Source organism: Canis lupus, chromosome 16 (genome assembly GCF_011100685.1).
Source record: "Canis lupus familiaris isolate Mischka breed German Shepherd chromosome 16, alternate assembly UU_Cfam_GSD_1.0, whole genome shotgun sequence".
In the NCBI taxonomy this organism is placed as follows: Eukaryota; Metazoa; Chordata; class Mammalia; order Carnivora; family Canidae; genus Canis; species Canis lupus.
Window position 1 is genome coordinate 49,275,135 of NC_049237.1, and position 144,179 is coordinate 49,419,313.

Below are 144,179 nucleotides of genomic sequence, written 5' to 3' on the forward strand. Positions count from 1 at the left end.
TGGTTTTCAGCTCTCATTATGTAATAGGATGTGTAGAATAATTCGGACCAAGATAATTTTCTGGAGTAGATGTATAAAAATCATTCTGAGAAAAAAAAAATTCCCTGAAATAGTAGAAACGTGATCTCTCTTCCCCCCGTGCTTTCAAAGATTCTCTTGATGACACTACTTTGTAACTGAGTATGAATTCAACCAACAAAGGCTTGTATGTCATAGTAGCTTACGTGGAAACTGAAGTACTTAAGATATGTGAGATGCTATCATTATCCATTGGTGTTTGGCCAAGTCTTCTGAGTAATTTAGACATAGTAGGCCTTCAAGAGATGAATTTCATTCAGTCAGTTTATCACTGCAGTCTCCGTAAGTTATTTTTGTTTCAACACACACATATGCTACTCCATTTAAGCTCTTTGTAAAACAGCTGTCTAAATATCTCACATGGAAACCACTTCTTGGCAAATAGAACAAGGCTGCTACAAACAGGTAAATTGTGCCGCAAATTCATTTATTCATTCAATTTATAAATATTTACCCAGCGTTCAGTAGTACTAAGCACTCTGCTAGGTGCTGTGGCATTTTAAAGAATAATTAAGACAGAGTTGTGTCTTCAAGGAATCTAATTACAGACAAACGATTATAATATGGGATATAAGATGAGAACAGTGACAAGATGCCAAAGGGAATTCAAGGGAGAAGAGACGATTTCCTTCTAGCAGATTCCTGGAGGGCTCTAAGGAGCGAGTGGCATTTCAGCCAGGCATGGAGGGATGAGAAGGGAAAGAGATACTGTCTGGTTAGAATGTAAAGCCACTGAGTGGAGAAAGTATAGAATTTGTTTAAAGAATGAAAGAGTGTCCAGTTTGGCAAGCGTGGGAGGAGAGAAGGGAAGTTATGGGAGGCAAGCAGCAACCAACACTGTAACCTCTGCCATCTAACCATGGCTGGAGTGGATCAATCTGAATTTCCTCAGGGAATAGTTCATATGACTAATAGGACCGCCCGACCTGGGAAACTGATACAAAGATGACAAATCTATGGCTATTTATATTGAATTTTTTTCTTTAACAGGTTAAAATATGCACTTATATCTGACTATTTTTGGATTTTTGGGTTGTATTGAATAGGGCATAATGTTCCACAGGAGTAGAAGAATAAAAAAAAGGCCATGATATAAAATACAGAGCGCAAAAACATGATCCACTTAACCGCATATGCTGACACTGGCATTCGAGAAGATAATAAACCAATAAAAATTTAAAAAAATAAAAAGAAAAGACACAAACACCCTGTTCTCCAGCTCTGGCACATAAGAAAGGGATATTGTTTCATAGAACAACATCTCAAGGTTCCCATTAGAACATGAAAATATTTACAGCACTGGTGTTTTTGCCATGGGATTGCAAGTTTTCCTTGCAGATATTTAAGTTCTTAGACTTTTGTGAGCAATGGCACATGGTGTGAAGAAAATGGTATAATCAAAGCTGGTGCTGAGGAGTAAATGTACCTTGTCCCAAACTCCTGTTTTTAGAACACTTGTAGTTAATTGTGCCTATTACCACTAATCATGGCAAGGAAATATGAAATATTCTTATACTTATTGTAGAACTGTCTGCTGAAATAAAAAATAGCCCAAATAATTGATGTTTTTTTTTACTTCTTAAATTAAGAAGTAAAATCAAACTGTTCTGGGAAATAAATCACTTGACCAGCAGAGGATACTCTTCCCTATATGGAAAGCACAGCCAATGGTAGTGATCTCAGAGTTAGGAGTTTGAAGCTGCTCCAGCCTTCTTCTCTAGATGCCCCATACTCCTGTGGGACAACTTACAAGCTCCACAAATCTGGATAGCCACACACCCACTGGGCACAAACCTAGGTAAAACCCATTTTAATAAATATGTTTTATAGAAAAATTAACTTGCTCAAGAATTACGTTCATCAATGAATATTTTTCAGTTTTGTTATTAGTAGAGACTGGAAAATTTAAAACATACACACATACACACACACACAACATTACTGCAAATTCTGATTTTGTTGATAAAAATCCAGAGGTGTACATGATTCTCCAGGGAAAATTACAAATAATCTCAATAGAGTGTCAATGAAATTGTAGCATATCTTTTCTCAATGGCTGGGGAAGTACATTGGCAAAAAACTGCCTCCCCTTAATCTGTGTTCCTTTTACTTTTTGACAGCTGAAATATATTGCATAAGAAATGGGACTTTCATTGAGCTTCTTTTTTTAAAATTGTATTTATTTATTCATGAGACAGAGAGAGAGAGAGAGAGAGGCAGAGACACAAGCAGAGGGAGAAGCAGGCTCCATGCATGGAGCCCGACGTGGGACTCAATCTCGGGTCTCCAGGCTCAGGCCATGAGCCGAAGGCGGCGCTGAACCGCTGAGCCACCTGGGCTGCCCTTTCATTGAGCTTCTAAACAACTTGTTTAATTTGCACATGTGACATTAGTAGTTGCATATAATTTTGGATGGGAATAGACAGATTTGAAATGGAAATAACTTGATAATGGACAGAGCCACCAGTTAGAGTTGGTTGTTTGGCTAGATTTGGAAGTTGGTTTCAGAAGGCAATACCATTAGGTGTGCAACTGACATCAGAAGGAATCTCACGGCAGGTGACAACAGGTACAGCCATGTAGGCAGGTGGTCCTTCAATGGCTACTGCCTGGGCAAGTGGAATTCCAGAGCCTGATGATTGTCATTAAAGGTAAATTCTAGTAACAAGTAGGGAAGACCTAACCATGGATGTGGAAGTTGAAGAAGCCTCACCTATGAGGGCTCAATAAGAGAAATGGAACAAGCAGAAGACATAAATTAAGAGATTTATCACCAGGAGCTGTCTGAATGTGATTGCAGGGGTCGGCTAAGCAATTCCATACTCCGTAGTCCTATCACAGGAAGGGAACAGCCAGGCACAAACTGACACTGCAGTCCCCCAGCAAAACTTCTGAGGAGTCTCAATTCTATCCTTAAGCCTTTCAAATGATTGGATAAGGACCGTTCCGATTATCTACCATAATGTTCCATACTTTTAAAAGTAGATGATTATAGACTTTAATCACATCTACCAAATACCTTCACAGTGATGCCTAGGTTAGTGTATGAAGGAATAACCAGGGAGTATATAATCCAGCCCAAACTGATAGTCCCAATTCATGTCTGCAGAACTGAGAAAGGCAAGGTGGGAGATCCCAATCCTGGAGAAATAGTACACCTAAGATAAAATAATGTATGACTTTTACCAAGTCTGCTGAGTTAAGGACAGAGTTCTTGGAGATAGAAAACGAGGGCAGAGGGTCAAAAACCCAAAATCAAGACAAAAGAAACCAGTAACAAACCACAACAAAATCGTGAAACTTCATAAAACCCCAGCCTATGGGGGCAAGGAGATCTTTAGGAGTGGGACAGTAGATCTGGACCAGGGACAATTTTGTGTCACCCCCTCCCCACTGGGGGCATTTGGCAACATCTGGAGATAAAACACTGGTAGTGACAAATCGAGGGAGATGTGTGTTACTGGCATTTAGTAACTAGAAACCAGGGATGCTGATGAAAATTCCTATAATGCACAGTATTCACTCCCACAATAAAGAATCATTCAGCCTCAGATGTCAATAAGCCAAGGTTGCAAACTCAAGAATACAATGAATATAGGCAGAATGTACTTGATATTCAGTCTAAATTAATTCCTGACTCTTATGTGACTATTGACTAGCTACAGGACTCATGCAGAAGAAGGAAGATGAGGAAGCAGGGGGCAGGATCAGCTCTCTGTCTTCTCTGGAGGCATTATGCCATAGTGTGGAAGAAGCAGGAGTTCAGATGAAAGAGTCTTAAATTCAAAGCCAACTCTAACATCTACCTCCCATATAAATCTCCGGCAAGATGCTTCACCTCTTGGAGCCGGAATAAACTCATCTATAAAATGAGGAAAATACCATTCTCAGCTTGTCATTGAAAGAATTCTTGATATTACCAAATAAATATTACTCTTACCCCAAGAAAAACATTTGGGCAGCTCTGGCAATAACACAGCCAAGAGACGATAAGAGCATAAATTAAGTAATGACACTACTATTGTGCGGAAGGGATTTGACTTTAGAAAGATTTCTTGGAACATACCAGACTTGTTGAATGAAGAGGTGGATGGGAAGAGAGAAGAGGAGCCAAAGATGACTATAGTGGATGGATGCTCTTACCATGAACTGAGATACGAAACCCACAAAGAGCACCCAGTTTGTGGGGGAAGATGATGACATCAGGTTCAGACACATAAGGTCTTGAGTGCCTTCAGGACAGCTGGAGGGAGATCCAGTGGAACACTGATGTTTTTCAAGCCACTTCCACACGTATTGTTCCACCGAAACTTTGATCCTCACCACAATCTGATGAAACAAACTGGCTTTATTTCCCGTATTCCTTCGATGACAAAGTTGAGGCTCAGAGAGGCTAAGTGAATCATTCAAGACCATGCAGACTAGCCATTCTTCTTGGTTCGAACCCTGAATAATAGATTTTAGAAAGGAAAGTGCTGAGTGTGAGAGTGGCAAACAAACGAGGGATAAGCTTTTGCTTTAGTAGGTTTCGTCTTTGAGGGGTTTCACCTGCTTCTCAAAGGTTGTGGAGGGTTAGGAAGAGTGGAACATTCAGGAGGGCTCTGGGGATGCGTCTAGCTGAGATACCTGGAGAAGTCGGTATGGACTGGTGAGGGCACTGTAAGTGGAAATACTTTACAGATCGTTAAATACATGAACAAAGGGGATGGGAGAAACTTGAATAAAAAATATTAGCATGCATTGCCAATTCAAAAAAAATTTGCAATGAAGATAAGTCATCTGTGAAATGATAATGTAAATCAATGGAAAGATATGAATGAACAAATTTTGATTTACCCGTAACTTTTTAGGAATGCATTTACTGAGACACATTTTAATCTCAGAACATTGATGTTATTTCAATTCCAATAGCAATGTAAACCATGCTGTTCTGAGGAAGAGCTCTGAAAAGGCTGGGTGTTCACAGGTTTGTTTTTCACAGTTGAAATGTTTCTGAAGACTTATTTTTGGACGTGAGACACATATTCAAAAGTGCACTAAAGAGACAGGTTTGATTTTTAATTTAGATTTTTCTGGATCTGAATTTCTGAAATTTTAATTCGAGCACCCCCCACCCTCTGTCTAGTTCCTGGGAGAACGATACATTTTGGTCGCCTGGGCAGGGGTGTGGTCAGAGGACCTCTTGCTCTTGGAGAGGAGAACACCTTCAAGATTCAAGATTCAAGGAGGAGGCGGACTATGTTTCTAATAATCTTCCATATTCTCCTAACATCGCCACTGTTCAAGTTCCCTGCATTTTAGGGGTAAAGTATGTAATTTTTATATTGCTGATATATCATGCATGTCCGCTATGCTTTTTCATGGTACTGCCAGAGTTGAACATGGTATTTCTTTACCATTTTACCCCATCCCTTCTGTATCTCTGGTTATGCTTCTTTCTTAGCCATAATTAGGCATGTTTTCCTCTTTCTCTTAAGTTGTCTAATCAGGTGTCTCTCTTCTTGTATAGGTCTTTAATTATACTTTCTACTTTTGGTAAATTTCATTAGCACCAGTTTTTAACCATCATCAAATTTCTCTTTGGTTCTTTCTCTTTGTCCTTTTGTCCTTCCTAAACTTTTGCCCTTTGCCTCTTTTTAAAATTCTCCTCCCTTCCGTCTTTCCTTCTTTCTTTTCCTCCTCCCTTCCCTACCCTCCTCTTTGCTTTGCTTTTCTCTTATGCTTCTCTGATCACAAATGTTGTTAGATCCCGAATGTTTCATATGACAATAAGACCAAGATATTTTGGGGTGTGTGTGAGGGGGAGATCCTTTGGGGGGAGGTCACTTTTTGTAAATTCTTTTATATTTTATCTGATTATGACCAGAGAAAGTTGCCCCTATAAAATCTCTACTTTAAAAAATGTGTTAAGGCTTTTTTTCTTTTGACCAAATAAGCAATGGATTTTTGTAATTATTTCATATAAACATACGTATACATTAAGAACATACATATTTAAAAATCTACCTTTTTATTTGAGGGGTTGTGTATGTATCTATTAAATAAAGCTTATTGGTTGTGTTGTTCAACTTTTCTGTGTCTTGACTTATTTTTTTGTTTACTTGATCTTTCAGTTCAGAAAGATATATATTTGAGAATGTTCACAAAGCTGATGTTTTTATCAAATTTTCCTTGCATTTCTAATGTTCTTCTCTGTCTGTTTAAGGATTTTGGTCCATATTGGTTTATGGACAGAATTTTAAGTTTTGTCTTTATAAATCAAATACTAGATTGTATCTTTTCATAACACCCTCTGTCTTGCAGTTGGCTGTTGGCTGTATATCATGAGTACTGCCACTCTTGCTTTTTCTTTTTTATTTTTTATGTCTAATATATATTGTCTTTTCTTTAATTCTGGATTCTTTTATTACTATTTTAAATGTTTCCTTTTAAGGGGGTGGGAATGGCAGGGGGAGAATCTTAAGCAGCCTCCATGCCCAGTGCATAGCCTGATGCAAGGCTTGATCTCATGACTCTGAGATTCTGACCTGAGCTAAAACCAAGAGTCAGATGCTTAACTGACTGAGCTACCTGGGGGCCCCTAAAAGTGTTTCCTACAAGCACTTTAAAGCTGAATTATCTTTTTTAACCTTCTCTAAAGCCTTTCCCTTTTAATAGCATGTGTTCCTTTATGTGTGTCTAGTGTAGTAATAGAAAAACTCAATTTTGTTCTTTCCATTTCTCTCTGTGCTATTACATATTTTACTTTATATTTCTTCTTCCTTGGTTTTTCGGGTTTCATCGAGTTACCACTTTTTTCTCCAGTTTTTCCCTTACTAATTGGAATTTCTCATTTTCTGTTCCCTTAATGTTTGCTTCCCCTTCCCCAATTCTTATGCAGACCCATATTTATCTACTGTTCCTTGAAAATAAGATACTAACTACCTCTCTTACCTCCCACGACCTGTGAGATGAAGCTTGTAGAATCCCCTGTCACCCTTCTTCCCATCCTTACATTCCTCTCCCCCAATAGGGACACCCCCAAATTGGAGGTTTTGTTGGAATTTTTATTTATTTATTTATTTTAATATTTCTTTCTTACATTGATTCCCTTTTCCTTTTCTGGAATACCACTTGTGGAAATTTTGATCTTGCTGGATCTCACTTCCTACTATCTTATCTTTTCCTTCATATTTGCATTTGTGTACATCAGATCTAGGTTTAAGATAAAAAAACCTCACATGTTTCTTTAACTGTGCCAATTTGGATGTCAATGCTATCTTTCATTTCTTCAAAGATCTCTTTATTTTAGAGACAGCATGCAAGCAGGGGGAGGGGCAGAGGGAGAGACAGAGGGAGAGAAGCAGACTCGTTGCTGAGCGTGAAGCCTTGCAAGGGTTTCAGAGGGGCCTTTGACTGGGGGCCCAATCTCAGGACCCCAAGATCATGACCCTGGGATCATGACCTGAGCTGAAACAAAGAATCAGATGCTTAACCAACTGAGCTACCCAGAGCCCCTAAGTTTCTCTTCTTCAACCAATCTATTAGATTTTTAACTCGTACTATTCATATATGTTTTAATGTTTGTTTTGTTGTGTTTGGTACTGTGCTTGGTTCTTAATTGCTAATATTATGATACTTATGTACCCACAAGCCCAGCATCTGCTGGACATGGGAAAGGCAGAGAAATTGACATCTAGAGTGAAGAGAGAGTGGCTTGTTAAGGCCTAGGCACTATCTCCCAGAATCTTCTTTACATGATGCTTTTGAAAACATATCCAAAAGTGGTCTTTGAAAAAGATTTTCTGTTTGGGTTGATCTCTCTCTAAATATAAATTACCAACACAACTAATTTTGACCATATAAACTCTGGAGTTAGCATCAGGTAGATATAAATAATGAGTTCAAGTTTTCCTAGACTTAAAAGAGCATTGGAAAAAAAAAAAAAACTAAGAAAATAATATTTTATTCATATTAGTTTTTACAACCTTAGAATAGTAAATTGAAATTCCCTATTTATTCTCTAGGATATTGAAAAAAAAATTAGTGTTTCTATAGTTCTCATCAGATCTCAAGGTTTAAAAAATGCCACCTGGTTTGTGGAGAAATTTTCAGGACACTTTAATTAGCCCAACTAGTTGGTCTGATTTATGTCATTTTGACCCAGACTTTAATTCCTACTGGCTACAATGAACAGAAAGAAAGGCACAAACAAAAAGAGAATTCACTCCAGTGAGACATGTTATTTTTAAGGGAGTAGAAATCAACCATCTTCAAAGAACAATATTTGTCCTGAGCATTAAACATTCATGTTTAACCACCCTCTACCCAGTTTTCTTCAAGTAATTCACAGTCCACATATTTATGACAATGAAATCCACAGTATTCTACAGGCCAACTTTTAACTCATAACTCATTTTCTTGACTTTTAAAGTACTTTCAGAACTTTTGCATAAATTTATTCTCAAAGAACTTTTTGGCCAAAATGTTGGAGCTAGTGTATCTAGAAAGACACAGCCTTAATTATCACTTCTGTGGGGCACCATTGAGAGGAATTATATGATGCATTTTTTTTCCAGGCTATCTGAAACAGGTATATATAACAAATATAACAGTGAATGTGTGTGAAATATTCACAAGATACATAAATAAGAATAATTAGGGGGGAAAAAAAGGTATTCAACTCTTGAGGTAGAAAAATAGCCTGTCAAGTGATTCTTTCAATTTTGAAGGCTGCTATCTCTAAAATATTCCATGGTGCATATTCATATAGTTATAGGAAGGACATTTGGTTTGGCAGACAAATTACTTGAGTCAAAATAATCCAACTGACTCCAAATTCCTAACTGCTTGCTGCATATCCCCATATGGTGCTTCTGCCAGTCTTCCAAAATCAAGTCATCCAAATTTGGATACATTTTCTTCCTCTCTTTCTTCATAACTCATCCTTCCTCTCTCATTCTCTCTATGTATTGATAATTCCATCTAGTCACCCAAACTGGAAAAATGGGAAACCTACCTCATCTTCCTGCATTCTGTAATTCCAACTTGCCTGTCCCTGAACATCGTAGGCACCTGACTTTGGGTATGCTGTTCTTTAACCGAGACTTTTCCAAACACATTTTACCTGAGGGAAATACTGTTCCTTCCTCAAATCTTACTTACAATGCCACTGACCCTGCATTGGTTATCTTGGAGTTTCTTAATCTAAATTTCACAGTTCTGTCCCCTACACTTTCATGGGTCCTTGTGAATGTATTCTAGCTCTTTCTGTCTACATCTTGTTCATTTTACACATACATGTCTGTCTCTTATGGGATAATAAGCTGCAGTGTCTAAGGCTTGGGTGTCATTGAACTTCTGATTCTCATAGTTTAAATACAGGGCCCTATATAAACCACATAATCATCAATAAAATATATGTTGATTCTAGACCTATCAAAGTGCAAATATACTCTCCCCCCTTCAAAATCCAGAATCTGTGACAAGTCTAATAATTTTGGAGAGAAGGAAAAATAATTTTGGAGAAACAGAGAGAGAAGGAGATTTGTATGTGTTCATTATTCACTAAGTGTCAGATATACCAGTAACCCAATTTCTTGTTTCTTTTTTTTTATAATAAATTTATTTTTTATTGGTGTTCAATTTACCAACATACAGAATAACACCCAGTGCTCATCCCGTCAAGTGCTCCCCTCAGTGCCCGTCACCCATTCACTCCCACCCCCCACCCTCCTCCCCTTCCACCACCCCTAGTTCGTTTCCCAGAGTTAGGAGTCTTTATGTTCTGTCTCCCTTTCTGATATTTCCCACACATTTCTTCTCCCTTCCTTTATATTCCCTTTCACTATTATTTATATTCCCCAAATGAATGAGAACATACAATGTTTGTCCTTCTCCGATTGACTTACTTCACTCAGCATAATACCCTCCAGTTCCATCCACGTTGAAGCAAATGGTGGGTATTTGTCATTTCTAATGGCTGAGTAATATTCTATTGTTTCTTTTGCGACAATCTTGCATAGCTGTCATTGTTCTTCCCACTTCAGCTTGCAGATACTGAGGTTCAGAGTTTAAGTAACTTGCCAAAGGTCAAGTTGTTAGTAAATAAACCAAGTGATTTTGAACTTACTTCTGTTTGACTTTAAAGGGCACTGCTTTTCTACCATACTCTATAACTATGGATCCTGTGCTTACTTCCTTTTATATAAATTTTCCTATCCACACCCCTCTTCTTCCACTGAGTATGGTAATGGAGACCCAGTAATCTACTTACTTTCTCTTGATCCTTCTTTGTATCAGTTTCCTATTGCTGCTATAACAAATTACAGCTTAAGCAACACAAGTGTGTATTTTATAGTTCTGGAGGTTCAAAATCCACAATGAATTTTAGGGAGCTAAAATGAAGGTGTCAGCAAGGCTGATTCCTTCTGGAAGCTCCAGGGGACTTTGTGTTCCTTGGATCTTCTAGCTTCTATAGGATAATGGCCATATTGCTCTCGTCACTGATTTGTCAACACATGACCTTCTGCTGCCTTTGACCTTCCTGCCTCCCTCTTAATAAGGACTCTTCTGATTACACTGGGGCCACCTGCATAATCCAGGATAATCTCTCCATTTTAAGATTCTTAATTTAATCGTATCTGCAAAGTCTGTTTTGCCACATAAGGTGGCATTTGCAAATTCCTGGGATTAGCATGTGGACACCTTTGGGGGGTTATTCAACCTACCACACCTTTATAATTGAATTATGTGTTAGTAAAAATAATATCTTTCTTCGGTGTAGTAGTACAGGAAACTAAATGATGAATAATAGGGTTGTACCAGGAATTTCCAGCTCAGTAAGTAGCATGGTATAACACACAATTAAAGCACTTGGCCACAAACAGAGACACTTGTTTAAACAGACACCTAAACCCTGGACAATTGTGAAATATATTCCTAAGTACTATTGACTCCATAAAATTCAAAATCTACCCAACACTACTTGTGCAGTGGCATATAAGTGATCAGAAACCTCCATAGCCATTATACTTTAGAAAATAAAGTTATGTTATTTAATCCATTTTGCTAGGTAGTGTTGCTTTTTGAATTTAAATAAATGCCCTATGGTCAAAATTCCCCACATAAATGCTCACTTTTCCTGTAAGTACAAGTATTGTGTTTCTAACTTTGTCTCTTACTCATCTGAATGGTAAAATGGCTCTCTTAAGTTCTCTCTTTGTTAGCTTCTTCAAGTGAACTAATCACTGGAGCCACTCATGTGATAGACTGGCAGTTAAAAGACTCAAATGTCAAGATGTTTTTATCAGTCACATCAACAGTAACTTTCAGATTGAATAGTTCTCTGGTTTATGTCAAATCTTTGGTGTGGATTTTTTTTTTCCTTCCTAAAATAGAAATTGCTTAGATGCTAATATAAACTACCTTGTCCAATTCTTCACCCATCTCATCCAGAATACCTTTCCCCTGTTAGTGAAAAAGGATGATGGGACATATTATCCTGTTGCTGATGAACGCCCATTAGCCTTGAGAAGCAAATATACCCCCTTGTGCGCCTCCACTATGTGATTGTAATAGAATTCCATTTCGTGGCTTGCGGAAAAAGAAGTGTTTTAGAGCCAATCTACGTGTGTTTTCAAATTTCATACCAATATACATTCAGCTTCTGAGCTGCTCACTTGCTTGCTGGCATGTATCCCATTTTCACATGCAATTTCTTTATGAATTGAAGGGAGTATGTAGGCAGACATCTAGCTGTTTAGGAAAATAAATTTATATATTTTGAGCATGTGCCTTGCTGTGGATGCAGGACAAATATATAGCTAGACATCTCCAACCACTAGTGAAGTTTTATTTTTAAAGGTTGATTATAGAAAGTAATATTCTTCTCCATGCCTTCCAACCTAAATGCTTCTATTAGTTTTTTCTTTACTATTTAAATATTGCTCTGCTCCATAATCAGGAATATAATGACCTATCTAAAATGCCATATGTCATCAAACTATTTGGCAGCACAAACCTATTTGAGACCCATTATTTAGTGACAGTGGTGTATACTTGAATAAATAAACTTCATTATCTATATGCTCAAATCCATGAACATCTGTGAATGAAGAGATATAGCATATTGATTTTGCTATGGTCCTTCACTGCAATGTAGGTGGCATTACATCAGCTTACAATTTCAATGGTCTGCTGCAGTTTAGAAATAAAAAATCGTTATCTGGAAACCTCTCAAATCAACTGAAATGTAATCAATTTTTTATCTGTGGTTAGGCAGTGGAAGTCAGTGGTGGATTTTCTGTCCTCAAGGCTCCGGTCCTCTTGTTAAAATATTTAGGGAGCACCCATGGGAAATACTATACCTAGATTGAACCTGTTTACATTAGGAAGTGAAAAATCTGCTCTTTGTATCCTGTTAGCCACAAACACATTCTCGTCTCAGAGTCACTTTCCCTGGGGGACTCTGGGGTATAGCTCTCCTCTGGTTACTGAGCACCCTTCTACTGCATGACTGAAGCCAGAGGGACTTACTACTTCAACCTTGATTACTATTTGATTTCAGCATACAATTTTACATCAGGTAACCTTACCTCCCATTGGTAGCGACATACTAATTTGACATCAAGCAGCATTCTCAATAACGTGATTTTGATGATTATGTATATTTGATGATTACCCAACTGAAAAATATGAAAGCATGCCCATGATTGGCCACATGTCTTAGGTAAATAACTGTCACATTTAATAAATTATTTTTTTAATTTTTGTTTACTCATTTACCCACCCTTATTAAGGATATGTTAATGTTTAAACATAGTCACAGTGGTGGGAGGGTGATGGATTTACATACTTTCTCATCCAGGAATTTACAGTTCGTCTAGTAAAAAGAAAGAGACAACAACTATGTTGTAGAGCAGACAATGGCAAGTGGCTTAATAGAGTTGTAAATAAAGAACTATCAGTTTTCTGGGATAGTTCTCAGAAAAAAGAATGGGGATCAGAGAAGGCTTCATAAAGGAGGGATATTTGCAATGACATAAGTGAACACTGAACAGTCACTGATGAGTACTCTACTGTGTGTCTGGCAGTGCTAGACATGACGGAGTCCAGCAGGGGAGAAAAATCTTAGGTAAGACATGACACAAAAATTAATGAATTACAAATACGATAAGTCTATGAGGAATCACAGGGTTTGATGAGCACATAGAACTAGAGGTCCTAATTTAAGGATTCTCTGATTATGGAGTAGTGAAGTTGAGTGTGGAGATAGATAAAAGTAGAAGAGATTGATATCAAAGTGGAATGAAGGATGAATAGAATTAAGACCCACTTTGTCCCAAGACACATATACAAAATGGCTGCCATGATCACGAGAAACACAACTCTTCGGAGCTTAAGTGAATCATGCAATTCATGACTAGGCATAAGAATTTATAGTTCTGGAAAGCAGGACTGAAAAGGGGGAAAGTGAATTCCTCATTATTGGTCCCCAACTATAGGCCCATCATTATATCAGGTTTTGAACATGCATTACCTCATTTAACCCAAAATGTTCTTACTTTATAGATGAGAAAAATAAGATTTTAAAAGTTGAATGAGTTCCCTAAAATAATACTGCAGGTCTGTAATGGTTGCATTGAGAAAATGAGAGGGTATCTGATATTTAGGCTGGGTCATAAGAGGATATCTTAGAATCTGAGGGAATCACTGGTACTGGAAAAAAAGATGTAAAGAGATGAGACTATGCTTCAAAGATGGAGAGCTGGATAAGCACAGGGTCAGGGCTGGCTAGAAACTATTTGGATAATTTTGCACCAATGTAAATGTATCAGTGAAATTTGGAAAACGGAAACAAGACGTGAGAGAGTATAAAATGCAAAATGTAAAATTTGCAAAAACGCAAACTACTGACTCTATATTGCTTCAGAATACAGCCCCAATTCCACCACACTCCAGAGCAGAGCTTCCCCAGTGGATTATAAATGGCCAATGAGATATTTATGGTCTCAGCTCTCAGAGTGGAGAGAACTTGCTGGATAAAATATCTATGTATAAGGAACAATTGAACATTGAGAACACAGAACCTCTCAATAGAACCTCAGAACTCAAGCTGCTCTGGGGATTGGGACTATCTTCCTTGAAGAGATAACCTTTCAGTTGGCATTTGGATGAAGGCAGAGGAAGGAAAGTGATGAGGGGTGGGCAGTGCTATAAGGGAGGGCTAGAGGGTACCTACCAGGTTAGGGGACTATAAGTAGGGTAAAAATCTGAGTCAAGAGGCTTCCATTGCAGGGAGGTAAAGATGGCCAATATGGTCTGTACTATACTCTTGTAATAAGAATAGAGGGGGCTGGGTGGGGAATATGAACTTTTGTGAAGGATGAAAGGGTCTGGGTCTTTACCTGAATAGCAATGGAAAGCCATTGAGTCAATGAAGGTTTTAATGGAGGGTGGGGTTAATATGATCAGATTTTTATTTATAGATAACTTTGTGGAGAAAGTATAAACACAGGAAGAATCTTTTAGAGGGCCACTCTAGGTCCAGATTTGGCAGTATAATTAGAGAGAAACATATATTTTTGCAGATGCATAGGAGGCTGGATGGAGGTATATGGGACCATAAGGGAGGGACACAAAATAGCTTGGTGGGCTGCGGAATTGAAGAGAGGTGAGAAAAAGCTTTCCAGAGGCTTCCTCAGAGGCTCTCATTTTTTAGTTCTTTTACCCCAAAGTACAGTTAAAATGGTCTTAATTTGTTGAACACTCTCCATGGATCTGCCTTTCCTATATTTCTTTGAGCCTCCCTGGAATAGCTTTTCCTTCTATAGCTGCAGTTCAAAATTGTGTTCATTCTATAAGTCCCAGATCCACTGTCACTTCCTCCATAAAATTTTACCTAATTTGAAGTAATTCCTCCCTTCCTCTGCTTATCATCTCTACATCAGCTTTAATGATCCACATACCTCTACTTGTATATTCTTCATATTTTCCCCTCATATTATCATTCCTGTGTCAATGTCCCTCCTCTAAAGTTCTTGGATGGACCAGATCTTGTATTTTACTCATCTATGCAAAGCTTGCAACCAGTTGCGGATGGACTGCAGCAGTATTTGTTTTTGACTTTGCGAAATGTTTGTTCTGTTTGCCAATTCCACATAAAAGCTCAGAAGCAAAGGCTCAGCCATCAGCTGGAGTAGCCGTCTGCCCTGTGATCTCCCACCTCATCATACCTTATTGTCGACTCATTCACATTACTAGCCTGACCTGAACAACTTTGAATTTGGGATATTGGCTATAAAATTCCTACTGAATTTAACCAACAATTGTGTGTTGAGTTACGTAATCCAGGACTGACTGTTTAGGTCATCTGAGGGAAAATTTTTCAAGTTGTCACTTCAGGGTCATTATCTTGGTTTAATGGTGGTGCCTTTAACTAGAGGGAGGGGGATGTGTGGGCAAAATCTGATAGGACCTCTTTGTGCTTAGTCTAAACCTCAATTTCCAGTGTAAAGAAATATAAATGTATGTGAGGAAGGAACAGAAGGCTGGATAAACTCTTGACTGAATTAGCATAGCTTGCTTGCTTTGTAACTTTTTGGATGTATGTGGTAAACATGAGGCAGGGGGCTGGTTTCTGCTTGGTGGAGACCATGTTGTAGATGACTTGCTACAGCAGAGTTAGTATGGCTTTACATACCTGGTATTTGTTTGAGAGTCAGAATATCTTACAAGCACGCATAATAACTGGTTTTAGTGATGGAGACTTGACAGTTTGGAATTCTTCCTAACATATCTGTAACGATGAAATAAGGATATATCATTCTTAATTCCTCGTGCTAAAAAAAAAAAATTCCTCGTGCTCCAATGTTATAAAAAGAACCTCTCTTCTAATGATATGCTCTTCCAAATGATTCAGATTTAACACTCCATTGGTGGATGAAGAAAGTAAAAATAAAACCCCCTAAAATGGAGTAATCACAGAAGGAATTAAAATAATTTCCTTGACATTCCTTTGTATGAAGCATGCTTTCCTGTTAAAAGATAAACTGAGGCATATTAAATTTTTAAGTTTTTAAGAATTTGTTTGAGCCAAAATTGATTTAAATAGAGGGCAGCACCAAACCAGAAGTGGTTAGTGGTCCACAGATAGGACCCAGGGAAAAGACCTTCATCACAGGGAGGACAGAGAAGCAAAGCAGGGACATTATTCGATTGGCTATAGCTTAAGTGTTTGCCTTATTTGAGAAGCCTAGTAGGCTGTTTGTTGTTGATTTTCTTAAGGTTTTTACTTCTTAACCTTGAGACACTGCAGGCTGAAGCTTTGGTTTGCCTACTTGGGTGGTGGAGGTATTAGAACCACCTCAGTCTAATGTCCTCCTTATTTAATTAATTTAACACTTTCATGCATAAAATGGAATTTAAAGCTTATAAAACATGTTTTTGAATCTTTGGGAATCCTGGTATTTTTTATAAATAGAATTATTAAGAGTTCAAATGATAAAAATAGATAGCTAGAGCATCTGACTGCTCAGATAGGTATAAACAGATAATTAAATGTGTAAAATTAAAAAAAAATATATCAACAAAGTTTGAATACCTCACTGACAATGCAGAGACCCAGGGAAAAATGCATCAAGACAGAGACTCAAAAACAGTAACAAAAGGTAAAACAGTTTTGAATTTTTGATCACGGAAAATTTGAAGTTTACTTTCAAACTCAAACCTAGTTATTCAGAATAAATATTTCCAACTTCTGATCCAGAGGTCTATTTTTTTTTTTTTTTTCTCCTCTCAGGCTATTTCTTGGCTCCAAAAACTGTGATTGTGATAAGAAGTATTGTGTTACAAAGAGTCTTCTATGGACACAACAGATTTTATGGGCTAGAGGAGATTCCAGTGAGTGCAAAGTTATGGCAAAATCTTTATATCCTGTGAGGTTACATAATTCTTTCCGTAACGTCCTGGCTGCAGACATTTATATAACTTGTCCAGCTTCAGCAACTGTCTCAGAGTTCATCTGGTAGGAACACAATGGCTATAACAGTACCCATTATAGCCACTATTCTTCTCAATTGTAAGGGCACAGTGAAATCGAGGAGATGAAGCTGTGCCTTGATTGGCTGTTAAATTGCGATCAATGAAAAGTATTTGTGCCATAATTTTGCAACCACGCAAGACCAAGCCATGCTGGTGGTAAGTCACTGTGTGCATACCATCAAAGCTAAAGTCACTGGGATAACTAAACTAAATTTTCTTTAAGGCAACTGGGTACAATAGACATTATATTTAAAAAAAAAATCTGGGCATTTTTCTGCCTCCTGGTTAAAAAGAAATAACAGATGAACAAGGACAAACTCCAAATACGAATGGTGACTTGTCTCTATCATATGTTATGAAGAAAACCAATGCTAGTCTTCCCTTTTAATAGTAAATGAAAATGACAAAGGGCCAGATAGTAAATATTTTAGGCTTAATGGGTCATATATGGTCACTGCTACATATTCTTTTTCTTTTTTTCCCCCTACAACCCTTTCAAAAATGTAAAAACCAGGCGTTCAAAAACAGACCATAGCCCAGCCACTTGGCTGTGTGCAGTTTGCAGACCCCTGATGTAGATGAATGCTCACAGTTGTGAATTTTAATAAAAGTCTCTTTTGATCTCCTGTACACCACCCGTGCCCATCCCCCTGGAGCAATGACCTGGAGGGGATCTCGAGTTTTAGACTGATGCTTGAAAACAGGACCCAGGGATATCTACATGAAGCATGGCTGGAAAATAAATGTAGGCAATAGTACTTGTTGTGCGAATCTGCAGACTTTCTCGGCTTTGCAACACCTGTCACTATTGATCTCTCTCAGTCTTGTAAAGGGTCTTAGAGAAAAAACAAACAGGAAAAAAAAAAAAAAAAAGATTTCTTCCCAAAAGTCCACAAAAAAGTTGAGAAGACTCCCTTCCAGACATACACATACACATTACTTGATCACTGCTAATGACTACATGCCAAGCCAGCCTGTCTACTATAATTACCTCGTTGTCCAAAAGAGCATTATTGGAAGCTGTGCTTCATCGTAACCTTGAACTAGTTCTTCTCCCCTCTCAGCTGCTTCTCAACTCACCATAATGCAATTACTTGGATATCTTGCTGTTATTTCCTTTTTGGCAGTGGTTATATTTAAGAAAGAGGCTTTTATTTTATTTTATTTTATTTTATTTTATTTTATTTTATTTTATTTTTTGCTACACTGAGTTGTCACATTCTAGATATGCCAATGATGTAGCATTACTCATAATGATAAAAGGAACAAAAAAAATTGAGAACCTACTATATGCTAGGTATTATTCTAAGTGCTTTGTATAAATAACTCATATAGTCTTCACAACAACCTGAAGAGGTAGGTACTACCATTATTTCCATTTTACAGAAAAGGAAGTGAGGGGCAAGGGTTAACCATAGTCACTTGAATTTTTCCTTCTACACCATACTATAGGTAAGTTATTCTAGTTCAAAGAAATTTTTTATTTCCCCAAAGCCCAAAGCATACTCTGGTTGGGCTGATGTTCTTGGAATGATTATTTCCAAGGCGATTTTGGCCATAGGTTGTTCAATTAATGATCACGGTACAGTCTACGTGGAATATACAGATATCCTGGTTCTATCATGATAGACCCTTGAGTTTGCAAACAGGTGGCTTCCATCTGAATCTAGTCCGCACAGCTATTATTGTTGTTGTTTTTAATAAATAGATATATTTTCACAGGAAAGATCTCAATTTTGGCTTTTCTTGAAATATCAGAAGATATTGCAATCCCAGGCTTAGGTCCCAGCAGAACAATAATTGGCTCTGTCAGTTGTCTCTGTCCTGGGCAAGTACTTTCCAGTTTGCCCGTCTCCATAGACCACATGGCATTATCTGCCTAGCTCTGAGGCTTTTGAATTTGCAACTCCTAATAGACATACACCTGCTGACTTGTTCACCCAAATAGAGCTCATTCATTGTATTGTGATTCTTCTGGAAAATCTATAGACGCAGTCAAAGCATGCCATGTTAGAGACTTACACCCTAGTAGCATAATTTAATAACCTCTCCATGCTTTCTTTTGTATTCATCTATTATTATCTCAGGCATTTACCAGCTAAGGAAGCATTTGGCAGTGTCTTAACGTGCTAGACTCTTCCCATCCCTTTGCTGTTTTGAATAGCTGTGTCAGCTTTCTTATTGCTTACATGACTTAGGTAATACATGTCTGCGGATATTCTCTAGTATATTTTATGAAAGTTTATATAAGTAATTGTCAGAAATGATCATGCTTTGATTAAATAAATAAGCTATTGAGGAGTTAGGTACACAATTTAAACATGGCATGAATAATTTGTTAGCATATCTGTCAACCTATTTCAATAGCTTTAAATTGTAGATACATTTGTGGGAGCAACATCCTATTTTGCAAATTTGACAGCAATAGCGGTTTCCTCAATGTATTTGACATTATTTTCTACATTGTTTTATGCCAATCACATTTACTGCAAACTGCTTATTACTTTATTGCTGAAAACGGCAACGTGTATTTATTTAGCTTTTTATTTTAGAATCAGCAGGCTATTGCTCACTTTATTAATCAGATCCAACCTTGAGGATTATAGCCACCGGTTTCAAGATTATCTAATTGCTGCTGCTCAAAAGCAGAGAAATCAGTAATGCACTTATACTATCTCTCTTGAGGAATTATCGTTCTTAAGGATGTTGGATTTGCTATTGGGAAAAGAGAGACTTCCAATTTTTATATATATTCTTTTCTATTCTACTCTACATAACTTATATATATTCAATTGAAAATAGTGCATAAGTGGCTTTCTAAGTTTTGTTTTAGTAGATTCCCTCCTCCCTCATGAAAAGACTCAGCCTGACCTTTCTTTGTGCATTATAGTTTCTTTCTCTGGTTCTTACTATTTAGAAAGGTTTTCTTTTCTTGTATTTCCAGGGATCACCCTGGCAGGCACTGCTACATTTCTTATAAAATTAAAACTACATTTGTTAACTCACACACCATTGTTTTTATTAGCCCAGCAGAAAAGTCAATATTTCTAATTTGTTGCCTCTGGATTCATGCCAGTCTTGATGTATAATAACAACCCAACAAGGCAACGTAATATGCGCTAACCCAAATCTATAAAGAAGGGAAATGAAAGTCAAAATAATAATAATAAAAACAATTACTTGGGAACCAGAATGTGAAGCAATCTGAAACAACACAGTTACATCAGCCTGAATTCATTTCTACTTGTGGAAAGGAATGCACCTTAAAACATTCAGAACTCAGAAGAGAAGGTAAATGTTTATTTAGGTTTTTTCCCAGTGAACCCATAAGGGTCTTTTCCCAAACACTGTGACTGTACCCCAGCTGTGCTGGGAGAAGCCAATACAGAGTCAGGAGAGTTGGATTCCAACTCAGCCTCCGCTGTGGTGTGACTCAAGCTGCTTCGTTTCCCTGTGCCTTAGTCTCCTTATTTATAGAAGAAAGGACTGGTTAAAGAATTAGCTCTTGTACTATCAGCTGCTAAGTTCTATCATTCTGATACCTAAGAGTAAAAACAAGAAAAGAAAAAAAAAAAAAACTCGTATACACACTCCTGTTTTAATATATGAGTTAACATATCCTTTTCAAGAGAGGAAGGAAACTGGGAAAGAAAGAATAAAGTGTGGTAAAAGAAGCAACAATGAGAATGGCTGAGAAATGTAGATTCTCTCACCTACTTCTCCTATTTCCTAGGTGAACCATGAAAGTCTCCAGGAGAACATCCAGAGAGAAAGCTAGTTCCCAGTTTACCCCCGTAGTCACAGGACATCGGTAGGGTTGATGCCTTGTAGTTCTGCTCATTGTGAAAATACCATCAAGGCCACCCTGTGGTGGTGCCAGAGAGAAGCCCCCACGTTACAGTACAGTGTATGGAGAGAGCAGAACTCACTGGCAGTTCCAGCTCTTCCTAGTGCTACTTCATTAAAAATAAATGATCACTGCAAAGCCTATGGCGAGGAGCTGAAAACACATGTTCGGATGCTTCAGCTATAGTGTGTCTTCTTTCTTGTTCCCAGTTACCTCTGCACATTTTATTTGTTTGAGCCTACATAAAAGGTTACAATTTGCCGCCTATGCCGAGATGCCCGGATGCAGGCAGAGAGCGTCAGAGTGAAATGCAGACATTGCATACATGTACACACATATACACGTACATGTATACGTTTTGCTGAAGGACTGAATTAGGCGGATAGAGTACTAAATCAAAAATCAAAAGCAACCAGAGGGAAAAGGAGAGGAAGTGGATTGGATCAATCCAAAGTCAGGTTGGATCAAAGGGCAAGGAGTCCAAGACCCCTTCTCTGTTCTCCTGGGGTGCCCCTTTTGCCATTATGTGCTGGGTACTCTTTTCTTTCTCGCAGCTCAACACTTTGAAAGGGATGTTGACCATGGTGAGCAATGGGGTCACATCATCAGTAGCAAGGTAAGCTTCATAGAATTCTTTTAGGATTGGGAGGAAGGGAGCCGCAAAAAAAAAGAGGGAAAAAAGATAAAAACAGACTTACAAAGAAAGGGGGTGGGAACATATTTTGAGACAGTGAAAGCCTGTGGGGCTGTGCACTATGGGGCCCTGGAGGGGGAGGGCCCACACTCTGGCTCTCGCAGCAAGACAGCTGCAGACGTGACAGTGCCCCCGACTCTGCCCAGGATGAAGAAGTGGCCTGTGGAACGCCCCCGTCCAACATCATCTCAAATCAATGAAAACCCCCAAATGAAAGCAGCAGAACTTCTGAAAATTATTTTTCCGGAAACACAAAAGGCAGACTCCCAGAGTCGCCCTTACAGGATGGAAGAGTTCCCTAAGATTTAAGAGTCAGAGGGGGAGCAGGGAGAGGGATGGGCCAAATGGGTGAAGGGGAGTGGGAGGTTCGGGCTTCCAGTTAGAGAATGAATGAGTCACAGAATAAAGGCCCAGCACAGGGAACAGAGTCCACGGCGCTGTGATCGTGTCGAGCGGTGGGAGACACCAGCTCCACCTGCCATGAGCACAACGGTAACGTATAAACCTGTCGAATCACTCTGTTGTATACCCAAGGCTAATATAACACGGGGGGTCGGCCGCACTCCAAAGTCAAAGACTTCGAAGTGGCTTACTATCTTTGAGTAAGATGAACTGGAATGGTTCTGGAACAGTGGCCTTTTGGAATGAAGGGTAAATATCACAGTTGTGGTTGTCAATTTACAGCCAGGGTCATTGGTCTACACAACTTCCAAACTGGTGGTATCCTCGACTTACGAACCCTCTCCTACAGTGCGTCCGGGTTGCATCATGTTTGAACCCCTCCCTTGCCCCTCATTCTCAAGTAATTAGTAATCCTCTTGATCGACTCATGCCATCTCACTTTCTTAGTGCAGGGGTTCGTTTCCTTTCTTCTAACCTATTACAACACCCTCTGCCCAGAAGCTCTTCAAGGCCGATCTCCACATGCCTAAGTCCTATATAAGCTTCAAGGGTCTTCTCACTGCTATCTCACCCATCATTCCAGTTGAACCCCCAGCCGAACGTCACCCTTCTTCCACTGAACACCGGTTTTCATTTGTGCCTTTTCTGAGGTATTTATCCTTTTCTACTTTGCATGGTGGTATTTACCGAGGTGCTCCCTAGTGAAAGGAGGGTACTTGTTTGATTCATCTGTTGGACCTACTTTGCTTAGGTCCTGGGTATAGTGACTAATGTATTTCTGATATATTCAGAAATGTATGCATTTCTATAAGGACTCCATCAGAGAAATTACTGACCTATGAACCATATGTCACAATAAGAAAGTGGAACTAATGGCTGTTATATCATTAACATATTCCTACTTTTTGATTCTCTCTGTTGCTGGCATTTGGATCTCTTTGTCACCCCTTAGGACACAAAACCATTTCTGACTCTTCCACTTCTTTCACTGCCTAAATCCAGTCAATTACCAAATAGTCCCGACTGTACTCCATCCCCTTTCCGTCTCATATTCAGGCTTCTGTTGTCTCTTGTGTGTGTATTATGAAGACCTCCTCCTGGGTCTTCCTTCTTCTGTGCTTTGCTCATTGAATTCCCTCTCTGCAGAGGTACCAAACTGACCCATCTAAAATGCAAACCTGACCCATGTCAGATTGAGGTCACATTTTTCAATAGTTTCTGATCATTTAAAGTTATTTTTACATGGTATATAGCACCCTCTTCAACTGGCACCTTGTCTACCTCTCCAGGTTCATTTCCAAATTCGATTCTTTACCCGTGTGCCATGATATTTATTACCTTGACAGTCTTCTCACATTTTGCTCTGTTTTGAGTGCCTGACAACAAATGGCCTGCATGTGGCTAACTTCTATTTGCTAAGAATCTTACTTTTTACAAAGCTGCTCTCCTGCATACCTTCTCTCCTTCATTCCTCAAGACTTCAGACTCCCATGAGGTCCTTTCAATGACTCCCCTGGACACATATCCACCACTGCACCATTTGTTATAATTATCTGCCTAGAAGTCTGTTGCTGGGCTCTTTAATGATATGCCTATGTTTTTGAATACCTAAGACTCAGTGCAGTGCCTATACATATTACCTTACATGACAGGTGCTTTTGGTGAATGAGTGGATGTTATTATAACATTGCATGAATACAAGCTATCTAAACAATGGCAAGCAAACATAACTGTTATTATTGGAGACAAGCAAAAAATGATAAAACCTAAAATGATTAGAAAGCAGAGGAAAGTAGTATGGGTTAAAGCAGCCTCACTGGGGTTTTGGGGTTTAAGGTGTGTGTGGTAGTGGGAGGTGGGTAGGGAGAGGTGAGATTGGAAAGGTAGACAGGGGCCAGGAGGGGTCACTAAAGGATTTCAAACGGAAATAGCATGGTAGGTTTGCATTTTATTCCCATTGGTCTGGTAACTGTTTGGGAGATGAGCCTAACAGGGACAATGAAAAGTGAACAGATCCATTGGGAGATGCCACCAGCATTAAGGCCAGAAATGAAGAATGCCTGTATTACAGTAGTGATGGTGGAGAAGAGAAAGGGAATAGTTTTGAGAAATGTTTAGGGTTAAAATGGATAGGATCTATTGATTTGGAAAGTGAAATGTATGTGTACATGTGTATTTATTATTTTTCTTTTGAGCTATTAGTTAAGGAAACATTTGTTTTAACCATTGATATGACCCTGTTGTACCAAGCACTTGGTGATGGCTCAGTAGCTCAGCAAATGGCATCAATCATCTCCTAAGAGACTTGATTGGATGCAACACATTTCACAACTGTTTGTTTAGGCCAAAGTGAGCATTCAAAGATAAATAGGGGCACTGAGTTGGCTCAGTAGGTTAAGCATTCAACTAGTGATTTCGCCCCAGTTCATGATTTCACAGGTTGTAGGATGGAGCCCTGTATAGGCCCCGTGCTCAGTAGGGAGTCAGCTTGGGATTTTCTACCTCTGCCCCTCCCCCCACCCAAGCAGACAAGCACACACATGCTCTCTCCCTCTCTCTTTCTCAAATAATCTTTTTTTTTTTTTTTTTTTTTTTTAAAGAGAGACAAAGAAACAATAGCAAGTATGCAAGGGTAGTAATGACTCTTACCCAAACTAAACACCAGAATACCCAACAACATAAGGAATTACAAGCCATTGGCACTATTATTAATTTAGATGCCAACTATAAGATGGTTTGCCAACCAAAATTATCTTGCAAACTGGTGAGTTGCTTCTCTGAATCCTTGGACTAATAAACTTGGGATTTGGGCTGGGAATTAGAATGACAGCCTATGAGAGATTGTTCTGAAATATCCCGAATCACCACTTAACAAATCATCGGGGATGATTTTAGGTTTCATTCCCTAAATGTGATTTTCTTATATGAACTCAATTTCTCTTATCTAACACAACCTAAACAGAACTAGAACATTCTTCAAAGTACCACATAAATAAAGAAACTCTCATTTTGGCATTTATTTTGAAACTAACTAAAAGTATTGACTCAAGATATACAATATATATGGGCAAGGGGTCTGTGTGGTGCTGAGGATGTTGCCAAGTTTATTTTTTTGATGCTGCTTTTTGTCCTTATATTACAATAAATCAAAAAGTGTTTTTGGATGTGGCCAGGTATTATTAGTGTGGAAATACTAAAACAATAGGAGGTACATAAAGTAATAAAAAAGGACTATGGGACCAGCCCTAATCATAATCTAAATAATGGGAAATACAATAAAACAAATGAACTGAAAATACTCCACAGCATTGCAATTGAAAGAGGAAAGTATTACATTTTCTAAAATGATGTGAGCTTTCTCCTGATTCAGATACTAATGCAAGCACAGCATATTCTTCTTTGTATGTATGGGAAAGCCAGCCCTTTCGAGAGTTAGAATAGCTTTCAAGACTCCTGATTTAAATTTCAAACTCTTGATCATAGCTGGGGAGCAAAGGTTTTTATCTTGGAATTGGAAATTGAGTTCTTTAGCTCTATACCAAGTGATAATATTAAGCATTTTGTTGTATCCACCATGCAAGCCAAGCTCCCCACTGCGTCTTCAAAGCCACGGTGAATGAACCATATTTGGATTTGCTTATCAGGAAGAGACATTTAGAAAGACAATGCACTTGTCCTGCAAGACGGAGACTCCTGATGCTTTTAGATAGGCCTGGGGAGAGCTGCAAAATGGGCCCTAAAATCAGGCTGACATGGTCTCTTAACAAGCTTCAGTATGCTCTTTGGGCTCAGCGAGTCTGTGGTGTCCCCCACAGGGCTGCTGATGGCAGCCATCATAATTAGAACACATGAATCAAAAACACCAGGTGAAGATTTTGCCTTAGAAGAAAGAAAAGGCAGATGGAGGGAATTACCATGCCCTTTGACTATTAAGCTCTTTCATGCAGCTGGATCTCTGGCCAGCCCCGGCTGCTTGAATGAGTCTGTGGGGCAGTTTACCGAGTCTCACCCTTCCTACAACCAAGCTTCAAAGTGGCAAAGGGAGCAGAAAATCTCTTCCTTGTCAATTCATTGACAGAAGTAAAACCTTTGCTTTTCTCTCAACATTTGGTAAAACAGGTAACACTGTTTGTCTCCTTTTTTTTTTTTCTTTTAATGTAGAAAATGACTTGGCAATCTTTTTACAGGAACAAAACCTTTATAACTTTAAGGGATATGACCTTGAAAGAGATTTGCTGAACTTTAATATGACTGGATTTTGTCCAACCTTTATGGGCTCTTGATTTTTAAAATCTGCCTAACAAAAGCTCTGCCAGGAAAGCTGTTATTATAAAGATGCTTCTCAATAGGGAGAAGTGGGTTAATTGCATGCTCTCCACTAAAATAAAGGAGGGTTTTGAAAACAAGTGCAAAATTGACAAAATGTACCACGTTGCTCTTATGAAAAAAAAAAAAAAACAGGAGGGAGAAACATTTGAAATGGCAAAATGTCTAACATGAATAGATGCTATAAAACTTGTTGGAACAGGCTATAAGGGATTTCAGGTTTCTCATAAACAATTGCCCATCTGACCTTGATAGGAATATAGAAATCCATTAGCAATCAAATTTTCAAACATAATTGTATACTAAAAATATTTATTTTTTCCTTTATCAATTTATGTTGACAGGATCTAGTTTAATACCACAACCTAGACTTATTTATGTCTTTATCTTCTTTTCCACTGTAATGCTCTTGAGATTTAGCAAACATAACTCACAATGAAAAGCTTAACAGTAAATTGTGAATTTGTTGGGAGGATTTCCTTTTGGCATTCTGTGACTATTGTGGCAATTTAAGTTCCTTTTTTTTTTTTTTTTTTTGGCCAAAATAAAAGCTCCAAAATACATTAGGATTTCTTTGTTTCCCTAATTACAAGCAGTTGAAATGTTTTTCTTCTAATAAAATTAATCTTTAGGGTATTCGCTTGATTTTAACAACTTTAAAAGAAAAATCACATGAGACTGTATCTATAGGCTAATGATAGCATCACTTAAAATAACAAAGAGAATGATTTTCAGATTATTTTGATAGTAAAGTTTTATATTTGAATGTATTTAATAGATATGAGCCAAAATTCAGTAGGCAACACTGCCCAGAAACACTGTTATCACATAGACTAATAGAGATCTTTACTGAATTCATCAAAGAAATTACAGAGAAAATTGCATTTCTGTCCATGTGTCCCAAGAGTGGCTGTCCCTAGAGGACACATGCCTTGATTTTTGCCTATTAAGTAAATGAATATTCTCAAGAATCCACAGAGTCAAGCAAAAACACAACAGTGCCCATTGCCTACTTTTATTTTAGTATTAGTCAGACTAGACATTTCTCTGTCTGATTTGAGTTTCATTTGGAAGCAATTAACTATTTTATATTAGATATAATAAGGGTCTCTAGTGCACAGACCACATTTGCCGACATCAGTTGTTTAAGGCTTAATTGAGTAAAATTGCATTCTCACTCAACATAGCTCCCAATGATAACCAGGTCTTTAGTGCTCAACACTGTTTCTACTTCCTTTCCTACAAGGTATCAGGCAGGTGAAGAATTAGAGGTAAAAGGTAGGCCCAGACTACTAACTGCTTTTATTTTTATTTTCCATTTCTGAGATTTGTATTTGAGCATCAAAATAGCCAGAACTCACGTTAAGTAAAAATAGTTCACATGATATTTACAGATACCACACTGGAGGCCCGACTTTATCTTCATGTTTCACTTTTAAAAATCATGATATGTATTTATGGTTTATAATTCAATTTCTGCTATTAGGAGGAAATTAAAGAAGGGTAAAAACTTCAAAAATTATTTTAGATTTCCATGATTTCATTAAGTGGAAAAATTCTCACACATTTAAAAGACTGTGTAGAAGGTATCTTGTAAATGTGGCAATATAAATGATAAAGACCCAGGCATAAAGAGGGCAGAAGCTTGAGGAGCTGAGAGAGGCCCACGTTTCTTAGGAACAACTATGCTGAAGACATGCTTCCTTTATTCAAGGTGATTTGTGTACTCTGCAGTTTACCTGTCTAATCGAGCTCCTAAAGCTTTAATAACTCTGCCCAAGGAAACTGGTTCACTCCCTTCTCAGACTTTTCAGTGTACTCTGTACATGCTGCCATGAACATGTTTATCATGTGGCCACACACTCATCTTTTACATTGTTGTGTCCACAAGTAGACTCTTAGTTGCTAGAGGACAACAGCTAGGTTTTATTCCTATTTGAGCCCTAGGAACGAGTAAAGGATCTGACACAGAGTGAGAAAGAAAGGAAATGCCCACTGAGGAATATTCTCAATGCCTGTCAAAGATGGCTTCTATTTTCCCACTCCATGAGCACAGATTAAGAAAAATACACTTCACTCCAGGACCACTTCTTGATACTGGAAGCCTCTGAATGTTTTATTGTCTTTGCCTAAAAAATGTTCACTTAACTCAGAAAGCCTTGTTCTCCTGAGCCTAGATTGAAATGTCTGTAATGGGACATTTCCACCAATTTCCTTCCAATATATTCACCTCTCTATTTTTTTTTAATAGATATTACTCAGCTTTAATTTTTTTTTATTATTATTTTTTAAATTTTTATTTATTTATGATAGTCACAGAGAGAGAGAGAGAGAGAGAGAGAGAGGCAGAGACACAGGCAGAGGGAGAAGCAGGCTCCATGCTCCAGGAGCCTGATGTGGGATTCGATCCCGGGTCTCCAGGATCGCATCCTGGGCCAAAGGCAGGCGCCAAACCGCTGCGCCACCCAGGGATCCCATATTCACCTCTCTATTAAGAAATTTCTTGTTTCTTTCTACTCAAAAGCAATAATTTTCTATTTCTATTTCCTTTCCTACACTTAAAGATGGGAGTCATACTTTGTAACTTCCATAGTCTTGGCTTTAACCATAGGGAAAGGTTAACGAGTAAAGTGAACTGATAGTATGTGCAGTGCTAGGGTTCTATAAGGCACCACCCTGCAGACACTACCTTGAAAATGTTCTTAGTAGCAATTTTCCATTTAATTCTTAGTACATCAAACTGTTTTCCCTACCTGCAATAACGTGAGCTACTTCATATGCCGCCCAACCAGCATTCTATCCGTGTTCACACCTTGTCTTTACACCTACACACCAAAATTAGTAACAGTTGGACTTTGCCAGAGGTGGAGCTAGTACCTTCATTCTGCTATGTGCTAAGCAGATATTATATGATCAAAATTAAAAGATCAGAGACCGTTACTGCATGGTACCAAGAGAGTGCGATGAGGCAGTGCTACTGATTGAGCCAGACGACATCAGTTTTGATCTTGGCTCCTCCTCTTACTAACTGGCTTTCCTTAGGCAAATTTTCCATTCATAAAGTCGGGGTATTAATAGTATCCGATCTCATCAGGTTGTTGTGATGGTTAAGTAAGGAGACACGTGTAAAGTGCTTGGATCAGTGCATGGCATCCGGCAAATGCTTTTTAAGTGGTTCCCTTCATAATGAGGGAAAAAATAAAAGATTTACCATTCATTAAGCTCTTATTCTCCAACATAGTGCTAAGTACTTAACATACATTATTAATAATAATCACCCAAGATAGGAAGAGAATAAGGGGACAATCAGAATTGAGATTCAGATCTACATTACTCCCTCATTAGGTCTTTCTTTAATTTAAAGGGGAGAGAGAGCTTCCTGTGTGGCAAAGGTAACTTTTTTTTTTAATGATTTTATTTATTTATTCATGAGAGACACAGAGAGGCAGAGACGTAGGCAGAGGGAGAAGCAGACTCCCTGCGAGGAGCCCAAAGTGGGATTCGATCCCGGGATCATCCCCTGAGCTGAAGGCAGAGGTTCAACCATTGAGCCACCGAGGCATCCTGAAGGTGACTTATTTTTTAGAACATTCCTCAATCCATAGAAAGCCCTTTTTGATCAATGGAAATCTGAAAGCAGATTCATCTCTGTGCGGTTTTGTGATAATTCATGATTGTAGGAATGCACCAGCTACTGGTGCCACGTAACTTTGCAAACCAGGCCACATTTGTGTAGGTGATTGTTTAAAGGTTTTGAAGTACCAAAGTTAATTATTATCAGATTTTTTTTTTTTTTTTTTTTTTTTTTTTTTGAGACAGGATTTCTCTGAGAATTCAACTGTTGTACCACTGTCCCCCTCATGCTTCTCATGGTTTGGCATAAGTATGGAATCACAAAAATTATGTGGGGATATCAGATACAGTTTTTCATTTTTCTTTCCTTTCTTAATAATTACCATTCCTTATGGTTTGACCTAACTAGGGGGGGCACAAAGTGGGGTAATGATATCAGATATAGTTTTTTTCCTTATACTGAGGAGAGCTTCACACCCTTCACGGCATTAGTTTATATTCAGACATTGTTTCATTTATATACGATAACACTTAAGCCATACTTGTTAAGGTCAATCTCCGCCGCCCCCCCCCCCCCCTTCTACAATAGGACACTGCAAGACTATTCCACTTGACTCAGAGACAGAACATGTGTGTGGTATGTGTGTATATTTATACATATTCCTTATGTTAATATATGTCAATTCAAGATCACATTTAAACTAAGTTTTGTAGGTATGCCACAGTCGGCTTGCCTCTTGCTAAACCTGAACAAAGCCCGGTTGAATGTTAGGAGACAGAAAGTACCAGTCACCTGCTGGTGCAGGCAAGGTTCGGCCTTGACTGACTGGACCTACCTCAGCATGCTTTCTGAGGTTAATTTATTGAGCTTTCTAAAATGCCTCCTTTAGCTTCAGATAAATGAATGTAGATTATTATCTGCCCACATATTTGCTTATTATTGTTTTCCTGCCTCTTTCACATACTATTCATAATATTCTCTCAGAGCTCCCACTTCATGTATATCCCCTAATTCAATATTCAGCTCAGAACTCACCTCTCCTCTTAAGTGTTTTCTGACTAATTCCTCTTAACTTTTGTTCCTCACCACTTGGGCACATCCTCTCTACATTTCCATACTCATTTTATGCTTTATCATGAAATATTATGAATACATTTATTTGTACTTTCATTAAATTATTTCAGGAGTGCATGTCATTTCTCCAAACACATTTTAAGTTTCTAAAGGCCAGATGATGTCTTTCAAGGCTATCTTAAAACAATTTATTTCCCATACCTTAAATCCCATTATGATACTCCTTACATACGCAGCAATAAGTGTTAGTTGAATAAACTTAAAAATGGCTATGGGGCAATGGAGTAGAGTATATGTTCTTTCTAATCATGCATTACTACAATGGGGTGATAGTCTCTTGGCCTTAAATAAAATAGCCCTCATGAGAAACTAGCAGGAAATAATTACCTAAAATAGGGACAGGGAAAAATCCTCCCCATTAGGAGAAAAAAAAAAAAAAGAAGAAGAAGAATGAAGGAAACCCCCCTTTTTATTTTTTGAGAGATTGAAAATTCAAAAAACAATGAATTTGATGCCCGGGAATCCACAGGATGAAATCATGGGAAGAGATAAAAAATAAACAATTGGACAGCTTTCTAATTCATTTGACAAGTCTAGAATAACTACAAAACAAAGACATAACAGAGAGAAAAACAAATCTGAAATCTATTTGCCAATGTCACTTGTGACTGTAAGGTGGAGAAACTCTGAATAAAATATTAAATCTAACACTATACTGAAGAAAATGTGATTAAATAGATTTTATTGAGGGAATGAAGTAAATATGCATATTAAGATATTTTATTAATATAATTTACTGAGTACAGAGAGATCACATGATTATTTTTATAGATTCTGAAAAAAACCTTTGATAAAACCCCTCACTCATTTCTGATTAAAATAAAAACTCTGTAAACATAAAGAAGAAGCATTCCTTAAGTAATTAAGGGCATGTTTCAGGAAACAACAGTTCACTTAGTGGTAAAATAATAGAATCATTACCATTTGAGTAAGGAATAGGACAAGAATGGCCATTCTTGCAGCCATGGTTATTTATTGTCCTTGGTTTCCTGACCAGAGCAATAGAATAAGAAAAAGAACTTTGAAGTATTATAACATAATACATTAAATTACATTCTTGAAAATGCTGTGATTTTATACTTAAGGAGACATCTGAAAAATCATTAGAAAAATAAGGGTTCAATGAGTTAGGCAAATTCAATTTTAATATACAAAAAATAATTATTGGTTAGAAATAAATTGGAAACAGGAGACTCATCATAGTAGCAACAATAAATGCCACCTCCACAAATCTAGTAATCTAGGAATAACCCTAAAGATTGTGCCAGGTAGATCTGTGCACATTGTTTGATTCCAAATATTCTATATTTTCAAGAGATAATTTTCCTGAAATAATCTAAAAGAATGTAATTCTGATAAAATTTAAAAGAATACTTGTGAGGCATGAATAAAGATAAAATGATTCTGAAATTCATATGGAAGGGGAGCCAGATGATAACAGCCACAAAAAGAAAGAAAAATTGAAATGTTGAGGGAAGAAATGCCCTCAGTAGATTGTAAAATGTGTTACAGAGATGCGGTAAATAGAACAATGTGGTATTGTCGCAGGAATTGATAACTAACGTACAAAAGAAAACAGAGTAGTCAAAAGAGACAGATTCAAATGGCATTTGGCATATAGTTCAGAGCATATTTTAAATTAGGTAAAACACTTCCCTTCATGATTTAGAAAATTTGTAAGTGTTGAGGATGTAAATGCATAACATAATAAAGTCAAAATTATAATATAAAATTAATTAAAAATACATGCCAAGGACTCAGAATTGGTAGAAAAGAGAGAGGGTGGAACTCCGTGTTCCAAAGATGCTGCCCAGGATGGTGGCTTTGTACTGTGTCGACTTGGCTAGACTGGAATTAACTCTTCTCAGAATCTACTTCCTTTTCTGGTTTAGAATTGGCAATAAAGGAAAACTAACCATGATTTGGATGGTGAAAGTGAAAAGGCAGGTTTTCCTCTGGAAGTTGCATCCCAGAGAGGAAGTGAGAATAGATGCAAATGTGCTGGTGGATTCCAGCTTGTTCCTCTTCTTCTTCTTCTTCTTCCTTTTTTTTTTTTTTTTTTTTCCAGCTTGTTCTTGTACGCAGCTCCCCTCTGGTTCTTCTCTCCGCCGCTGGCCCTGCTGGCCAACAGCAATGCCAGGTCAACCACCAGGTACACACAGAAAGCCTCCACAGATCTGTCCATTACTTTCCCCTGGGAGTGGACCCACTCCAGCAACTAGATACACCTGCTACGGGGCTGCCTAGTTCTCCAACTGCCCCTGCTTCTCCTCTTATGAAAGGCTTTATTTCTAGAATAATCCCTTACTCCATAATACTTCCAGTAGTTCTGCTTCCCTGATTGAACCCTGGACTCAGACAGTCAGGCAAGACATCCTAAGGGCAGATTTCTGTGACAAGTTCTTGGATAAGAAAGAAAAGGTTGAGGAGCAGAAGTAATTTTATTCAGAGAAATGGATGTTGCTTACGTGCACTGGATTTCTTTTTACAGCAAGAATATGTGAGCTAAACTTTATGATCCAGCTCAAAGCAAAGATTCTGATGATGTTTCTCTTGCCTTGCTAAGGATGTCTGAGCAGAGGAAGGGAAGATTTATTTCAGGATCAAATTGTGACTTCCAAGTCAAAGCAGCCTAGTGGAGTGGAAGCAATAGAACTCTAGGAGAAAGTGGCTATCCCATTATGAAAACAGGGAGTCAAGCCAAGGAAATGGGACAAGATCAGATAAATGGACAAAATGGCATGGGTACTTCTTATTTTGGCTCAAAGGTTGATAAGTTTTCCTATTCTGAATCCCTGAAAGGGCAGTCAGACCAAAGGAAGGAATCCTGTCAAGAATAGAACTGTTATAATAAAATTACCAATGCTATACATTTCTTTTAAGATTTTATTTATTTTTGGAGAGAGAATGAGGAGGAGGAGAGAGAAAGAGAGAGAAGGGCAAAAGGAGATGCAGTCTCCCCACTGAGCAAGGATCCCTACATGAGGCTCCCTCCCAGGACTCCAGGATCATGACCAAGATGAAGGCAGACGCTTAACCAACTGAGCCACCCAGGTGGCCCAACACTATATGTTTCTTACAACAAAATCACTAATGATAGTACAAGTGCCTATACATTAGTAAAAGTTGATTTAAACTAAAGATAAGAAATACTCATTAGAGAGGTGGGTGTGAGCTGTTGAAGGATGCTTAGATTGGAAATTACCCTTTTCCTGCCTTGAGGCACTGTGGTTTTTAGCAATTCCCTAAATTTCTTGGAGACTCCTATTCTGCATCTGTAAGTAAGAAGAACAAGGTCTCTGTAGCAGAAATTTCATCAGCACTGAGTTAGGTAGTTTATGTTAAAATACTTCAACACCCTACGATAAGCTTTATAAACAAGTGCTATTAAAGACAACATTATGCTAAATAGAGCATGCAAGTTGTAAGAAGGTAGATTTTTTTCACAGGTTTATTATCCATTTCAATGAAAAAAAAATGAAATGTACTTCTCAGAATAGTACCTGATATAAAATAAAAGTTTAATATATGTTGTTGAGGAAGTGCTTTTTTTTTTTTTTTTTTTTTTTTTTTCCCCTTTCTCTCCCCAGTTTATCTCTTTTGGTTTGGCTCTGGTGCAGGGAAAGATTGCTCTAGAGCTTAGTTCCAGCACAAGTGAAGAGAAAGTAAAAGGAAGTTTAACTGTATGATCTTCTAAGCCAGTTCTCCTGTCCCAGAGGACCTGTGTTTTAGGAACTGGAGATCATTTGCCTGGGAGATTATGCACGAGCTACTGGTAGTCTCTGAGGGACCAAGAGGAACCAGGTACATGATAGATGGGGTAGATTGGAAGCACTGCCATCATTTTCCAAGTGGGAAGAAGAAGGATTTCACAAATTACAGACATTAGTTTGACATAAATCATCCAACGATATCTATATGGTATTATTAAAGTATATCCAGTGATTTCTAAGAAATTAGTAATAGGAATTAGCACATTTATCCAGAGTAATTATGGAGTTATTAAGGCTAGAAACTAGTCAATTTCAAAAGATGTATTTATTTTATTTTAGAGAGAGAGAGGGGTGGGAGAAAGAGAGAGAGAGAGCGCACACACAAGGGGAAGAGGGGCAGAGGCAGAGGGAGAGAATCCCAAGCAGACTCCCCTCTGAGCCTGATGTAGAGCTTGATCCCAGAACCCTGAGATCATGAGCTGAGCCCAAATCAAGAGTCAGACATTTAACCAACTGAGCCACCCAAGCACCCCCAAACTAGGCAGTTTTGAGAATCAAAATACCTGGGAAAGCCTTGCAAAACAATCCTGGTTACAACATGGAGGAAGTGTAGGCTGGGTAACAAAATGGTGAAGGTGAGCTTGAAATTGTGCAAATGACCAAACTCCAAAAAAGGGCTGAATGCTTTCTGTATCTATTTTTAGAGAGGAATCCACAGCAGATTCGTGGCCTTTGTCTTTGGCACTTCCTGTCTGATGGTTAACCAATAATTTAGTAGAAAACATAGTTGGTATGCTTATTCAATTCCCCCATATTGTTAAGTCAAAATAACACATGACCAATTCACAAATTATAGGTAAATATATCAACCACTTGAGATTTGGGGGCTATACCCAATGAGATAAAACCTAATTGGAAGACATATAAAATCCTCTGCTTAAAGACAAGAAACTCACTCCAGCACTCAAGTGAGACCCATCATCTATAAAGCAACAACAAATCAACCACAGAAGCAACCGTATAGAGTAAGACAGGGGGCATTGTTCCTAAAAGTAATTGTAATAGAGTTTTGGTGGAGAAATATTCAAAATTAAGAGTTTTAATCTCAATGTCTTAAAACTTTGCGATCTAGAACAGAAAGTAATTTAAATTTGTTAAGCCTCTTGTATAGCATGGATTATGAGAAACTTGAACAAGATGGCCTTTAAGGTATACTTAAAGTCTCAGTTCTATAAATTTATAAATAGGTTTGTCCTAAATGATAGCTAAAGTCCTCAATATCCACTCTAGCAAATACTAATACTAAATTCTACATCCCAGGATTCTGGGATGTAGAAATAGGAGCCTATTTTACAAAGCAACAGCTATCACTGTACTGTTATTGATTGTATCCTCGAGAGTTCCATGACTCCACTACATAAAGTGAAATGGATAATTTTGAGTCTATCTGATGTTGAAGCATAAAAGGAAATACTCCTTAGGGTAAGGAGTTTTTGAGGGAAGGCTAAGGAGCTGAGGTTTAACCTGAAAAAGCAAAGTCTGGATCCTACTTCACAACGATTTTCAGGTACTCACAGGAAATCATGTGGGGGCTGGTGAGCAGATGCTTTTTGCGTTAGATGAGAGCAGAACAAGAGAAATGGATTTAGATTAATGTGGGACTGATTTTTTTTTTTTTTTTGGCTGCCCTGTGTCCCTAAGTGTCTTTGAGATAATGAAATATGTTACCAGGGAATGTTGACTAATCTACTTATCTGAAGGTTTTAAGAAAAACTGCAGGGCATTCTCTGCCAGATGTAAGTGCAGTCCTTGATGACCTAGTGAGATTTTCTACTGTATTCACATATAATAAGGTGAAAATTCAGATAACATGTAGAATCCAAAGTAAGTCCATCTTGAAAAGTAACCAAGATTTGTGGTAGACTGGTGGATGATGCTGTGATTTCATTTGGTTTCTCAAAATTTCTCAGGACACTGATTGTTTAATTGCAGTATCTGACAAATGGTTTGCTCCCCTAAAGGTCAGAATTAAGTATATTTTTACATAACTTGAAAAACCAGGGATTATGAGGGTAAAATATTCATCAGTGAACGACACATGGAGTTGCTTCTGCATTTTCATTCATATAACACATTAAGAATATTTTAAAAATCCAAGTATTGTATCAGTCACTTTCACCCTCCTCACATATTTGAGGAAGAAGCTAGAGTGACATCACTGAATTTTCTTCCTATTAGTTCACACAGTTTGAAATGTTTTCTATTTTTACAATTATTATTTAGTACAGCTATCTCATAGATTACTTTCTTAGTGTAATACCTGGTACACAGTACATGCTATGCCATTTACGTAATTAATGTGATCTTAAAAGAAAATCTCAGTGCCTATGTAAAAAATGTCCATTACATTTGAATGCTTGGCTATGCTCTCCTGCCTTAAAGAACATAGAGAAGTTATTTCAGAACATTATTCTAGATGTCTTGGATAGAAACAGGTTCTGACCAAAAAAACGGAAACATCTTTTCAATTTGAGAGAACAGTTTGGTTAGTGACCCTTCTCTATGTGAAAGCCTTGGTTTGCAATGGATTCCTTGGGATTGGCAGCAGGAGTGCCACCGGGAGCTTGTTGGTAATGCCAGATCTCAGACCTACTAAAAAGAATCTGCATTTAAAAAGGACACCTAGTTGATTGGGATGCACATTTAAGTTTTAGAAGCCTCATGATAGAAAAACTCTTAGGAGTAGAGGAGAGCTGGTTCTCAGTCAAGGAAGGGCTGAGATGGAGAATGTGCCTGCTGGGCATCTCTGAGAAGGCAGGGCTATTGTTTTCCATGGAAAGGATCTATAATACTTGCCTCTCATTGATGCTGGCCCCCTATGATAGTGAATCACACGTGGAAGCTTCTGTACTTAGGATCCACTTTTACCAAGCTTGCAAGTCTTCACCGCTTGGGAATCAATCAACATATATATATGTTATATATATTATAAAATCTAGCATGTAATAGTTACATTTCCAGTTGCACCACATATTACATTTTCTTTTTTTTTTCTTTTTTTAAAGATTTATTTATTTATTTTTATTCATGATAGACACAGGAGGGAGAGAGAGAGAGAGAGAGAGAGAGGCAGAGACACAGGCAGAGGGAGAAGCAGACTCCATGCCAGGAAGCCTGATGTGGGACTCGATCCCAGGACTCCAGGATCATGTCCTGGGCCAAAGGCAGGTGCCAAACCGCTGAGCCACCCAGGGATCTCCACATATTACATTTTCACTAAGGGATTCTCCTGCTTTCCATATACTCTCCATTCCCACAAGGTCACTCAAAATACTTTGCATTTTGCCTCTCTGTGCCTTGTTCTTGTCTAGTCTCATTTTGGAATTCCTTTCTTCCTCTCCATTTCTGTGGAAATTCTTCAGAATTTTAAAGTCATGCATTAACATAAACAGTCACCATAAAACCTTTCCGAAGTAGAATTAGTCACATCCCACCCAGCATTCCCACAACGTGTTATTCTCTACATTTGCATTGTTTAAGGGCTTTGGTGTTCCAGGCACAGATTCTTAAATTTTAAACATAGATGGCATGTTTCCCCTTAAGTTTATACTCTGTAAACTTAATAGATGTTTTTTTTAACTCTATAATTATGATTTTTTCTTCTAGAATGGGGTATAGTAGATGATTAGACAAGTAATAGTAACACCCAATTCCTCCCAAAAATTATGTCTGTGAATAATAGTGCGTTTTGATTATATCTCACTGCCAAACGATTGATGATGGGGAAAAAATCCAATGTATTAGATATTAGAGGTTATACAGGAATGATTTGAGCCAATTCAACAATTTATATCTGGATACAAATATACCTAGTAGGTTTATGTAGATATTTCACATTTTAATCCATTGGTGAATTATCAGATTTTAGAGTCAAAATGTTTTAATAATAATCACAAATAATTTTTATTAAATGCTAATTATAGCCTAAATGCTTAACAAGCTTACATGATTTAAACTCCATGAGGGAGAAACTATTATTACTGTCATTGTGCAGACAATGGCATAAGTTTTAGAGAGGTGACATGCCCAAGTGACACACTAAAGCAAGTGGTTTAGCCAGGATAAAACCTAGAAAACCATTCTAATGTCCAAATTTTAAACACCACAATCTCTTCATTGTAGGTGTAAACTAAAACCCGGAGAGTTATCTAAGGTTATACAATTTGTTAGCGATGGACTAAGGCTTAATTTATGTTACATGACTACAAGCCCTGTGCTTTCTCCAGGAGATTCTTCACAAGGGTTGAGTTAGATTGTTTGCGTTAATATCTTTTAAAGATAATGAGTAAAACCGACTTAAATGAGCTCCTTAAAATGGTGGCTACTCTATAAAATCCAATCAAACTATTATTAATTTCATAATGCAATTCACATATCAAAAAGCTCAGATAAGCGCCTCTTGCTAAAAGAGGAGAAAGCACTTGAAAACATGAACTAAGTTATAATGAAGGTCATTTTTTTGAAAGCTTTCAAACTTTCACAACAAAACAACATTTCTAAGTCCTGATTCAAAAAAAAGAGGAAAGACATGGAGATTAAGTAAATGAGAAGGATGGCAAGAAGGGCCTTGTCTTCTCTAGACATTTTATGTTTTCATGTTGTTCTTATGTTTTAATTGCCCATAAGATTGTGAAAACATCTATGCCCATAAATATTTTATGTCTCCTGCTATCACATCATCATAAATCATTTGATATTTGTGTCTTTGATAGGAATGTTACCAATGTAATAAAAGCATACTTATGAATAACTTTTGGTTTGACAGAAAAAAGGCGTAGTATTTTCTACTATAAATTACTAGTGATAGTGCAACCTAATACAAGACAAATGAAGTAAAAAAAAAAGCAATACTAAAAATTCTATGGTAAATATGGCATTTAATTTACCTAGTGTTTGGTACATCCAGGAAGTCTTTCTTATTGCTAAATTATTGTATTTTTTGCCTTTAAAGAATCAGAAATGTTTTTGTGCAAAAACTAATGAGTAAAGAGTCTGAATATTTTAGACAGAATGGTTTTAACCCATAAAAATTAAAACTGTAAAGCAGAGTTTCTCAACTTCAGCACCACTGACATTTTGTATGGATAATTTAATGTAAGGGGCTGTTTGTGAATTGTAGGATACTTTAGCATCATCTCCGGTCTAGATTCAGTAGCACACAGAAAACTCCTCCCCCAATTGTGACAACAAAAAATGTCTCCAGACATTGAGAATATCTCCTGGGGGCAACAAAATTGCCCCATGTGGAGAACTGCTTTAAAGTGGTAGCCTACAAGAGCAAATAATTGCACTGTATGTTCTCTGTCCAAAATTCTGTTAAATAAATCTTCAAAGTGACTAGTTTTTGATATTCAAGTCTGCAGGTCAAGGAACTAAAATTTAAATGACCTTTTCCAGAGTTTCCAACTGAATCGGCATTTGTTGTCTATATGTAGGATGACTTTGTTGTCAATATGCATTAATTTAAATTTATCCATTACATATATAGATTTTTCTTAAATCTGAGGATGCCTAATCATCTTCATGAATTATTTCTCTTAATCTTTCTTATTAAGTCAATATGACTTTTTCTGAGATAAGCAGATTTGAATTAGCCAAAAAAAAATCATAATTTCTTTGAAAAACAAACATCTATCTTTGGTGTTTCTCAACAGTATAATTTGTGGACCACATGTGCCAGGATTTCCAGAAGGGGCCTGTTACTATTATGGATTATTGGTCCCCTCCTCAGATCTACTGAGTGACACTCTCTGGAACAGGGGATCCAGTATTCCATAGCTTACTATAGAGACCCACACATTCAGTAGTCATGGACACAGGCCATAGACACAAGAAAAGTAATGTATTACTGAAATTATTCATTCAATGTTAATTATAATGTATCTTTTTTTTTTTGGACCTGTCTGATTCTAACATATTTTAGCTACTTTATGCTGATTAATAATAAGCACTTGAGATCTTTCACTAGAATTCCCCAAATTTAAGATAGAGGTCCCTTAGGAAGTGAAGCCAGTGTCCACCTTCTCAGTTCAGATAGGAGAATGAACAGTAGAGATCATATCAACCCCACACATGGCTTGACCAGTCAAGGAGGCCCAGGGTCAAGGGATAGGAATGTTTGCTTATCATTAAAAGGAATATGCAGGACAAGTAGTTAATCAGCACTACCCTAGAAATATATCACCTAGGTACCTAATAAAATATCCAACAGGAGCACCTGGGTGGCTCAGTCAGTAAGGTATTATCTGACTCTTGGTCTCAACTCAGGTCTTGATCTCAGGGTCGTGAGTTTGAGCCCCTTAAAAAACAACAAAAACAATAATAAAAACTCCAACATAAAGAATAAAAATATTTTTTAGGTTCCAAGTCTTTTAAGTTGGAAAAGACTTCCAAGGAACCAGACAACACTGCACTACAACATCCGCTAGTATGACCTCATGGGCTTCTAATCAATGGTGTCCACATTCTCAGAAGACCCCTGCCCAAATTTTGCCCTTGTCACTTGCAAGCCATCAGGGAGTTCAGGATTTTCCAGCATTAGCTCTCTGTTCTCTCACACCACACCAGTAAGTAGCCTATCTTTGTTCACTGCAAAAGCTTGGTGTTAGTTTTTACTGGGTTGCTAGGCACAGGGTCGATGAGCTCTCATTTGGTTCACTTACATAAGGCTGTTCCTTTGCCAGGTAACATCTGAACTAAACGTCTGTATTGATCTGCTTAAGCTCATCAGTGGACAATAATGTAATTGCTTGTCTATGAACATTTATGCAATTGACTTATATTAAACCGATAATTACCTTTTATTTAAAAACACTCATTTGAAAATTTGACGAAACTAAGAATGCCAAGTTCCAATATCTGGAGTCTCTCTTTCCATGTCACATTTCCAATTTTAAGTTATTTCAGATAGTCATGCACCAAACTTGATTTTGCTAACTATAACTTTTAATGCTTATGTACAATTTTTAAAAGTCATATTTTAATGTGTTGGTGGTTCCATTTATCTCTCCTAAGTAAAAGAGCAAGATGACAATTACCGCCCCACACCCAAACCCAATAATTTCTAGGAGGTTCTGAAGAGGAGTAAGAAAGGGAGATTTTCCACTTTTTCCTCTTTAATCCAACTTTAGAAAAATGTACCATAATAATTTCTAGAAGTCCAGATAGTTTCCATAGTCTTTTTGCCTAAGATTGGTGAAAATAATAAAGGTAGAGAATAAATTTTAATCCAATAAGGGCAGGCACAAAACTAAAGTCAAGAATACATATGGACCATATAATATGTCAGAATGTACAGTGTTTCATACTAGTTTCAACCTGAGTCCTCATACTAATTTTAGCCTTTGTTTCACAATTAAATATATTAAATGTCCATAATCAGTTTTTTTTTATTCATGTTTCCTCAGTTCTCAGTTGTAGGAAACCTATCTTCAGACCTATCTTCAAGTACTTTGTAAGGAAGGGTTAATGAATATAGTATTTTCGGAGTTCTTACACATTTAAAAGTGCTTTTCTATAGTCTAGAACAACTATGGAAATAAATATTCTTGATAGTTTGCCTTGAAATAAAACCCTTTTTCATACTTTTTTGTGAGTTACTTGAGAATGTTGCTCTTGAGAAATGCGGTACTATCTGAATATTTGTATTCCAATATATATTTATTTTCCTGGATGGTCTGGAGATTTTTTTTTTTATCTTTAAAATCTAAAATGCTAGAATAGTTTTGGAGTTAATTAATTCATTCTAATTTTCTCAGGTATATAGGGTGAAGTCTTCCAATCTAGTAGGTTTTAGGTTTCTTTAATTTCTAGAGATATTTTCTTAGATTACAGTTTTAAATATCCTCTCTGTTTAACTGTTTTATTTTTTATTCAGGTCCTTCAATTATATGTATATTGGACTTCTTTTCCTACCTTCCACTTCAGTTACTTTCTCTTTTTTTTTTTAAATTTATTCCAACTTTGTTCAATTGGTTACTTTCCTGCCTACCTCTGACGTCCTTTATTAGATTTTCCTTTGAATACATCCTCCCCAAGGCACCTAATAAATTATTCCTTATTTCTAAGATTTTTTCCCAATATATTTCCTAAATTTAGTCATCCTTCATTGCATTTTTTTTTTCATTTTTGGTTTTAATTTCTGAATTTCTGATTCCACTTTTAAAATTATCTACAAATTCTAGTCTGTGGATCTTAAATTCAAGTTGCAGTATTGGGTTAACAACTCTTTTTTGCTTTGTGGTTGCTTTTCATTAGCTGTAATATTTTGATTCACGTCATCTATTTTCTCTGTACGCATCTTGCATGGTGTTTGACTTTTTTTTTTTCTTTGAATACCTGTGTAAGTATTCATGAACTAGGAACCATGGCAGGGTTCCTAGTTCAAGGGCACCCTCTTCCGTCAGTTTAGTGTTTGTTTGGCTTTTCTTTTCATTTATGCTTCTGAAGAATGATTTGTGCCCCTCTGAATTCTGTCATTCCCATTTTTCTGAAGGGCACTGCTCCTAGTCCTCTTCATCTCCTGTTTTCTCAGAAGAAATACACTTTCAAGGTTGCCAGTCCTGCTCTGCTGACTCTTGAGTCTCTTCCCTGTAACTACTGCTGCTATGAACTTCCCTGCTCCAGACCTTTGTTTACTATTTTGATAATAGTATTCGACTTTCTGGAGAGAAATGTTATCCGTGCTGCCTCTCTTTCTAGCTGAGTCACTTAAACGCTCCCCCAATCTCAGAATCCACCTGCTTGTAGCAATGGCAAGAGCTCTGTTGGAATCTGGCACTTACTTCTGTCTGGCTCCCACTAATGCAAAAAGCATTTTTATTTTGCATTCTTTTATTTCCTCTCTCTTTTTTTTTTTTTTTGCTCCCTTTCTCTCCTCTCTCTCTCTCTCTCTCCTTCTGTTTTAAAAGAGGATTTATGAAGATCTAGGCAGCTGCTCATATCCTCCAGGGACAGCTTTTCATAAGGAAACAGTACAGGGCACCTGGGTGGCTCAGTGGTTGAGTGTCTGCCTTTGGATCCAGTGGTGATCCCCGGGGTCCCGGGACTGAGTCCCACACTGGGCTCCCCACAGGGAGTCTGCTTCTCCCTCTGCCTGTGTTTCTGCCTCTCCCTCTGTGTCTCTCATGAATAAATAAATAAAATCTTTAAAAAACAAAAAAGGAACCAGTACAATCCCTGAAGTCCAGGCATGGTGGCACATCTGATAGTAAGAATGAGAGGGCCCTAATAAGGGGAGAAACTTAAAAGCACCAATTTAATTATGCACATTGGCCCTTGCCACCAGGATTCTCTTTCCCATGCCTCTTTCTGGTATTGACTAGGTGGATCAGTCTTATTTCAGAAGGAAAACCATCCTTTTAACAATGTCTTCCTGTCCTCTTCTTCCTACAGATCCACTTTTTTCTTTTCCCAGGTGTCCACTTAATTTAACATTTCATAAATCTCAAACCCACACATATACACTAAACTACATTAGTCTCTCTTCTATGCTATACCATGTCTTTAAGTCATGGCAAATAATAACAGAAATGACAGTACATATTTTCCTTTCTAAGCCTTTTCCCTTCAAGATTACAGCTGTACTTCTTTTTGGCAGTGATGTTTAGGGGTTTAATCTGAACATTATTTCACATCCTTTGCATTATAAGTGTGTATCCATTGTGTCTCATTATTTATGTGTTTCTCAATTCTTATTGATGAGGGAAGGAAAACTTCACAGTATATTATGATGACTTGACTGGAGAGGAGATAGCTATTTTTTTCCCCCAAAGTCATTGAAAGCAGTTTGCTTCTTCTTGAATCAACACTTGTGAAGTCATCTTAAATAATGTTATACTATGTGTAGCAACCTATTGAGATTTCTTTTTTTTTATCCGTCATTCAAGGAGTCAGAGATTTAACAATTCATGAAAGAGTGTTCTCGGAATCATTGATATCAATGGAGTAATTTTATGAATGCTTATTTTTTTTTGAATGAACAAAAAAGAAATGATTTTATAAAGTAAGAAATAATCCCATATATATATTTAAGATTTTATTTATTTATTCATGAGAGACACAGGCAGAGGGAGAAGCAGGCTCCATTCCATGCAGGGAGCCCGACATGGGACTCGATCCCAGGTCCCCAGGATCAGGCCCTGGGCTGAAGGCGGCGCTAAACCACTGAGCCACCCGGGCTGCCCAATAATCCTATATTTAACATTATCATACTTAAAGGACTTTACATCATAGATCCTGCTTTTTATGTGTATACACGTCAACTCTACACATAAATAAATACTAAACATTTCCCAAGAGATCAGTCCTCATAAACAAATAAAAAAGCAAAAGTAAAGAAAAAGTGAAGAATAATATTACACAACAAAATAAAAGTTTGTGGGGCGGGGGGATAAAACTCAGACACATCTTTCTGAATCAAAGGCGACAGGATACATTTAAAAATTGCTTATTCTGTTTTTTTTTTCATAAAAAAGAATGACCTAAGCAAATTTAACTTGGCAAATCATTCTTAAGAAATGTGATGATTATAAGTCATGTCCCAAGTACATATTTACATTTTTTCTCTAATAATTCATAAAATTTTTAGATAAATATGAAATGATCATTTTCCCATTTTAGTTAGTTTAGGATATAAATAAGCAGAGCATATAAATTAAGTAGAGAATATAAATAAATTATAATGATTTACCAGCTACATGCCCATGAATGACCAGATAAAGTATCAACTCTAAAATAACTACTCAAAGCTTAGACATTCAGAAATTAATGGTCTTCTTTGGTTGTTATTATTAAATGAAACCACTGAGAATTGCTGTTGATTACAATTCCATGATAGGATATTCTGTGTCCTTAAGTCATACTTTTTGAAAGGCAGTAACATGCAATTAAGTATAAGCAGGTAAATCAAAGGAACGAATGAAAAGGCTTCAGAGATTACTCATTTTACCATGTTTGCCATCCATTAAGACACAGAGTTCTCTCATGTTTCTTAGTCCATGTTTTATAATTATTAAAACATTTTAATTTGTTAATACATTATGAATTTTTTTCTTTTGTAAAAAAAAAGCTATGACAAATGAAACCTTAATTTGAATTTTCCACTTGAAAAATCTTTCTTTTAGAGGAGCAGAATGTTATAATATAGCCTTGAGTCAAATTAAAATTGTTCCACTACATGTACACTGTTCTATAAGCAAGGAAAAAGAATAATAACAATTATTCATTTATATTTTTCAGTTGGACAAATCAGCTCTAGGCAACAAATGCTACCTTATAGAAAGTCATAATCAAAATGATCTATAACAGTTCTGCCAATGTGTATGTCAACATACTCTCTGTGTTCATGAAAGTTTCCACAATTTAATAAGAACCCAAATTAAAGTTCCCAAATAAAACATTCCCAGGATAAACAGTAACCTGATTTTACCAAACAATTTTGACTCTGGCTTTGAATTACCTTGAGTTAAGGCTAAAAGGGATATGGATCATCTAGGACAGAGGTTGTCAATCTTTTTCTGTAAAGGGCCAGACTGCAAATATTTTAGGCTTCACAGGGCACATTGTATCTGTTTTAAGTACTCAACTCTGAAGGTGTAGCAGACAGAGAAGTGATATAAGTGATAGGTATGGCTGCATTCTAGCAAACTTTGTTTAGGGACAATGACATTTGAATTTCATGTAATTTTCACAAGTCACAAGGTATCGTTCTTCCTTTAATTTTTTTAAATCATATAAAAAAATGTAAAAACAACTCTTAAATCGTTGGCTACTGAAAAAGAGGTGATGGACCAGATTTGGCCCAAGGACTGGAGTTTGTTGAACCCTATCTAGGAAAGTATACTAATTATTTTATAAGCATATGATAAATATTCTGTGGATGATTATGATGAAGAAAATGATTAATGATGGTGACAACTAAGAAAGCTACTGTTGTGAACACTAGACATGATCCAATGCATTCATTTAAAATATGAAGGACAAATTTCTTGAATTCATACTATGATTCTTTTGATAGCATTTTCTTATTTGTTTATTATTGTATTTTAATTCTCCACTGTAGTCCACCATCCTATTTTCATATCAAATATAAATGGATGTCATCATTCATAATTCTTATCATCCATTTTTCAAGATTTTGCAACAGAAAGTATATTATAGTTGTCATATTTGTTCTGCAGGTTTTCAGTTATATTGTTTCAGTTATATTGTTTCTATTGTTATTCTTTTCCACTGAAAGTTGAATACAATTTGCTAATAAACATAATTTTCTAAACTACCATTGTCTCTAATATACATATTGTAAGGCAGAACTATTAGTATCTACCTATGATTGTACCTGAAATTCCTCCAAGTAATAATACCTATCCCACCTTAATTCAAATGCAATTGAACTAAGAACTAAGCAAGAATTCGGTACCACATGCCTAGCTATACCATTCCCCAGCTGCTGTACTCTATCCGTAGTTGATTTGAGCTGCAAAAGTCACTGATTAGGAAGAGGTCTTGATGGGGTGAATATTTAGATCATTTTGTAGTAGTGTCCTGACCAGTTGGATGCTGTGAAGAAAGACACAGGATTTTTGTCCCTCTCTATTCCTTACCTTCAAACTAGGGAAGTTGGACTTCAGCTAAAGTGAAACTCTTAGCAATGTCTTTAGTTGGCATAAAATAGAACTGACCTGGATGCCTAAGACAAAATAGTCCTCCCAAATCAGCTGCCACTATGTTGGAGTCTCAAACCATCCAGTTTGGCATCATGCTGACCTTTTCTAGTAGAGAGAAAAGCATTAATGGAAATGCATTAAATACCCATACCTCAAAAAACAGTCTGGGGTGTGGAGGCGAGAAGTGGGAGGAAGTCTCAGATGATACTTTAATGATTGTATGTATACTCTAGACTCTTTGCATCGTTCATGTATTCGTTCATGTATTTATCCTGTGCTATTCCTGCTTGGCAGTGAGGAAGAAATGGTCTAAGGCCACGAAGTCTACTGCTACTAACCAGCTCAATTGCATCCGTAGGGAATTCCACCCATTAGACCAGGAGATTTTCACTTTTCACATCACTACAAAATGACCTGTGGGGGCATATTCAAACTGTGTTTTCACAAGATTGTGAGATAAAATGCATAGTGAGCTCTGATACTAACTGGAGGGGCCTATGTTCCTCAGGTGTGCTGGTAAACAAGAATTTCTCATGAGAATTTGTCATCCAAAAATTCCGAGTAGACTAACCAAGTGGTCACTGAAGCTTGTCTATTATCAATGAAAAGGAAGATACTATAGAGAAGAATCATGATATCCTAGAAACATTTTCTTGAATTGATATTTAAGGTGATGAGTGACATGTTCCAAACGTCACAAATATATTGGACAATTACATTCAGGCCTTAAATTTAAACCCTATGTGCCAGAGAATCTACTAGGCATTTTAAAATAGGTTATTTCAAATCTTTCCCTGATATAGAAATGTAGTATATATATCCAATGCTTAGGAATACTTGACAGGAAGCAGCATGTAACTGAAAACATTTTAGTAAATCATATATAGACTGTGAGGATTTTTTCAAATATAATTGTTAGTGAGGGGTATAATAAAATCATTATAATATGGTTTTGGTATTTAAAAACAGTTTTTAGATGTCATGTTAGAATTACATATACATTTTTAGATATAAAAATTTAGTGGAATATATTTGTGTAAAGAAGACTAAAATCAAGCTTCAATAGGACTGTTTTTTTTCTCTTAATCTATTATTGATGATAAAGACTTTAGAAACTATGAGCTATTTCTCCATTTTGTTTCAATAGTGGGCTGTACACAAACTACCAGTGCTTATCCCACAGTTCACAATTGAAGTGACCAAAACAACGGATGCAATGCTGCACATTCGTTTATGCTGGACCTCATTCCTAAATGTCACAACTCTAACTTGCTATTTACCTTATATGGCAGTTACAAGAGACGATTCATCTCCCCTGTGTGAACACATTTCTTATTTTAGCCATCAATAACCATGACAATAATAATACACTGTAAGACTGATAATGATGAGATTTCTTTCCAACCAGCTTAGTGTAATTGATAGTGAAAAAAAAAATCAATAAAACTGTGAACTCTTGCCTTGACTAAGCAATTGATGATATGAAATGTTTAGAGTAATTTGGTTAAAATATAGACAACTGAATTAATTATGAATGATTCTTCATAGACCAGACTTACCAAAAAAGTTATTTATTGTGTGTGCACATAGACACACATGTATATACAAACATAATAAAAAACATAATGGAAGGAAAAAAAAAGGAAAGAAAGTATAAAGACCCACATGGGTCAAAACCTTGGGTAATGAAGGTAGTAAAATGTGAGAAGAGATAATCATCGACCATACAATGTACAATCATGGGCTGGCAAATCATAAGAAATAAAAGGTAGTTGGTCAAATAAGCGTGTCTTACTTATCATTGAACTTCTTGATAGTGACTAGGAAGCTCCATCTCCTTCCTTGAAGCTATAAATGACTTCTGGAATTGGACTGATTAAAATTTTTAGGTCACATATCCCACTATCATAACCATAATGGATCTAACTTAGGAGAAATTAAATTACAAATAATATATACTTACAAAGGTATAAAATTAATTCTGTGTTAACAGTGGGAAATTATCCAATCATGGTCTATTAAATTCAACACAGATATATCCTAAGTGACTAGATTAGTACAAATAAAGGGAATTAGGGACAATATTTAGAAATTTTATTAGCAATTTAAAAACAATAGAATGGTGAGTGAAAAGTGTCATGTATTAAAAGAATAATTATGGCATATTTAGTTGCTAAATTAGTTTAATCTTAGTTTTGGGATACTTTTTTGATCCCGGAATTAATTACAAAAGATTTTTGAATCTATAGATGGAGAAATTTTGCTGTTGTTGGAGGAAGGGAAGATCTTCTGTTGGTGACTTTCAGTTTTATTGGGTTATGGTCAGAAAATATTATCTGTAAATCTCTATGTTTTGATATTTGTTAAAGTGTGTTTTGATCAGTTCGTGAATGGTTTCACATTTTTTCATGGACCAAGAAAAACAAAAACAGCACATATACTTTCTATAGGCAGTAAGAGGTATTAAGAGTCTTAGACCAGACCATCTGGGTTAAATCCTGTATTACTTCTATCTGCAAGGGAGCCCTGAGCGAGCTACCTGTCCAGGTGATACCTCGGTTCCCTTATCTGTAAAAGGTTGCTATGAGAATTACATGAATTAATACATCCAAATTTGCAACTATACTCGGCACGTAGTGAACCTGATGTCTTTGTTTATTAAATATCTAGCATTTTACCCATCTCCTGTCTATTCATATGCATACACACATAAAAATATCTCCTGATTGTATTATTAGATCCTTTAAAAAATTTTTTTTTGCATTGTACTTAATTACAATTCTTTCAGAATTTTGCAAACCAATTCTCCATTATCATTTGGTTTTATCCAAATGTATTTTTGAGAGTTTTTGTATTATGTATTCCACAGCTCATTGCAGGGTACAAAGAAAATTTATAATTCTTCATTTTCCTATGAATACAAAGTTTCCTACTTCCTTCTACAATACTTCTTTTGTTCTGTTTAATGGTTATAGCCTGAAATTGCACCTTAGATGATATTGATAAGGTGACCCCAATTTTGTTTTTATTCTGCATTTACCAGGCACATCTTATTTATGATTCTATTTCTAAACTCTAAAATATACATATATGTTTTATATTTTAGATATGCTCTTTATAAATAGTTGGAGTTTGTCTTTTATCCCAGTCTGAAAGTGTTTGGCTCTCCACTGGAACATTAACACTCCCATTTACTGTTGCACGGCTGATTTAATTCCATTCCTTCCCTGAACAAACTATTAACTAATATTATACATTGCTGAGTTTTTTTTTTTTTTCCCCTCATTCTCATGTCTGCCTGCTTCATCAACTTGCTTCTAAGTCATTTCGTATTCTCCAGTCACTTCCCCCAGAAAGAAGAATTTCACCAGGCAACTCTAGGCGGTGGACTTTAAGTGGTTACACTGTATTTCAGATATTTAAGGACTGCTGCTAGAAGATTTTATATCAAAGAATGAAAACAAGATAAACCATTTAAACAATCTGAGCAAGTTATGAGCTGCTTTTTAACAATGGAGAAAATTGTTATTGATTTTTTAAAAATGTTTTTTCTAAAGTAGAAATTTGCAAATAAAATAAAATAAAATAAAATAAAATAGAAATTTGGTTGAAAACATGGTTGGTTTAGGAAAAAAAAATATTACTTCTTTAGGAGTGGAATTCCAGAGAATAGTGAATATATATATATATATATATATATATATATATATATATATATATAATTTTTTTTTTAACAACCACTAAAAGCAAGAGGAAACAGAACCTCCTGTCCCTAAATGCAGTCTCTCTGAGACCCTAGCGAGGTGCTGGCTTTTAGTCTTGTTCTCTGCCTAATGACATCAGACGGAAGCAGGCTGGCTGTCTAATGTTTACAAGCCTGCACTTTGCTCAAAGTTGGGCATACAAAAATTGTAGTGGCTCTTTTACTTATTAATCTATTCTGTTATGTGAAGCACCATTATCCAGTAAACATACCATTTTAATGCCGCTTCAAAAGCTAATTAGTGCAGGCCCTTCGGAAAACCTCCAACATTTTGGTTCCTCCAATCATTCTTGTGTCTGCGTCTGCTAAAAGTTCCCAGGCTGAGGAAATGGAAAGCGTTCCAAAAATTCACAAACGACTCTGATCTGCATTCCCTCTCCACATTATCTGTAGACTGTGTGATTTTAAAATTAAATACATTTAAAAAGTTAAGTACATTAGTGGTTAGAGATCCTTGTTAAGCTAGGAAGTCTCTTTCCTCCCTCCCTCGAAAGATGTACAAAATCTTTAAAACGTCCTCATACTGCTGGGCCTTCTGTTCTTTATCCGCTGTGTGTCCCCACAGGAGCTCATTGGGAGGTAAATGAATGCAAAAGATTCTCACTAGGCATTTTTATTCAAGTCCATCTATTGCCACATTCTGGTGAACACTTGAGAAGTAAGCTGGTGAGCGGTAGTAAAAACAGTAGCAAGCTGTCAGTGGTATAGTTTGTCATTGTTCCACAGACAAAAGGCAGACTGTCACAATAAACAGCATTTATTCCTTTCATATTTGTGGCTGAGGGCTGGAGAAGGGGAGGTGTCGCTGGTCGTAATTGTAGAACACATAAATAATAATAGTAGCTTGCAAATCATAGATCAAAGGAAACAGAGGGAGTTGGCAGTGATGAAGGCAGGAAAATAGATGCTTCCAGCACCAGCTAATTTACTACCCTTAAAAAAAAAAATATGTTCTCCTTCCTAACAGTAAAAGTGGAATGATTTTTGTTTGCCTCTTCAGCTGCAGGTGAGGAAGATGAAACTTCTAAATCATAGGACTTATGAATTATTTCAGGTACCTACATACGGGTAGGTGATTTTTCAGCTGAGAGGTGTTTCATAAAGAGACAGTCATTACTTGTACTAACGAGAGGTAAGTGGTGGCCTTTGTGCGTGCTCTAACCGCGTGCACTAACTTGGCAGAGCCAACAGCGGGGGGGCCCTGGCCAGGTCCTTCAGATTGCATTTCTCAGAGAGAAAGAGGACTCTTCGCACCTGGGAATTCCTCGGTGGTGTTACACCTGGACCGCCTGACCCCATCAGAGGTAAGACCCCCGGCACTCTGCAGACTGCACACCTGAGTTGCACCTTCTCTCCTGGACTCCCCCCAACATGAAAAACACGACAGTGTACCCTGCTAGAATTGAACCCGCGTGGGACAGCGAGACTGTGGGCAGCCTTCTCAGCCCCTTCAACCTTTGCAAACCCAATGGGAGAAGCCCTGGAGGATCACAGAGGCTCAGAGACTCTCCCCGGGTGATTACAACGTTGAAAGGTTTCTCATTTACTGCTGCTGAGAAGGGTCTAGTGTGGCTTCTAATAAAAACCTGTGAAACCACATGGGTGTAAAGCAGGGTTTTTGGTTGTTGGTTTTTTTCTTTTCTTTCTTCTTTTTTTTTTTTTTTTCGACTTTTCATGCAACTGGTGACAATGCTAAGTTCACTGTTTTAGCTTTGGGTGTGAAGTATTTCACCCTATTCGTGATGGCAGGTTTACAGCTGTGCTGTAACCTCGTCTTACAACCACATAATTGGAGCTGGATTCCCCACGTGGATGGCCTTTCTCTCGGGGGACTGTGCACAGTTGCCCCAACACGAGAGGCGAGGCTTACGGATCAGTCCAGGGGGGCCAGGCCCGGCGTGGGCCATGGGGTGACCCGCTAGCACTTTTCTAACAGCAAGCGAGCCCGCTTTAACACACGGCCTTGCCAGGACCCGGGGCACGGCCAGGGCTGGCCATCGCGATGAGAACTGCGGGGCGCAGGACAGGAACCCAGAGTTTACTGCGAGGACATCTGGGCCACCGGCCTCTGAGCAGTCAGGCTGCCAACACTGCCGGTCGTTATCCCCAACATTTGCTTTTGTACAGCAGCTTTGACAGTTGCATCGCTCACAGCAAACTGCCACTGTAGTTTGTTCTGCTTCAGTGCCACTTGACTGTCACAGCCTGTCACGAGGCAAGAAGGCTCTAAACCTAACCCCGTGCGACAGGGTTTAATCATTCCTATTATTCCCGTTGCCTGCACAGGCCACCTTGAAGCACACAGCATGCACTTGTACCTGCTAACGGCGCTTGCTTCGTCGGTGTCCACTGGCTTTGCAACAATGGAGTGATAAACTGCATTAGTTTGATTATTATTATTATTATTATTATTATTATTATTTGCTAAAGAAACAATGCTGAAATGTATCCACTGTGAACCAAACCAGCATGGAAATGAGGATGCTTTTTCCTCCCTCTTCAAACTGTGGCTGCTTTTCTCCTTGCTTCTGCTGCCGAGAAGAAGCACAGTCACACTTCTATTCCTCTAGGACAGCTCATCAGAAGAGATTTGGTTATTGCTTGATTAGAGGAAGCATTTGGGAAAAGACATTAGCAGTCCTGCCCCGACTCGCCCTTTGTTTGGGATGGTGTTGCACCCACGTACTTGCTTTTCTGATCTGTGAAATACGGAGAGTCCCACACCTCGGTCAGGGACCAGCTCCTCTGGCACAGAGGTGCTCACAGAGGAACCGCTAGATATTGGGTATGTCATCACATATTTCCCAGGAAGGGTCTCTCCACGGTGGCTGATGAGGTGACAGGCACCAGGGATTACAACCAGTCTGCTCTCCGCTCACTGAGAGCCTGCAATCGGGGGCACTATTCTTCCTCTACAAGGAAGGGAAATCTAAATGGTTTTGTCTATGCCACTAGTATTGAACTCAAGATCCAACAAACTTTGCTTGATGTTTACCCCCACCATGATCCACAAAGAATGAGCAAGGCAGAGAGAAACATCAGCGAGGGGGTAAACTCATAACATTTTACACATTGATGTCACGTCTCCATGCGTTCATGGATCTCTTTCAGATCACTTGTTTGCGTTAAAATTTGCTCAGTGTTAGCCAAACAAGCTGATTGAAGATAAAAATCATAAATAATTGGTCTGATTTCTGAATGGCCACTTCAACTTCTTGCATTCAGATTAAAACTGTCTAACACTGTGTATACTCCATTCTTTTAGGAGGCTGACTCAAACTGTGTAGCATTCAAGGAAATGATTGATTTATGACTAGAACAATCTGAGTTCTTTCCCTACAATCATGTTATCCTGGAAAATATTTTTTTTCATTTATATTTTATTGAGAAAAAACCCAATGAGACTATAGAAAAGGAAATGATTTTTCATGAAACTAAAACTTTCAAAAGTTTAAAAAGAATACAGTTTTAAAAACTAATGAACTCAATACTCTGCAAATAACTGAACTGTGAAAACTAGCTATACAATTAGGAGAAATTTTTTTTCTCTTTTAATTAGCATCAGTATAAAAAGCATTAAAAAAAAAAAAGGTATCTGAGATGTGTGGAAGACCAAGGACATCGTTGCCCTAATTTACTGGCATCTTAGTGAGAGAGTTGTCCAAACAACTGTCACTGAGCTGAACCTGAAATCTGAAACAGGAGAAACTGGGAAGCGCTCACTGGCATCCAAGAGATACCCTGGTTTGTACTTGAGATCTGACTGTCTAAAATCTGACAAAACCATGACCTTGATAATGCCTTTGGAAAGGCAACAAATATCAAGGGTAGAGAATAGCCTGTGGGTCCATACAACTCACATTTTAGTTTTCTGGGGGTTGCAGGTTAGATTAATTAAGGATCTTGACTAATAGTGGAATAGAAATGTCAGACATGGATTGCTATGGGACAATCAGAAACTCCTTGGGGCACCTGGGTGGCTCTAGTTGGTTGGGTATCCAATCCTTGACCTCAGCTCAGGCCTGACTTCAGGGTCGTGAGTTTAAGCCCAGTGTGGAGCTTACCTAAAACAAAACAAAACAAAACAAAACAAAACAAAACAAAACCAAAACACAACTCCTTAAAATTGTCCAGTTCTTAAATAAAAATAATGACTATAGTCTGGTTTCCCTGCTATTTATGGCCCTCCAGGGTTCGATGCTGACTACCTTTCCAGCTTTGCTCTCACCACCTCCCAACCACAATCTTCATGTTCCACCAGATGGGCTTAGTCATTATTCGTGAAATAAGTTTGGTAAATGCACATGGTTATTCTTTTGTTAATGCCACTTCGCCTTGGAATGCCCTTCCTTTCTTTACTATTTGAAACGCTATCCATCTTCTGAAGGCAGAATTCACAATCTTTTTTATCTGTGAAACATTTTCTCATTGCTCCACCCAAATATTTTTCTCCCTATCAAACTTCTTAATAAAGATTTTACTTACTTATTTGAGAGAGAGAGAGAGAACATGAGAAGAGGGAGGACAGAGGGAGAGGGAGAAGCAGACTCCTTGTTGAGCAGGGAGCCCAACTGGGTGGAGGGGCTCCATCCCGGGATGCTGAGATCATGACCTGAGCCTTAGGCAGAAGCTTAACCAACTGAGCCACCCAGGCACCCCCCCCCCCCCCCCCATTGAACTTCCGAATGTGTTATCTGCACTTTGACAAAAACAGGTTACTTTGCGTCGGTCTTTACCTACTGTATTATAAGCAACTTGAGAAAGCAAGATTGTGTGATTTTATATATATGTACTCGTGTGTAATAATATACATGTGATATATAATATATATGATAATTATACACACACATACACACACATATACAAATCACTAGGAATATAGAACACAATCCAGTAAGGAACAGGCATTCAATAAATGATGAATTGTTGTCACCTCTTTCTTCTCGTTAAAACTAGCACGAGTAACTTAAGTGTTGCTCCTTTCAAATATGCTCTTGTGAGTGTTGGTCTCGTTACTAGACTGAAGATTTGTGATTAATAAATCACATAAACTGGTTTATGGCTTGGAAGATAGCTTAATATCCACCAGTGTAGCTACATCTGTAAAAAGTGTTTTACAAGGAACACACTCGGTCAATTGTACATAGCTGCTTCCTTTCCCCACACTGTTTCACTACATAAATGAATCAAGCCTCATTAAGCCCCCAAATTCCATTAACTGGAGAACTTTCCCCAACATTGTCTGCTTGGCTGAGGAATCCCAGGCATCATTTTGATGAACACATACTTAACATAGTGTCTCCTTTGTACCTAGTACCGTGTGTTGGGATGACTTGCCAAGAAGTCTCAAAGCCTCTCTGCCATCTGCTTGTTCAAAGTCAAAAACAAACAAAACTATGCGCAAATAAAAATCAGTGCCTCAAACATTTCTTTTGGGACCGAAAATTTTGTAATATGCCACCAATACGGTCCACAGTATCATTTCAACAGAGTCCCTGCTGTCGATGGTAAAGGAAGTCAGCCTGAGTAATCAGCAAGCCGTCTAAATGTGAAGAACATGGCACAAGCCCAAGCACCAACCTGTACAAATATTTTTATATACTGAACTCAGGATAAATCCATCTCTCTTTTTTTTTTTTCATTTTTGTAAAACAACTGTGGGTATTATCCAAAAATAGCTGACTGTTAACTAGACAACTAGCCAGATCTATAATGCTCCATGCGGACTCTGGCTGTTGCGTCTCCATCTGTACAGCCTGCTGCCTGCCTGTTTTGAATTATGGAGAGTTGGGAGGGGAATCCAAGAGATAAGGATTCAGTGGCATAGGTTGTCTCTGTGCTCGCTTTCATGGGGGAGATATTTTTCTCTTTTATGCTTTGACAGTGGCTGATTATATAGGATTCCAAACAACCTCTCCTCTTTCAATGTATTTCTGTGTGAAGAACACCTGACCTGTAGTTCGCTGAGTACCAGGTGCAGATCTGATTACCTTCAGGTGTCCTAATGCTATTTGTACACAAGTATTTTCCTTCCTTCCTGTCCTTTGTGTCTTATTTTTTTTATACTTGAAAACTTGGGGATTTTTATTTCTTTTAAACAAACAGTATACACTTATTAAGCAGAGAAATGCATCCGCAGATGAATCATGATCACATATTTCCACATCAGATGTTAGCTTTCAGCCATGAACTCTAAATCTCTATCGTCGAGTGGCAGCAGGTAAAGGTTTTAAACTCTTCTCAGCAGATGGGATAAGTCTTGTCAGTTATTAAACTGCCACTAGCTATTTTTAGTTTCTTATTTTTTTCAGTACTTTTTTTTTCTTGGTTATATTATATGCCATGATTTACAAGATTTTTTTTTTCTGTTTTAGAAGCAGCAATAGAAATTTCTAGCAACTGTTGACTTGATTTTTTCATCATTTTGCTTTCTGTTCTGTGCTGTCTATGCAGCAGGGCTTTGAGAAAACAAAGCTGGGGTACGTTGTTAATAATTCTTACTCCAAAGTGTGAGTATGAGTGCCTTTCTCAACTTTGGTCTTGACTGATGCATACCTTCCACTTTAAATCCAAATGTAGTGACAAGGAACCTCAACAACTTGTACAATGAGTGACCTTGTCAGAAATGAGAACTCATGTCTTTTCCACTGAGCTGCTCTGGTGGAGTGATTCAAAGATGGGTACAGCCTGGGGCGCCTGGGTGCCTCACTGCTTGAGCACCTGCCTTTGGCTCAGGTCATGATTCTGGGGTCCCAGGATCGAGTCCTGCATCGGGCTCCCCATGGGGAGCCTACTTCTCCCTCTGCCTATGTCTCTGTCTCTCTCTCTGTGTCTATCATTAATAAATAAATAAAACCTTTAAAAAAAATGATGGGTACAGCCTGAGGTTGTCAATATCAGAAGTAACTGCCTCTCCAGGAGAGAGATTAGGAATGAGTCGAGGCTACCGCTTTTAAGTCAAAGACCTTAGAAACAGCAACTCTGGTGAAGAAAATTGAAATAGAAACCAGGGAAGTCATGTTAGGAAATACAATAGGAGTCAGGTTGGTGAATTTACAAAAAGCACGTAAGCATACCTGATGGAAAAGCATGGGCTCAGGCACAGGCACAAACGCTTGGATACTGCCTCTATGTCTTCTTTTTTATCTGCCCTTAATTTAGAGGGAAGTATTTGTTTTTCTCCCCAAAGATCATGACAGAAATAACCAAAACTCCCAACCCCACTTTAATGCACAAAGTGTGACACCAGTTTATCGAAATGGACTGCAAGCAAACCATGGGTGAAGATGAGGAAGACGCCTGCTCAGTTCTTTTTGTTGAACTGACCCTTGGCCCTGCACGTGGTGAAGTCAGTGCTCATGCCTGTTAATTCACAACTTACTTCTGCTCTTGTACTTTTAAAATGTGTAAGGGTTCTGGAGCAGAAAGGAAGTAGATAGCAGCAACACGTGAGGAGAAAGTTCCTAGAATGGTCACGAGAAGGAATGAATAGTCTGGATTGTTGCCTGGGCAATTGAGTTTCTTTTTCTTTTCTTTTCTTTTTTTTTTAGAGAAGGACTTAGTTATGGCTAAATTTAATTAAAAAAATTCTGACTAACTTCAGCAGGAGACAATATGGTTCACTGGAAATAATTTTGGCTTTCAAATCATAGTCTTGGGTTAAGAGACTGGATCCATTGCTTACTTAATGAGGAACCCTATGAACTTGTGTCTCAATCTCTAAATTAATGCTAATCCTGCAATGCTATTGTAAACATTAATGAGATAATGATGCAGAGTTCCTAACGCTGAACCTCTTACAAAGTAAGTACTACTAATTTATCCTAATAAACATAAACTTATAGGAAGCAATTTTGGTCATCCTGCTGAGTGGTATGACTGGTTGAAACATATATTTGGTGCCTGTTTGAATGAGCCTGTAGACTCAAATGACAACCAACTGGTGAGATGATTATATTAACAAATTATCACATCCTAAAATATCTTAAAATAATTAAGTCTGTGTAGAAGTAGATACACCCTAAGTCAAGGACGTGACAGTATAAAAACTAAAGCACAATAATTGATTATATTTTTGTTAAAATATATAGGTGTTCTTCATTTACCTATGTTGTGAGCTAATGGCATAATTTACGATATTGTCCTCTAAAGATAACCCTCTGGATGGCCATTATGCTTTTTAAAAGCCACCTATTACATGAGTTGCCCAAAGCTGACCCAATTGACCTGGGAGAAGGACTGAGAGAAACTTGTGGTCAAGAATTATGAAGTAAAATCTTATTGAGATGTATTTCCAGGAAAGGATCAATTGAAGCCACTGAGTAGAAAAGTCAGCCTTGCCTAATTCAGTTAAAACAGAAACAAACAAATGTGCAAAAAATAAAAAGGGTGGGGGGTTTATTCAACCACTGTGATAGACCTATGGACCTAATATAATTTATAAAGTGGGTGAGACTGTTAAGTACTTAAGATATTTTTTTGGCTTTTCCCACCTCTTTCATCATTTAAGACACACACTAGGCACCAAATATGACATGGTCCATCCTTGCCTGAATAATTCATAATTCTGTTCCTTTCCTTAGGGTTCTTCTACACACAACCATGTAAAAAGTGTGCTCTCAAGCCACCTTCCAGTACCTTCCACCAATACCTTGCCCACATTCCATCCTGGACATTTTCTTATATCAATTAAAACATTCCTTTTTGTGTGTCTCATTTGCTTTCTGCTTTCTGTCATGGACTCAAGCAAATATAGATAAACAATCTACTAGTTTATCAAATGGATAAATTAAGGGATTGAAAGCTGATAACCAGATTCTCTATCATTGACTTGGAAGGGATTTTATTTTGATAAAAAAGTGACACACACACACACACACACACACACACACACTAATCCAAAGGAGTAAATATTAATGGTGCTGTGATAGGATATTAAGGAATATATTTTGAGCACGTGGGTGTTTCTAGAACCCTTCAAAAATACTTTTATATTTTATCTCTATATTAAGCTATCTCTGGTTATCACATGTACAGAAAGAGATCAAATTTGATGATAAAAGGTACCAATTTAAAGGAAAACCTGAGACAAAAATAATGGCCTCAGGTTGTAATATATAACATCAGTCCATATAACATTCACAAAAGAAGTCGAACTTGTTAACCCCTCAAACATTATAAAAGTACACAATATTAGCAATAGGAGCACAAAATATAATAACTTTAAAAGGAAGTAGTCTTTTGAAACACTGCTCTGCAGATGAAAAGCAAGTAGACTTTCTCTTTATTACAATCACATACTCACCCTCAAACATTTTTCTTTTGAATGGGCAGAAATGAGTTTTCTTTTTTTAAAGAGCAGTATTTCAAACAATGTGTTTTCTTGTGATAAGAGATCTGTTTTAATGTCTTTACAAAAGAGGACCTTCAAAATGGTGTGTTAAAGGGGGAAAACGTTAGGATTACAAAGTTTAAAAGGACCCAAAAGTCTGTAAAACTGCTCCACCCCTTGCCAAGTTCTTTCAGGGAGATGTACTTTTCTCTGGAAGATTTATGTTAGAGACATTCATTAGTTAGCACTGCTTTGCAAAGGGAAAAGAAAAAAAAAAAGCCAAAACGGACCCCTCTTAAAATTTCCAAAAACCTCAAGCTTCTTCCATTTGTGTTCTAATCATAGGGGGAAATGTCAAATTAATGTATCATCTTCCTAGGAATCATCTCTGTAAAAATATTGCATGAAGAGTAACAGATTATGAAGCCAACTTTACCATACTGTCTTGCTATATTCCTCCTTCTTTAGAGTAAGTGCTTTCTTTTACTTCTTAATTTTACCACATTACCATAGTTTCTGACACAGAATTTAATAAACTCAATATATTTCTTATTTTGCAAAATTGTCTGAAAAATAATTTGGGGTTCCTCTACGACATTCTAGATTTAAATTACAGTGTAATAATTTATGCATGGTGTATGCAGTGACACCTGGCCCTTGGCCTCTTGTCTAACAAAACACTAGACAAGAATTATTACTCTATAATTCACACCCTGTCATGTCTTATTGCTTAATTAAAGCACAACCTTCCTCTACATGACAAGCAATTGGACTGTTAACATTATAGATGATTATCCACTCTAGCATATTTTATTTTTACAACTTACTCTTTTTATGTACATGATGCTCATTTCGGGTACACCTACCTCTGAAAATATGGAAAATCTGTTTCTTTACTTGCTTTCTGGCTACTGTACAAATTGCCACTTGCAAAAACATGAGCAAAATACTGCATGTTAGAAATTAGTAATTTAGGTGGTGAAATAACAGCCCAATATCTATAAAGCAAATTAATGTGTGAATTTGAGGGCCTCTGAGTATAATAGTTTCTTTTCTCTGTTCTATTACTGATCCAGTAAACTAGGGATGATGCTTATGTACTCGTACTTGTAAAACAAACTAAAATAAATGGTAGGATCTATGGAAGGAAACCTTAAAATTCTTCTGAAGAGGGCAGCCCCAGTGGCCCAGTGGTTTAGCGCCGCCTTCAGCCTGGAGGAGTGTGATCCTGGAGACCCAGGATCGGGTCTTCTCCCTATGTCTGTGTCTCTGCGTCTCTCTCTCTCTCTCTCTGTCTGTCATGAATAAATAAATAAAATCTTAAAAACAAAAAAACCCACAAAAACTCTTCTGAAGAACTCAGAGAGAATAAGCTAATGATTATACCTAGCATGCAAGTGAATAAGAAAAGTGCAAGACGCAAAGGTATTGATTTTTCTCCAATTTATCTATTAATTTAACTATAATTCAATAAAATTTTAAAAATCAACGATATTTTAATATGACAAAGGGATACTAAAATTTTTAGGCTAAAAACCTGCGTCTAGCTACCATCTAATTTTTTTTGTTTGTTCCTATTTATAGCAAAATTCCCAGAGTGCTTGTAGGGATTACTTTCAGTTTCTCTCCTCCCATTCTCTCAGGCCAACTTCAGTTAGATTTTCTCTCCCACCACACCACCAATGACCCGCCATTGCTAATCCAGTGTGATCTTCATGCTCCTTGATGTGTGGACGGCATCTTACAAATGGCTTCCAGGAAACCATCCTTTTCCAGTTCCCTCCTCCTTCACTGACTACACCTCAGAACTGTGACTTCTAAACATTGGGGTCCCCATGTCTAAGCCTTTGATGCTCCTTTCTGCTTCTACTCACAACTGCTCCCTTGGTGACTTCCTCCAGTCTGGTGACTTAAGTACTTTTTTTTTACACTGGGAATTTCTAAAGTCCTATTTCTAACCAAGACCGAAAGGACAGATTCTTGTACTCATGCTGTTTTCCTGGCATTTCCAAACTGGACACTTAGTAGGCATCTCAAAGTAAACGGATACAAAACAGAACCCCACCAACTTTTTCCTGCTACTCTTCCCCATTCATTCTTCCAGTCACTCAGACCAAACACTCTGGAGGCATCTTGGGCTCTTCCCAACCTCTCATCTCACAGGAACCCATCAGAAAATCCTGTCGGTGTTACCTCCAGAATATATTTGGAATGTAAAACCACATACTGCCACTGCCTCCTCTCTCATCCTGGTTGGAGCCACCACCATCTCTGCCTGAATCCTTGCAATAGTCTCCTAACTAGTGCACCTGCTTCTGTCTTTTCTCCTCTTGCATCTCTTCCCAGCATGGTATCCAAGGCTGTCCTTTTACAACTTACATCTGGCCGTGCCATCTTCCTCCTCAAAAATCCTCTAATATTATTCCACATCCAGAAAACAAATAAGCAACAACAACAGCACCACACACACACACACACACACAGAGAACAAAGCAATCCTTTATAACCTTTGCATCTTACATACACTAAGAGCCAAAATCAATTGGTAGCCTCTCGCCCTCTGTGTCTATGATTCCCCAACGTCTTCCTCCCTTGTCTACACTCCTGCTTCCCTGCTATTAGCCCCTTGGTGCCACTTGCCTCCACCAGGTGTGCCTTTTTTTATTAAATATTTTATTTATTTATTCAGAGAGACACAGAGAGAGGCAGAGACACAGGCTGAGGGAGAAGAAGGCTCCCTCCGGGGAGCCTGATGCAGGACTCAATCCCAGGACCCTGGGATCATGAGCTGAACCAAAGGCAGATGCTCAACCTCTGAGCCACCCAGGTGCCCCCACCAGGTGTGTCCTTTCTCAAAGCTTTGCACATGCTCTTCTTTCTGCCTAGAACCCTTTCCAGTTGCTACAAAGGCCTTTCCCTCATCTTCAAATCTTTGCTCAAATAGCACTTCCTCAAAAAAACCCTTCCTTATTTACAAAGGCATTTCCAAGCATGCTTCTACTTTATTTTTTTCAATAGTATTTATCACTATTTCTCTGTATCTGTTTTTCTTTCACACACACACTTATTTATTGTGTTTATAGTCTGTTTTTCCATACAAGAATGCATGACCTACAAGGGCCAGGATTTTTTCTTTTTTCTAATCTGTTTTGCTTACCGTCAGACTAAAACTAAAACTAGTGCTTGGTACATAAAAATCCATGAATAAAAAAGCTAGCTGAGTGGATGCATAAGTGATATGTAGATAATTAAAGATGCATTTCTAGAATAAATATTAAGAAATTAGTAAATATTTTAGAGGGCAGAGACTTTTATAAATGTCTGCATTTTTCTCTATCATTTCTGTTATTTAAAATTATAACAAAAACTATGTCGGCACTGATATTCCAGGATATTATAGCAGATTTGTTGACTTTTTTATTATTCTTTTTTAAAAAGTAACACATTTTATTTTAAATAAATTCACAACATCTTCAAAACGGTTATTATAGTTACGAGCAAGCAGTTCACCCAGAGACCAAACAGTGGTAGTATAATGAGCTGTCCAGCTAACTGAATAGTCCCACATCTAAAGAATTACATGAATTCTAAAGGAGGAAAGAGTCTACGAAGCCTATCAACTGACCAAAGCAATAAGCACAGGGTAAGTGTTCTGTTTGGAAGACAAAAGAAGAGTTTACTGAGGTTTTATTTTACTGTATATAGTACAGTAGTAGAGGGTAATCAGCACGTCTCTTGGTATGTCTGTTGATGTGTCCCATAATAATAGTATGATTCTGATGCAATATAGCAACTGGAAACTTGGACCTGATAGTCCGTGTTCGGAAACAGAATAGAGTAAGAGCTGATTTTATTAGCTTGAGTGATAGGCTATTATATTAATGGTTCCATTCGAGGCAGGGTGGCCCTGGCTCATCGCAGTGCTGACTGTGCTCATTTCGTAATGACTTATGGTTTTCTGTCGGGCATCAGCAGTCTGATCACCCAACATACATGAAGAAAGACGTTGTTACTAATTCAGGCACATTCTACCAATTGAAATCCAAAGGTATTGCTCATATAGTATTATTCAAGTATGTTGAGGTTTTTGTTAACTCATTTAACTCACATTAAAAATATGTGAATTCAAGTTTTTGAACTATCTGCCAACAGATGAACATATGGTTACTTTTTCTACTAATAAATATTTCTACAGATATGAGACTAATGAAGTGCACAGTGATACTGCCTTTTCATGATTATTGAATACATAATTTTCAAGAGATATGAATAGATTTAGGTCATTTCAAGCCCAGCTTCATAGAAAACCACCTCACGGACCGCACCTTGCTTAGCACATAGCATATAATGAAAGAACGTGACATAAACACATAATTACAGAAAATCGAATTAAATGTGTAGATTTTTGGAGGGAGATACTTCACGCTCATTACACCTAAATAATTTTTTAAGGAGAAAATGTCATGTTACTTGTATTTCAATGGTCTTGATGTCTCATATTTGGGTCCTGCTAGCCACCAAATAATAAAAGGATCTTATGGTCAAGAAGCTGTTCCATTTTTATTTCATTTCAGTCCTAGCGAGATAGTCTTGATGTTAAAAGCATTTTATATATATTTTTTTTATGAGATTATAAGCTCAGGATTTTCTTTTTTTTTTTTTTTTTTTTTTTAGATTTTATTTATTTATTCATGATAGTCACAGAGAGAGAGAGAGAGAGAGAGAGAGAGAGAGAGAGGCAGAGACATAGGCAGAGGGAGAAGCAGGCTCCATGCACCGGGAGCCCGATGTGGGACTCGATCCCGGGTCTCCAGGATCGCGCCCTGGGCCAAAGGCAGGCGCCAAACCGCTGTGCCACCCAGGGATCCCTAAGCTCAGGATTTTCTGATCTCTCTCTATTTTTCTCCACTTCAGGTTTTCTCCCAGGTAATAATATAGCTATTTGATAGAAATGTAGCCATCTTATGATTTTCTTTTTAAGTGGGGCTCCACATTTTTCACAATTTGAAACAGTAGGCACAGCAAAGTGCACTGGAGTGGAAAGAGAGAAAGTATGGGAGCAACATGTTCTCCTGAATGTCTCAGGAACCCAAAGTCTTAAAAGAATTCTTTTTGATTTTTGGTACCGGACATGATAGTCTCCCTAAATATTTTTTGAAACCAGTTGAAACCAGTCTTGTTTCCTTTTATCACTTATTTTCTCTACTTTCTGCCATTACCGATTTTGGGGGTATGTTTAGGTTTGGTACTTTATTTATTATTTCTAAAACTGACTTCGGTGTTTCTATTGTTTGGATTTTCTCTCCCCTTTGTTCTTACTGTTTGCTTTTCCACTTCTACTCATTTTGAAGTATCTACTTCATGCTTAATAATTTCTTAATCTAGTTTTTTGTGGTCTTCATGTTTTCACTTTCGCCATTTAAAACTTTACACAGTAGAACTCAGGCCCTCCCTATTTATATTTTGTCTGAACAATACATATATTTTACTTACAAATTTTAAGTAATTCAGTATCCTAAATTTCCTATATTATCCATATTGCTCTTGAAAATTATTTAAATGGTGGGCTTTTCATAATTGTTGAGACAGTCTTAAAAATTTGTGAATAAAAATTTAAGATATAAATGGAGACAATTAATATGGCATAATTGTCTTCATTTTTATCAGAGAGTTCTGTCTCTGAATTTTATTTTAGACTAATAAGCCATCTAGGTTATACCAAGTGGTTTATTAGATTTTATGAAAGTCAGAGCCTCAGAATACCTATAATAGCATAAATGAGATGGATGAACTGGAAACCTCAGGATAAAATAAACATAAAAGAAACATTTCAATATGGTCTTTGGTGAGGCTGGGGATTAGGTGTGCTTACAATTAGGTACATTTCTGAAAACCAAACTCAAGGACTAAGATTGGGTTTGATTTCAAACAATCCCTCCATAGCATATGCATTGGTTGCTATGCAACACAATTTAATATCAACAAATGATGCCAAGTGATTTTTGCATACTGTAATTGGCTTGCAAGTTTTGCTGCTTGAAAATTGCAAAGAGAACATGGTTATTTAAATTTAAATGGCTATGTTAAAAATGCTAATTTTCATAATTAAAAAAAATCCACTACAACACAAAACCTACATCTTAAAACTGAAGAAAAGAACTGCCTTCTGTGATAATAAATGTGCAACAGTCTGGAAAGTTTCTCTTCAACCCTTTGGGAAAGCATAGAACATATTGAAATAACTTTTTATGCTGGTCTACTCACCTAGCTTCTCTGATGAGTTGGCTGTGGAAAGCCTGTATAGAGGCAGAGCTCAATTAGTGTAATTTATGTATCCTTGGACGTCAATCATTCCTGTTGAGAGGTGGGACTCGTAAGCTCTCAGTGCATTAATTAAGAGCTCATCTCAACAGAGCCATCTTTCTACCTAAGGACCAAAAAGAAAGTTTTAATTAGATTTTTAAAAGCAAGTATGTCATATATGAAAGCAAGTATAGTACTTTAGTTGGTATGCGAAGCAACAACTGGAAGGGGATATTCCAAACAATACAAAGGGCACAGGTGTTCAATCATCTGCCATCTTACCAGTAAAAGGGGGGAGGGGGAAGCAACCATGTCAAACCTTGGTTTCAGCCCTTGGAAATCACTTCACAGAAATAACTAAAGTTTTGACTGTGTGGTTTCATTGCCAACATAATTATTGGACCCCTGTCTAATTATTGATGCAGAGCTGATGCTGATCAAGTGGAATTACAACGTTGAGGACAGACAGTGTTTTTTTCTCTGATGGCTGGCTTTTTGTTCCAGGCGAGCTTCGGACTGAATATGCAGTGGGCAATACAATGCAAGTTCAGCAAAACGGAGTGAGGAAACTTGCACAACACATCAATTTCATTGGTTCGGTGATGGAGTGAGCGTGCCGTTGTTTGCTAACCTAAAAATGTAGGGACTCCAGAGAGGTAGAAAACTAGCAGGGCTCACTGGTGTCAGCTGCTTGAGAGAGGCCGTTCTCCTGGAATGGCTTGTGTGAGGCCATCAAGCATACTCGGTAGGGCTCACTTGGGAAATAATAGATACATTATTGATTAAAATATTTATAAATTAAGGGAGGGAAACAAATTTTAAAAGCTAGTTCGGATTCTAGAAGGGAATTATATATCTACTAATAGCTATTAACCCCTCCCTCTTCATAATTAAGGTGGGGAGGTCAGGATGCATGCTTGGGAGAATAAAACCAACTGAGTTTGCCAATGTCAAGAAAAAAATCAAATAGAACAAAAGGGAAAAAAATATGGGTCAATAGACACACTGTCATAAGTCACAGATATAATGAATAAATTACCCAAAGCAGAACATTCCAAAAAATCAGTCCCAGAAAAAGTAGGGATGCAAATTTTGTGCTTTCAGCAAGGTTATAGACGATGGAGAAACAGAAGTCCAAGCACAAGGAGAATAAAATAAATGATGTAATAATTATAAGGGGGTTTCTAACAGGGACGATTAGTGCAAGGGGAAGGTGGCTCAGAACACAAGGGACGCTCTGCTCCCTGCCTCAACAGAACAGAACGTGTGTTCCAGTGTTCACATTGCTATTATATTTCACTTTGGTTTTCCGAGGGAGGGTGTTTAGAAAATCCAGTTAACGTATATGCTATAAATTTACCACCTAACTAGCATACTTGACACAAACTGAATAACTGCAACAAACCTGACAAAGGAAACTATAGATTTTTATAGGCAGATGGTTTGTGCAGTATGTTTCTAAATGATAGTATATAAGGAAAACATTACTATATAGACCATTTGTCAAAAGAATAAAGCTGGAAAATTGTAACTCATCATTTATGTTAATGTTCATAAAGATATTTTATAATCCTTTCTCTACTCTTTCCCCTCACATATTTTCCCAGCTATTTTGCCTCATTTATTGTGCTGTATAATGTTTATTGCACAATACATAGAGTAGTACTCCCCAGATACAAGTTGGCAACTCCGCTGGTTACACCAATCTTGTGTGCCTGAAAAATTTATGTAATACAACATCCCGCGTTTGAGTACCATTTCTGTGTCCTTCATTGCATCTTTTTATTTGCATTTAAGCCAGGGTATATTACTAAGCTAAATCACCTCTTTATTCCACTAAAGGATGTCTAAATGGTAATATTAAATTAAAACACAGTTTTGTGTTTTATGACTGTGTGCAATTTGGGTACCTCAAGATTCTGTTTCCCAGACAATGTTTAAGTTGTCTTTATGATGGACGAAGGACAGGACAATGTTAAAATTAATGAATGCTTAGTACAACTTTTTTCAAAGAAGAAATACATCATGACGCACTTTTCCATCAGGTGTTAGCTTTTTATGCTACCCTCCCCCTCCAATTAGTTACAATTAGTTTTCTAATCTGGAAGGACCTTTTAGCAAACCTGACCATAGCGCCTTTGTTATACATTCCCTGTCAGTTACTATGAACTGTGTTTCTTAGGAGCATGGCAGACGGAATGGATGTCAGTGTAGGTAGTAAATTTGCATGCTTTTAGCCAAAGATATGACTTTTCTTACTACTTAATTTGCAGCTTCAAAATAACCCAACTGTATGTTGCTAGAGGTAGAAGCAAGCCTTTTCCTAAATGAAATTTCCTTGTTTTTCTCTAAAACCCTTTCTCTACTTAATGGCACCATTTAAATTGGCTAAAGGCGAAGGCCAACTCACATTATAACTGGAACAATGGATCCATACTAGGCTTTGTGATTTGCTCTGAAATTGCTTGTAAGGATGCCATGCTATTCCAAGGAAGGAACTTTTGGTTCATGCTTGGAGAATGGTCTTCCTGATGGAAGACCTGGGTTTATCTTCTGCTCTACCCTATCTAAGAAATGACATCATATTTCAGAGATTCTAAATTTGTGACCCCATCAGGTCATTGCCCAAGACTCTTATCTCCTCAGAAAATGATTCTGCGTTACTAGCTACACACTTATAATCTTTTCCTTTTTTAGTGGCCACCATGACAGCTGCAGGACAAGAAAATAGATGGCCTTGTCTTTTCTCCAAGGGTTCTGGTGAGCCTCCTCTATTTCCTGGCATTCTGACAGGGGTCATTGATATGTATAATTTGATGAACTGGATGTTGATTAAAAAAAAAAAAAAAAAGTAGGCCCTGGCAGTGACATCACGAAGACTCAATTTATTTCAATTTAAATTTTAATTCATTTGCTATTTAAGAATAGCATAGTTGGAGTTGGTATTATTGTGTTGTTAACTGTATTTGAGTGAATACAGCCACATGAAGCTATATGGTTCCGAAAACAAAGACTTAGAGTACATTTTACTTATAGAATAATTTTTACCAGGTGGGCCAGTAAATTCTTTTGAACATTTGGCTAATTCATTCAGTGAAATCAGTCAAGCTAGTATATATTAATTTGCCACATTTTGTATCCTCGTGGGACTTGTATCCAAAGGCAAACTATAATGAAGCTGTTGATAAAAATAACCCAGTTCTATGTTGTCTTATCACTGGTGATTAAGTGTGAAAGAACAGGTTGATTGTCTGACCTCCTCTACTCATTTTGAGAAGTTATATTGGAATAGAAATTCATTTTTAGGACATATCTTGCGAAAAAAATATGGACATTAAAATAGAACACTGGATTCAAGAACACGTGTATCATTAAATATAAACTGGGACTTCCAGCAGCCTTTAAAGGACAAAACCACCAACTCTGAGTTTATTTTATAATTCAGATTGGCAATTATGAAATGCATTGTCAGAGATTTTTATATTTAACGAGATTCCATAGGAAAAACTTTGCAGATACTGATTCAACCTAGGAATGCGAAGGAAAGACAAAGCAAGTCTAAGTGTCTTAGAATGTGTAGGTTTGGAGAATGAGACTGGGCTAGTGCTCTGCAAAATCTACTTGTTTAGATAGATTTTTCCCTAAGCCATAGAGAGATGTTTGAGTGGGTTATCAGTCTTTTATCTTTGACATTTTATTATTTAGTTTTAATGCTAAAATATTTTATTGTACATGAGCCTAGAGGTTTTCTACTTTGATATGTTTATAAGACAGAATAATAAATAAATGATGATTTAGTCCAGTATTGATGTCAGGATTGTAGTAAGCTACATATTTTTTGAATCTTTTCCCAATTGTGACTTAGGAAAATTAGTTTCTAGTTACTTTTTTGACATCTAAATTATTAGGGAGAGAAGAGTCCCCTCCAACAGTTTTATGGGCTTTAGGTTATGTAAGTAACTCCTACTAAAATGTATTTGTACTGAATGTCTCAAGTACCAAATTATGTTCTTGTAACTCTTCTACAAGTTTAATAATAAAAGGGGGCAGTGATTAATGAAGTTTATTAAGAATATATTTGAATATGATCTTGGAATTAAAGATCAGTCTCTCATAATGAAAAGTTTGGCAGTTAGTGAAACTATTCACTCTACAGGTGAAACCACAGTGGTGAAAACCAGTAAGGTAAGTCCATATTCATTTATATTCTTAAGCAATATATTTTTTTCATATACTCTCCTTTTTCTGTATTCATGTAGATTGTATAAGTGGGCATATTAGCATACGCTACCCATACCTGTTAATTGCATTTTTATTAATGTAAGTGATTTTATTATAAAGAAGACTGAGAGTGGGGAACTTTTTAATATTCAACAAATATCGCCTGTTTCCAAATAAGTTTGTAAATGTCATGACATTTGAAAAACTTCACTCTTTCATCGTGGTATAATTGACAAATAACATTGTATTAGAATCAGGTGAGAACATAATGATTCGGTATTTGTATACAGAAAGCTTCACTTTTATTAGGCCATTTCCTTAAAATCCCTGTAGAAACTATGCACAGGATATTTTTCAAAGAGCTTTGGGTTATTCTATCATCCATTTCGACTATGAATGTGAAGAATTATTTCTCCTGTTTTTGGAGAAAACCAATAGAGACTTTGTTTTCAGTGATCTAGAAAATCTTGAGATACTTTAGGGTTATATTTAAGTAGTTATGGCTTCGTATAAAAGATGAATCACTTTAAAAACTGGTCTCCTCCAGTCAATATCATCCAAACAGGAAGTCTTCAATATATCTGTTTGCATGTATATGTTTAATGTCAGGTAAAAACCTTCAACATCTCCCTTTGTCCAATAAGTGTGCAAGTGGTGATGATGTGGGGTGTAAATGATACTTTCACTGGTTCATTCACAACGTATATTTCTAGAATGAATTTTTATTTATCCCCCAAGTAAGTGCCCAGCACTCTTCTATGTTCTGAGAAGTAATGAGTAAAACAGATGAAGACCCTGCCCTCACTGAGCTTCTATTCCGGTAGATGTACAGATGTTCCCTGAGACCTAGATATATTTACCCAGTCTCCTCTTCTATCTATTTTATGTGCTATGGCATCCTGATGCTCTTATCAATTCAATGATTTTCACTTTCCAAAAACATTTGAAAACATACTTTGTGTTGAATTCTGATTTGCCACCTAAGATGATTGAAAAAGCAATTCTAAATTACTCCTAGGCATTCAGTATAAAAGGAAATTTTCAAAGATACGTTTATGGCTTAATAATTAAATCTGGGTGAATATGCCTGCTGGGAACTTCTGCAATAATAAAATAGAATGGCAGGTTCCAAGCTGCAAACAAAGAACTTTTTCTTTCAAAGATCTGAGTCACAGCATATTAGTATTTAATAGATTTTACATTTTTAAAAATGCATAATGCCAGATTTTCATGGTAAGGAGTCTTGAATTATTATTCAAGTACAATCCAAAAGAGTCTAAAAAAACAAAGAGTGGGAAGAAAATACTCAACAACGTAATTATTTCCAGAGACTCTCAGTGGCTGAAACAGTCTGATATGATTGCTCTGATCTCAATTCTAGCGCCTCCCCCTTCCTTACTCCTCTGCCCCATAAGATACTCAGAGTATCAGTCTTTTTTTCTGCCATTTACAAACTAGTGCAGATCTGGTTAAAATGTCTAAATAACTACACGTGATGCCCACAAAAGGAAATGGCCATCTGGCAACAGCATTGATTTTGACCCAAGGACCTCAGAGTGCTCAAGTTTTATGAAAAGCTAAAAAGGAAACCATAAAAGGATGCATGAATTAGCAACTTCTCTTGAGGCTTAGTGAATTCAGTCACCCTTTTCTGATAAAAACAGAAAAATGACACTCGTCAATAGTGATAAGCAACAGCTGGGGTTATAAAGATATGTAACCTTTCCAAGGGTTTCAAAGATACACCTAAATTACTATAAAGAAGATTCCATAAAATACCTGCATTTTAAGGTCATGTTTTAACATGAACAGATTAGGGAATTAGACTTAATTATACATTTATATCATTTATATCTATCAATACTTATCTCTTTAACCATCTTCAGAAGTCAAAGAAAAATAAAGTTCAACCTTCCCTCCATAGTAATAAGTGTAACTGGAAGAAATTTGCTTCTATAATGATTTTAATTCCAGAGGTCCAAGGACAGAAATGCAGCTCCCAATCATCCTCGGTATTTTCAGGCCATATAAAATCACAACACTTTAGGGTACTCTCAGAACAGTTAGGCGATTCTAATTTGTGTCCACTCTCCTCCTTCATTTCTGTCTCCATAAATAATGGATAAAGCAACAACGGGTCTTGGCTGACTTTTTAATTCTAATATACAAAAATTATCTCCTGGAAATAAATTAACGTCTATACAATAGTCTGCAAATGGTTTGAAAGTAATTTGGTGGTTGGTGGTTCTTAAGATGCTCTATGTGTTCTATTTTATTTTTGAGTCAATTTATCACTACACTTATCTATTCACTTCATCCCCAAGCTCCCATCCTACTCCCATCTCAAAATCCAAGTTCTTGTCACACTGAGGCAGAGACTCATTCATTATTTTTGGCCCTTTTCTTGGTTTGCTATCCAATTTTCTATTAATTGGTATTAACTGACATATCAACATTACAAATGCAAACGCTATGCAAATATCAAATGGAAAGCTTTTTTTTTTTTTACAAGAAACACAATTGATAGCTGTGTAAATATAATAACTGTACTAGAGTTTACCTGATTCATAAAAACGGTGTGGGGGGTTAGTGGATTTTCAAGGCAATGGCTGCTTCACCCATTATGAATCGTTTTATGTTTTTATTTTATCTTTTTTTGTTTGGAATCTTAGAAAAAAATGAAGACATCACACATTCCTGCACTTAAGAGACTGTCAAAGGAAATAAAACCATAAAACCAAAATAACCTGAATTAAGTGAATAGAAAGATGCCCCTAGCTGTGTTGAAGTGGGTGAGACTGTCCTTCCACTATGAGGTTCATAATCCTATTCTGGTGTGCTCTTCCTCTGAGAGCAATTTTTAAGTTCAACATCTTTTTTTGCCAAGGTCAGTTGGTGTGCTTCTTGCCCACCATTTATCTCTTCTATTCTCCTAGTCCCGTCTCCTACCACCTATCCGTCCAATCAATTCTCAGCCCATTGCTATTGCTATTGGGTTTCCTGCCTCAGGCTATAATTAAAGCAAATTGGAAGAGGAAGTAGGGGAAATCTGACAACTAATTTTGTGTCTGATAAGTAAAATATATGCAGAAAATTTTTTTCTTGGACTCATATTCTTTTTCCTTTCCCATTTAATTTTAGATTCCTTCTGCCTTTGAGGCTTTTATGTAAGTTAGGGAGATTGATATATAAATAAAATACAGTCTGGCCATATCCCATTCATCCTACATACTCCCTTAAGTTATAGAACTGACTCTGGTGCCCAGGGAGGTCAGACCACTGAAACAATAATTTTCAGTGTAAAGTTTATTTATAATAACGTTCATTTGTCCCTTAACTGCTTTGTTGATATATAGTACAGTAGACTGTAATCATTTTACTTTATTTTATATATGTCTTCTCAGTAAACAGAACTGAGCATTCACTTCCTTTTAATCAGCCACCCTTGGAAAAATCAAGCCCATGTGACAAGAGCCATCATAATTCAGCATATTAAGTTAGAAACCCACACTATCTTACCCAGGATAGACATTCAATAAATATTTGTTAAACTGAACTGAACTTTAGAGATTATACCCTTATTAAATAACATTTGAATAATGTTTTAAATAATCACTTGTTAAAATGTTTACTCACACATTAAAGAGAATCTTCATTAACATTAATATTTAGTGGAGATTCCTGTACATAGCATATTTGTCGATTTCATAAAATAATATAGAACTTTAAAAGTATGAATCAGTCCTGATTTTATTTTTTTTAAAGATTTTATTTATTTATTCATGAGAGATACAGAGAGAGGCAGAGATATAGGCAGAGGGAGAAGCAGGCTCCATGCAAGGAGCCCGATATGGGACTTGATCCCAGGACTCTGGTATCATGCCCTGAACCAAAGGCAGATGCTTAACCGCTGAGCCACCCAGGCATCCCATTTTTCAAAAAAACTTATTTATTTATTTATTTATTTATTTATTTATTTATTTATTTATTTTATTTTTATTCATGAGAGAACACACACACACAGAGAGAGAGAGAGAGAGAGAGAGAGGCAGAGACACAGGCAGAGGGAGAAGCAGGCTCCATGTAGGGAGCCTGACGTGGGACTCGATCCTGGGACCCCAGGTTCATGCCCTGGGCCGAAAGCAGGCGCTAAACCGCTGAGCCACCCAGGCGTCCCAGTCCTGATTTTATATGGCTTTTTGCCCCATCCCCCAAATTGGATACAATCTGAATTAAAGAATCAACAAGACTCTCAGTTGTGATTCTGTCATTGGTCATTTGTACAAAAGTGATTTAAATGATCATAATGAATATCCAGTTCATCTGGGTGGTCTGCAAATCATAATCTAGAATAGGGTTTTTATGATCTTTTAAAAAGATTTTATTTACTTATTTGAGAGAGAGAGAGAGAGAGAGAGAGAGAGAGCATGAGTTGGGGGAGCAGCAGAGGGAGAGGGAGAAGCAGACTTCCTGCTGAGCTGGGAGCCCGATGGGGGGCTTGATACCAGGACCCTGAGATTATGAGCTGAGTCCAAGACAGATGTTTAATTTACTGAGCCACCTAGGTGCCCTGACGTTTTTTATAATCTTTATATTGTCTCCAGAAATGCCCATTTTGCACACTGAACACTGTTGTTAAGGAACAGTCAAGTAAGTATGAGAATCACAGGTCTTACCTTTTAAAATACATAAATGGCTTGAGTCACATTTTTACTTTGCTGTCTGAATAGCTTCAATCTCACAGCTTAATTTTGGGAGTTGCCTTAGTCACATGTACAAGTTATTCTAGAAGTCTCTTAAAAATTAACTGTGTTAATTCTAGAATGCAGCCTTCCATATTGTTCATAAGATTTAGATTATATTAAACTATAAAAGTGTAAAAACTATCTAAATAGTAAATTTTCTACAAATCCTGAGGAATTATAAAAAAAAAACCACACACACACAACAAAATGAAGCAACCAAAATCTATGGCAGATGGCTAGTTTCTCCCCTTTCTCCAAATGCATTTCTCCCTTCTCCCTGGGGACATAACTATCTAACCAGAAAATAAAGTTCCAGCTTCTTTAGGGGGTAGTGTGACCATGTATTTAAATTCAGGTTAATGGAATGTGAGTAGTCATCTTTCTCCAGACATTGGCTTTTCCACTTTTGTCATCAGCTGGAAGATGCACAGAGCAACAAGATGGAGGTGCTTGCTTCCCCAAATGACCCCATGGAGAAGAGGCGCCCCACCAGCCTAGACCAGCTGACTGCCACGTGAAAGAGGAATGCATTCTGTATTATTTAAGATCTGGTGTCTTGGAGGTCCCTTCATAATTTAACTTAATCTTCACCCTACTATGTCTGTGAATGATATGGTCATAGAAGTTTCTTTTGTAATATAAAGCAATGGGAACAGTCTGGTGGCACTTTCACAGTCCTCTGAAGAGTATATTATGAACTTTCATTTTTTAGGGTGTCTTTATGTTAATAGAAGTTTCCCTTCCACTGCATTCTTTTATTGGTTCTTCACAGGAAGAAGGAGAGAAGCACAGAGGTTCTAGAGTCATTATGGGAAACACAGACTATGTCACCCTCATTAGTTATTCAGATGATGTCAATGCTCCTGACTATCTTTTGAGGTCTGATCAAATACCACTTGCTCAGAGATAATATTTTTACTTTTCCAACTAGTTTAATGATTTTTCCTTTTTATGAATGCCCATACAATTGTATCTGTACTTGGGACTTTCTGGCACTTACTGGGATTACACGTAAACTTTGTCCTCTATGAAGAGCCAAGGTCCCTCAATGAAGAATTTATATCTGACTTATATCACTGTTGAATTCACAGTATTTTGCATGTACTTAAAGCAGCATAAATATACACTGACAATAACAGTGAATAATAAATTCTCATTTATTAAATTATAAAACATCCCTTATTATGCTTAAGGAAATAATATCATGATGTAAATTGGATATAAAAAAAAACATTCCACTCTAACCCAGAAGCCATATAAATGGACAAAAATAAAAATAATTAATGATGGTAATGTTTGCTTTCTTACCATTCGAGTTAGACACAACCAAAAGACTTAAATATCAGATGGGAGTTGTGATTCTCTTTTAAACTGAACAACATCATTTCTCTTCAACTGTTCCTAGATAAAATTTTTAAAAGGCATGAACATGACTCTACTACCAACTCTCGCTACATTATATAGTTAATCACATAAAGATCAGACTGATCTGATTTTGGTGGAAAATCTATAAGCCATTTTAAAAATCATGTCTGATATTTACTCACTGGCTATCTTATTTACTAGGCTTTATAAGATCAAATCATGTGTCACCTACCAAATTAAGGCACAGTAGATTCTTGATTGATTCTGAAGTTAACATTAGGGCAAGCCATCAAAACTGTGGGTTTTCAGTTGGTTCTTATTAGCTGACTCACAGTCTAATTAGAACATGGAAATATAGAAAACATTTTCGACTTGTCCCTAATACTTAAAAGTCTAGGAACCAGAAAGAAAAGTTTCAAATAGGCTTAGTAATGCACTTACAGATTTTATGTACTCAATTCTCAAATGCTCTTATTTGAACATAATCTATTAAATAGGACTTAATAAAGCATGGTAAATATTTTCTCTTTCTAATATTCTAAATGCTACCTTTCACTGAGACTAAAGAAAACCATGTTCTTAAATAGTGTATGTGAATTAGGTAGTATTACATTAATAAATCATCAAATTCTTTTTCTAAAATATTTTTCCTATACTTGGGAGACTAGAAGAACATGAATTTGACATTCAGTAGTAATATTCCACAGTTATGTGAATTTCTACAAGTTACTTAAATTTTCTGAGCCACAGTTCCTATATATTTAAAGACTGGGATGATAATACTTACATACGATATTAATATAATAAGTGGATTGTAAAATTGCATGTAAAATACTGATTATAGGACCAGTAGACAATACTGAATATAAGACATTAGTTACATATAAAGCCCTCTGATACTTACACATAGTGGGAAAGAAAATTGGTGTTCTTCTACTCACTTCACCATCCCAGAGAGTTTATTGAGCATATAGTGGATGGTTAAAAATTATGTATTTTTTAAAAGATTTTTATTTATTTATTCATGAGAGACACACAGATAGAGGCAGAGACACAGGCAGAGGGAAAAGCAGGCTCCACGCAGGGAGCCCGATATGGGATCACGACCTGTGCCAAAGGCAGATCAACTAACGACTGAGCCACCTAAGTGTCCCTGTATTTTTTTAATTTTTCAATGAATCAATATATCCTATAATTTTTATAAAAATTTTGTAATTTTGTAAAGATATATTTTTATTTCTACACTACATAATTTGAATGAACAGTTTTATATTTGAATGAATAGATTTTTAAAAGTGTAAACACTCTCTCTTATCATTATCAGTTTTCTTTCTTTGTCCTTTCCAATGTTTAAAAAGTTAACTATTTATGTTTTTTTGAAAAACAAATTAAAACAATAGCAACCTTTTCCTTGAGACTTGTCATTCAACATATTAAGCTTTTCTGCTGAAAGTATCCTTGATAAAATCCAATGATACGTACGAGAATTGAATGAATTCATGAATGAAACACAATAGGTAGTCTTGAACCAGATCTCAGTTTTTAATAATCCCAAGCCATCACCAGCAAAGGACAAAGAATCACTTAAAATGGTCTGGAAAAATCTAGCTATATTTGAGGGGAAAAAACCCTCACACAAACTAATGCTGGGTCTCTATTTTGTAATTTCAAATGTATTAAAAAGGTAAATGCAAAAAATCCAAATTAAGAAGTAAACCTGGTTTCAGGAAAAGATAAGGATTTGCATGCATCCATTTAATACTTTTCCTTCCTGAGACCCCGTATAACAACATAAAAATATATATTTACTCATAAACCCACAAGAGCAGGAAGAGTGAGAGAGAAAGGAATAGTAACACAATTTTAAAGGCTGAAAGCAAAGGGTGAATGGTAATGAATTTAGTGGATTTAGGATGCTAAAACCCAAGTTGACAGCTGATAAAGCTGTAAAACACTCCTATTTTGTGCTACACTCTGCACTAGGGCAAGTATGGAGATTTACTCTCTTGAGAGCAAAACACAGGATTTCTAGACTCAGTGACACAGTTGGTGGAGTTACTATTCACCAAATGAGAATTTTAAAAATACGTATTTACTGAATGCTGAGATGCTCTCTCCCCTCCCATCTCTTTCTCTATTCTCTAAAAACTGGCAATCTTGACTTTACTCTCAAGACAGAACAATGATTGAGGATTTTCTGGGGATCCAACAGGCCTAAGAAGCACCTGACATCATGTAGCAATAAAAGGCAGACAACAGCTTCCTAAAGTCAAGTTCAAGGTCAAATCATGTTACCTAAGTGAGTAGAATCTTCATTTAATATTTAGTCTCCAACTTTTAAATCTGAACTAGTCACAGATGACTAGAATTATAAGAAGCTTTTAATATAAAAGATGTAGATCAAAACAAATAATTAAAAAAATAAACAGTGCGCAGAAGGAAGAAAGGTTTGAAATACACCGATTTTCTCAAAGAGATAAGAAAAGGTACTGCATCCAAGAAAAAAAAATAGTATATTATTACAAATAAAGCACATTTAGAAAATGATAAGCTTTTGGAAATTAAAAACATGGCAGCAGAAAAGAGGGCAGCCCAAGTGGCTCAGCGGTTTAGTGCCACCTTCAGTCCAGGGCCAGATCCTGGAGTCCTGGGATTGAGTCCCATGTTGGCTTCCCTGCATGGAGCCTGCTTCTCCATCTGCCTGTGTCTCTGCCTCTCTGTCTGTGTCTCTCATGAATAAATAAATAAAATCTTTAAAAACAAACAAAAAAAAACATGGCAGCAGAAGTGAAAAACTTGACAGAACATTGTAAAATAAACTTGAGATGATCTGAGATGGAAAATAGGCAATGAAACATTAGAGAAGAGCCAGTCCAGGAGGTATAATCAATAGAAAGAAAAAATAAAGAAAATGGCCAATAAGTAACCATTATTAAGTCAGAAACAGTGAATGGGTTAGAGATTTTTCTCTACTTGGAAGTTCACAAGTTTGTCTGCCACAGATTTTTAAACATATGCTTATAGAAGACACAATAGCCTTGCATCAGAGATACAAATAGTTTGTTATTTAAAGCAAAAACAGCAGCAGGAATAGCATTTTGTGTCAGTTCTTTATACCCCAATCCCCACAGTGTGACATGATGAAGGCTGGATTTTACTTGTAAAATCCCACCATGTGGTGCACCATTGGAGAGGCATCCCCAATTTTAGAAAACTTAGCTTTTATAAGCTACTGACATATCTTGTCATTCTCCTCCCAGAAAGAAATAGATTATTTATTATCTTGGGATTTAAGCAAATACTTTCAGGAAGAAGCATAAAGTTTTAATCTTTTCTAATCTAGAACATCTCTGAGGAAGTATGCTTCTAAATCTTTCTAGGGAGATACACTTCTAGTTTATAAGACTGCTTATTAATCAAAAATGTCCTTTGCTTAGAATTCTCAGATGTACAAGCCTAAAGTCTGAGAAATCATGGAGAATTATTTTTCAGTAATCATCAATAAAAGAATTTAGTAAAGTTTCCAGAGCCCACTTAGTCTTCAGTCTACTTGATGAATAGAGACCCTCACCAGAGCACATCATTGTAAAACTTCAAAATGTGGATATGCCAGATTTTTAAAAAGTTTTCAGAGAGATTAAAAACAGGTCATATACAATGTCATAACAACTTCTGACTTCTTAACTGTAACATTGGAAACTCAAAGACAATGGAATAATACGTTCAAAATTCTGAAGGAACACTATTTCCAAGTTAGATTTCTAACCACAGCTAAGTAAACAATCAACTGAGAGTGTAATCAGGATATTTTCAGATATCTAAAGCAAATAAGAATTTTACTTTTATATTCATTCCTTTCTGCTTTAGCTACTGGAGACTGTACTCTACCAAAATAAGAGAAAAAAAATCTAGAAAATGAAGAAATGATTCCAAGATACAGAGAAAATCCAACCTAGAAGAAATGCATCAAGAGTTCAAAGAGTGATAACATATGGAGCTTCTAGGAAAATAGCTCCAAGTTAGACCTAGTACGCAGTCTGGATTGTAGAGATTTAAAAGACAGTATTGAGGGCTGACTTTATCAACATGCTCACTATCACTGTACAACTTTTAAAATTAAGGATATCATGCCTGGCTGAGTCTTTTTTAGGTTATATCTGTACTTTGGCTTGACCATCTGATGATGGTATTTCTTGTCTCCTCTCCATGTCCCTGTTTTGTGTTAGTTAAATATGTACATTTTGCAAAGGTAGTTTTCTGTTATGATCACATCTGGAGATAGACGTGGGCTATAGTGAGTTCACAAACAAAAAATACAGAAAAACATTCTCACCTGATAGCAAGCCCACTGACCAGCTAGTCAGGCCCATGGTGGCCCTGCTAGACGGCTTTCACATGATGAATCCCATGTTTCTTATAATTTACCTTGGGCTTTGCCCAATGACTTTGCCAGTGTGTTCTTGAGTATTATGCAGTATTAAATATCATATTTTTGAGGAATATTTAAGAATAGAGAAAAATCAATAAAATGAAATATAAATAGTAAAAAAGAGTAGATGAAAAATTGTGTACATATTATCACAACTTTGTTTTAAAATGTACTGTACGTATAAAATTTGTATACAAGAAGATATATTACTATGAGTGTAATTTTATTCACTGTGTCTTTTTTTATTTTCCTATGTACTACTATAAACAAGTGTAGTTTTAAAATCAGAAAATTGTATTAAATATATATATATTCAAGAAACAAATCTCTGATCCTAATACTTCCAGTGACAACTTTCCTTTTCTTTTCCTTTATATTTATATTTACTGAAAGAGTGGTCTCCAATTCCAACCCTCCCATCACTCTTAAATGTCATAGCACTATGGCTTCTGCCCAAACACTCCACAGAATATACTCTGAAAATGTCAGCAGTGGATATTATTCAGTCTTCTTATTTTATCTAGGAGCTCCAACCAGCCAATATGTATTGAGTGCTTACTATGAGGCTTTTGACACCAAGGACTACTTCCTCCTTTGTAAAACACTCATTTCCCTTGGCTTCCATGACTCCTGGTATCTAGTTCTCCTTTCATTATTTTCTTTTTTTTTCCCTTTTGTTCTATCTGTATGTCCTCTGAAACTCTCCACAATAGCCTGAAAAATCTGTGGCTTCCCAGAGGCTTTTCATCATTTCTTTCTCCATCTTATTTTACAAATTCCTGAAGTTATGGATTATGTTCACTATGCAGCTTTGTTCACTAACCATTGTTGACTCTAAATTTAAATACCCTGTCAGATTGCTCCCTGATCTCCAGACCAAATACTGATAAGCCTTAGTGACAATTCCACATGTACAGCCCATAGGTACCACTGATACAACACATCCCTAACTTAATTCATTATTGGTCTCATTTTTTTCCTACCCTGTATTTTCTAACTCAGTGACAGATCCACCATCTAATCTATATTCCAAACTAAGAGGGTAAAGGCTACTTTGCACTTTTTACTTTTACTTAACCTTATCACTCACATTTATCTATCAGATCTATTGATTTTGCCTTCTTGATACCTTTGAAATTGCTCCTTTTTTTCTATATCCCTACCTAGGTCAGGTGCTTACTTAAATGAATTATGACATTTTTAACCTCCAAAATAAGGTCTAAACTTCCTACTGTGGCATGTACAATTCATTTTCACCTTGATTCTGCCTCTTTCCTCAATATTATCTCCTACTAACTTCATATTCTAGCCTTAAAGAACTGGATTTTACATATTCTTTTGCTTTTCTGCCTTTGTACATAATGTTCCATACTTCTAGAATGATTTTTTTCATGCTTCTCTATGTATCTGTTATTTATCTTCATGAATTCAAGAGTTACTTCATCAGAGAAGTCTTTCCTGACTCCCCTTTATCCTAGGGTAGATTAAGTGCCATCCCTATGTGCCTGCATCAAGCTTTGTTTTAATATCTCTCTCTTAGAGCTTTATCAAACTCACTGCAAGGTGATCCCACCGGAAATCTCACCCCGTTTCAATGACGTATCCCTCATTAGAACTCCTCTGGAGAGATTTCTTTCAGAATTAGTTTGAGTCACATAAGAAAACTTATCTTTATGGTTCAACTTTGTTTTTGCTCAGTAGTATTGCCCAGTGTGATCACCAAAATTATTGAACAGATTTGACATTGAATAACTTTTGGCTATTTCAAAAAATTCAGATATGCTTTCAAAGGACAAATACTTCTTCCCACTGAGAGTATTCAAAAGACTGTTATCAGATGTGAGAATTCTTGAATGTTTGCTAAAAAAAAAAAAAATAGCCAAAGTACTGTAGAACTATAGTTTTAAGTACACATGCTTTCCAAAACATATTTCAATAAAAATCACCAAGTAAATAAAAATACAGTTGCTTTTTTTTTTAAAGATTTTATCCATTTATTCATGAGAGACACACAGAGAGAGGCAGAGACATAGGCAGAAGGAGAAGCAGACTCCCTGCAGGGAGCCTGATATGGGACTCGATCCCAGGACCCTGGGATCACGATCTGAGACAAAGGTAGGCACTCAACTGCTCAGCCGCCCAGGGGTTCCCTAAAAAACAGTTTTTAAATGAAAACAAAGTAATTCTTAATTTTAGAACACCTATATATAAATGCTACAGATCAGTGGATAAGAAAAAATGATTAAAAAATGCATCATGCAAAGCCATAAACAGAATATAGGACTATAACATATCGAATAACCACATTAAGAAATGCAAGGAATAAGGGTACCTGGGTGGCTCAGTCAGTTAACTGTCTGCTTTCAGCTCAAGTCATTATTCCAGGATTGAACCCTGCATTGGCTCCCTGTTTAGTGGGGAGTCTGCTTCTCCCTCTCCCCCCTGCTTGTGCTCTCTTACTATCTCTTTAAAATAAATAAAATCTTAATAAAAAAAGAAATGCAGTGTATAAAAAATGATATCAGATAGGAAAATCTTGGGAGAACATTCTGATACAGGAATAGATTCTTAATGGGAAGTATATAGCAATACTAGTGTGAAAGTCTAATTCATGTTTTATATGTTGATTCTTATACTAATGTCAGAAATATCTTTCCATGGAACTATTAGTTGTCATTAGTATTTTCTCTCAATGAATAACATTATGCTTGAAAAGAAGGAAAAAGAAATTACTTAAAAATATTGATTTAGAGGTATTGTTGCTCAGTACTTGAGTATTTTAAATTAAAACTATATGGCAAAAATTAAAATAGATACACCATCTAGCTTGATAAAGAGCTATCCTTAAAAAATATTCATCCAGCACATTAAAGCATCAAAGTCTTTTGAGAATGTCACACAGTAAAATCATGGCATGAATTTCAATCAAATTATACAATACATGCAGTAGGAACTTAATGAATCTTTGTGAAATTGAACACCAAATATAAATCAAGGGAGGTAGCAGTAAATTGGTAAAGTGACCCAAAGTTACTTTTACAGTCATGATTTCCATTATTTCAGACTTCATTTTAATGAGCATTAAGAAATCACTGCAATTCTAATTTGAATTTATTATGTAGACTATTGCTTAAAATAGTGGGCTATCTTTTAACACTTGGAAATACTCAGTGTCCAAGTCTTTTCAGTGTGACTTTGGGCTTTGTATTTGTTTTTAGTACATGTGTGTTGTTTTTGCAAGGAGAACTCTCATACATGATATACACAGATATATACCAATTTTATGATAAAAGAAGAAAAAACTGTGGTCATGTCATAAGAAGTTTATATTTCACCAAATCTTTATTGAACACTTAGGGAAAGGCTACAGTTTCTTGCTGTTGAGTATACAAAGATGAAAAGCAAGACCCAAACCTTGCCTTCAGGCATGTCCAGTGAGGCAGCTAGGAACCTCCTATTGTAATGCAATAAAACAAGGCTAACCAATGTGCCATCAGATCGATCAGATGAGCGGTTGGCCCAGTGAAGCCTGGAAATTCTGACGTAACTGACTACCATCACACATTTGTGGCAATTTCCAGTGAGGACAAACCCTAGATAAGCTTTGCACTCATTCTGAATTCAAATTCTGGCTTTATCTCTTGCTAGCTGTGTGACTTGAGCATAGAGTACATGTTTACCAAGTTGGTCTATCAAACACTGTCAGAAATAAAGGAGGCATAATTGAGAGCTATGGGAGTTTAGAAAGACTTGGTGGGTCCGGCAGGTCTCAAACTGAACCTGGAGTGGAGTGCCCTGTAGGAATGAGATAGACAATATTTGGATGGGAGGAGGCCACTTGGCTTTGAGGAACGAAGGACGTTTCAGAGAAGAGAATATACATGGCATGTGATCTAAAGGCAGGCAGGCATAGAGGTTACCTGCCAGCATGGGAAATATATCAAATTCCAAGATCACAGAAAGTCTTTGAAAGCTCTTTCACAAAAGATTGAGGCTGTCTTTCCAAGTCTCCATTCTTCCATGCTCTTACACTCTCACTAATTTCTTTCAACTACACATTTAGAAATACTTAAATGAATGTCAGATTTTGCCAGTATTGATGGGAATTACTTCCTGTTAGTTTTTTTTTCTATAAAGGAACAACACAATTTTATGTAGAATGCATGGCCCCGATTTTCTCAGGTTGTAGTAAGTCATCTGACATATCTTGCCATAAACCAGCATCTGTAAGTGTTATTCTCTGGATACGACAAGAGAACACTACTTGGATTTTTAAACATCCAACCTCATGCTACTTATATCTCATATGGTGAAAGTATAGCAAGTAGTTAATTCATCTTATTCAAATATGTTATCTCCCCTCCCTTGCTGCACAGTGTTTCTTTTCTTTTCTTCTTTTCTTCTTCTTCTTCTTCTTTTTTTCTTTTTTTTTTTTGAAACAATTGAATTGGCTTTTGTGCTACATAGTTCAGTGAGAAGGAAGAGATGCACACAGCCACATTCTAGACAGAGACATACCAGATGCAAACAATACCACTCCTCAAAGTTCACAAGAGATTTATCACAATAAAAGGGGCCACAAGAATCTGGACATTTCTGGGTTACTGTGCTATTCCCCACCGCTATGCTCTAAACATCTCAGACAGGCTGACAGAAACTATTGTTATAACTTCTGCTGGTGTTGTATTTATATACCATATTGGTTGGGCTGCAAGACCTCAGTACAGGCAGGCCCTCTGATGTGCTCTTTCAATTTGCACACAGAAACTTTAAGAGTCTATTATCTGGTTTACTTACAGTGTCTATCGCCATTACTAAAAAAATATATTGAGAATGGCACCATCAGGTTGAAAACAGAAGAATGCCTGTTGTGTAGAGAATAAAAGGAAAAAAAATTTAAATCTCTGCTGGAACATTTCACAGCCCACGGCCATCTCCTGCAATTTTTACTTTGACATGAAAAAGTTCGTCGTGGGCAAAAAACATAAGAACAGAACTCCTATTACATGGTGACATGTCAATAATTGTGCATCCACATTCAAACACTAGATCATTCATATGCTTCCAATGTATGATTCAGCAAGGCGCCCAACAATGAGATAATTATGTGAATCATCTTGCCTGCATAAACCCCTGTTTACTTAGAAGTCAGCAGGCAACCTCCAGATTCAAATCTACACATCCCTTAACACATGATATATGGTGAGGGATCAAAATCAAATCAAAGCTCTAAGACTCAGTATCAGGAGTGGCTAAAAGACTAGTACATTCTGTGCTTTTGTTTATCCACCAAATCTGGCAAAAATACGTGCTAATAATGCCAAATTGAAAAAAATGGTATGAGAAACAGTTTCTGTTTGTGAGGGGTGTGTGTGTGTGTGTGCGTGTGTGTGTGTGTGTGTGTGTATGCTGAGCAGAGGGTGGCAACGAGGAGAAAGATTCCACATGTGTCATAATATCTACTGATGAAGTTTTTTTTTGTTTCCATCCCAGCTTTTGACATTTTTCTATTATATTAAAAAAAACTAAATCTATAGAATATTAACCCTTCCTGAGAACATACTTTGTGTCAATTCTAAGTACTTTACATCAACTAACTCATTACATTTCCACAAAGCCTTTTGACATAGACTTAATTTCTATAACCTGGATATTATACATGATGAAATGGGAGCACAGAGAGGTTAGAGAAATAGCCTAAGATCATGTAGTTAGCAAGTGAGAGATCTGGGATTCAACCCCAGGAAGCATGGTGTAGGTGTGACTAGGGTTGTACCGGCTGGTGTGGTAGCCACAGCTATGGAGGGCTACTGATCCATTACTGATTCATTACAATGTGGCTGCTCTGGCCCGAGATGCCCTGCGGGCATGATATGGACATAAGAATGGACATAGGACTTCACTTAGTAAGGAAAAGGAATATAATAATATCTTTTCTTGCCTCTGTAACATCTCATCGAAAACTTTGTATTGATTACAGGCTGAAATGATAATATTTTGGATATACTGGGTTATATAAAACATACTATTAATTAATTTCACATGTTTCATTTTACTTTCTTAAGGTGAACACTAGAATACCTAAAATTATATATATGACTAACATTGTATTTTGAATGTCGGCTCTAGTCTGGACTCTTGTTTTTTTAGAGATTGTGAGTGGGGACAGAGGGAGAGGGAGAGAGAATCATAAGCAGACTCCACCTGGAGCCTAACTCAGGGCTTCATCTTTCAACCCTGAGATCATGACCGGAGCTGAAATCAAGAGTTAGACACTAAACCGACTGAGTCACTCATGTGCTTCTCTAGTCTGAGCTGTTACCTATTCTGCAATATTGGTTTTATTTTTAATTAATTAATTAAATTCTAAAGTAGGCTCCATGCCCACTGTGGAGCCCAGTGTGGAACCTGAACTCACCACCCTGAGATCAAGATCTGAGCTAAGATCAAGAGTTAGATGCTTAACCAACTGAGCCACTCAGGCACCCCTGCAATACTGGTTTTAAAATCAGAGTGAATATTATCCCCAACATACATACTTCCTTCATTTTATTACATATTTTATTAATTTACTACATATGCATTGTAATATAATCTCTTCAAGCTTAGAAACATAAACTGAACCTCTTTTATAAAACCACCCAATGAACCAAGTACAGGGACATTAGTTATTTTTATGGGTTGTTGATGAATCTGTGACTGATAAACAGTGAAGCTGAACAAGTCATCAGCACAAGGAATGATCCAATATAATCTGCAGGACCTTTAATAAAAATAATAATCATAATATGGCTAACCTCTACTAAGAACCTACAGTGTCCCAGGTCTTGGGCAAAGCTAGTGTCATCCATAGGGTTGGTATTGTCCACTAGGAGGCATTTTGGAAATTTGTTGGCCCATTTTCAGTTTTCCCAAAGGACACTGGTGATACGAAAACTCTTGGGTCAATCCTGCCCAATGATGGATGCCACTGGATATTCTCAGAGAGGTGACATCATTACATAATTATCTCAGCCTAACTGGCTCAACCTAAAACCTTACATAAAAACACAAAATATTTATTGCACGGTTTTAATATGCACCAAGTTTTCCAGGAATTCAGCTGCCATGAAAATCAAGGAAAGACTATACTTTGATCAGAACTTCACAAAAGTCATTTATTATTTTAGAAAATTATATCCCTGGTGTCAATACTGCTCTTGGTATTAAAGTTCCAGATTCAGCACACCTGTATTTATACTACTGTATCTGCCCTAGTACAGGTGGTAAACTGCCAGTATAGGATTATTTCGTATGTCATTTATATTTGTCATGCATAATCATGTACATATTGAATATTCCTTAATTATAAATTGTTTCCTTTTGTTTTCTTCTTTAAATTAGAGTCAAGGAATTAATTCATTTAAAAAATTATGTATATAATAGGTTATATATGCATAAATTATTTTTTAGATTGATTTCTTTTTTTTTTTTATTTATGATAGTCACAGAGAGAGGGAGAGAGGCAGAGACATAGGCAGAGGGAGAAGCAGGCTCCATGCAGAGAGCCTGACATGGGATTCGATCCTGGGTCTCCAGGATCGCACCCTGAGCCAAAGGCAGGCGCTAAACCGCTGCGCCACCCAGGGATCCCTATTTTTTAGAGAGTAAATGGGGCATTATAAAATATTAATTTAAGAAAGGGCATATCACTCTAGTAAGAATGAGAACTGCTGGGCTAAATTCTTTATATGTATTAACTAATTTTATCTTCCAAAATTACAAGCTTTAGAAAGTAGGTACATTTTTTTAAATCTCTATTTCACAGATAAAGAAAGTGAGGCTTAGGGCAGCCCGAATGGCTCAGTGGTTTAGTGCTGCCTTCAGCCCAGGGCCTGATCCTTGAGACCCAGGGTGGAGTCCCACGTCAGGCTCCCTGCATGGAGCCTGCCTCTCCCTCTGCCTGTGTCTCTGCCTCTATCTCTGTGTGTCTCTCATGAATAAATAAATCAAATATTGGAAAAAAAGAAACTGAGGCTTAAATAACAAGTATTTTAATTGTTTGAGGTCAATATCTGAGATTCAAAAATTTAAAAATCTATTAACGAGTATATTGTCTTATTTTTCTTATAAATTATATGTAACTATTGCATATTACAAAATACACTACATATTATAATTTATATAAGCTATTATATCAATGCATTTTAAAATACACAATTTAAAGATACTTTTAAATGTTACCTATTAATAACTTGTTTTTAAAGAGTTTATATTACAAATTACTATCTTCAGTATTCTCCCCTGAAAGCATAGGAAAGCACTTACTTTGTCATTCAGAGTAGGATCTCATTATCTCAAAATTTTGAATGCTCCTCCTTAAGGTAAATTAAATGGAGGAATAACAGATTTTGTTTTCAAAAGTGTATAAGAGATGGAATATTATAAATATCCAACTAATAGGAATTTAAAACATTTACACATGCAATGACCCTGTGTCCCAGAATTCCCATTTCTAGGACACTATCCTAATGACAGATTGGAAAAAATGGAAAAATTATTAAAGGAAGTATCCACAAAGCTATTCATTGCAGCACTATTTGTAGTATCACATACTGGAAACAACTCAAATGTGCGCACTGGGGAACTAGTAGAACAAACTGTGATAACTCCTCCCAATGGAGTACTATGCAGCTACTGAAAATAAGTAAAGTTCTCTTTCTGTTGCTGGAGTGATCTCCAGATTAGAACTTGAAGTGTAAAAATGTGGTACAGAGTATTACATACAGAATGGTTCTCAGAGTGTGGCCACTACCAGCATCACTATCACCTGGGAACTTGTTAGAAATGCAAATAATTGGGTTCTGTCCTAAACCTACTGAAATAGAAACTCTTGGGGTAGGACTCTGAAACCTATTTTACCAAGTACCTCCTCCCCCCACAGTGATTTATATACAGCTGAGTTTGAAGCTTTTACTACACATGGTCCCACTGGTTTTCACAGAAGGGTAGAGAATATAATACAAATACATGCATATATAATTATGCTGTACATATGTATTTGCTTATGTGCTTTTTAAAGATAGAAAATTAAGCCACTAAATAAATAAGAGGTAAGAAAGCTGCAAAAAATGGTTATCTGTGAAAGAATCATGAGGAAGGAGACACGCACAGAAGGCAGACCTCTCTGGCTTGAATTTGGCACCATATTACATACATATAATTTTTTAAATACAGAGTAAAACAAATGAACCTGTACTTAGTTGTAATAAAATACTTAGTGTAATAAAATACAATTATTCCTAGTAATTTTAAAGTAATTTTAAAATTTTAAATTTTATGTGTACTCTATTAGGGTATGCCTAATAGAGCAAAAAGAACTACAAAGACATGTTACGTTCTTTGCAGTAATAATTTTGTTACCACTAATGTTGATGTTGGTATTCTCAGAGTATGTAATGTTAATATTTCTATAGGATCAAGGAAATCAGGAACTATGCTAATGTCATCAGCAGTTTAGAATTTCATTGAAAGAGAAAAGAGATACAAACACAAAATCAAGCACTCAGATTATAAGAGTCTAATTATAAATGAAACCTGGTATTATTGCTCTGAACTACGATAAACGTCCTCTAGAAAAAAAAAGAAAAATCTCTTAGTCCCATCCACAAAAAAGGCCTAGAAACAAATGGCCAGCCACATGCATCCATGGAACAGAGCTGTGATCTCCAAATCCCGTTTCCCACTGGAAGAAGCTTGAATTCCCTGAGAAGCAACTGAATTCAGGTGTGAGACTGGACATGCACTCGATAAGCCCAACCTTCTTGTCGTACTAGAGGGCAAGGAAGCTATCAAAGATGACTATGATAATTTCCAAACGACTCAGCAACCTCCAACAGGTTTCTACTGACCGAAGATGAGACAGTCTGAACATCAGTAAGTATAATAATGACGATGAATCAAAAGTATATTAAATATGTTAAAAATCCAGTGTCAGTTCCCTATGATACCAAACTAACACATATAAGACTTCACTGTTCCTCTCTGGAGTTGCTCAAAATTCATCTAAAACATTTTGCAAACTATAAAGGGAAAGAGCCAAACACGCAATCTGTCCTGCTCTGATTGTTATTTCAGGGTAACCAAATAGTTAATGAGAGAAAGCTTCTCTTTACATAGTATTTCAGTAAATAAAGAAGGAATTACAGAACTAGAATATCACTATTTGGCAAAATCTTCAAGAAATAATGAATTTAGGTGATGATCATCATGGTTGCTACCTTAAGGAAAAGAGATACAACCTGATAGAATTATACATTCCCTATATATTTTCCTTAAATAAAAAGAAATAAAACAACAGAATTCAAAGCAAATTAAACTATAAGCCTACAAAATTTAGTGGAGCATAAACAACTACACAGAATCCCTTTCACTATTTTCTCTACCTTTGTATAGATACAGAATTATTTAAAATATAAGGCAAAAATAGGCAAAAACATATCTATAAGAACTCTGAAAAAATGATATGTATATAAGTTATAGTGCATTAATTTGAGCAGGTAAAAATTCATATGACCAAAGATCATAAGGTTTGCTATCCTATTCACCTTGATAACCTCTCTATGTCCTAACACTCTGCTTAAGCACATAGTAGGCACTTAATAAATAATTATACAATAATTACTCTGATTTTTCCCCATGTCTACTGGTGTTCCAAATAATTAAATAGAATACAGAGTAAGCATAACAAAAATTGTTGACAATTAGCTTAACTAAGGTAACTATCACTAGCACATTTAATTTTTAAACAATGAATATAACAATACTGTTCTGAAAAGACAAAAAATTGATAATTCTGATTGAGACTAAGAATTATAATTTTAAAAAATGTAATAAAGACTATAAAAATACTTATGGCATCATATTATGTCATTTTAAAACTAAATAGTAAAATCTCTGTGGGAAAGAAACCATCTTCTGAAGCATTTTATTAAAGATGATTTTTAGTTTTCTTTGGCCAAACTGTTTTCTTCTTATTATAAATAATAACCATATTAATTTTTAACAAGAATAATGCTGGTAATGCCCATTATAAAACCTATTTCTATGTCTTATTTTACAGAAATCAATGTTAACCAAATTTCATTCTGTATCATATATAATGGAATGCTCTTTAAAAAAGCATTTCATGGTCAAATGCATTTGGGAGATACCATATACTACATTTTCTGTGCAAATTCAAAATATGAAGTTATAGAGTAAAGGGCTCTGAGAAGCCTACTAGCAAAATATTCCCCCTGAACTTTATAACAGCACATTTCCAAAATTTATGTGATGATGGAAGTCTCTTGTAGAATATGTTTCAATGTTCTACAGAACAAATTTTGGAATGCTGGCCTAAGTTTGTCATTTTCTAAACACAGATTACAGCACACAGATCATTTAGATAACTTTCCTTACTGTCATTTTATAAGCATGAAAATGCTTCAAAAACACAAGAAATCAATGAACTATTAAAAATCAGAAGCAAGTTATCATTGGGTTTCAGGAAAAGAAAGAATATCCTTTAATTCAAAGACTGGTATGTGTACTTTTCCAGTTTAAAAACTAAAATAAAAAAAATAAGTAAATAAAAACTAAAATATATTTTACTATTTCAAAATATAATTAACTGACTATAAAAGTTAGCATAGTTACTTTTCACTCTGATAGGAATTGTGTACTGTATGCCTTGGAATAATTATTCCTACTATAGTATATTTGTTTTCCTAAAAAGTGGAATACAAATTCAGTAATAGTCTCAATTTTTTTCATGTTCCACTGTTTAGCTCATAAAAAGAATCAACAATAAAATAATTTTCTACTAAAACATCAAATGGAACCAAAACAATCTCACACTAAAAATCAGACACACCAGGAAGTTCTAGGTCTTGTGGTTTGATAAGGCTATTTATGTGGAAATTGGGGTTCTCTGTTCTCACTAGCTATTAATATGCCAAGGTTCTTAGATCCCAAGAAGGTATACACCTCCTTCTCATGTTTGGTTTTTGAACCTTAGTTTGCAAGGTAAACAATAGCACCCCACCTAGTCAACGTTGAGGTTAAAATAGAACAATATGATACTGGAGACATGCACAGTTAACCAGGTCATCCAGACCTGGAAGTGTGTACAGAGACTAGAACAGAATGTAATAAGCAAGCCCCCAAAGTTATATTACATAAAAACTTAGAAAAAAATTTAATTTCAGACTACAGCATCTTTATAGGTAATAATTAAGTCTTTTTCAAAAGCTCTGAAGATCCTCTAGAACCAAGAGGGGATAAAGGGAAAAGGATAAAGAAAAAAGAATAAGCTAGAGAGAACAGTAATTTATTTTTCCCCCTTAACCCCATTTTCTCTGCCATGTCCACATTATGTTTTTCAGAAAATAATCCAATACTATAAAATTGCTATGAAAGGCTATGTAGAAAGACACTGGTAGCTTGTTACAAGAGAATTAGCACAGGGTCTGAATTTAAAGATACGGGTTCTAGACTCTACTTCACCTTGTATGATCAAAGAAACTAGGCAAATCTAAGTCTTGGTTCTTTTTTAAGAAATATTTTATTTATTTACTCATAAGAGACACAGAGAGAAGCAGAGACATAGGCAGAGGGAGAAGCAGGCTGCCTGAAGGGAGCCTGATGCGGGACTAGATCACATTAACCTGGGAACATGACCTTAGCCAGAGGCAGATGCTCAACCACTGAGCCCCTCAGGTGTCCCTAAGTCTTGGTTCTTTTCTACCTAGAATATGCTAGTAATCCTCTAAGGAATTACCTGTGAATTTATATTTTAAAGTATTGTAGAATTGTTGATTGCTATTGAGTTCATCACCTTTAACAACTACAAGAGAAATAAACATTTATCTTTTTATGGAATTTTTTAACACTTTGTAAAGTTTCTTTTTATTTATTTTTATTTTTATTTATTTATGATATTCATACAGAGAGAGAGAGAGGCAGAGACACAGGCAGAGGGAGAAGCAGACTCCATGCACTGGGAGCCCGACGTGGGATTCGATCCTGGGTCTCCAGGATCGCGCCCTGGGCCAAAGGCAGGTGCCAAACCGCTGTGCCACCCAGGGATCCCCACTTTGTAAAGTTTCTTAAACTAGAAGTCTCCTTGGAGCTAATAAGTATATTTTATTTTCTTTGTTCTATATTTTTAAACACAAATAGTTCTCAATAAATATTCATTAAAAATCAAAGATAAATAAGAACAATGTGGTGGACAGGAGGTGAATCATCAGGATAGTGACATAGGTTGTTCCCAAATTCAGGCCCCCCTCAGTTTAGACCAACTAGTAATAATGATCCATAGACAAGACAGCACTGTGAAAATCCCAGAGCCTGGGACTGAGGCTGAAGCACTTGCTTGGACCATAGAGACAGATAAGGACTGCATTAGGGAAGAGGACCAGCTACATTCTGACTGCATTGCCTGTTTCCTAGGTCAGCACATTTCTGCACCATGAGGGACCCCTGGGCTTATTGTTTCTCTTGTGGGAAAAGAAAGCCCACAATCAACATCCAGCTTCCTCACTATTGCAGGGTATTTATGGGAAAGTCCACTTTGGTCTGGCCTCATGGGAAACACTGGGAGGACCTGAGGGACTCAACTACTGGGATTCAGATAGAGATGAACAAAAGAGCAAGGCTCATAGCAACCAGTGACCAGTGCTTAAATCCTGGCAGACCACGTTCCTGTTTACAGTGGTGCCTAAGCAGAGATCTGAGCCAGAGGCCCTGCCTATCTGCAGAGGTGAGAAGTTGGCCTTGTCTGTCCAGAAAGCTCATTTGGCAGTTCTGCTTGATTTGGGTCCTCAGTCAATGGGCCACACAGGCCATGGAGTCTGTTCTAGCACCCTGCTTAGATGGGGAAGCAAATTTTCAGCCTCTCCCAATTTTGATTATAGCCTCCCATCTTATGATTTCAGGAAGCCTGGCCAGAGAACTGAAGTAGCCAGAGAACCCATTTTATAGCCCTGCTCAAACAAGGAGCCAAGCCAGTGGCCTTACCCAATAGTTGAGCATAGCTCTGGCCCTGCATAGCCAGAAAGCCAGAATAGTGAACCTAGGCAGCCTAGGAGCCAGCCTATAGTACCACCCAGCAGCAGAGCCTAGTCTATGGCCCTGTCCGATTACTGAATACAGCCTATGGCCTCAACCTAGCAGGAAACCAAACCAGTGACCCTGTCCAACTGTGGTGCAGAGCCTGCAGCTCCACTCAGCAAGGAAGCCTGGGCATCAAGCACATCTGAACACAAAACATAGTCTCTGGTCCCACCAAATTGCACCAGACAAAGAATCTACAAAGTAGTCCGAAAACAATGAACAAAATGGCAATAATAAATCCATATATATCAATAATTACTTTAAATGTAAGTGGATTAATTTTCCAATCAAAAGACATAGAATGGCTGCATAGATAAAGGGAGAAACACTCCCCCCCCCAAATTTAATGATATGCTGCTTACAACAAACTCACTTTAGTTATAAGAACACACATGGACTAAGCATAAAGGGGTGGAAAAAGATATTTCAAGCAAAGGGTAACCAAAAGAAATCACGGGTAGCTATACATACATCAGATAAAATAGACCTTAAAATAAAAATGGCCAGAAGACAAAAAAAGAAGATCATTACATAATGATAAAGGATCGTTTCGTAAATAAAATATAACAAGTGTAAATATTTATGCACCCAACACCAGAGCACCTAAATGGATAAAGTAAATGTGACTAGAACTAAAAGAAGAAATAAAGAGCAATAGAATAATAGTTGGAGGCTTTAATACCCCACTCTGAACAATGGATAGATCATGCAGAGAATCAATGAATAGATTTTAACAATACTACACACAAAATGGATCTAAGAAACATACAGAACATTCCATCCACCTATAGCAGAATATACATTCTTCTTAAGTACACACAGAATATTTTCTAGGACAATATGTTAGCCTACAAGATAAAAGTTAACAAATTCAAGAAGATAGAAATAACATCAAGTATCTTTTCTGGCCACAATGGTATAAAGCTAGAAATCAAGAGTGAGAAGAAAGCTGGTAAAATCACAAATATATGAAAATTAAACAACACATCCTTGAACAACAGATGGATCAAAGAAGACATCAAAAGAGAAATAAAAAAAAATCTTCAGTCAGTAAAAATGAAAACACAACATATGTAAATGTATAAGATATAGCAAAAGCAGTTGTGAGAGAAAAGTTTATAGTGATAAAAGCCTACATCAAGAAAAAAGAAAAATCTCAAATAAATAACTTTATACCTCAAGGTACTAGAAGAACAAACAAAACCTAAAAATAGCAGGAGGAAGGAAATAATAAAGATTAAAGAAGTAAATGAAATAGAAAATAGGGAAAAAAAGAAATTCTTTTTTTTTTTTAATTTAAATTCAAGTTAGTTAACATATGGTGTATTATTAAGTGCAGGGTAGAGTTTAGTGGTTTACCAGTTGCATATTACACCCAGTACTCATCAAATAGCCTTCGGAATGCCCATCACCCAATGACCCCATCCCCCCACTGCCCTCCCCTTCAACAACCCTCTATTTGTTCCCTAGACTTAAGAGTCTTTTATGGTTTGCCTCTTTCTCTGTTTTTATCTTATTTTATTTTTCTTTTCTTTCCCCTATGTTCATCTGTTTTGTTTCTTAAATTACACATCTGAGGGAAATCATATGATAGAATGAGTCTGGAAGTTTTCCTTCTATGTCTATTTTTTGGAACAGTTTTAGAAGAATAGGTATTACTTCTCCTTTAAATGTTTGGTAGAATTTCCCTGGGAAGCCATCTGGCCTTGGACTCTTGTTTGTTGGGAGATTTTTTATTACTGATCCAATTCCCTTTCTTGTTATGAGTCTGTTCAGAATTTCTATTTCTTCATGTTTCAGTTTTAGTAGTTTATATGTTTCTAGGAATTCATCCATTTCTTCCAGGTTGCCTAATTCATTGCCATATAATTGCTCATAATATTCTCTTATAATTGTTTGCATTTCTGTGGTGTTGGTTGTGGTCTCTCCTCTTTTATTCATAATTTTATTTATATGGGTCCTTTCTCTTTGCTTTTTGATAAGTCTGGCCAAGGGCTGTTAACTCTTTCAAAGAACCACAAGCTCCTAGTTTATTTGATCTGTTCTACTGTTGTTGTTTTTTTTTTTTTTTAATTTTTATATTGTGATTTCTGCTCTAATGTTTATTATTTCCCCTTTCCTACTGTATTTAGGTTTAATTTACTGTTCTTTTTCCCAGCTCCTTTAAGTGTAAGATTTAAGTGTAAGGTCATATATTTGAGATTTTCTTGCTTCTTGAGAAAAGCCTGTATTACTATATAATTCCCTCTTAGGACTGTCTTTGCTGCATCCCAAAGGTTTTGAACTGTTGTGTTTTCATTTTCATTTGCTTCCATGTATTTTTTAAATTCTTCTTTAATTTCTTGGTTGGCCTGTTCATTCTTTAGTAGGATGTTCTTTAACCTCCAAGTATTTGTGGTCCTTCCAAATTTTTATAGCTTTGTGGTATGAAAATATGCTTGGTATAATCTCAGTCTTTTTGTACTGGTTGAGTCTTGATTTGTGATCCAGTAATTAATCTATTCTGGATATGTTCCATGTGCACTCAAAAATAAATGTGCATTCTTCTGCGTTAGGATGAAATCCTGTGAATATATGTTAAGTCCTTCTGGTCCAGTGTGTCATTTAAAGCCCTTGTTTCCTTATTGATCTTCTGCTTAGATGATGTGTCCATTGCTGTAGTGGGGTATTAAAGTCCCCTACGATTACTGTATTTTTATCAATGAATTTCTTTATGTTGTTTTTAATTGATTTGTATTCTTATATGTTTGGGTGCTCCCAAGTTAGGGGCATACATTTTTACAATTGTTAGATCTTCTTGTTGGATAGACCCCTTTATTATGATATAATATATCCTTCTTTATCTCTTATTATTTGATTTAAAGTCTAGTTTGTCTGATATAAGTGTGACTACTCCAGCTTTCTTTTGAGGTCTATTAGCATGATAAGTACTTCTCTAACCCCCTCACTTTCTTTTTTTTTTAAAGACTTTATTTATTCATGATAGAGAGAGGGAGAGAGAGAGAGAGAGAGAGAGAGAGGCAGAGACACAGGCAGAGGGAGAAGCAGGCTCCATCCAGGGAGCCCAACATGGGACTCGATCCCAGGTCTCCAGGATCATGCCCTGGGCCAAAGGTAGTGCTAAACCGCTGAGCCACCCAGGCTGCCCCCTGCCCCTCGCTTCCAATTTGGAGGTGTCTTTGGGTCTAAAATGAGTCTCTTGTAAGCAGCATATCAGTGGGTCTTGTTTTTTATCCATTCTGATACCCTATGTCTTTTGATTGGAGCATTTAGTCCAATTACATTCAGAGTCATTATCAAAAGATATGAATTTAGTGCCATCGTGTTACCTGTAGAGTTGGTGTTCCTGTAAATTATCTCTGTTCCTTTCTAGTCTTTGTTACTTTTGGTCTCCCTTCCCACTCAAAGGGTCCCTTTTAATATTTCTTGCAAGGCTGTTTAGTGTTCACAAATTCCTTTAGTTTTGTCTTGGAAACTCTTTCTCTCTTCTATTCTGAATGACAGCCTTGCTGGAGAAAGTATTCCTGGCTGCATACTTTTCCCATTTAGCACATTGAATATAACATGCCAGTCCTTCCTAGCCTGCCAGGTCTCTGTGGACAGGTCTGCTGCCAGCCTTATGTGCCTACCCTTGTAGGTTAAGGACTTCTATTCCTAAGATGCTTTCTGAATTCTCTATCTTTGTATTTTGCAAGGTTCACTATGACACATTTTGTCATTGACCTATTTTTGTTGATTTTGAGGGGTGTTCTCAGCTTATTGGACATTATGCCTTTTTCTTTCTCCACCTCAGGGATGTTCTCAGGTATAATTTGTTCAAATAAATATTATGCCCCTTTTTCCTGCTTTTCTTCTTCTGGGACTCCCATGATACAGATATTATTTTGCCTAGTGGAATCACTGGGTTCCCTAAGTCTACCTTTATGATCTAATAATTTCTTCTTTCTCTTCTTTTCAGCATCATTCTTTTCCATAATTTTATCTTCTATATCACTGATTCACTCTTCTGCTTTGTCCATCCTCGTTTTTATGGCTTCCACTTGGGACTGCATCTCAGTTATAGCATTTTTAATTTTAGCCTGGTTAGATTTTAGTTCTTTTATTTCTACAGTAAGGAATTCTCTAGTGTCTTCTATGCCTTTTTCCCAGTCCTGCTAGTATTCTTATAATTGTTGTTTTAAATTCTAGTTCAAACTTCTTACTTATATTTGTATTGATTAAATCTCTGGCTGTGAGTACTACTTCCTGTTATTTCTTTTGGGGTAAAATTTCTCTATCTTGTCATTTTGTCCAGAAAAGGAAAGAAAGAAAGAAAGAAAGAAAGAAAGAAAGAAAGAAAGAAAGAAATTATATTAATTTATATATATGTGTATATATATATATATAATATAATGAAAGGAAACAAAGATATACTTTATATATATATATAACTAAAATTTATTTAAGTAAAAATATAAAAAGAATAGGAAAGAATTGGAAAACATAAGAAAATTAAAATAAATCCAAAAAAAATAATAAAAAATACAGAATATATGTACAAAGGAGGCTAGACACTATTTTCCCCTAGAGCTGGAGCTTTGCAGCTTTCTATGATTAGTTAACTTGGTGCTAGCAAATTGTCTATGCTGGTCTTCTGGGGGAAGAACCTGTTGCATGGATTTTTTTCTCCCTGAAGGCTTTCTACACTAATGGGTGGGATGAACATGGTGGTGCCTTGCTCTCCAGCACCAAGCTGAAATCTCACGCCCCCCACTCTTCTGAAGAGCAATTGATCACTCTTGTCTCCTTGGTTTTCATCAGAACCTGTGTTCTCTCTGCCTGTGTCCAAGCCCCTCTATCTCAGGCATGCAACAGAGTTTCAAAACTCCAACTTTTGGTGACTCCCATGGCACAGATTGCTCTGTTCCTCATGCGGAGGGTCTTGCCATGCTCCTGCTTTTTGCCTACCCCTCCCCTCCCAAGAAAGTGGTTCCACGACTGTACAATGGTTTGCAGTTTATGACAATACAGAGCAGAAAGCTGGCACCTAGGCTCACTGTTATCAGCTGGCTTCCCTGCTATACCTGGGAACAATGCAGCACCTAGGTGCCACCCACTCTTCTTGTGACCCTGGGATCCTGAGACCAGGGTGTCACACCTGGGATTCTGCTCCACCTTGCCACCTGAACACCTTTAAACCAGGGACATCCCCCACTGCAGCAGACCTCTAAAAATTCTGATTTTGTGTTCTACTGCTTATCATACTTTGTGGTATCCTCCTTAAGCAGGCTCCCTTCCTGCCTCCATATCCATGACTATGCCACCCCTGATTCAAACCGCTGCACCTCCTACTTTCCAAAAGGTGGTCACTTGCCTACTCATAGACTTGCAATATTTGTTCTCTCAGGTCTCTGATTGATATCTTGGATGTTCAGAATTATTTGATAGCCATCTAGCTGTATTCCATGGATGAGACAACCTAGGGTCTCCCTACTCCTCTGCCATCTTAATGCCTACCCTAGAGTTGTTTCTTTAAAAAAGAAAAACAAAATTGATAAACTTACATACTAACTTAGAAAAAAGAGAAAACTCAAACAAAATTATAAATAAATGATGAAAATACAACTAATATCATAGAGATATATAGAATCATGAGACTAATATGAAAAATTACACATTAACAAATTAGACAACCTAAAATTGGGGTGCCTGGGTGGCTCAGTTGTTTAAGTGTCTGACTCTTGATTTTTGGCTCAGGTCATTATTTCAAGGTTGTGACATTGAGGCCCTGTTGGCCTCTGCACTCAGCAGAGAGTCTGCTTAAGATTCTCTCTCTCACTCTCCTCTGCTCCCCCTACCCCTCTCTCTCTCTTTCCCTTTCCTTCTCTAAAAAAATTAATCAATTAAATTAAACTAAATTAAATTGAATTAATGGATACATTGTTAGAAACATATAACTTATCAAGACTGAATCATGAAGAAATAGAAAATCTGAACAGACCAGCAACAAGTAAGGAGATGGAATCAAATCCTACCAACAAAGAGAAGTCCAGAACTAGATGACTTTATTGGTGAATTCTACCAAACATTTAAATGAGAATTAATGCTAAATCATCTCAAACATTTCAAAAAACTCAAGAGGAGGGCATACTCCCAAACTCACGAGACCGGCATTTTCCTGATATCAAAGCCAAAAAGAGATTACAAGAAAATTACAGGCCAATAACCTTGGTAAAATATGCAAATGTTCTTAAGAAAATGCTAGTAAGCTGAGTTCTATAGCACATTGAAAGGATCAGATACGATCAAGTGAGATTTATCCTTGGGGTGCCAGGATGGTTCAAACATATGTAAATCAAAATATGTGATATACCACATTAACTGAATGAAGTACAAAAATCGTATCATCTCAATAGATGATGTCTGCTCAAAAGCAGACAAAATTGAACATCCATTCATGATAAAAACTCTAAATGAAGTGGGCATAGAAAAAAATGTTCCTCAACATAATGCAGACAGTATATAAGAAGCCCAGAGCTAGCATACACAATGATGAAAGTTGAAGGTTTTCCCCTAAGTTAAACAAAAAAATCAAACAAAAAGAAACAAACAAAAAATCAAATTAGTATGACTATTCTCACTTCTCCTATTTAACGTATTACAAGAAATTTTAGCCAGTGCCAAAAAAATACATCCAAACCTTAAAGAAAGAAATAAAATTACCCCGTTTGTGGATAACATGATCTCATATATAGAAAATCCCAAAAACTGTGTGTGCGCACACACACACACACACACACACACACACAAACTGTTAGAACTATTTAATAAATTCAGTAAAGTTACAGAATACAAACTCAACAGACAAAAATAAGTTGCATTGTTATACACTAATAACAAAGTATCTGAAAAACAAAGAAAACAATCCTATATACAACTGCATCAAAAGCAAAAAAAAAAAAAAAAAATCCTTTTCACAAAGGATGTGAAAAATCCATACCCTGAAAACTAAAAAATTGATGAAACAATTGAATAATACATAAATAAATGGAAAAGTATTCAGTGCTTGTGGATTAGAAGAATTAATATTGATAAATGTCCATAATACACAAAGACATCTATAGATTCAATGTAATAACTCTCAGGATTCCAATGACATTTTTACAAAAATTTTTGCAAGAGCCCTAAACGTCTATGGTACCTCAAAAGACCCCAAATTGCCAAAGCAATCCTGAGAAAGGAACAAAGCTGAAGCGTCACACTTCCTGATTTCAAACTATATCACAAAGCTAAAATAATCAAAACAATATGTTACTGACATAAAAACAGGCAAATAGGACAATGGAACAGAACCAAGAGCCCAGAAATGAATTCACACATACAGCCAACTAATATTTGAAAAGGGAGCCAAAGCTACTTAATGGGGAAAACCCAGTCTTTTCAATAAATGGTGTTGGGAATATGGATTTTCACATACAAAAGAATGAAATTGGCTCTCTATCTTACAGCACATACAAAAATTAACTTTAAATGGATTAAGGACGTGAGCATAAGACCAAACACCATTAACCCCTAGAAGAAAACCTAGGGAAAATGTGCCTTAACATTGGCCTTGACAGTAATTCTATGGATATGACATGAAAACATAAGCAAAAGAAGCTAAAATAAATAAGTGGGACTTCATCAAGATAAAAAGCTTCTGCACAGAAAAAGAAATCATCAACAAAATCAAAAGGCAACCTATAGAATGAGAGAAAATATTTGTAAACCACCTGATAAGGAGTTGATATCCAAAATATATAACAAATTCCTACAACTCAATAGCAAAAGAAAAACAAAAGCAAATAATTCGATTAAAAAAATGGGCAAAGACCTGAGTAGACATTTTCTAAAGAAGACCTACAAATGGCCAACAGGTACATGGAAAGGTGCTTAATTAACCTCATTAGCCATCAGGAAATGCAAATCAAACCCACAAAGAGCTATTACCTCCTACCTTTCAGAATGGCTGCATCACAAAAGGTAAGAAATAAGTTGGGAAGGATGTGGAGAAAAAGGAATCCTTGTGCACAGCTGATGGGAATGTTAATCGGTGCAGACACTGTGGAAAGTAGTATGGAGGTTCCTCAAAAGAAGTTAAAATAGAGATACATCATACAAAATGATAATAATTCATTTTCCCACCTCTGAATGTTCATAGTGATGATGAGATACTGGGAGCCAAATAGAAAGAACTTGCCTCCCGTATGATGTTCTTAGTAAATTAATCATCTCTAAATTTCCCCTACATCACGCTTCTTGTGACTTGCGAAAAATAAATCCTCCTTTTTAATTTTTATGCCAATTTTAGTTGAGGCTTCTGTTACTTGCCAAAATCATTCTTACTGATGATGGCATAATGCTTTAAGAGAGATTTTTATAATTTCTAATTGTTTATTTCTCTTTTTCTTTACTTTTTGCATTAGTTATAATTATGAGAAAGATAAGCTCAGATCGTTGTATAATATACTTTGCTATAACAAACTACAGTCCTACTATACTTATTTGCTTTCCAAGAAAGAGAAACAATTGAATACGGGATTAGAAAGTAGTAGGTGGGGGATCCCTGGGTGGCTCAGCAGTTTGGCGCCTGCCTTCAGCCCAGGGCGTGATCCTGGGGTCCCAGGATCGAGTCCCACATCAGGCTCCCTGCATGGTGTCTGCTTCTCCCTCTGCCTGTGTCTCTGCCTCTCTCTCTCTCTCTCTCTCTCTCTCTCTGTGTGTGTGTGTCTTTCATGAATAGATAGATGAAGTCTTTAAAAAAAAGAAAAAAAAAAGAAAGTAGTAGGTGCCTTAAAATCTACAAAAGAAAAATAGAAGTAAGGGGCTCAGACAATGCTTCTCCCTTTGATTGTCTTTTAATTCTGAATTGATGGGAAATTTGGGAGTGAGTGGTAGCAATGAAATAATCTCTCTCTTGACTTAATACAAAATAGAGATATGTAACTTAGCTGGTGATCATTTGTTTAGTGATTATGCCATCATCACTACACCAAAACAAAAATAATGGTGATTTCTATAAATACCTACATAGGGCTTCCCATGTGCAAGGCTCTAACTAAGCACTGCATGTTGCTCACTCATATCATCCTCATACAACCCTGTGAAATAGTTACCACTTCCACCCATCCCATATAGCTGATCAACTAAGGCAGAGGGGAAAGATTCCCTGAGGTCACCCAGCCAACATGCAGCCAAGGTGGGATTTGAACCTGGGAAGACGGCTCCAATTTGTGCATGCAACCATGACACTGCACATGGCCTTCTAATGAAATACTGAATTTAATGAGAACAAGAATGCACAGAGGGTGTTTGCCAAGTTCCTTTAACTTTGATAGCTTGTACTTCACCAGGTAAAAGTTTTATTTTACTTACCTTTACGGGTGGTATTGTTGAACTTTTATTTTAGGACCACAACCTCTCATTTTATATAAATTTTTAGAAAAAAATTCAAATAGGATTGCATTGCTTCTACTTAATTCAGATGCAGAGGATCTAAGAACTGAGGGCAGATCTCATTCCTCCTCAAATAGTTGAGTCTTGGAATAATATTCTTGGTTCGTGTGAGTTCTGACTCAAACACACTATAATTTTAGAGAGTCTTCCTATGTCCTTATACACTGTGGTTCTAATGGAGGCATTTAGTGCATTTAATATATGATTTATTGATCAAATGATGCTATTTTAGTATTTCCCCCTTTTCTAAGAGATTCCAAATATTTGTAGTTCTTTCAGTAACATTTATATTAGTTCCTGTGCACATATAACTTGTTGGACAGACTAGCTCACTGCAGTCACCAGTTTAGTCAGATAGACTAGAGGAGCCATAGCATGAGTTGATAGCTGGTAGGTAATTTCTCTAATTAGATTAGGTAATCTGTGCTGTTCCATCCTACCTCAGTTCTAAATATTTTCCAGTGTATGGAGTCTTCAGACACTGAATAACTTTGAAGAAATTTAGATGTTCAAACATTTAACAATGTATAAGATGAAAAACCATTCTTTGTGTCAATGACTTTAACAAGGGTAGGCATGATTCCCATTATTCTTCAACATTTGATAAACTTGACTGTCTATTTCTCTTTGGCTGGTGTTGAAGTACCTCCATCCTGACATAATCATTTATTTGGATATAAACAAAATGATCCTTATTACTTGTGGATTTCATATTTATGAATTCACCTACTTGCTAAGATTTCTCTGTAAGAAATGGGATCAGAGGTTCCCCAAACTCTATTTCCCCCAGAGGCAATGGTTCAGTAGTCATTATTTCAGTGTTTGTGGCAACTATGTATAGAGCATAACTGCTGCAAACAGTGAGAATTGACTATATTTACTTAAATTTAGCAGACCATACACATCATACTTACAAGCACCCTTGTCTGACCGCTAACTTAGATGTTGTCCAGAGCACTCCCTTGACTCCTCATATTGCCCTTCAGCTATGATCCCATTCCTTCGATCTTCTTTACATGAAAACTTTTATGTGACCAAATCCAGGGTTCAATTCTCAATTCACATCTTACTAGACCCTCAGAAGCCTTTATGAAGTGTACGACTCTCTCCTTAGAATTGTGACTTGACTTCTAGAAAGCTTATTTCTGGTTTTCTTTGTGAATTACTGGCTCCTCAATCTCATGTTTGTTTTGTTTTGTTTTCTCTGACATCTCTTGACCTCTAAATATTAGTACCCCAGGACTCCATCCTCAAACCACTTCCCTGATTTCTCTCTAGCTCCATATCGGGTACCCTGGCATCAAATACTATCTATGTACTGATGGTTCCTTAACTTCTGTTACCAGCATCAACGTGTTCCCTGAGCTTGACAATAGAATATTTAACTGGTCCCCTCAAAGTAGAATATTTAAGATGCATTTCAAACTTAATATGTCCAGAATAAATTACCAATTATTCCTTCCCCGCACTAAATATACTTCTTCTTTGGGCTCCACATGTCAATAAATGACACCCCTCTTGACCTTGTTGTTCAAGGAAAATAGTAAAGATTCATCCTTAATTTTATCCTTTCTCCCAAACCTATTCCCATCAAAAACTCTCTTTTAGCCTTACAAAAAAAAAAAAGTCTTAAATCTAATCACTTTCCACCGATTTACTGTGAACCCTCAGACTCTCACCTGGTCTCCTAGCTGGTACCCCATTTCCAGGGCTTCCCCCTTCAATCCACATGTACACAGCAGCAGACCATCTCCCTTTTATGCTTAAGCCCTAAGTGATGTGGCTCCTGGCTGCCCCTCTGACCTCAATTTCTTGCTTCCATCATGCTGTCATTTCTGCTGACCATTCATACCTCAGGAACTTCGCACTTGCTGCTCCTCTGCCCCTACAGAGTCTTAATCTCATTTCCTCATTTTATTCAGATCTCCATTCAAATATTAACATTTTAGAAACTTCCTCAGTAGTCATCTCTACTGTGGTCACATTCCATCCTATCTCTCTATCCTTTTACCCTGTATTACTTTTATTCTCAGCATTTACTGATGTGTTATTATGCATCGCCCCAACTTCCTCCAATTAGAATATACACTCCTTGAAGTCAAGGACTTTACTGACATTAACAACATCTCTCTAGTGCCTAGAACAGTCTCTGGCACATAATAGATATTCAAATTCTTGAGAAATAAAGAAACTAGGAAATTTTGAATAAATAATTTGAGTTAATGAATATTTAGTACTTTCTATAAATATAATAAATATACCTTGCTTTTAGTGGCTTTATATTTATGACCCTCCTGCACATACATTTGTATTATTATGGTCTCAGTGCTTTTAATAGATTCCATTTATTCAAATTGACTATTTGTTTTCCATTTGATATTCAAATTGCATCAATTTTGTAAATTCCTGTAAGTTGAATTCTTTCTACATTTTTTTAAGCCCTACCTCAAATAGTTTGGAAACTATTCTTGCTTTTTTAACAACACAAGATGTTCTAAATTTATCCTGATATTGCTAGCTGCAAACCTGGAATCAGTTATTCTCAAGAACGCTAATTTCTTGCAGGTAGTGGTTCTTAAACATGTCTGTGCATTAAAATCATCTGGGGAGATTTTAAAACTCCCAGTGCTCAGGCTGCACCCCAGACCTACCAAATTTAGAATCTTAGTGATGGAAGCCAGGTATCAGTGCTTTTTGGAGGGGTAGCCAAAATTGAAAACAAATCAGAAGACTGAATAGATTTTCATATTTGAGTATTAATTAAAAATAATGATGCAAAGAGCTCCTTCTGTTACTTTAGAGACAAAAAATAAAAAACAAAAACAGTTTTTAAAGAAAAAAATACTGTTTTTACTGAAGGTTGAATTCATGTTCATGTTTTCAATATAACTTATTCAACTAAGTTCTTTCTTATCTTGTCCTGATAGAAAACTTAAAATTTATGTGCACTTCCAGAAGTACCAGCTTCCTTATCTGACATATGCAATACCATGCTATATATTGTCATACTAAATTATGTCTGTAAGTTACAATATTATTTAAAATATCGAAAGCCTTCCATTTTCTTAAACACAATTGTATCTTATCTGGATGCATTGAAAATATACCCACAATTCACTATTCATTTTACCATTCCATTTGGGGCTTAAGAACAAATAATATATGCTATAATTAGACAAAGATATTTAGGCAAAATATATATGAGGATGACTACATGATATACAATGCCTTATGCCTTATTAGATTCGTAACCTAATGTCTTAGAAATAGTTTAACAGTATAAAGACCCTAATGTCACTGTTTTTCACTCACTGTAATATACTTTCAAGAATGAGAAGAAAAGTTAAATTACAGCTAACGTGTTGGGAATTTTAAATAGCTCTGAAGCCACCAATGAGCACATGTCCTGCTACTGAATCATTTGTCACAGACAAAAAAATATCGGAACTATTATGTATTTGCCCACTTCCTCTGTATCCTTTTTTTTATAATTTATCTTTTCATTATTTTTATGAACCAACTCTTAGACCCACTAAAATCCATGAGACGCTAAGCCAAATTATGTGTGCTAACTTTGAATTTGTACTTAACACTCTTTAGACTGATAGATTCTTAGTACGAATGGTTAAGAGAAGGATTCAAAGCAAGTAAGCTCTATAAAACTTATAATTGTTGAATGTTACTTGAAAGACACCTAGTCCAGGTATTTCACAGACTCTTTTGATTGCTGATACCTTTTATAATCACAGGGAATTTATGGACTCTGTCTATAGAAAAACTAATAATGCATGGATGACCACAGACACATTTTCATACTATTCTTGAAGGTTTAGTCATGGACTTCTCAAAAGCCCATCTTATAGATAGGAAAACTAAAATCTACAAAGGGACAGTAACTTTACCAAGAACTCAAAGATCATTATTCTGGTGTTTCACTTATTATTATATCTACATAGGAGTTTCACACTCGTCTCCAAAGATGGTGCTTTTCTGTTTTATCAACATGTTGAGCTCCCGTTTGTCCTTGAAATGCCAGATTCTTTAAAATGAAAAGATGGGCTCAGCTGAAAATATTTAAACATAGGAAAACAGAAATTAAAGAGTAGCCTGCTGCTTCCAGATTTATTACGGCACATCTATATTATTTTGTTTTTACGTTTCCCCACATGTTGCTACTTCTCCAAGTGATTTGATCTGCGGTCAAGCAAAGCTGACAGCCAGGAAGGCAGAAAAAGACAGGTTCCCTTTTCCTGCACCCTCCACAACTACCCACTCATCTGTGAAGCACTTTCTAATGTATCTCCTGGAGAATATATTGATAGGGTCTGCAATATACCACTTCAATCGGATTCTCACTTGTGGGGGATGAAGAAGTAAAAGCCATTGAACATCCTTATCTGGCAACTCCCAGGACAAGGAAGCTGGCGACCTCACTGATAGGGAGTCTGCTGGTATTTTCACTTGAGAGATCAGTGGCCAGATGAAATGGCCGCAAATGGAAGAATAGCCTAATAAATATTAGAACACCTACGATGGCCTCAGATGGGGAAAATCAAGTCAGAAACCTGGGCTTATTTGTTTCTCTCCCTATTACTTCTTATAATTCAGGTCTTATTTATGATGTTGCCAGGCCTTAGAAACTCAAAGATAGAGATACTTCCCTTTTTCTCAGAATGCAGTGAGGTTAACGAACATGGTATCATTTCTAGTTATCACATTTACTATGGATAATATTAAAAATACTTTAATATTCATCCTATTTCAATGCAGAAGAATATTTACCTGAGGAAACCAACCATTAATGGGACAAAATTCGAATCTCATGATTGATTGTGTATTTCATGTATTTATCTCAATAACACTGCCATGTCTGACTTTAATTTTCTGCAAAGAGAAGCTATGCTATGCCACTCTAGTCAAACCAGACTATGTGCCACTCTAGGAAGATGGCTGCTGTAGATGAAATTGTGCCCTTTCAATTCATGGCTGAAATCCCAACACCCAGTACTCAGAATGAGATCCTATTTGGAGGTAGATTCATTACAGAGGTCAAAAAGTTAAAATGAGCTCTTTAGGGTGAGCTATAATACAATATTAGCAGTGTCATTATAAGAGGAAATTTGGACACAGACATGGATAGAGGGAAGGTGAGGTGAAGTCACAAAGAGAAGATGGCTCTCTATAAGCCAAAGAGAGAGTCCTGGAACAGACCCTTCCCTCACAGCCTCAGAAAGAACCTACCCTGCGAATAGCTGGATCTTCAACGTTCCACCTCCAGAATTGAGAGAAAATAAATTTCTGTTGTTTTAGCCACTCATTCTGTGGTAGTTTATTATGGCAACCCTAAGAAACAAATACAGTGACTTGAATTTATATTCAACAAGACCAATAAAGTATAGCATAAGGTTTGGAAGCCAGGGTGAGTCTCTTCTGCAAACAGGGCCATGCTATTCAATTTTTTCTTTTCTTTTTTTTTTTTAAACATTTTATTTATTTATTCATGAGGGACACACACACACACACACACACACAGAGGCAGAGACACAGGCAGAGGGAGAAGCAGGCTCCATGCAGGAGCCTGATGTGGGACTCGATCCCAGGACTCCAGGATCACGCCCTAGGCCGAAGGCAGGCGCTCAACCACTGAGCCACCCAGGGATCCCTATTCAATTTTTTCTAACTTTTTCCTTCATGGGCGAGATGGTTTACTATGGCCATTGGCAGGCATGCATACACAAGCTTGAAAAACAGAGAAAACCAAGTCTTAAAGATCTTAATGCTTAATGGCATTGTGTTTACTTATCAACCAAAGTTAAAGACAGGAATGAAAAAGCAATCAGCCATTTCTTGTCAATGAAAATGATGGTTCAAACAGCAGTGAGCTGAAATTTAAACAAGATTTGTCCTGCTATTGACCTTCGAGATTTATCTTTAGAGTGTTCTACAGTGTAAACAATGGATCAAAAAGAGAACACAAGATAATTCAGGCTTTCCAATACATTGGAGTTCTCCAGATGTATATTTGTGTACATTTGTATAATGTATATAATATTTGCATGTGTTGGTTCACTTGTTCAGTAAATTTTTAGGAAATGTTGACCCCATCCCTACTTTTATGTGAAGCTTCACCCTGGTAGTTTTCATTGCAGACTGTACTTTTCCTTATAGTTCTTTTAATAACTTGAATAAAATTACTATGGTGCTGTTACTTTATGTGATGACAATTCTCCTCCATCTACCGACCTCACATCCAATCAGGACAGAGATGGAGGTCTCTTTTTTATGATTAGAATCCCATCCCCTAGTGTTTATAGCACATTGTAGAAACACATAGAAAAAAAATCGAATCAATTTCTGAGTAAATATTATAGGGTGAGAAACTTTTAACAAATAACCAATGTAGGGGAATTCTTATATGATTATAAATTATTATTTCAGTTTCAGTTTGTAAGTTTGTTTACATGTCTACCAGAAGGAAAAAAAAAAAACACATGATTTTTTTTGCAACAACATTTGATCTCAACAAGAGTGGCTGGGGGTTGTAGTGAGGAAGGGAGAAAAAAAAAGAGGTGGCCTACTTGTGGAAAATAAAAGGTATTCACATGAGAATTACCAACTTTTCCTTTTTCCCACATTGCTAAAGAGAATTCATATTTTTCTCTTTATCTGCCCATTGCTACCCCCTGACATTTCTCCTAGGCCAGATATGGTTCTTTGACTTTGCATGGAAAGATCGGCTGGAAAAGGAAAGATGGACAAGAGGCCATGGCTAAGGGAGGCTTGCCTATTGGACCAGAGGTGACTAAGGGAAGTGAGACGCTAATAAACGGGACAGTGATTGGGAGAATCTAAAAGGAGCTGCTGGAGTGGTGGCTGATGTGACAATGTTATAGCCTCAAGCAATACGAGGGAAGGATCTGAATTACCTTGATGTTCTTTTCATTGTTGCATTAATTTCTCTATAGTGCTGCATGACCCCATCCATCCACCTTACTGCAGAAGCTGATATTGCCAGAGAAGACCAAGGAGAGTTCCGTCTTGCTGTCTTCCTGTGTGATTTCAACTCTGGACAAGTCTGCCCGAGACCAGGCTTCGTACACATGTAGGTACTCTGTCATTTTTCACACCCAAGCAATCACTGAACCACCGGGTCATTTTTCAACTGTGAAATGCAATTTAATAAAGTTGCAGAAAACATTATGCTGCCTTTTTTTTTTATACTTACACAAGGAAGGAAAAAAAAAAAAAAGCCTCCCCAAAGAATGTCTACCCATTAAAGAAGAAGGAAGATAAGTCTTGGATGCCGTGAGGAAAAGGAAAATTAGCTTAGCTAGGCAGACAGACATTGCTTCCACCTGCTCCAAACAGGAAACGTGAAGTTAGCCAACTCAGCTGTTCTAAGGATGAAACAACCCCACAAGAGCCTCTGCACTTTGCTCTGCTGTAGAGAGCAGGAAACAGGGTGGCCCTGATAGGGTTTCTGGGACTTGGGGAGGAAAGTCACAGTGGGGAGAGGAAAAAGAATGTTCTAATGCATCAACATCACACCTTGTTAAGGACAAAATCTATCATCTAGTTATGAGGTCTTCTCTATTTCCCCTCTCAGATCTGCATGCATCCATTTATGTTAAAACTAAGCAACCTTACTTTATGGATATTAGAAATAATATTTTATACTGTAAGAAAGCAAGCCTGAGGGTAAATTATTCAAATCCCTGAGCACTTAGCAGAGAACAGAAGGTTCTCTAACAGTAGACATGTACAGTCTATGATATGTACGACTACCGCATCTCAAATCAAGGGAGACCTGGCTGGTATATGGTGTGTCAACTTGGAACGTGTGAAAGTGCTTGGGGGCAGTGTCATTCAGTGACTAAGTGTGCAGACTCTGGCTGCTGTGCTTCGGCTTGGATGCAGCTCCAGTGCTTGCGGTGTGATCCTAGTCAAGACACCAAAGCTTTCTCCACCTTCTTTTCATTGTGATCATAATGCTTCCCGACCTCATATAGTGTTGCAAGGATGAAGTCATTATGGTTAGAATAATGGAATATACTCAGCTCTTAGTAAGTGCTAGCTGTTTTTTTTTTATATTGTCTAGGAATGGTTCCCACTTATAATCCTAGAAAGTGTTAGTTTCATTAGATGTTCAACGCTCTAAGGTAACCAATGGCTAAGAACCAAGATAAAGATTAATGATCGTAGAAGTTATCATAAGAAAAAATGTGAACACACGATGGAATTGAGATTCATAAAAATAGAATACTACACCTGCTTATGCAATGGGGACTTTTAATTCATTTTAGCAGTGAGTGTAATATGTAGGTTTTGCTATGCATTATTGGTTGGATTTTTTTAATATGCTTTATGAAAACACTTTCTCAGAATCAAACCACTTGCAAAATAGATTTTATATAAGAAAATAACTTTTATGTAAATAAGAAATCTGTACATATCTGATCAAATCACTTTTTCTATTCTATCAAAATACAATATTCTTTCCCCCCCTTTTTTTTAATTCTTTTTTTTTTTTTTATTCTTTTCCTTTTTACTGAGTACCAAGGCTTTGTTTGACAAGCATCTTATCCACTGAGAAAATGTTGGGAAGTTGGGGTCACTAACAGCTCTTCCTGCACTTTTTCTTTTAACAGCAACAACAGCATCCGACATTAATATACCTTCACTTAGAAATCCTCTTTGTAGTTAGTGCAGAAGCTTAGTGTTCAATTCTTCAACTTTAGTTATGTAATTTAACATCAAATAAAGCAGCTGTGTATATTAGACCTCACGTGGAATCTCAGCGACTAAAGGAGAGGAAAACAAAAGACAAATGGCAGTGAGGAGGAGCCTGAACACATTGGCTAGAGTCTGGGTTCCAGGCTTCTGCTATGCTTCTCTCTTCCATTTGCTATTACAGCTTCCAGACAGGCTGGAGCGAGTAACGCCAGAGAGTGGGGAGAGACGTGCTGCACTCTTTACTTGCTCCATCATGTGTCTGGCAACATTTTCTCAGGGTACACTGCACACATATGTTCTGTACTCAGGACCACCAACCTGGCCCACTGTGCAGGACGAGGCTGCTTCCTGCGATGGGCTGTGTGGCCGGAGAACCAGGAGTGCCATCCAGTGCCAAACCTGCCAGCGCATTTCGAAGCAACTGCTTTCAATTGCTTTGGAGGAGTTAAAAATTGGGAAGCCCTGATAAGAAAAGTTCTGTTCATTGTGCATACACGTAACCCAATATATTAAAGAAAGCTGAAAATCTGCGCTGATTTAAATAAATCCTTTTGCTTCCAAATTATGTGCAGCAGCTCGGACTTAATGAAATATTTATTCAAAATCAACAAACTGCCCTCTAGGAGTCTTTCACTATAAAGGCAAACATTTTATTTAGTGCACTTGATTCTCACCTATGGCAATCTTGCAGCTGGTCTAACATTAGGGAAACTGATTTATTTCAGATCAGGCCATTTAAATAGAAGGCAACCTTGCCATACAGGTAAAAGCGCTTGCCCTTGGCTATTACTTAGCCTGACCACAGGGCTTTCTGGAAACAGCAAAAGCTTTATAAGTGTCAGCTCATGGCTAAATCAATGTTTATGCATGATGTACCTCTGAATAGCAAACACTTGCTGCCTGCGAGCTAAACAATGTTTTTATCTGTTTGCCTATTTCTGGTTCTTCAACCACTGCATGGAGTGTTGCAAATCGCATTTAGTAACAATTATCTGCTGGTAGTTCATGAAAAGGAAAGTGGTGTGATTAATGAAAAGTGACACACACCGATTACTTTGTCATGCCAGTCTCCTTGGCGAGAGAGTGCCTCTGGTGAACCCAAGTCTGGCCCCCTTACCTTTAACAAGGTCAAGGGGAATGCTCAGCGCCTGGCAGATTAGTTCCTACAAATGCTCCGGTAGGACTTAACGATCCTGCCTCCCTTAATGAACTGCAGGTAGCAATTAAATAGAATGACACTGCCTTCACCTCAGCAGCAAAGGTGGAATTAAAAACAAAAGATGATATGTTTTCTATTGAAATCTCTTAAGGATAAAAATGGGAAATTTGACACGGCATTACTCCCTATCCGACAAAATAAAGAAAGAAATTAAAGTTTGTCCACACCGCTCAGGTGAGTTGCTCCGTGTTCTCCTACCTCACATCAAAAGTGTAGCTCTGCTCCATCCCGAGGGGAAGCAGTGATGCTCTCCTTTTTCACTCTTCTGTGGCTCTGCAGAGCGACAAACTGACAAAACGATAGTAGCTCCCACCAGTAAGTGAACCTGACTTGCAAAAATGTATTTCTTATGACCAAAATAGCTCATCTTTTTTTTATAGTGCAGTTGTATAAATGGGACACCAAGAATAGAGGTAGGGGGGAAGGTGATAATCTTGGATGAGATTAAATGCTTCATCAAGATTTCTAGGATTCTCGAAAGCACTCAGTTTCAGTTGGCAAACACACAAAAGCAAGGAAGTAGCAATGAAATGAGACACAAACTGAGTGTATTGTATTAGCTAAGAAAAAAAATGTCAAAGTCAAGGCTTAATGAGATCACATACAAAATATATTTTTCTCCTTCTCTCATATCCCACCAATTTTAGCAGACTGACTTTTTCTTTGCACCAGTAATATTTACAGCTTCATTTAGAAGCGATTGATTCTTTTTAACTTGATTAAAATTAAGAAATAAATGTATTTCTGAGAAGCAAAAAATTATACATCTTTTTGTCACTCACTTCTATTAAGAATGCTTTCTTCCAGGGGAAAAAAAAAAGTGACTTTGAAATGAAATAAAAATGAAACCTAGAAATGCTGACATTCACTTCAAGGAGGCAATTTTCATGAGCATTTTATTTTCCCACATGCAATCCCCACAATGTAGCAACATTGTTCTACGCGGTCAATGCCTACTTTATTGGAAATCCTCACTGATTCTGAATGTGAATGACTGAACAGTTGCCCTGGAGGGTCACTTTTAAATTTTTCTGGAGTATTTGGTGTGTATGCGTGTGTGTGTGTGTCCTCGTGGGTGTGTGGAGAAGTCTATAGGAAGATTAAAACAAAACAAGATAAATAGACATACCTCATTAAGATACTATGCTCATTTGTCAATGATCATTTTTGTTCAAAGAAAAAAAAATCCTCTTCAGAAGACTTGATGTTAATCCTCCTCTGAATTTAAGTACATATTAGTTAAGCAGCCATTCATTAATTGTGGAGGTTAAACTACTAGGTGCTAATTGTCTCATAGGGCATATCCAATTTTCTTTCTGCAATGATTCGACTTCAAATAGTTCCTATAAAGAGCTGTTTTATTATAAAAAGGAAACAAAAGTTTGTCCGTGTGAGAAGATGGTAGGTGAAGCTCTAGTTCAAAGTCTTAAAAATGAAACTGTATAAGTAAATATATTTACAGTGCTTGGTCTAAATTCCCTTCCCAACTTGAAGGAAATCCTATTTTGCATCTTGTCCAACTGTGAAAGGTCCTCAGCTAATTATTTTCCATAAGTGGTAAAATGGTGTGTTAATAATACAAATTCAGTATTTCTTATCAGTCTTGCCCACAGGCATGAATCTTGATGGAGACTGGGGTGGACACACTAGCTCATCCGGCCCCTCATGTGACCATAAATTGATACTTGAAGCTCTGTCTCAAGTGTTCACTTTGTTCTTCTACCTAAAGGCAAATTTATTTTCCCATCAATTAATCTGCAGCGCAAGAGTTTTTACCTAAGCCTTGTGTCTCAACAAAACATGTTAAATAAAAGTAATTTTCATTTAAATTCTTTAACCATGTTAGTATCAGTAAATTATATTAGCGGGAGCATAAAACAATAGATTTATGGCCCGGAGGCTTTTTTTAAAGGGAGGTACAATTAATCGTGTATTGAATAAATAATTGGAAATCACTTTTCTTTCATGACAGATCATTAAAATGTACGGATAGCTTCTAGGAAGGGAAAACCCCTTCAATATCATCTTGATTATTTGAATGGAAACTGGGGTACAAAGAAGTTAGGTGATTTGCCAGGATCTTACTGCCAGATTTTGGCAGATTTGAGATCAGAATCCTGATCTGCTAGTTTTCAGCGCTGGGTCATATTTTCTCTTTATTCCACACTGCCTTTCAGTGTGAAATCCTGAAACCAAAAATATAATTTTATGAAGGCCGTGGGGCTTGCTGAATAAGATGGCTACTATTCTGGAGTACAGTTCCATATTCAGAGTGTGCCAGACTAGGTTATTCTAAAATATAGCCTCTCAGTACATGACTTATGGGAAATTTATGTATGGGTAAGTTCTTTGGCATCAAAATATATAACTAGAAATGTCTTTAAGACCTAGAATGGACCGTGGAGAGCATCAAGGATCTCTGGAATCAGATTTCAACAGTCTTTCACTATTTCTTGGTCTTGGACACCTTATTTACATCTTTGAACCTTTATTCATAAAGGAAGAGGTATTAAGTTCTATCTTAAGGCTTTTATTGCCTTTTTTTTTTTCTCTTTTAAGATTTAGACACAGTGCTTTGCAGAGTAGGCATTCAATGGTTGTTAGTTTCTTCCTCTTTAATCCTAGAAATTAGTATTAAAGGGACCATACGCTGCCAGGGAATCTGATTATTCTATACATCTCACTTAACTATGTTTGTTAATACAAATGCAATGATATTTGCCCTGGGGTCTAACATTATAAAACAAGGACAAGGAAAAGATGACTTCATACTGATGGACTTCATGCAAAGACAGGAAAACCTGTATCCTCACCCATGACTTCCCTTGTAACTTGTAATGGTCAGTCTATGTCAGAGCAAAGGACCGGGCTTACCTGGGGCCCATGTATCCTTCTGTTTGAAGATGCTTGAAGTCATGATTCTGGTTTCAAAAATGTTCAGCAACGGGAGACAGATAATTATTAGTAACAGAGGGATGCTAGTCAGTGGGAGAGGAGTTGCAGGTACCTGAGCCACAAAGAGAGAAATTAGCTGACTCCCAAAAATTTGTGAGTGAGAGAGAAAAAAAAAAAAAAAAGATGAAGTCTGGCTTCTGAAATTGGTCTTGTTCCAGGCACTGTCCCCTTGTTCCTGGCATCCTGAGGAGGCCACTCCGACTCACACTCTTCCCCCCATGCCCTGATAGAGTTTGGGTGCTGACGTACAAACACAGTCCCTTCTACCATAAAATGAAAGTCATGATAACTCAGTTTGGTTTGCCATTTCCTGAGTGTGGTGCAGCAGTAGGAGGAGCCAGGCTCTGTGCTTGGCATTAAGGCCATGAAAATGCAGCAAATGTGTCCTTCTACCTGAAGAGTCTACGTAGCCACATTTTTCTTGGGAACACCTGAAGGGAGACAGATGAAAGTGCTCCATATGAGCTACTGTGGTCTATAACGATATGCACATAAATCCATGGTGTTATTAGGATGCAATGTTTTGGGTTAATATGTCTATTGACACGATTAGAGGGCACTCCTGATATATTCTTCATGTGTGCAGTTTATTACTACGGCCTTTGGGAGACAACTTCCCTTTTGTTCAATACATTGGTGAGTAAATGTCAGGTAGTAAAGGAAGTATTGATGAGGGAGAAAGGGGAGGGGTGGGTGAGGCGGCAGCAGAAAGCAGTGCTGTCTTCCGCTGTGTGCTCCAACCGTAGCAGCGGCATGCTTTATCAGTACGAGATTGCTACTGTACATGCGATAAAACTAGACTGTCAGCTAAAGTGTCTCATTCTATTAGTTCTTAATGTTCATTGATACCTGTAACATAATTCCACCAGTCATAATTTACCATGTTGCATTGTCATGAAATGCCAAAATAATAGTCTTAGAAAATGCAAACACATGTCCAGCTTTAGGGAGCTCATTTACACATGGCTTTAGTTTCAATTATAGTTCTAACTAAAATTTCCAGAATAATAAAAATGTATTCAGACTTGCATCTAAGTGTATTTTAACCCCCTACATTAAAAAGAAAAAAAAAAAAACTTTCTGCTGGAAAGTGCTTAGCTTGTAAAAAGAATATAATCGGGATTACTGATTTCTCCCTGGCATAAACTGTCCATTCTCTTGATCAAGCTGGCAATTGGCTTGGCCAAGTCTCCATTACAGGGTATATAAGTAGCCCCCCCCATCCTGAAAAGAAAATTTTTTTTTTAATCCACAAAATTACCTATTCTGCTTACTGAAGTACTTTGTTAACATAAAAGGATTTTTGCCTATTCTGGCTCAGAAGTTAGAAATCTTTCAAATGAAAACAGTTTTCCCCTGTCCTAGAGAAGATATGAAGAAGCAAATGCATAAGGAAGTTCCATTCCAACATCAGCACGAGGAGTAAAATCATCCCCTCTGAACATAAAGTAGGGAGTGGGAGGGGATATGTCAGTGGAAGAAAAGAAAGCAAAGTTAAGTAATCAGCTAAGATCTCAGGATTTCATTATTTTGCTTGCTCTTCTGTGAAATCCCAAAATATTACAAATACTTTGTTTAAATATACAGTAACTAATAAAAACACATTTGAATGCTACATTTAATTGATTTGGGGATTACCCAAGGTTTTGAATTGTTCACATCACTGCTCTCCTCCCTTGGGTCTATTACCCAAGAGTTGAATCTATTTGCTAAATTGTTTTCAGATAAATTCTGGATTATAAAATGATGTTACAGTCTGAGGGACATAGAGGCCTTCCTTAGCTATATATTTTTCCCAGATATTTTTGGAATCAGATTATTCGATTATTGCATCATCAACTGAACACATAATTTACTAGCAGAATTGCTTATTAGGCAAATGTTGAAAATAACTAATTACAATGAACAGAATGATAAGAGATGATCATTTTATCATGTTTTATATTTTCCATGCTTTCTAAAGTGAGCAAAGTGCTTACAATAGAATCAACATCAAATTAATCTACCAACAGCTAATGATAGGTTGGGTTCAAGGGTACAGAATGGGTCATACTGACTCTTCAGTAGTTTGGTTTTAAAGTCAAGGTGACAGAAAGGCTATTGGAATAATAGTAAAGGTGAGGATAATTTTCCTCCTTCTAGAATGGCAAACTCTTAAGGCACCAAACAGCCAGTGATAAACATTTTGTCTTCTCTAAGTAGACACGAGAAGTAAGAGGGAAGGCTGGGTTGAGCAAATTGGTTGTTGGCAAAGCAAAGTTGTGTCTATTCCATTCCCAAGGTCATCTTCTCTCTTTGGCTGGGTCACATGTGTTTTCTACTACACCCTAAGCATACCTTTACTTCAACACTGTGTCTTGATTATTAACTTACTTGTGGATGTCCCCAACTAGCCTATTAGCTTCTTGAAAGTAAGGATTGTATCTTATTCACCTCTGTCTCCGTAGGTCTAGCACATGAGTGAGCACCCGGTAAATGTCTGTGTTGCTATACGTAGTTATGCACTAAACCTGATTAGAGTTTATTCAGGTGGCTTGGGTCTGTAGCCAACCTGAGACCTGTGTATTCTGAAATAGGCTGTGTGGGTGTGGATGTATGTGGGTGTGCCCGTGCATGAGCAGAGGTCAGAAACTTATTTTTTCCCCTTTCTCCCCCTAATTACAACAGTTGATCTCTACTGAAATCTTACCATATTTTAGGTGTTGTTCTAGGGGTTTGGCAAATAGAATAATCACATGTAATACTCTAAATAATCTTTTCAGACAGGTATTATCATTATTATCCCATTTTTACATAAAGAAGTGAAAGCTTAGAAGGATTAAGTAATTTATTCAAGATGCCCAGGCACACTGACTATAGACACTGTGATCTTAATTACTATAGTTGGATCACCCTAGAATATCATCGCATTCTTAACATAGAATACAAATTAATAAACTAGCACTGTCCAATATAGATTTGCTCAAGATGACCTAATCAGCCAATCAGATTTCCACTGGTGCCTATTACATGTGAAAAATTCTCATTTTATTCCATGCGGGGGAAAGCAAATCTAAGTCTTTCTGCCTAAAGACAGGATTTCCAGGGGAGCCACGCTGATGCTGAACTAGGCACCATGGCGAGCTCTCAGAGGGAGTGCCAAGTAATTCTGCCCAGACTCCCACTCCCAGAACTATACTCAAGCTCCCAAACTCTGAGCTCCCGGAGCTGAAAAAATGAGGACTCCTAAAGATTCCTTTTCTTTCCCCGAGAACAAAAGTAATTCAGCTCTCTGCTTCTTTTCCAAAGTCAAAGTCAGGAGACCACTTAACTGTACTCTTCCTGGTTGGCTCCACGTTTCAGTGATGTATGATGAGAATATATCAGGCACTCTGGGCCATCTCCGCGGGGGTGTCTAAGGGATGAGCTGTCAGTGGTAATTAACACACAAAAGAAATAAAAATTATGGATGATGGATCTGATTAGGAACAAATAAATCTGATGGGTCACCTCTGAAGGCTTGTGAAGTCTCTAAGACGAGTCGCAGAAAAATGAATATTTTGGTTTTTAACCCGATAGACACAACCGTATACATTTGCCAGAGGATATTCCCAATGGTTAGTTCACTCTTAACTATGGTGCACTTTACATATCACACTCAATTAACACAGTCATAAAGGGATGGATGCTGCATGACACCAAATGTAAGAACGTGTAGTTCTTTTGGATTGGAAGGGTTTGGTGCATTTGACCTGCTAGCAGGTCTGGGGTGGAGACAAGGATAAGCGTGCCCTTTGACTATTCTCTCTGCACGCCTCTTCCGTGGCCTTGAGAAGGACTTCCTAACCACCCAGAGCTCTCCTTGGCAGTGCCTCTTCTTAGAACTGAACTCCTGGAGCAGCAGTTGCCATGTCCTACCCTCCCCAACCTCTATTGCAAAAGCAGCTCTGTTGGCATAGCTGATCTCAGCCAGCAGATGGGAGGCTAAATCCCATTTAGGGGCTTAATAATAATAGTAGGTAAAAAGAAGAGTGGTGAAAAATAAAAAAGAGAGGTGAATTACTGATAGTAGCATTTCAGTAGCAGCAAAGACCCCCAAATGCCCTTCACATCATATTGTACCTGCTTGCAACTTGTTCCAGCCCTGGATCCGAACCTGTCTAATATCTCTGGTGTTACTGTAACTGTATGATATTAACATTTTCCATGTAAATCAACTGTAGTAACAGAAACAAGGGTGCACAATTCCACAATGATCGTGATACCAAACTAATTGCATGGATGATATGGCATAAGAGCAATAATGTAAAATCCATATATTCATGGCTTCCATCAGTGAAGGGGTATGTGATGAACCATTTGTTTTAAGGTGAAATACTCAGTTACATGTGTCTTATTGGAATTTTGTTCTGGTAATTATCTTGAACATTAAACTGCAAACGGAAACCTTAAAGCATGACACAGTGTGATGTTCCACGGTGATCACAAAGCCTCTGACATCTAGGTTAGCCTCTTAGATGTATGAATAATAGAGTGTAAGACAACATGGCAAAAATTAATTGTGTATGCCAAACACTTATTCAACAGTGACTCTTTTGCAGAATGCCTGAATATCTTTACTTGAGCAAAATTTGCCAAGTTGATTATAAATGTGATATCTTACCTCTTAATACATTTTACTATTTGCACATAATGGTTCCAAGGGAACTTGTAAACCATAGTAAATCATAAAATTCATTTTGCTTTGCATCAATTCATTCATCCATGCACCAACTAATCACCTCATTTCAAAATTCAATAAACCTAAATACCTGGATTTATGACGCTTTGTCAGAATTAACAAGGGAATATCAACAATGTGGAATTACAAGTCTATTGCAACTTAAAGACAAGCACCTAGTTGAAAACAATTAAAAAGACTCAGCAGCAATAATTATATCCACAGTGTTAGCAAATAAAATAAATTAAAACTGATTTAATTTCTGCTCTGGGAGATGGGAGAAACACAGAAAAGCCTTAATTTAGTCAGTTAAAACACTGAAGTTGTTTGAAGCAAAACTTTGAAGTGACTGTGAACAGGGCTTGTGTATCAGCAGTCCTCAACTGCAAATAAAATGTACACAGAGGTGTATATTTAAGGACACACTGGTTGGTCACATTGTACAATGGTCACAATAGTCTTTGAAACCCTTATTTTCCTTCTAAGAATTTTGATAGTGAATATTTTCTTGCAGGATTTATTTGTATAAATCCACTAGACGTGCCATTATAGTAGTACAAGAGAAAATACACACACACACTTTCCTTTGGGGTACCTGAAAGCCCATTTGGGTAAAGGTGTCCTCTTTGCTAAATTTGCATTTTGACACACACTTTTAAAAGATGTCATTCACCTTCTATATTAAACACTAGCTTTTGATTTATAATTTTGTTAGAGAACAATGTCTATAATGCTTATATGAAATACATGGTTGTGTGTGTGTGTGTGTGTGTGTGTGCGAGCGCACGGGTGCATATGGACTGGTGCACACACACATGCACACAGACAGCTCATCTTCATTATTTTGAGTTGAGGAGACAGAGAGGAAAAGTATAATTAGGTTTGATTTTTAGTTCAAAAAGAAAATCTGGAGACATCAGATAAGCAGCTGTTCTTATTCATTGTCTCTCAGCGTATTTTTAAATGAAAATAATTTCTCCGCTAATAACAGTGGATGTGTTTGCATCTCATTTTCAATGTTTCCTTAATAAATTTTTCTTGCAAGCCTAAAGTGATATACAAAGGAAAAAAAATAACATGCATGAAGATGCATGGAGCATTTAGTAAAGACAAAGCAAAAGGACAGAGTAGTCATATATTTTTCGTTAAAAAGGCTTAAAGAGGTATCTGATTGTTAGAGTCGCAAAAGGTCTATATGGTCTTCTTGCCCCTTTAATTAAATTCTTAGGAGTAATCAGATGCAAAATGACAAATGGCAAGAAGAGAACATACCACTGCTGAATAATTTTATCATTTATACCTATAACTGTCAATCCACGAAGGGCTATTTTTTATATGTCACCTAAATCATAAGAGCTGGTACCTTTTTCTGTGATTCATGTTAGCTCTGCTCTATGATTTACTGCTAAATTATTTCCCTTCTCTTTCAGGGAATTTTTTATCTCCTTTCTGTGATTAATCTCTCTGGTTTGAATGAGCAAAGCTTTTTAGATGAGTGAGTGTCACAATTTCGTGGAGTATAAATTTTTTCAGTATGATTTTTTATACATATGTTTTTTTTAATGCGCTCAGAAAAGACAATTATTTATTTAAAGGCTTATATTTCCATTAAAAAAATCCTTATCTACCTCAGTTATGTATTCCAGGCTTTTCTTCCAGAAATAAATGGTCTTTGCTTTGACAAGACATGGTGACAACGGTTATTGGCAGTGATACCACACAATCACAGAGCTTTTCACAAAGTAGATGGCTTGAGTGATTTAAAACCACAGAACACCTTAATGTCTACTTTCCTTGTGTGAGAGAGTGCAAAATAGTCTTTGTGTGTGTCTGTGAGCACAGGGGCGTGTGTGCGTACACTCACGTACTTTCCTGCTGGTTCTTAAATGTGAACAGGCCTGCCCTCTCTGTGACTAAATAATACATTACTCTCTGAATTTTAGTCTCTTGAACAGGGAAGCAGATGTTTCGAACTGCTTTAATGAGCCCCATCAACTAGACTCGGTTGCCATATTGGAGGCTTAGGAATCACATTTTATTTAGACCGACATGTCCAACATGTACATGGCAATCTCTCTGAAGGCAATTGACACTGCCTCCCCCCCATCCACCTTCCACACATATTTTTTTCTCCTTTCTCTTACTAAAAATTTTACTTTTCACCTTTATGTACCTAATGCTTATGTTTGTTACGTATGCAGTCAACTTGCCTTAGTGTTGTCATGAATGTATATCACCAGGAAAAGCACATTTTAACCAGTTTCTTTTTTTTTATAGTCCATCAAATCTTCACCATGAAAGCTACTTATGGATTATTGCGTGACTTTTATGTCCCTTCTCCAACTTTGCTCTTTGTCTAGTGAAAGGTTGAAAGAGGAATATCCTTAAGAAGTCCAGTTTTAGATAGGTAGAGGAAGACCATGCCTTAGTTTTGGTAAGTTTTGGTAGTTTGGCAAAAAACTGGATTATCCACCACTGAGTAATCAGATTGTAATCAGTACTTACTCTGCCTTGCCTTACTCTGCTAGAATCATAAATACCGTCAAGAGAATCCAGGATGTAGGAAAAGTATCTACGTATGGAGCCTGGGCTCAGTGAATGCTAATTCTCTTTTCTTTCTTGTACCTTTAGATCTGCAGACCAAAATGGGAAATAATCTTTCCATATATGGCTTCTCAAAGTTGGATAAAAATTCTAGTTGGGTCAAATAAGTCTGCCAGATTTCAATCAATCAGTCAATCAATCAATCAATCAAATATCAAATTTAGTTAGATAAAAGCAATCATTTCCAGCAAACAGGGTTTTTTTTTTTTTTTTAAACCAACTGTGTGCTCTAATTTTCAGATGACTTTTGTTCTATCTAAAGTAGTGGCATATAATCCTGAGATTCTTTACAAAAAATGTTGGAAAGTAGAATTTTAAAAATAGTTACTAGTCACCCATACAAAGAAAAATAAATGGGGGCAGCACTAAGTCTTGCATTGTTCATGTGTGCACTCATTCACTCCTTCATTCCGCAACACAATCGTCTGGTTCTCTGCATTGGGCTACCCGTGCAGATTTAAAGATAAATAAAGCTTATGTGTGCCAAGGAGAGGGAAGAGAAAGCAGCCCAGTGAATGGGGAAGAGAGAATTCGATATATCCTCACTTTGAGGCCAAATGTTAAGCTACACACTAAGGGTATCCAGGGTAAATGCAATCCTATGAAAGGGAGAAGTGAATTGGAAACAGAAACGATAATCTGGTATTTTTCAGAAACTTTGTTGTCTTGTATCATCTTGCTCAATAGTTGAAGACATGCACTTAAACCTCCAGTATTGCAGCTTTTTCCTGTCTGTGCTACACTTACTCACGCACATATACGCATACTCTGTCACAGGACCTTTTTTGAAGAAAAAAAAAATTGTTTCCCATTGTCCATTTTACAACAGGAAATGTTGAAGTCAGATGCTCAGTGGACCACAGTGACATTTATGGGTCAAGATGCACATTCAAATGCAAGTTGATTTTCACAGTAGGGGATGTGAGACACAATGACACCTACTTGCAAAACCCTTAGGGCCTGACTCTGAACAAGATCAAAAACAATTTTTTAACAACAGACTATAACCCATGAATTGGTTTCTATCTAGAGAAAAACTTAACTTTGTTGAGTGGGAAGACATGACTTGCACCCAAAATACTGATTTTGCATTTCTTCCCTAGCTATTATCTTTGTAAAAAAAAAAAAAAAAATCACATTTCTTTTGTGAAAGAAGTAGAATGAGATGGAAATTTTAAGAAGGGATTAGACTTAAGTGAAGAAACTTCCCCAGTGAACAAATTTACAATTATGTTCCACCGTGGGTTAATGAGTACCTATAACTCTGGTTGAAAGTCTATGACAATTTTGCAAGCATTGTATGAAGGTGATTACAGTGATGATTGTAATGGGGCGCCATATACTAGCAAACCTATATGGCAAACATTTGTGGAGTTTATTCATAGCTACTGAAGAATAGAGAATGACCAGAAGACAATTACATTGCTGGATTTTCTGAGCGTGAGTTTATGTAAATCACTCACAGCGGCTCAATTTACAACGGTACATAATAAACATTCACTAGATGTTTGTTAGTATGATTGATATTTAATGTTTCTGTGGCAGATTGAAAGCCTTTATTATTCAAAATATTACAAAGTGTTAATTCAAATGAAACACAAAGAGCCCGCCCTTGGTGGGTCTCAGAGCAGCCGAATGTTGGAGGATAGCTGGGAGCAGCCTTCGCTGATCAGACATTAGTACTAACTCAGGAATCAGAGTAGAAGAAAGTCCCAAATCTGGCCGATGGAGGAACGGCTTCATGGGAATTTCCTACATGAAATCATTTTGAGTTGGGTCTCTGAACACTGCTCTGAGCAAGATGTGCATCCTGACCTTCACCTAGACTGGGAGAGTCTACAACGGCTTCCATAAACACGCCGTCAAAAGTCATCACCAGTGTCTAGATATGGGTGACTTGCTTGTGGCCTGGGCAAAGGCATAAAAACAAGCCTTCAGAGGCATTCTGTAATTTTCTTTCTTTTTTTTTTAAGATTTTATTTGTTTACTTATTTGCAAGTGAGACAGAAAGAAGGGTGGGGGGAGCCTCCCCGCTGAGCTGGGAGCCTGATGCGGGGCTCGATTCCAGGACCCCAGGATCAAGACCTGAGCTGAATGCAGATGCTTAACCATCTGAGCCACCCAGGCTCCCTGGATTCTGCAGTTTTTTATTGAACATACTTTGGAAAATAATAAAACAGCCAGCTTTTAGAAAGAAATATACAGCTATGAACGAGAGAACAAAGGACAACTACTTTGTCTAAAAAAGTTTGTGTGATCTTTATGGCAAAGCTAATTTTGATGAAATGGAAATCACTATATACCCCCACAGATTAGTCATTAGAGTGTGGGATTAAATAGTTTCATTACAATGCAGAAAAAGAACAAAATAACCACTAAATAATAGTCATTTTCAGTAACAGCTAGCCTAATGTCTTTCTACTAACACATGTAATGGTCAGCCTTATTTAAATCGGTATTCTTCTGCCATTATGTGACTATTAAATGGTTTAATAAAATTTTATTTTGAAGGTCTGCAAAATCACTAATTTGGCATGACAGGGCATATTTTTAAAACTCATTCTATATGTAAACGCTATGCTTCCCTCTCTTTTAATAAGAAGACCCAGCGTAGCAGCATATAAGCCATTAGTGAAGCAGAGATCACTATTTTTTTAATAGAAAACAATTATTCATTTAGTGAATGGAACAGTATAAAAAGAAAAAAAAAGTGAAGTTCGAAAGAGGAAGAAAAAAGAAATCTAGTTTGTTCTACATGTTGAAGCATTTTCAGAAAAGTATACTGTGGGCTATACTTCATCGGAGTATAGAAACAACCGTCTGATTTTTTTAATTAAAAAAATTACAGCAGCTATTAAAATTTTAAAAAGGGGCTTACTACACGGTTTCCATAAAATATAACAAATGAATTAAATGAACACGACTACTTCAAAAATGTAGACGCATTAAATTTATAAAATCGTCTCTTTCTTTCTCTACATAAACATGTGCACATTGCATCTCTGCTAAATTGTAAATCTTTTAAGACCAGGAGCCATGCCTTACTTATCTGTGCATTTCCATAACATCTAGTCCAGAGCTTTCCACATAATTGTGCTCAATAAATGTTTATTGAAGAAGCAAAGAAGGCTATGGGGAACTTTTGTCCTTTAAATTATGTTAAAACCAGATAGCCTAACATATCAAGTTCTATCCTAGGAAAAGCAATTTTAGATTTTCTCACTGAGGGGAAAGAAGAAAAATATTTCTGACTCAACAAAAGTTAAGTGGCACTGCTTAGAAAACAAACTAAAAACGATTCCCATAGTATCCTTCTGCAATCAGGAGTTATCTGAAGGAAAATGTTCTACTGAGAACTTAAGAGCAAGCCTGAAACATTTACCGGGAAAATCTCGTTCCCTGTTATTTATGCTGTCAGGGTGGTGGGTACCGCGTGCTGCTATTTGAATCATTCTAAGATCTGCAGCTGCTGACTTCCAAGCCACGGGTGTTAGAGTCATTGTTTATTGTGCTTCGCCTACAAAGATGAGTAAAACTAGTTTGCAGGAGCTCAGCAAAGGGCATGGTGACTCAGAAACATATGCATCCTGATTCAACTTGGTTGATTTTCATTTGTCAGCCTGCATTTTGTTTCCCATACAAAAACACCTTCTACCCCTAAAATGTCAGAACGATAGAGACAAATAATACGGATATCCCGAGGACAATATTTTAAGTTACAATTAAACCTGCTTCCTAGTAACACCCACCAGTGAACGAGAGAACACGTGCAGGGATTTCATAGGGTGATCCTGACATTGGCAATCTCTGAAAAACCTCTACACATCTCAGGAAACAAATGGATTTATCATTAATTACGCGCTGACTTCCCAGCAATAGAGGGCACTCCATCACGTCTGCAAAGTCAGAAACTCATTTGCCATTTGCGGGGTGGGCCTGGGGAGGCGGGGTGGGAATTCATCTTTTGACATTATTCTAGTTTGCTCTTTACATATTATTCAGTTTCGATTAGTCCTGTACTTTAGGAGATCTTCTCACACGGTGTTCTGTGAGTGAATGTGGAAATTTCTAACTGCCTTGTTGGGATATTACTTCTAAAATATGTCTGAGAAAATTTCTAAAAAGTCATTTACTTGCCTAGAGTAAATGGATGTGGATTTAATTAAACATTACAAATGCAACGAGGTCAATGAAATAATATCAATATTTTGTACTTTATAGAAGCCCGAGGAACATGCAAGGGTATCTCATTGAATCAATTGAGGAAATGTATTGTGCTCTTGTGGGCATGATTTTTAGTGAATATCTGAAATCTGAACTTTCATTTAAACTTTTGCCTCCAGAAATATACTATTAATGGGATATAATTATGTAATGTTAGACCTCGATGACCAAAATAATTCTATTTCAACAAGTAAAAATCTTCACCAGAAGACAAATAATGATTTCTACCAAATGTTAAAAACTAGAAATGATTTGAATATATATCATACATGTAACTGTCTTCTGGCATTTTTTTTTAAAAAGTAGGCATTAGTTTATGTCTTTAATTTCCCAATGATGAATGAGTATTACATATACCACTTTTCCCTTCTCTTCATCTTAAAACATCACAGAAACCCAACTGTTCCTACAGAACACTGACTCCTCCAGCAGTTACATTATCCATGACGCACAGCTCTGGATGCATTGTGTATTTTAATGCATTTAGGGATTGTCTAAGATGTCACTGACATCATCATATTCATTTCCTTTAAAAATACATTCCTTACATTTTCATGCAGACTCTCAAGAGACCATGCAAATGAGTGAGACGTGAAAACATTACATTAAAAGTCATAGGATTTATTTTCTTTATATATTGAGCAGAGGATGAAGGATGGGAGAATAGGAAGATAGCAAGAAGGAAGAGGCTTCTATATTTCTCTAAAAAGAATGGACTTCTAAAATCTAACTTCTTTATCTGTACCATGTTTGGTACAAGGATTGGTCTCCGGCTCCTAGTCTGGTTTCAACTCTCTCATCCCCACTTCTCCCACATGCACCCTTGTAGAACAGTGAAAAGAATGGCTGGAGGTGTGGTACAGAGGAGGGGTATGGGCATCGTGGGGTGCGTGGTAGGTGGGAGTAGCATAAGGAAAGACCCAGAAGTATAAGCCTACATGGAATATACCAGGAACTCTAAGCAAAGCAATCTACTTAGATTTTTAAGCCAGAAACTGCCTAGACTTATCCCAAACCCCTTCTTCCTCCTATCATAATAATTAATATTTGCTAAATCCTTCTACATGCTAGGTATTATGTTAATTTCTTTAAAATTTAACCTATTTGATTTCACACACACACTTATGAAGAAGGTATGGATCTTAAATTCATCTTATGGAAGGGATAATCAGTCAAGCTGTGTGCCCAAGACTACAAAGGTGGTGGAGTACCCAACTCAGTAATAAGGCAGGCGCTTAACCCCCTATTATCTTGCGTGTTGTAGACAGAGTGGGTTCTGTCACCAGGTTGACTCTCCCTCCATTCCCACAACCACAGCTTGGGATCATACCTGCTTCAGCTCTGCTGGACCATTGTGTTGGATGCATAACTGGATGCTCCATCTCACCACAGCCCATACTTTGATTCAATCACTTTACCTGCTCCCTACTTTCTAAGGTCGTGGTCTGACCATCAAGCAACATTGGTGTTGCCTACGAACTTGTAGACACTTAAGTTCTTGGCCCCAATCCCTGACATAGTGAGGAATAAAACGATTTGGGAGTGGACCCAGCCATCTGCATGTGGATAAGGCTTCCAGGCAATTCTGACACACACTAAAGTCTGAGTGGCCTGGGTGTTCAGCGAGAGATTCGAGATTTGAGGATTATGACCATCTAGGAGTCTGTGGAGGACAGTGGATAGAAGTGTAATGTTTGGAGTCAGAATGCTTGATTTGCATCTTTGTTCCACCGATGACTGAGACCCTGGTTGAGTCCCAACAGGCTTTCAGTTTTCTCTCTGTAAAATGCGGGCGAGTTATTTCATAGATTTTATTTAGAAGATGAATGAATCACTGTTCTATGCCTGGTATACAATAAGTGCTCAGTGCATATTAGGAATTATTATTATTGTGATTACTAATCCTCTATCCTTATTTCCTGTCACTCCCTACATCCAACTTTAAATGTCAGTATTTTCTAATTCCCTGTATTGCTCCAAACGCACCACATTTTGCAGCTCCGCTCTCTGGGCTGCTGCTTCTTTATCTTAAGTGTTTATCCTTCTTTTGCCAGCCTCGTCTCTGCACTAGAACTATTTCTATTTGTCATTCCAAACCAAAGCAGAGAAATCACCTCTTCTAAGCAAACTTCTGGAACTTTTCTCTGGCGATAGATTTAACCAATCACTTCCTTATTTTTGCTACTTCCAACCCTTTTGCTTTTATTGTTATGCTCCTGATACTGTATTATAATTTGTTTCATATATACACCTACTCTAGACCTCAAGGTTTTCTTGGGTTGTATATCTTCTCTTCACTGTATCTGTCTTATCTCACCCTACTCAGTAGATACATGCTTGATAAATTTTTAAAAATCTGAGTTGAGAAGCTGAAGCTCAGAGTGAGTATTTGTTAGGGGCCACACATGGCGGAGACAGAGCTTGGACATAAAAGAAGGTAAGGATCCCATCTCATCTCTAAGCCCCTCCACATTCCCATGTGGCCTTGGGAAAGTTACCTAACCTCTCGGAACCATACTTGCTCCAGTTGTCACTGAACAAAAGATATAAAAAGGGAATGAATGATGATTATCTGTCCTATCTACCTAAAGAGTAGGCATGAAATTCAAGTAAAATAATGATGGTGAAGATATCATAAAAATATAAAGCCTTGAGCCTTTAAGGGGCCTATTTTGTTCTCTAATAAGCAGCCCGATTATCTGACCTGTCCTCACACATTCTATTTTAAGAATCTCTGTAAGTCACCCTTGACATGTCAGGATCCTGCACTGCCTTGCAGCTGGGAGTCCTCAGGACAGTCATACTGCTGGATGCACATTGCCCAGACATTAAGTTCAGTGAGTTCTGTTCTTTATCCACTTTAGCTCCAACATTTAATCATGTTTTGTTGGAATTTGCTCATTCTTCCTCTGCCACACACTCCAAGTGAATTGCCCTAGATAGATATTTCTTTTCTTATTTAATTTCATACTACTTATTTCTGACTACTCTTGCAGTCTGTCAAGGTCATTTAAAAGCCTGGTCATATTATATGTGGTAGAAGTTGATACTATATATGAGTGCATATATGTATGTATATATATATATTTTTTTCTATCCCATCTTGGCAATGTTATTTTGAATCTGACCCAAAAGCAAGTCTTGTTGCTTTTATTTTAAATAACAGAGGTCATGTCCAACGTTCACAAAAAACATCAGTGTCTACATGTAGAGAGGTCATAGGATCAACTGTTTTAACAATCAACCAGTCAATTTGATGAAACAACTGCTTTTTCATATTTTTCACTGAATTGCCTGGTAAGCTGCCTACAGATGCAAACTTGAAGGGGAAAACAAAGGGAAAAAGTCTTGGAAAACACTGGCTGTCACTGAACAGAAGATCTCCACAAAGAGGGAAATTGAAAGTAAATGCTATAGCTGGTTTAATGAGGTTTCTAGTTCAGTGACATAAACATCCTCTATGGCTGTGGCAAGATACTCACAAGGCCTTCTTGTTGCATGACTTACTGAATTCTCTTTCTGTTAATTGTTGAAGTTGATTTGAATTTTATTGCATTTCATGTTAGAGTCTTCCATACCAGTCATATTTAAGTGCCTGATAATCCATGTCTAGTAGGTTTCAAGACCAGTTCAATACTGTTACAATACATTTTCCTTAAATTCAGTTGAAACAGATGGTTGATCCTTTCTGAATGGCATGTTGCATAAATGGCATCAAGGTTTCACTTGGGATGAGGTCCACTGAGTTAGAGTACAACATGTTGGAGTGCTCCTTCAAGCCACATCTCATATGCACAGATAATTTTGGAAACACTGATTAATCTAAGTGCAGTGTTTCATCTCAATATGGCCATATTTTAAATAAGGTATTTAAAATACTAAAATTTTTAGAAAAATAACCTGCTTTATGTCGTATTTCATCTGTACTAGGAGGTAGGTGGGTATGTCTGCCTACAACCAACTTTTGTATGTGCATTTCTTTCTCAGAGAAATGGAAAGTGGTTATTGGATATATAGTCAGAAGGTAGTGATTCCTTTAATTATTATGATGCTAAAGTTGAAGCAATATTTTTGGTAGGGTGAAGAAAAATTCAGGACAGACAGAGTAAGCATCAGCTGACTTTATTGTAAAGTTACTTATAAAGAAAGGATATTGCATCTAGGCAATAAAGGAAAAATACCTGCTAGTCGTGGATAGTAAAAACAGTACTCATACAGTAATGGCCAACTGGAACCCTAAGGCTTTCTGGAATTGAGCAATCTTAGTGATAAATGCCTTTAGAACAAGGGAGAAAAAGTCTCTGGTGTTGTTCACACCTGCATATGACCACTCAAGTGGTTTCTTTCACAGAGAAGGAAATATCAAGGTCCAGTTATATGGTAGAAATAGAAATGCTCTTTCTATCATATTTTTAAGAGCCAAAATGCAATAGTCTCTTCACTAATTTTCAGTTAGACCACTTCCAAATCCTGGCAAGTGATGAGATTTAACTTGCAAAATATTGCTCAAATGCATTGTCCCTTTTTTCTCTTCTTATCTCTGTTCTGTCTGGATTGGAAATTTTCCATATGAACTCTTTCCATTTAACCAGAATGTGCTTATCTTGGACACAACCTACGTTACTTCTCTCATAAGCTAAAAGAATGTATAAGTATACTTATATACATATACAATTTGCCACAAAAATCTAATAAAAGAAAAAAAAAGAAAAACAAAGAAAGATAATAGCCAGTATATCTTCCAGCTCACATTTTAGCTTTTAGGATGCCCCAATTTCTATAGACCCTCTGCACATGATTTAGTATTTCTCTTTGTAGACAACTGACACAATCATTTGAATAATTAAGGTAGAAAGCACCCTTTCAGAAAACGAAGTCAATGAAAATTTTAGAATTTTGGGATTAAGGATGCATCGGTAAAACCGAACACTTTAGATTGACCTGAGTAATAAATATCTCATATCCATCCAGCACTTTACTGTTTATGGAACACCTTGATTCCTCATAGTAATATTTTGTAGTAAGAAAAAAAAACCTAGAATAACTTATGATATCTTTACATTCTAGAGTTATTCTATTTTTATGACTCCCTGGCTGGCTATTTAAACTACAAAGTAGAACACATCATAGTAAAGATCTCAGAGATAGAGGCAAGACAGAGAACCTGACAGGTTACAAACATAAAAAAAATAGATAGTGATTTTATAGGGTTGTTGGTGGCAGTAATACTTGTCTCCACATTTTCTATAATCATGATTTCAAAAGCTTTGTAATTGCTCTTTATGAGAAAACATTCTCATCAAAACATCCTGATGAGTTGTCAATGAATGACTTTTGGTTAAATTCATCAGCATGAATTGTAGGTATTAATAATTTATATGCCATCTGAATTATCTTCAATGCTCTTTCAAAAAACAAAGTCACTATTTGCCTTTGGGTACTTGGAGCCAACAACATATTTTATTTTAGAACAAAGTATCATGAGGAAACCAACAAATGTCATGGATCTCTGGTAGTTAAGCATGGCAACCAACATAGGTCTACCATGGTGCTCTGGCAAGGACAACCCTAGTAAAACTTTTCCTCTACAGACCTGTAGTTTGACTGCTTTGTTCTTCATATTTACAAAACCAATTAAATTTCAGTTCAAGATTTTTTTTTTTAGTTCAAGATGTTTTTGAGCAATTAAAAGTGATAAAAATATCATATATTTTTAGAAAGAGGAGTTAAAAATTGGATAGTCTTTGGGACGGCAGCAGCAAATAGCATAGGAATTATTATATTAGAAGTATTTATGATTTATAGTCTACCTTCTTTAGAGAAAGTATGTGTGTGGTAAAGCAGTTAATTTACAGATCAGAGAGTTGAGATGTATTTCTGGAGGATATTCGGCCAGAAATAAGGTTTAGGAGGAAATGGGTTTAATTTCACAGGTGTAAAATAGAGTGTCTAAATCTATGATATAGTGTGGCAGGAAGCTGTAGGTAGGTGTAGCTTAGAGCTACACCTGGCACTTTTTATAGACATAGGTATTTACAACAATGAGATACAATTTTGGAAAGGAAATTGATTAGACATGATCATGATATACCTGAGCAATTTGCCAGGGAAAGCTCTGTCTTCTGAGTCAAACCAGCTGGGAGATTGAGACAATGATTTGCGTATCAAGTCTCATCCTGCTTGAACCCCACTTTGAACTAAGTATATAAATAATGCAGAAGTGAATGTTTAAATTATCTAGACAAATTCCCATTTTATTTTCAACATAGAGGCTTAGTCTTATGTATTATTTATATTACCATAACATATATGCAGTTTAGTATAATTCAGTCCCAATAATATACTTGATCAAATATTTTAATTTGTGATACTTTCAGAAGTTATAGCAGTTTTAAAGTGAATTAAATCAGTATCTTACACACTTACATATATTCCTAGAGGAGGAAGATGAATTATTTTCAGAATGGGTTAGCCTAGATAAAAATAGCTAGAAAAACTATCAGTTTGATTGAATTTCCATCTAGAACAGTAATCAAATCATATAAATATTTCAGATGGTATCAAACATATATTTTACTCATTTGAATTTGGAAATTTGCCTGTTTTAAGGATCTTTATGTAAGAGTAAACATAAATGTATTTTAAACTGATTGTGTTAGAAGGTTTATAATTTACTGCTGAGAAGTATTGTGATACAAAAGAGATTATTTGTATTATCACTGTATTACTATGATTTACAGCTTTTGTTGGTAGACAATGCTAACCCAAATGGTGTCTTCTCTTTTTGGTTTTATTTAAAACCTTCCCGAGAAGTTTTTTTTATCCAAATAGCATAAGAGAGATGATTTGGATAGAAAAAGACATAGGTATCATGAAGGAAATCAAGCAGTTTATTCTTTAGTACAACTATATGTAAGACAATTTAACAAAGCATTTTGGTAAGTAACATTTTTCTTAATGCATTATTAAGTAATCATTAAATGGCACTTTTATTTGAAACCTGATTTATGCATTTAGTTTTAGGGCCAAGTCATTTTGTAAAATGAGTTATATCTGGGTATCTATTTTCTTTCAGCAAGTATATGCCAGTCTATGAGTTTGGCAAGGAAAACAGACATGCTCCCCCCTCAGAATTCAGGGACAAGAGGGAGAGACAGACATAAAGACCATAAAAAGGCCTCCTTTATGGTCTTTATGTATGCCAAATTCTTTCTTGCCTCCAGACTTTTTCAATATCCTTACCTCTGCCATAAATGTGTTTTTCCTTTAACACACACCCCTTTATCCCAGTCCTTCATGTTTTCTTTTTTTTTTTTTTAAAGATCTTATTTATTTATTCATGAGAGATACCAAGAGAGAGTCAGATACATAGGCAGAGAGAGAAGCCCAATGTGGGACTTGATCCCAGGACCCCAGGATCATGACCTGAGCCAAAGGCAGACGCTCAACCACTGAGCCACCCAGGTGCCCCTCTCATACGTTTTTTTTTTTTTTTTTTAATCTCAGCATTAATGGTACTTTCTCAGAAAGATCTTTCCTGATTTCTTAAAGCAGGCTGCCCCACAAGTCCCTTCTTCTCTTTCACTGAAATCTTGCTTTAAAAAAGTTACTATAATTTACGGTTTATATCTTTTGTGGTATATTTGTCAATTTTCTGTCTTTCCTATTAGATTCAAAGGACACGAGATCATAAGGGCATAGAATTGGTCTGCTTTGTTCCCCAATGTTTACTATCGTCTTACAGTGTGTCTAGGACATAGCAGGTGCTTAATTAATGCATTGATGTGTGCATACAATAATGCCATATATAATATAACTATATGACTGAGATAAATTCTCCCAGAGAAACATGGTGCCACAAGGCCATATGACTGAGAGGATCCGAAAATGTTTTCAAGAGAAAATGAGCAGGAGAAGGGAAAAATGCAGAAGGAATCATATGTGCAAATTCCTATATGGGAAAAAGTATTGTTTATTCAAGGTGCTAAAATAAGACTAATGAGTCTGCATCTCAGAAAAAGGGAGCGAGGCGTGTGAAATGGGGCCCCAGGGCGAGGCAGGAGCCAGGTCACAAAAGGCCTCATTGATCATTTAAGCATCTTCATTATGCAAAGAAAAGTGACAATGGTTCTAAACAAGGATGAAACAAAGCCCTATTTGAACTTTTAAAGAAGCACTCCAACTGCAGCATGGAAACTGTTAATTTGGGGCAAACATGAATAGAAGAAAAAAGAACAGTTATAAGGCTAGGTTGTCATTTAGCTAATGGAAATGGGTGTGTTGGACTATGGGAGAAGCATTGGACATGGTGACAGGAGATGCACTTAAGATAAGGAGACTCGTTGCCAGCTTGGATCATGTGAAGGGAAGGAGGAAACGCTTCACAGCAAGTCCCTCTTCTGCACAGCAGGATGACGCCTATGCCATTCTCTGGACGTTAACCATGGAAGAGGAGGAGAGTCAAAGAAGGCCAACTCTAAGAGCTTGTTTGAAACAGGGCAAGTTTTAGGTACTTATAGGAGATATCCAAATAGAGAAGGACACGGGGTAGTTGCATACATGAATCAGAAAGTCAGAAGTCAGAACTGAAATTTGTGCGTCACAGACGTTAGGTGGCAAAGAAAGCAATGGACATAGGTTCACTTACGAAGGGAATATGGGGTAAGCGGAGAACACTAATGCCATATATATATATAATAAAACCAAGAGAGTAGGTTCTGTTACCAAAGCCAAAGTGTAAAAAAAAAAAAAAAAAAAAAAAAAATTCAGAAAGAAAAGCATAGTCAGTAAGATGGGTCACATGCCTCTCAGAGTTAATGGTCTGCAAAGGCATCGGTCACCTTAGGCACAGCTATATTATGGGGACTCTTTTGGGCTTACACCAGGTAGGATGTGTTGAGGAGGGGTTGGCTTTGCGATTTGTGACTGATACGACCGAGTTTATACATGTAACCAAGGGAAAACACACATCCCGACTTTAACATGTTTGTGATCTATAAAGTTGATGAGAGTTTCTGACTTTGCTGAGAAAGAGATTCATTAAATTTTCATAATGGAAGAGATGACCCGTTCTAATCCCAGCTGTATTTTAAAAGACGAGGACAACAAGATGAAGGAAGAGTCCAGGCACATTTCCAAGGTTACATTCATCCACAGAGTCTAAAATAGAGGCCAGGTTTTCCAACCATGAGTTACTTTCTCCCTTCACTGCTGTTTATCTCTCCCGTTATATATTGTTTGTGAATTTGTCTTTATACAGATCTGATATCCACTGTAATTTAGGCCAGCATGCATTTCATTGCAATCCGCATTCCTTCAGAATTGCAAGTCCAATTTACAGCACGCTTTGAAGCTCAAAACTGCCCTGAAAAGACGGTGCCTAGCACTTAAACTGTAGAAAAAGAAAATGCACCCGCCTCCCCAAGCCTCACATAACACTTTAGAAGAGTTCATTAGTGATGGTTTTATTGGAAAACACATTGAAAATGGGTCAGTGGATGAGGAAGAAACTTGATTTACGATGTAACATTTGTGTTGTTTATGTCCTCTCTTCGAAGATATTTTTCTGCATAAGACATTTCCCTATTTCCCTCAGGGACTTTTATTATCAAACCTGCCAATTTAACCCAACTCAAACTGGAGCAGTTAATATGGGATCTGAAGTCATTGAGCTGGAGAAGTCCAACCGCATTTCTTCACCAATTCTATCTTCATTTTGCATGCAAAAAAAAATTATTTTCAGAGAAAAATGTTTACCCGTTATGCTACAACTGTAAAGTGATGATAACAATTTTCATGCGGCACATGAAAATCAGGCTGGCTACTCTATGGCCACATATAAGAGAAATATTATCCTGATGGCCTTTGGAAGACATGGAACATGTGCCAACCAAGTTTCTTTTTTGCGGTGCCCATCAAAGTGCCTGGCAGAGTGAACACTTAATGCATAACCCGTTAAAAAGATAATAAAATATATTGCCGCACTTAAAATTCTACATTTACTTTAATTCCAGCTTGCCTTATATCTAATTAATGTTTATTTTCCAAAGTGTGACAGATAGGGCCAATCGTAAGGAAAGTTTGTAAATCATATTAGTGAAAAAGAATTTAAGTATATTGCTAAGTTCTGAAACAATAGAAGGGGCCATATAAAACATTCATATTTATTACCACCCAGAAGCCACAATTCTTCCAATATAACTCATTTTCCAAACTGCAAGGAAATGGCTCACATTATAAAATATGAATGATGACTTTAAAAAAAGCTCTGTCTTCTACATAAAGTACAAGTCTTATGTTTCCAAAAGGGCATTCTATCCCTCTTTGATTTGATAATATTTCTGGGAAATAAGTCCTATTCAAACAAACCTAGATTCAGGCGGCGTCTCAGAACAGGCGGACCCAGGCATGCTTTCCAGTGGGTAGTTCACAGGAGAAGTCTTTAAGGACCTTAAGTAATTATCATCAAATAGCTTTGATTTGAGCACCCTCTGTGTCTAAAACACTGAACCAGCTGCTGGAGGTGATTTATGGGGCAGTGTTAAAGACACAGACTCTATTCTTAATTCAATTTTGGGCTAAAAAAATATGGAACAGTAATTTGGGAAAACGTGATAACTATACAAAATACATATAAAGGGTCCCTGTTGTACATTTCAATATGATTTCTGGTAATCAGATTTTAACAAAGCAAGAAATTTTGGAAACACAGAGTGCTCTTCTAAACGTGGTCCAAAAACACTAATAGAGCATGCATACTGACGTGCTGAATAACATAATGTTCACTCAGAATAACTCTGGTCCAGGAAATTCATCAGTGGCCTCAACTGTCCATTTTTCCAAATCAGCATTTCTAAGATGATGTTCTGGGAACATGTAATAGAAGGCTTGTGGAGCAAAAATTTACATGTTCACGGAATTTTATGAAATGCTGCCTGTTGAACTACCTTCTTAGAATTTCACAATGTGGCTTAAAATAAGGTTTCTGAGAAGTCCTGCACCAAAGAACCCATTTGATTGCGTCTACCTCAGCATTTCCCAAACTTAATTAAACACGGAATGGTTTTTTCTTTTTCATTGACTGTTTCCTCATGGCCTGATGAACTCCAGTTTTGAAAATGTGAGCTGGATACATTGATACAATTATTAGTATTACTGTGAAATCTTTATTTTGTGCTGGCTAGCACTGTAAGTAGCCCACGTGCAGCTGTTGATTTATAAGGCTACAGGCACAATCATAGGTCATGTGTGGCCCCTTTGCTATAATTCTTTTTTTGAAATATTTTATTTATTTATTTATTTATTTATTTATTTATTTATTTATTTATTCATGAGAGACATAGAAAGAGAGGCAGAGGGAGGCAGAGGGAGGAGAAGCAGGTTCCATGAAAGAAGCCTGGTGTGGGACTCGATCCCAGGAATCCAAGATCATGCCCTGAGCCAAAGGCAGATGCTCAACTACTGAGCCACCCAGGAGTCCCCCTTTGCTATAATTCTAACACACACACATACCACGTGTCTTTTTGAAGGTCGCCACCATGTCTTTGGTCAAAATTTCCCAGTAAGAAGTACTGTAACCCAGGAGATTTTGAATCCAGATTGAACTTGACTGACAATGGCTCCACATGTTAAGAAACAATAATAGAAAGCAACAATAGATTCATTTTATTCTCCTTCTTAGTCCTTCTATTTAAAAGGAATTGTCAGTAGTGAACTGCTTCTTTGAAATAGTATGTTCTGGAAGTCTTTATTGCAAAATGGGATCATTGCTAGTCTTTTGCAGGCACTGATTTCTTTGTGACCACTCTCTTCCCCCAGTGTTAGGTACACTGCAGATGTTCAATACATTATAACTAAGTAGATGAAATGGTATAAAATTTCCACAATTCTTGTGATGACCATTAATATTTATCGAACTGCTTGCTTTTATGTGACATTTTACTCTACTCTTAGATATATTGTTTGTTTGTTTTTTAGTAGACTATGTTCTAGAGAAATTTAAATTCCAGCAAAATTGAGCAGAAAGGGCAGAGACTTCCCATATTTCCCTGGCCTTACACATGCACAGGTTGTCCCATTAACAAGACCCCCCACCAAAATGGTATATTAAATACTGACACATTGTTATCAACCAAAATTCATCATTTACATTAGGTTTCACTCTTCATATGGTACATTCTATGGATTTGGACAAATGTATCATGCCATCTGCTACCATTTTAGCATCATATGGGGTAGTTTCACTGTCCTAAAAATCCTCAGTGCTCTTCCTTTCCTTTCCACTATCTTCAGACAACCACTGACCTTACTATCTCCATAGTTTTGTCTTTTCCAGAACCTCATAGGGTTGAAATCTTACTAATGTGTCTTTAACTTTCCTCCATCGCTTTTCATGGTTTATAGCTCATTTATTTTTAGCACTGAATAATATCCATTGTCTGGATGTACCAGTTTATTCATCCATTCAGCTACAGAAGAATATCTTCATTGCTTCCCAGTGTTGACAAATGTAAATAAAGCTTCTATAAGTATCTTTGTACAAATTTTTGGGTAGAATGAATTTTCAACTCCTCTGGGTAAACTAAGGAGCGTAATTACTGCATTTATGGTGAGAGGACATTTAGTTTACTTTTGTAAGCAACTGCCCTCCAAAGTGGCTGTAATTTTACATTTCTACCAGTAATGAGTGAGAATTCCTATTGCTCTATACTCTTACGAACATTTGGTATTATAAGTGTTCTAGATTTTGACTGTTTTTGTAAGTGCATAGTGGTATATCATTGTTGTTTTAATTTGTGTGTTCCTGCAGTCATATGACATGGAACAGATATATAGGTTTTTAAATCAATGACTGGCCTTTTATAACATATATATTGAGGTAGCTGTTTCAGTTCAGATGCGACAAAATAGAAAAAGTCACTGAACTAAGAAACTATAGAAACATCTATAGTACATGGAAAGATCCATATTACCAATGGTAACACGTTTGTGGCACTGTGGAAAACAGATTTGGTCTTTCACACTGAGATAATAGGGATATAGCTTGAGGAAGGGAATTTCATGAGCTTGTCACATATGCCAGATATCTACAAAGACTGTGTTAATGCTCAGTATGTATCATCTAAGATTGTGCCCCGGCTTCTAGCCTTAGCTTCCCCCCCCCCCCCCATTTTTAGGATATTTCCTTTAGCTACAATGTCTTTACCTGTAGTATGGAGACTGCTCTTTTAGTGTTGCTTAAAATAAGCTGACACAGCTAACGTGTTGGGAGCAGCTCCCAAAGAGTGGGCATCAGATCTGAGTAGGAGTGCCAGCCCATGGTTTATGAGCCAGTGGCAAGGCCAAAGTACATAGCTATCTCAGCCTCAGTTTCTACGTCTATAAAATAAGGATCACGCCCACCATGTAATCTATTTTAAAGATTGATTACATTATATGCAAAATACTAGCACAGTTCCTAGCACATAGAAGTGGATGTTATTGCTAGGACCTATAATATACTTGGATGCACTTCTGTTAACTGATATGGAAAAAATAAAATCAGCAACAATCACTATTATAACACATCCTGATGTTAAAATATTCTCCCCTTTATTTGAGTAGCCTTTTTTTTCTTTTCTTTTTTTTTTTTTTTGAGTAGCCTTTTATACAGAATGACAGGTGAGAAGAAAGTTGCATTTGAATCCTGCCTAGTTGCTTATTCATCCTATGATCTTGGTTAATTTCACCCAGCAGTTTCCTTGGATAATAAAGGGAGTTAATATCACTTCACTTACAGATGTCCTTGCAGGTTTAAATGAGATAATATATCTAATTTTATATATATATATATATATATATATATAATATTTATATAATATATATATATTTAATTTTATTTATTTATTCATGAGAAACACAGAGAGGCAGAGACATAGACATGCAGTGAGCCTGATGTGGGACTCGATCCCGGGTCTCCAGGACCACTCCCTGGGCTGAAGGCAGGCGCTAAACCACTGAACCACCCAGGGATCCCCTAAATGTGATATTTGAAAAATCTTTAGCATGGTGCTTGGTACCATGCACCCATTATTGGTACCCAATAATGTTAATTTTCTTCTTTTGCTTTGGAAACTAGCGTTAGTACCATCTATAGAAATAACAAAGCCAATATTGCAGTTTTAGAGCACCTACCATGTGTTCAATCTCATTTAAAAATTGGAGTGGATTTTGTATTGTCTCTATTTCACAGGAAAAGAAAAATAAAGCTCAGAGAAGTTTAAAGACATGATTAAGAAAGGGGGCTGGAATCTTGTGTGATGGTTTTATTATATTACAGTGTCCTCTGAACAGACTGTCACCGCATTATTATTGTGGGAGGAGTGCATATAACATTTGCAGGTTATTCTGCATACGCAAACATGGTGGCTGACTCTCCAGAGGGGGCGAATATTCCAAGGCCTTATTAAAAAAAAAAATTGGAAT

The 144,179-nt window shown here is 36.9% G+C and overlaps 2 long non-coding RNA genes across 3 annotated transcripts; both read left to right on the plus strand.

Moving 5' to 3' along the window:
* Positions 1-263: 263 nt before the first annotated feature.
* Positions 264-76,525, plus strand: LOC119874673. 2 transcript variants are annotated; one of them, XR_005371659.1, is made up of 7 exons: positions 264-483; positions 5,204-5,386; positions 60,989-61,078; positions 64,101-64,252; positions 67,417-67,657; positions 69,610-69,672; positions 76,295-76,525. It is a non-coding gene; the product is annotated as an uncharacterized LOC119874673 (long non-coding RNA). The 2 variants fall into 2 exon arrangements; XR_005371660.1 differs by having other exon boundaries at positions 5,204-5,381.
* Positions 14,198-21,071, plus strand: LOC119874674. Its single transcript, XR_005371661.1, has 3 exons — positions 14,198-16,727; positions 16,859-16,959; positions 20,834-21,071. It is a non-coding gene; the product is annotated as an uncharacterized LOC119874674 (long non-coding RNA).
* Positions 76,526-144,179: the final 67,654 nt, after the last annotated feature.